At 38.7% G+C, this 144,179-nt stretch overlaps 5 protein-coding genes across 8 annotated transcripts; 3 read left to right on the forward strand and 2 right to left on the reverse strand.

Annotated features, from left to right (window-relative positions):
• Window positions 1–481: 481 nt before the first annotated feature.
• On the reverse strand, window positions 482–90,944 carry furinb (furin (paired basic amino acid cleaving enzyme) b). 2 transcript variants are annotated; one of them, XM_058074692.1, is made up of 16 exons: window positions 90,286–90,943; window positions 80,891–81,163; window positions 56,759–56,857; window positions 48,035–48,130; window positions 46,640–46,768; window positions 46,448–46,524; window positions 33,945–34,033; window positions 29,294–29,466; window positions 24,249–24,461; window positions 21,061–21,161; window positions 15,196–15,299; window positions 11,707–11,824; window positions 11,444–11,623; window positions 9,527–9,654; window positions 4,749–4,877; window positions 482–2,590 (listed from the first exon to the last, which is right to left on the reverse strand). In XM_058074692.1, exons 2-16 carry the CDS (start codon window positions 81,062–81,064, stop codon window positions 1,890–1,892), a joined length of 2,511 nt encoding a protein of 836 aa, XP_057930675.1. In that variant the 5' UTR covers window positions 81,065–81,163; window positions 90,286–90,943; the 3' UTR covers window positions 482–1,889. The 2 variants fall into 2 exon arrangements, with proteins under 2 accessions (XP_057930675.1, XP_057930676.1); XM_058074693.1 differs by lacking the exon at window positions 80,891–81,163 and having other exon boundaries at window positions 90,286–90,944.
• Window positions 88,988–104,796, forward strand: accs (1-aminocyclopropane-1-carboxylate synthase homolog (Arabidopsis)(non-functional)). Of its 2 annotated transcripts, none has more exons than XM_058074690.1 (16): window positions 88,988–89,126; window positions 94,262–94,930; window positions 95,991–96,730; window positions 96,820–96,879; window positions 96,962–97,032; window positions 97,800–97,869; window positions 98,226–98,292; window positions 98,667–98,764; window positions 98,994–99,065; window positions 99,212–99,312; window positions 100,961–101,050; window positions 101,158–101,203; window positions 101,354–101,495; window positions 101,787–101,929; window positions 102,062–102,215; window positions 103,515–104,796. In XM_058074690.1, the coding sequence occupies exons 2-16, from the start codon at window positions 94,288–94,290 to the stop codon at window positions 103,931–103,933; spliced, it is 2,916 nt and encodes a 971-aa protein (XP_057930673.1). In that variant the 5' UTR covers window positions 88,988–89,126; window positions 94,262–94,287; the 3' UTR covers window positions 103,934–104,796. The 2 variants fall into 2 exon arrangements, with proteins under 2 accessions (XP_057930673.1, XP_057930674.1); XM_058074691.1 differs by lacking the exon at window positions 88,988–89,126 and adding an exon at window positions 93,978–94,142.
• Window positions 104,797–105,833: 1,037 nt separating this feature from the next.
• On the forward strand, window positions 105,834–113,433 carry si:ch211-256a21.4 (uncharacterized). 2 transcript variants are annotated; one of them, XM_058075607.1, is made up of 4 exons: window positions 105,834–105,929; window positions 106,009–106,207; window positions 107,546–107,777; window positions 109,291–113,433. In XM_058075607.1, the coding sequence occupies exons 2-4, from the start codon at window positions 106,136–106,138 to the stop codon at window positions 109,599–109,601; spliced, it is 615 nt and encodes a 204-aa protein (XP_057931590.1). In that variant the 5' UTR covers window positions 105,834–105,929; window positions 106,009–106,135; the 3' UTR covers window positions 109,602–113,433. The 2 variants fall into 2 exon arrangements, with proteins under 2 accessions (XP_057931590.1, XP_057931589.1); XM_058075606.1 differs by having other exon boundaries at window positions 107,586–107,777.
• Window positions 113,434–124,322: 10,889 nt separating this feature from the next.
• On the forward strand, window positions 124,323–134,368 carry rag1 (recombination activating 1). Its single transcript, XM_058075674.1, has 4 exons — window positions 124,323–124,466; window positions 126,728–127,079; window positions 127,436–128,538; window positions 130,472–134,368. The coding sequence occupies exons 2-4, from the start codon at window positions 126,742–126,744 to the stop codon at window positions 132,202–132,204; spliced, it is 3,174 nt and encodes a 1,057-aa protein (XP_057931657.1). The 5' UTR covers window positions 124,323–124,466; window positions 126,728–126,741; the 3' UTR covers window positions 132,205–134,368.
• Window positions 134,369–136,413: 2,045 nt separating this feature from the next.
• Window positions 136,414–138,015, reverse strand: rag2 (recombination activating gene 2). Its single transcript, XM_058075865.1, has one exon. It carries the CDS (start codon window positions 138,013–138,015, stop codon window positions 136,414–136,416), a length of 1,602 nt encoding a protein of 533 aa, XP_057931848.1.
• Between the last annotated feature and the right edge of the window lie 6,164 nt (window positions 138,016–144,179).

Raw genomic sequence — 144,179 nt, forward strand, 5'->3', positions numbered from 1 at the left:
TCATCATCATTTTTATATATCTCATGTTCATATATTTTTTCCCCCACTCAATTTTCCCCCAAAAATGACAAAATCACATATTTTTTCTTTAGTATTGAAACTACATGCTTCTAAAATGATTAAAAAATATATTTATTGTTGAAAAATTACTTTTCTGTTATTATGACTGTATTTTTCCATCCATCCATTTTCTATGCCGCTTATTCTTATGAGAGTCACAAATATGCTGGAGCCTATCCCAGCTGTCTTCGGGCAAATAAAATGTATTTTCCCACCATCCAAATATTTCAACCTTATTAATATTTTAGCTTAATATGTCCCAAAAAATATTTTTTACCCTGAAAATACAACAATTTTTCAATTTGACTTTTTTGTCATGCAACTTTTCTCATAATGTTATGAGGTCAAATTCAATCCCATCAAATTTCTGCAGATTTTTTTCATTTTAATATTGTACTTTTACATTCAATAATGAGTCACTGCCTCTCGCCCCACCAACAGTGCAGATGAGAGCTGCTGATTCCAACCAAACTTTCCCCATCTTGACATTCGAGGAGGAAATGTTGTGTTAGGAAAACATGATATCACAGCACAGGAACTCGTCAGCAGGTGACAGAAGTACTCCCGTTTTGCGATTCAGCTCCACGTCTGCAGTGGAATTAGTGGTGGAACACGGCCACGGACAAGTTAAGAACCATCTGCTTACTTGGAGAGCATGAGTGTTGGAGAGGCTACATTATGAAGGCTCGTGTGTCTACACAAACAACAAAATCTTTTTTATTCTGGCATGGAACTCCACAATTAGAACAAACTGTAAAAAAAGTTCAATAAAGTTAAATAAAATGCAATATATAGGCATATATTTTTTTTAAATATCAGGTCAACCTTTTCCACACCAAAAGGTTAAAAAAATGTGCATTTTGCTGGAGGGAGCTTCTGTTTAACAGAGATACAGGATGTCTGAGGATAAATCGATATCATCTCAGGCTGCAAGATAAAGCAAACATATTGATCATAATTAACTTCATCGGCATGTGTGCCGCACCTTTGGAGTTAAAGCACATTTTTATTTGTAGAATGGATGTCTTTTCGCTGGAAAATAGTTCTATTGTGGCAAAAATGATTCATACTCTCTTAATACAAGGTAATGTATCAAATATGATAACCTGAACACATCCAATTGAATTATGAATTATTTTTTTTACTTGATAAATTGTTTATAAAATATTTTGTACTATTATTAAATGTATTTTTGAAGCAGTTTAGTGCACTGGTAGTGTTGTACTACACAATATTTGTTGCCTTTTGCGCAGATGACGCACATTCAATTGGGTGTCCCAGCACCCAGGCATAGGAGCTGTCCAGTGCTGATCCTAAGCTCCATTCAAAGCCAGCTAAAATATGCTTATTCAACAATTAACTTTAACTAAAATTTTGGTGAGAATTAATTTCGGACTTGTGACTTAGTGGTTATAATGTCGGCCACACACTCAGCAGAGTCTGGGTTCGAATCCCTGTTTGAGTTAGCATGTTTTGTTGGTTAATTAGCGATTCTAAATTGTCCATAAGTGTGAATGTTTGTTGTCTCGATGTGCCCAAAATTAGCTGGGATAGGCTCCAGCATATCAGCAGTGTAAAAAAAACGAATGTGGAACTTAACTGACAGCATGTTTTATTGCGGAATCCTCGTATGTGCTGTCAATATCAATAAGCTGCCATTGTACATCCTGACTTAAATAGATGATCAGTAAGTTAAGAATAAATTACCATATTTTAATAAATATACAGTAAAAAAAATTGATGGAACAATAAGGCCTTTTTCCATGAAATGTGTCATCTCCGTCGAGTCACGTTTATTGGACATCCCGGTACCAGACAGCAGGCGTCAGCTAGATGGCGCTCTGCGTTTTGATAAAAGCCGTCCTTTCGCCGTGACCGTCCACTTCCTCGCCGTCTGATTCAGACTCGTAGGCGGTCACGTCCTCGTCCCCCCACACGGTGGGGATCCCCTTGTAGCAAATACGAGCCTTCGGCTTCTGACCTCGACCCAAGCCGAAACTGAATCCCACTTGCACACCCCTCATGTGGGAGTACACAGACGGCAGTTTGGTCCTCCAGCGAGAAGACGAAGCGCCACCTGAGCGTAGCTGCAAGAAGAGAAAAACTCCCACAAAGGCCGCCAGAATAAAGGCACAGCTGAGCACCGCCACAACGGCAGGAAGATGAGTAGGCGAGGACGCGCTGAGGTCAGGCGGTTCCTTGCCTCCTCTTCTTTTACTGTCATCTGCTTCTGCTGCTGGAACATCTCTTCCGGGCTCACCTCCAGCTAAAGGGGATTTGCGTTGGACCTGGTTCAAATGGAGGCATGAAGTGAGGACCAGATGGCTGTGAGGTGGACAGGAAAGGCAGTCCGTGGGACCCACGCCGGAGCAGGTGAGACAGGTGGAGTGACAGGGCAGGCAAGCTTGGACGGAAGACAGGTCCACCCAGTTCTCCAGGGAGAGGTTGAGGAGCTGGGGCCCTGATGTGAAACCGGGAGGGCAAAACTTCACACAGCCTTGGAGGAAGAGGGAGAATCCACGACTGCATTCTGTAGGTGCAGACAAGACCGTACTTTAGTATGCGGCATCCTCACCTCCACTGCTCCTCCAGTCTAACTCAAAATCCTGCATTGCCAAAACAAACCCGAGCAGAATGAAGATTTCTCTTCCCAGGTTCTTTCTATGTTCCACCAATGTTCTTGTCTTTAATACTAGCACATTGGAATAAAGTATATTATGAGCAATGAGGGCTTGAGTCCAAAGACAATTAACATAAACATTCATTCATTCATTTTCTACCAATCACAGGGCACATATAGACAAACAACCATTCACACTCACATTCATACCTATGAACAATTTGGAGTCGCTAATTAACCTAGCATGTTTTTGGAATGTGGGAGGAAACCGAAGAAAACCCACGGGGAGAACATGCAAACTCCACACAGAGATGGCCGAGAGTGGAATTGAACCCTGGTTTCCTAGCTGTGAGGTCTGCGCGCTAACCACTCGCCCTAACATAAACATACCATAAGGAATTATAAACCGTTTCTGGACGTGTTATAAGTTTAATATACTAGTTTGATGAAGTCAAAGCCAGCTGAATAGGCCCTGAACAGGATATGCCAGGGGTGGGCAAACTACGGCCCCGGGGGCCAAATTCGGTCCACCAAGCGTTTGAATCCGGCCCGTCAACTTTTCAACTTTTAACATACAAACTGGCAACATGACTTGCAAGTGGGATGTCTTATTTAGTAAAAAAAAAATAAATAACAAAAGTGTAAAATTAAATGACATAGTTTGATGTGGTCTGATGTTTAAAGTGCTCTTTAGGTATAGTATAACACTTCTAGTATAACACTTTTACTGATACAATTAGACAAATAAATATAGTGTATGTGTGTGTGTTAAATATACCGTATTTTCCGGACTATAAGTTGCACTTTTTTTCATAGGTTGGCTGTTCCTGTGACTTATACTCCAGAGCGACTTATAAATGAAAAAAAAATGTTTATGTTACATAAACACTGGACACCTTTTCTGTTCATGTTTATTTCATTTTCAGAAAAAAAAATCGACTTTTTTTTTGGTCTTTAGTAATTAGCAGTAGAACATACCTAAGTTTCAGGAAAATATCAGCTCCCAACAAAAAAAGAGAGATTTTTTTTTGTGTGACAGTTCAAATATCTAATCAACACAACTATAAACAACACAAAAAATGGTTGTTTCATATGAAAATAATTACAAAGATAACCCCATGAACTATTTACAATTGTCAGATTTGGAACTAAACTGGGCGTGTGCAAAACAGGTACAAACACATATTTGGTATTGAATGAAGATTGGTATTTCGTATGGGAAAAAAATTGCTTCAGTTTTCATATTTCCATTTCTTTCCGACCTTTTGAAAGAGATTAATGACCAAAACCGAGAAAAAAATTGTTAAGAATATTTTGTGTATATATGAATTGTACGATGGTTAAATCCCACCCTCGGCCATCTCTGTGTGGAGTTTGCATTTTCTCCCTGTGAGTTTTCTCCGGGTACTTTCTCCCGGTTTCCTCCCACATTCCAAAAACATGCTAGGTTAATTGGTGACTCCAAATTGTCCATAGGTATGAATGTGAGTGTGAATGGTTGTTTGTCTATATGTGCCCTGTGATTGGGTGGCCACCAGTCCAGGGTGTACCTCGCGGATAAGCGGTAGAAAATGAATGAATGAAAATGTTTTTCTCCTACTTTTTTGGTCTTTCCATAAAGTAATCAGCAGTAGAACATACCTAAGTTTCAGGAAAATATCAGCTCCCAACAAAAAAAAAAGGGAGAATTTTTTTTTCGTTTGTTTTTGTGACAGTTCAAATATCTAATCAACACAACTATAAACAACACAAAAAATGGTTGTTTCATATGAAAATAATTTACTTACAAATATAAACCGCATTAACTATTTACAATTGTCAGATTTGGAACTAAACCGGGCATGTGCAAAACAGGTACAAATACATATTTGGTATTGAATGAACTAAAATTGGTATTTCGTATGGGAAAAAAAATGTTTCCATTTCTTTCCGATATTTTGAAAGAGATTTATGACCAAAATATTAATATATTAAGAATATTTTGCGTATATATGAATTGTAGGATTTCTACAGGAAGAGCAATTACAACACATCATATCATTAGCTTAGCTTAACGTAAACATCTCACCTATGCAGATTTGCTGGGCATCAAACGTCTTGCAGCTATTGTTGGAAGGCCGAGGAAAGTCAGACGACAGGGGGCTGGTCACACTGGGTCCCGTCCCCCACAGGATGAGATTAAACTGACTCAACACACCTGAAACAGACAAGACACGCGTGATCATGATGAGACTTTTATCACGTCTCGGAGCGGAGACAGGAAGCCGGAGACATGTCATTCATTTGCTGTTGCACCTCGCCGCTCTGAGACCGCGCGTGTGTGTGTGTGTGTGTGTTTGGGCGGTAACGGTGCCAAGCGGATGTGAGTGTAAATCAGCTCATTTTCAACGACTGACACACATCACGCACCACAACCCAGCATAATTTCACACGCTAGGATGGAGTATTGCCACTGTTGATGTTTCCTGTGTAAACAAACAAGACGGGTAGCGATGCTGATGGGCTCGCCTTTAAATCACAGCCATTTTTTGGATCAGATAAACTGAGAAATGTGTGGCTAAGGAGACTCTTCGGGAGCACCTACATGTCATATACTCTTATAAAGAAAATCAATCAATCAGTAATAAATAAATAAATATAATAATAATAATAATAAAACGCCAAATAATAAAAACTTAAGAAACCACATATAGTTGGTGGGTAGACATATTTTTTTTTTCAGATTAAAATGAACAAAGCATTATTAGAGCCCTGTAGACATGACAAAACACGACTATAGTCACATTTATACTCTTTTTATTCACAACATATTGCACAACTGCAGGGTCTTGAGACACATGCTAACTCGCAAACTAGAGAGCTAGCGACCTAAACGGTAGCCTTCAAGTTATTTCCTTTAAACTTAAATAGCCAAAAACTTCAACCACTTCCACACGGATAGGGAGGATAACTATTAACAGTTATTTAACCTTTAACATGAACATTAATCAAACGTAATAATTTTTTCTGGGTACATGATACCATACAGCATCCATATCAAACTTGCGCGGGCCGCACTAACATTAAACTTTCATATCAAGGCGGGGGCCTCAAACTAGTGTCCTATGGACCACATTTGGCCCGCGGGCCGCGTGTTTGAGACCACTGAGATAACATGCATGATTTAGAGTAATACATTCATTAATTCATTCATTCATTTTATACCGCTTATCCTCACTAGGGTCACGGGGGGGGGGGTGCTGGAGCCTATCCCAGCTGTCTTCAGGCAAGAGGCGGGGTACACCCTAGACTGGTCGCCAGCCAATCACAGGGCACATATAGACAAACAACCATTCACACTCACATTCATACCTATGGACAATTTGGAGTCGCTAATTAACCTAGCATGTTTTTGGAATGTGGGAAGAAAACCGGAGTACCCGGAGAAAACCCACGCATGCACGGGGAGAACATGCAAACTCCACACAGAGATACCCGAGGTTGCACACGACCGCCGTGCATAGAGTAATACAAATATTAATAATTTTAATATTAACAGAATGAAAAAAAATGCTCAGATTACTTACTTTTTTCTCTCCTGTCTCGGTGCTGAATAACTCAGTGCAGCAATACATATCCTTTGTTCATAATGGGCACCCCATGGATCGGGGGGGCCCTTTGCACCGTGTGTGGCCTACGTGTTCTGTGTTGGTAATATTTAGCCTTTTTTGTGGCTGAATAAATATTTATTTTTTATGCGGCGTGTTACATTCAAAATTAAAATACAACATACAGCATGTATTATTCATGCAGTTGTCACATAAACATAATCTGCTCCTTCATGTTGCCTTGTATTGTGAATATTATTTTTTTTTTTCATTCATTCCTTCATTTTCTACCGCGTATCCTCATGAGGGTCGCGGGGGGTGCCGGAGTCTATCCCAGCTGTCTTCTACACCTTGGACTGGTCGGCAGCCAATCACAGGGCACATATAGACAAACAACCATTCACACTCAAATTCATACCTATGGACAATTTGGAGTCGCTAATTACGTAGCATGTTTTTGGAATGTGGGAGGAAACCGGAGTACCCGGAAAAAACCCACACATGCACGGGGAGAACATGCAAACTCCACACAGAGATGGTGGAATCGAACTTGGGTCTCCTAGCTTTGTGGCCTGCACGCTAACCACTCGATCAAAGTGAAACCTGAACATTGAAATATTCAAGAAAAAGTGCTGGAGCCTATCCCAGAGAGGCGGGGTACACTCTGGACTGGTGGCCAGCCAATCACAGGGCACATATAGACAAACAACCATTCACACTCACATTCATACCTATGGACAATTTGGAGTCGCTAATTAACCTAGCATGTTTTTGGAATGTGGGAGGAAACCGGAGTACCCGGAAAAAACCCACACATGCACGGGGAGAACATGCAAACTCCACACAGAGATGGCCGAGGGTGGAATTGAACCCGGGTCTCCAAGCCGTGAGGTCTGTGCGCTAACCACTCAAAAAAATTGTATGTGCATTATGTAAAACTGATTTTTTGATGCTGTAAAACTGGATTTTTTTTCCATTTGTGCGGGTAATAAAGTCTGATTGTATTCTACTATAAATATTAGAAATAGCCTGCGGTATGACACCATGCAGTCCTCCACCACTGCAAACTATCATAATAATAATAAATGAAGCAAAATCGATTTTTGGATAAAGCTCATGTATTGCTTCATTGGTTTTCAACCAAGGCTGATTTTTTACTTTTTAACATTTCATGAGTGTGAAACCTGGATTTTTATATTTATTTTCCTCTTTGTCATGAAATCAGATACTAAAAAAGTTTTTGAGGGTAATGGAAAAGGGTTGGAAAGTCGCGGAGTCGCTAATAAGTCATATCCGGCCTTTAATAGACAATTTCCTACCTGGTAAAGATAATATGTTTTTATAATCAAAACAGTTTGTTGTGGTTCAGATTGATTTGTCTTATCACACATAAAAAAAGTACAGGATGGGTCCGGGAAGGGAATGATATACCTTCCATTTTACGAGCTAGCAAAGGTCAGTCAGCGGGTGTGTTTCAATGCAATCAATAGAAACCAAAACAGTCTTAACCCCAACAGAGACGGTCTTACTTTATCTTTCAAGTGTTTTCCACACGTTGCATCTTCTTCTGTGCTCGTGTGACAACCCAATGAATTACAAAGACACTTTTTACTGCCGCCGACAAGCACAAAAGCGCAAGGTTGGGTGCTATTGTTGTTAATTGCCTCTCGTTGAGTCGCTTTTTTTTTTTTAGTTATAGCGACACTCAGAATCAATCAAAGCCATCGTGAATTGGAAGGTTTGTAGTTTGCAGAAACCCAACAGAAAACTATAACTAACAAATGTACCATCATATTTGATCCACTGCTAGTGTTATGATTAGTGCTGTCAAAAATAGATTAATTCTAATCTGTAATTAATCGATCTGTTTAATTTGGTCATAAAAGTTAGCATGGTGGGCTGCACGGTGGTCGTGTGGTTAGTGCACAGACCTCACGTGCATGCGTAGGTTTTCTCCGGGTACTCCGGTTTCCTCCCAACATTCCAAAAACATCTTACCAAAATAAAATTTTAAGGAAAACTGTGAGCCTTGAACACACACGTCTATCTTCTGTGTATTCTAAAGATATACAAACAGATAAAAAGAGCCAGCTAAGAATCCAAGTACTCCGGTTTCCTCCCACATTCCAAAAACATGCTAGGTTAATTAGCGACTCCAAATTGTCCATAGGTATGAATGTGAGTGTGAATGGTTGTTTGTCTATATGTGCCCTGTGATTGGCTGGCGACCAGTCCAGAGTGTACCCTGGATATACCCACTAAGGAAGTTCTGGTAATGCTTAAAATGATCAAAATACTGCACCTGTTGTTAGAGGTGTTTTAATAGCTAGCTTTTTAGGCAGAATAGGCGAGTCCCATTATTTGTATAAATTAGCTGTTTTATATCTCGGCTGCACGGTGATTGAGTGGTTAGCGCGCAGGCCTCACAGCTTCCATTCATTCATTCATTTTCTACCGCTTTTCCTCACGAGGGTCGCGGGGGGGGTGCTGGAGCCTATCCCAGCTGTCTTTGGGCGTAAGGCGGGGTACACCCTAGACTGGTCGCCAGCCAATCACAGGGCACATATAGACAAACAACCATTCACACTCACATTCATACCTATGGACAATTTGGAGTCGCTAATTAACCTAGCATGTTTTTGGAATGTGGGAGGAAACCGGAGTACCCGGAGAAAACCCACGCATGCACGGGGAGAACATACAAATTCCACACAGAGATGCCCGAGGGTGGAATTGAACCCTGGTCTCCTAATCACAGCTTCCATTTTTTTGCAAATTCCACACAGGGTGGAATTGAACCCTGGTCTGCGTGCTAACCACTTGACCGCCGTGCCGCCCCCCCAACGACTGCCAATGAGTGTCCACTTCAGGGTGTGACCTACCCTTGTTTTCCATCTTCAACAACTCAAGCACAAGAATCCCAATGCAAAAAAAAATATTTTTAAACTCAATTTTCAGAAACAGCACCTCTAGTTATGATGTTGTATAAAAATGAGTGCATACTTTAATCTAAACTCATTAAATAAATGCAAATACACACTAACACAACAACAAATTGACAACCTTCTATTAGGAATATTATATGCTTCTATGCTTAATTTCTTATTTTTTTTCGACCTTGCCATTTTGTCCATGTAATACTGTAGTGGGATAATGAGTCAAATTTCAATGCAGCAAGCAAATTATTGTTATGTATTATGTGCATCAGTACTTGTTAAGAATTCCCACATCACTTATGGATGAATGGAAGTTGGGTTACCATAGTCACGGCCATTTGGTGCAACATTTTCTATTTCCAAGGTCCATTCCCCTTGAGGATCCTCATCCCACGAGTGAGTGGTCATAAAGGCCCAGTCATTGAATCCCTCGGTAGAGAAGTCATTTGGTCTGCAAGAATAGGGATTGTGTCATTTTCTTTGTATTTCGGAATGCAAAACACGTTTTGGAGAGTGATAAAAAGGATGGATATATTCGAGCACCCTCACAAGAATATCACACATCATTTTGGAAAAAAGAAAGAGAAAACTTTGCTTTAGCAACCCTAATTAAACATGAATGTTTATTTTTTAACAACACTTGAGCACAACATCATAAAAAAAGTCGAGTAGCAACTCATTAGAAAAAAAACTGCAACCACGCAGCACTGAAGTTTGCACTTTCAACATTCATTTTAAAGAAGCACTTTGCAGTTGTGATGTGTGCTTGCTGGAAATAGTTAATTGAGACACATCACATAGAAACATATCGGATCATGCTATGTATAAATAAACCATATTTTGTTTTGGTATGGCAGCAAAAGAGGAACGCTGACATGTTTATGCAGATATTGATAGAATTGCAAAAACAAACGATTCACTCGGGTGTCTATTTGTTTCAAGCATCAGACAGTCACATAGCATTTCAGTATGTGGAATCAAACTATGGAATGGATTGAGTAAGACCCTCAAACAATGCACAACGATGAGCCAATTCAAGAAACAATACAAGCAGTTGATGTTTGCTAAATACAAGGATGAAGAGTCTTGAACCAGTCATGATGTGCTATATATATCACTATATTGACACTTACTATGGTACCCATTATGTCATTGGATGCTCATATCACCTCCTACTTCGGTACGTGACAAAAATAAAATTAATAAAATTAATAAAATTAATAAAATTAATAAAATTAATCAAATTAATCAAATTAATCAAATTAATTAGGTTTATTAATTTTATTATTTTTTATTAATTTTATTAAAAATAAAAATAAAAATAAAAATAAAAATAAAAATAAAAATAAAAATAAAAATAAAAATAAAAATAAAAATAAAAATAAAAATAAAAATAAAAATAAAAATAAAAATAAAAATAAAAATAAAAATAAAAATAAAAATAAAAATAAAAATAAAAAAAATACACTTACTATGGTACCCATTATGTCATTGGATGCTCATATCACCTCGTACTTCGGTACGTGACAAAAATAAAATTAATAAAATTAATAAAATTTATTAATTTGATTAAGTTTATTAATTTTATAAATGTTTATTAAAAATAAAAATAACATAAAAAATTAAATTTATTAAAATATATTAGGAAAGCAGGAAGTGAACAAATGTAACAGTTACTGATTAAAAAAGTAAAAAATATAAAATAAATAAATAAAATTTAACTATATTAGGAAAGCAGGAAGTGAACAAATGTAACAGTTACTGATTAAAAAATTAAAAAAAATTAACTATATTAGGAAAGCAGGACGTGAACAAATGTAACAAAAAATAAAAATTAAATAAATAAATAAATAAATAAATAAATAAATAAATAAATAAAATAAATAAATAAATAAAAACAAAACAAAAAAAACTGCATTATGGAAAGCAGGAAGTGAACAAACAGTTACTGATTGTAAAAGTACCAGATGGAGGGGTAGGATTTAATAAGCTTTGCTTCTTCCTACTCCTTTTGGACATGTGGAACTGTGAACTGATTATGTGATGCATTCAATTGTAATCTGATGCATGTTCAAATGAAATTAAACCATTACCATTACCATGTCAATGTCTTATAAATGTCTTGATCATGCAACATCGCAATTTGCCAAGCACTAGTGGGCACCTCGCTTCCCCAGTGTGTGGATATTTCAGTGTATGTATGAAAAATGGTGTGTAGTGCTGTGTGTGGGATTGTGTACCTGGCAAACAAGAGGGTGGATCGTGTGCCCAGCGGACTGATGAGATGAATGGCCAGCTTGCCTCTCTGGTTGTGAAGGAGAGTGAGCCGAGCCTGAACATGCTCCAGAGAGCTGACGTAGTCTGGCCGTCCCCAGCAGGCGTCGATGGTCTTCCTAAACACCAGCTTGCTTCCGATGTCTCTGCGGATTCCAGGAGAGAGTTTAATGTTGTGTGTCTCGGCAAATAAACACAGGGCACTCCTTCAGGGGGGGGGGGCACTCACCTTGGTTCTGTGAGCATGGTGTGAATACACTGGTGCTGCAACCCCACTCTGGTCCAGTTCTGTGCTAAAGCCACCATTGCGCCAGCGTCCAGGAGGCCATAACCAAAGGAATGGCTCACTGTGGGAGGAGAACAATGTGCTGTCAATCTCACATCCCTTTTTCTTCATCAGAAATGGATTGATTGATTTACACAGACTACAACCACAGTGAAGTACTGGAGGAAAATATAAGCAATACTTTTGCTTATGCAACAGTGATGTAAAAGCATCTTCTATTTTTTATTATCACCTACGAAGTTTCACCTATATACAAGACATGTACAACCTTGGTCCAAGGTTCAATTCTCCTAGACGACAATGGAAACGGCAGCCAGAATGCCCACATTTGGTTTCACAGGCGCATTTTCAAGCATACAAAGGACGGAAGTATCTAAAATACAAATATAAGCCATTCAAAAGACGCATTCAAAGTAACAGTATATAAAGATACTGTAACATTTGGTGAGACACACAAGCGGCAGACTATATTATGTATATCTTATGTGTCTTATACATACAACTATATTGGATAATACAAGTGTAAATGTGACTATAGGGGTGTTATTTCATGTCTAGAGGGCTCTCATAATGTTAAAAACTGTATTTAGAAGGTTGTAAACATGTTTTCTATTTAAATACTAAAATATTTGAGTCGCGGCACGTGGTTAGCATTAGAGTGGTTAGCGCGCAGACCTCACAGCTAGGAGACCAGGGTTCAATTCCACCCTCAGCCATCTCTATGTGGAGTTTGCATGTTTTCCCCGTGCATGCGTGGGTTTTCTCCGGGTACTCCGGTTTCCTCCCACATTCCAAAAACATGCTAGGTTAATTGACGACTCCAAATTGTCCATAGGTATGAATGTGAGTGTGAATGGTTGTTTGATTGGCTGGCGACCAGTCCAGTGTGTACCCTGCCTCTCGCCCCAAAGACAGCTGGGATAGGCTCCAGCACCCCCCGCAACCCTCGTGAGGAAAAACAGTAGAAAATGAATGAATGAATATTTGAGTCCAAATAGTCTAGAACTAAATGAGGGGATTACTGTTGTTCATTCAAGAATCATCCAAAAATATCAACAAAAAATACATTTTATTAAGAATAATTTTACATACAGAAAACAATATGAAATTATTATAAACTATGAACGTATAGAACCTTTAGCGGACCCTGTTGCTATCACATTCAATCGTGTTTCTCATCATCGTTATCAAATTGCTTTCTTTGGCCCCATGACAGGTTATTTAGCAGTTCAATCAGAAATGTGATGACAGTGAATCAGCAACTCATAATGTTGAAAATGGACTAGCTGGTTATTGGAATTATTGTAAAAAAAAAACCCTCCATCTGGTACTTTTACAATGAGTAACTGCTACATTACTGTTACATACATTTGTTCACTTCCTGCTTTCCATAATACAGTTTAAGTTTCTTTTTGTCTTTTTTTAAAATAATGTACCTTGTACTGAAGTAGGAGGTGATATGACCATCCAATGACATAATGGGTACCATAGTAAGTGTCAATATAGTGATATATATAGCACATCATGACTGGTTCATAAGGACTCCACAGGGATATTACTCATAATCGTAATTGTAGTGTAAAATAAATAGGATATTTTTATTTTTACAAGGCAGCTGAATGTGTGTAATCCATCGTGCAAAACATTGTGGGATAATTTCTTACTGCATTTTGTGTCACTTTGGTGTTTTCAGTGGTTCGCCAATATTGCCCAAATATTGTGTACTGACCCCATGTCCCTGAACGCACCTCGCGTCTGTGCTATGTGCCATGCAATTTAACATGCCGTCCATTCCACATATTACTAGATCTCCTTTATATATGCTGGAAAAGAGCATGTTATAAAGAGAGCGTCTCACTGCTCACTTTGTGTTGCGTGGGGAAATCCGCCTACATTGAAGACTCACAGGCACAGTTTCATGCCCAGTTCCATCTATTCATATCCAGTTAGATCTATTGACCCAGGCAGAGGTGTGGTCCACAGAGGAAATGGACCTCCTGTTATTATTCAACTTAACTGCTGAGTTCATCAGAAAAAATGTTCAATTTGTGTATTTTTAATTGTACGTTTTTGCAACTGGACGACCTTGATTTTCGTAAAGATGTCTCATATCTCTTCCAGGTCCAATTCCAGGTGCTGCAAATCAACTCCTCAGATATACCATGGATTGTAAACCTACGCCCACAATAATTATTGAATTTGTGGATAAAAAATGTATTGTTGCTGGGCACATCATGCAACAAATGATGTGCTATATATATCACTATCTTGACAGTTACTATGGTACCCATTATGTCATTGGATGCTCATATCACCTCCTACTTCGGAATGTGACAAAAAATTAAAAAATTAAAAATAAAAACAAAATATCAAAACCTTTAAATGTTTGGGTGGTTTTAGTTAACCTTCCTCTTGTGTTGTCTTTCTGGTATCATCTCTTGGTTTTGACCCATGTATTAAATCAGATATAAAATACACTACAAACAATAAGTTACCATCAAATTTGCTTCTCGTGTTTTGGTTACCTTCTTAGGCTTCCTCATCCATGAAAATGTTGCTTTTAATACTTTTGGTATGGGCATGTAGGCCTTTTTTTGTCACCAAACCCCTCGATTTAAATTTCCAAAAATGGTAAAATGAACCTCAAAAGAATCATATTAATAAATTGGTCATATCACCTCGTACTTCGGTACGGGACAAAAAAAATAAAAATTAAAAAAAAAAAAAAAACCCTTAAACTGTATTATGGAAAGCAGGAAGTGAACAAATGTAACAGTTACTGATTGTAAAAGTACCAGATGGAGGGGTAGGATTGAATAAGCTTTGCTTCTTCCTACTCCTTTTGGACATGTGGAACTGTGAACTGATTACGTGATGCATTCAATTGTAATCTGATGCATGTTCAATTTAAATTTCCAAAAATGGTAAAATGAACCTCAAAAGAATCATATTAATAAATTGGTCACCTCGTACTTCAGTACGGGACAAAAAATTAAAAATAAAAACAATACAAAACAAAAAAAAATGAATTATGGAAAGCAGGAAGTGAACAAATGTAACAGTTACTGATTGTAAAAGTACCAGATGGAGGGGTAGGATTTAATAAGCTTTGCTTCTTCCTACTCCTTTTGGACATGTGGAACTGTGAACTGATTATGTGATGCATTCAATTGTAATCTGATGCATGTTCAAATGAAATAAAATCATTACCATTACATTCGAAAGCAAGTAACCTCTGCAAACTTGTTGCAAACAGGCCCTTTAAATATAAGATATAAAAAGTTTTAGCTGACAATTTTGTACGATTTGCATCACTGCTTGTCAATGAAGCCACAGTCCCATTCACATCAAGTTTTTGGACTGTGGGAGGGACCTGGAGTACCTGCAGCGAACCCATACAACACAGATAGAACATCCTAACAGTGCTTTTACCTCTGCGTCCCACACCGTTGGTCCTCCAGTCCCCAGCGCTGAGATTTCTTGGGCGGGCCGTTCTCACCACCAAGTGCTGCATGTCCCTCCAGGTGAGGTTCATACTGGAAAAGAAGAAGAAAAAAAGATCTAATCTGTCTTTGTGCCACCAAGCCGTACCCACTGTAACTCAGTCCACATTGCACACATTATGAGAGCTGTCATGTTGCGTTGACCTCTTGACTACACAGTAAAAGAAATGTAAGAATGTGAGATATGAAAAAGGTTAGAAGTCTGTCGCCGTCATTGAAATATGATCCACATGAGCAGTACATTTCAAGAAAGGTACAGCAGAGACCCTGAGGACTATGTCAGTTAACTATGACAAAGCTCCAGGTTCACATTAAGGTTTTAACACCAGCATTAAAGTTCAGTGACCACAGTAAAATATTTGATACCAAGGAGGAATGTGTCTAGACCTCTTTGTAATGACCGTGGTAGGATAAAGTTGTATTCCACATTGTCAAAAACTCTATTTAATATTTGCTTTTTTAAAACATAAAGTAGATTCAAAAAATAGAATTGTGCCGACATCAGCGTTCACATCTTTACATTCCCAAGATTTCCCATCATTTCCATATCACCTCAGCGGGTGGTAAAAAAAGGAAAATGATAAAAGTAATGGAACAGCAGGAAGCCAAAACGCTATTGCTCTTAACCGAATCCATCTGTCATGTAGTGCAAATTTATAGATAAGATTACACAGTGATGAACTAGTGAACCGTCACAGATGACAAGTGTGAAGTCCTAGCCAAAGAGATCAGAGTTTGAAAAATGTCTTTCTGGAAAAGTACTGACAAAAACAAAATCACAAACCTTTAATCAAAGCTTCTAGACATGATGTGTATCTTGGGCATTAATGGCCCTCGCTTGGACGGAAAGAAACGTGTATTCCCATCTGACTTTTCATGTTGTCATGGGAATAAAAAGTCATTTAGTGGTATAACTTATGTATGCTCATGTTCTTATACAGTGGTATGAAAAATTATCTGATATTTGTCAAAATCACACAGATGAAAAAACAGTGTCTGCTTTAACCAAAACCACCCAAACATTTATAGGTTTTCATATTTTTATATTTTTTCATCTGTCACTTTTCATGTTGTCATGGAAATAAAAAGTCATTGACTGGTATAACTTATGTATTCTCATGCTCTCATACAGTGGTATGAAAAATTATCTGATCTTTGTCAAAATCACACAGATGAAAAAACAGTGTCTGCTTTAACCAAAACCACCCAAACATTTATAGGTTTTCATATTTTTATATTTTTTCATCTGTCATCTGTCACTTTTCATGTTGTCAAGGAAATAAAAAGTCATTTACTGGTATAACTTATGTATTCTCATGCTCTTATACAGTGGTATGAAAAATTATCTGATCTTTGTCAGAATCACACAGATGAAAAAACAGTGTCTGCTTTAACTAAAACCGCCCGAACATTTATAGGTTTTCATATTTTAATATTTTTTCATCTGTCACTTTTCATGTTGTCATGGAAATAAATAAATAAATGTCTGCTTTAACTAAAACCACCCAAACATTTATAGGGTTTCATATTTAATTTTTTTTTCATTTGTCATCTGTCACTTTTCATGTTGTCATGGAAATAAAAAGTCATTGACTGGTATAACTTATGTATTCTCATGCTCTTATACAGTGGTATGAAAAAGTATCTGAACCTTTTGGAATTTCTCACATTTCTGCATAAAATCACGATCAAATGTGATCTGATTTTTGTCAAAATCACACAGATGAAAAAATATTAAAATATGAAAACCTATAAATGTTTGGGTGGTTTTAGTTAAAGCAGACACTGTTTTTTCAGTTTTTTACATTTCTGCTTAAAATCACCATCAAATGTGATTTGATCTTTGTAAAAATCACACAGATGAAAAAATATTAAAATATGAAACCCTATAAATGTTTGGGTGGTTTCAGTTAAAGCAAACACTTTTTCAGTTTTTTACATTTCTGCATAAAATCACCATCAAATGTGATTTGATCTTTGTCAAAATCACACAGATGAAAAAATATTAAAATATGAAAACCTATAAATGTTTGGGTGGTTTTACTTAAAGCAGACACTGTTTTTTCATCTGTGTGATTTTGACAAAGATCACATCACATTTGATGGTGATTTTATGCAGAAATGTGAGAAATTCCAAAAGGTTCAGATACTTTTTCCTACCACTGTAAGCTATATGTGTTATTTTTAGAACTGTTGTAGGTTTTCAACACATTGTGTTTTACATGTAACGTAATTAACTTTCAAGCAGCAAGTTGTACCATAAATGTGAAAAGCACTTGGAAAGTGCCAGCAAATTATGGTGGTTTGAGCAGGCTTCCTCTTTCGATGCTACCCCCTGCCAAGAACCAGTAGGGGTCCTGAAAATAGTGTTGGAACCCAAGCATATAAGGAGGTATATTCTTTTGGCGTAACAAAGAAGCTGGCTTCTTAGATGATGTAATTCATTTGCACATATTGAGGCATAAGAGTTTCAGTCATAAATCCATTCTTGGTGAACTCTGTGTTATCTGATCTGTTTGCAAAGGTAATAAACTGCTCAGGTTCTATGTCTTTATTTCAGACAATATCTTAGGATAGAACGACATCAAAATTACAAGCCAGCCATCATTTAAAATTAGGGCTCTCAAATGATTACAATTTGTCATAGTTAATTAATCATGATTAATCACTAATTCAACTATGTGTGAAATATGTCAATTTTAACTGTATTTTGTTCCTTTGTTCATTTTCAATCGCTTATCCTCACAAGGGTCGCGGGAGTGCTGGAGCCTATCCCAGCTGTCTTCAGGCGAGAGGCGGGGTACACCCTGAACTGGTCGCCAGCCAATCACAGGGCACATATAGACAAACAACCATTCACACTCACATTCATACCTATGGACAATTTGGAGTCGCTAATTAACCTAGCATGTTTTTGGAATGTGGGAGGAAACCGGAGTACCCGGAGAAAACCCACGCATGCACGGGGAGAACATGCAAACTCCACACAAAGATGGCCGAGGGTGGAATTGAACTCGGGTGTCTTAGCTGTGAGGCCTGCGTGCTAACCACTCTTCCACCGTGCAGCTCACTGTATTTTGTAAACAGAAATAAAAATTGAACATTTCAATCACACATTAACAGCGTTATTGTGAGCAATGTGAAGTTGCGTTCAAAGACACTGTGTCATTTAAGTTGAATTCACATGTTTGGATGGTACGTGTATTTTCTGGGATTTTTGAGCATGCTTAAATGCAGCAAACTGTATTTCGACTTAAAGTGATAAGAATAACCACTGGACTGGAATGGTGTTGGAATTGGACTGCTGTTGATGTGTTCAGGTCAGAATAAAGTCATAAAAGAGCGTCAGATTCCTCCTCCGCCTCCTCCATCCACCAACATGACACAGAGGTGTGCCTTCCCATTATGAGCTGTGTTAATTGCACTAAAAATGTGTATCTAATTAATTAAATTAATTAGTTACTGCCTACCGTGCTATTTTTGACACTCCTATTTAAAATCTATGTTTGTTTTGTCTAACACAAAACAAAATAACATCTTTTGAGTGTAAATAACATCAAAAACTGGTATTGATGATCTTTGAACTAAGCCATCCATGTCTTCTTATGTTTACATTTTCATATTAGTAATTTACTTACCACTAAAGGCATGATAATGGTAATGGTTTTATTTCATTTGAACATGCATCAGATTACAATTGAATGCATCACATAATCAGTTCACAGTTCCACATGTCCAAAAGGAGTAGGAAGAAGCAAAGCTTATTAAATCCTACCCCTCCATCTGGTACTTTTACAATCAGTAACGCTTACATTTGTTCACTTCCTGCTGTCCTAATATGGTTTAAGGTTTAAAAAAAAAAAAATCAGTAACTGTTACATTTGTTCACTTCCTGCTTTCCTAATATATTTTAAGTTTTTTTTATGTTGTTTTATTTTTTTATTATATTTATTTATATTTTTTATTTATATTTTTTACCGAAGTACGATGTGATATGAGCATCCAATGACATAATGTGTACCATAGTAAGTGTCAATATAGTGATATATATAGCACATCATGACTGGTTCAAGACTCTTCATCCTTGTATTTAGCAAACATCAACTGCTTGTATTGTTTCTTGAATTGGCTCATCGTTGTGTATTGTGAATATTGCAAAAAAGTGAATATGTGGCTTTCAGGTACGAATTAATCTAACTATCATCAGATCAATTCACACAATCCCATTTAGTCTCACTCAAGAAGATAGTAACCCTTTAAGTGATAATATCAGTTTGTTTTTTGGCTTGTTGAGTGCTGATAAGGTACCTGTGCAGCAACAAGCACCAGACACTTAACACTTTGTCCAAAGCTCTGCTTGCTGAGATAAAGTGTGCCAGTATGCGTGCACTAAAACTGTGAGATTATAAGAGATTTAAAACAAAATCCTGTAAATGAATTACTGCTCTGGGAAGTAGTAGCATTATGTAGATTACGGGAACTTAATATGCATAAGATATGACAAAAGATAATCCCATAATGGAACTGCTGAGTAATGTGAATTGGTGAGATTTAATGCGAAACATTCTCTGGTTTGAGATATCACCTTAGAGATATTCTGTGAGTGGAGGCTGAAGTTTGGTCTGCTTTGTCTGGGAAATTAACTGATTATAAGATCACTTTGCTAAGGGAAGAACGTCTTGGGCTGGGATTTAGGCCAGTACCGTCTCTCAAGAGTTCACAGACTTTTTCACATTTACCTCAGACCCTACAGTGCTGCATACGAAATGAGACTATAGATAAAATACTAGAAAATTCCCGCAGAAATTTTGATGGGCTTGCCACCTGTGCTGTGAATCTCGGGCCCGGTGTTCCAATGGCTACCATGCTAGCACCTAGCAAGAAAGCCTCAAGTACCGAAAAGGTTGATGCAGTCCCATAGTGTCCCCACATCTTGCCATGTGTCTATTTGCATTTAGACATGAGTAAATTAGCTTAAATGCTAACATGCTAACGGCTACCATGCTAGCACCTTGCAAGACAGCCTCAGGTCCCGAAAAGTTTGGGGCAGTCTCACAGTGTCCCCACATCATGCCATGTGTGTATTTGCCTTTAGACATGAGTAAATTAGCTAAAATGCTAACATGCTAAAAATCACCATGCTAAGACCTAGCAAGACAGCTTCAAGTCCAAAAAGTGTCCGATAGTGTCCCCACATCATACCATGTGTGTATTTGCCTTTATATATGAGTAAATTAGCTAAAATGCTAACATGCTAACAGTCATCATGCTAGCACCTAGCAAGAGGGCCTCAAGTTTAGAAAGTGCCAAGGTTGTCCTATAACCTCCCTACATCATGCCATGTGTGTATTTGCCTTTAGGCATGAGTAAATTAGCTTAAATGCTAACATGCTAGCAATTAGCATTTAGCCACAGAGAGTGTTGAGAAGTCTGTAAATTCTCATTTTTCCTGGATTGTGGCTGTTCTAAAAAATAGAACAGGTGTACCTAATCTAGTGACCCATTTTTGAACGTTTTGGTGAATAGCGTCGCCATGGTTACACAAAACGTTCCAAAAAATAAATACCGCTGTAGTCCTGAGCGGCAGGATTCCGGCGGTGTAACATGTGTGGGGGTCCTTTTTGCGTTTTTTTGCATTACGCGCACAAAAATGGGAAGATTAAGATATAATAATAGCTAAACATCACAAGGAATAACAATATGGGCTTGCATTACTGAGCAAGCCCATAATAAGACAATTAGAATGACCACAAGGCCTCCTACATGGCGGTAAAAAGAGAATGATTCAACTCACTTGGCCTCCAGTGCCAGGGCAATAATCCCAGCAGCCAGTGGTGCTGAAGCTGACGTTCCCGTGTGAGTGTCTGTGCACTTTTGCCTGAGGTCTGTTGTCACCTTGGGAGATGGGATTGGAGATGGAGAGACACATTTAATTTGACACATTCAGTATTCCACTTCCCTGTGATGGGAGTTTCACAGTGAATGATGAGTGTTAGAGAGACGAGGTGCCGGGAACTTAAAGGGCATCTTTTCTTTTGTAAGCAGCAATAGTAAATAAGAGGGCAGACTGAGCAGGTACTGGAGGTGCAGGTTTGTGTTTCTATTGTGCAATACGGGACAAAGAAACCATAAAAAGGCCAGAAGTAAATTGATTTTCAAGATTTTCAACCTTCAAGGTCGTCAAAGCATGTTGACAGTTTTACCTAATTCACCTCCTGACAACAGCATCAAGAGTGCTAGGCACCATGTTTGCAATGTTCAATGTCCAATGTTCAGTTTTAGCCCAAATGTTTCTAGGTTCCTTGGTTCTATTGCCTTAATTGCTTCCTGATTCTGAGATTTTGCGGCTTCAATTATTAAAGCTTTCTATGCTCTTCGGCTCTACTCCTTTATGGGCTTGGAACCATTCTAACCAACCGTTATTTGATCCTCCCCGCCTTGATGACCACATTGCTATGCAGTCCAGAGGGAAATGAGAGCCTAGGAACCGTAGGAACGATGAAGCAAAAGCACTCAGCAATCATGGAGAAATGGAGACATACAACCTAACAATTACGGCACAATGAAGCCATACTACCTTGGAAGCATCGAGATTATAGAGATTAGAGACCATTAAGCGTTGTAGTCATAAGACCTTGTCATTATTAACCTTCCTCTTGTGTTAGATTTCTGGTATCATCTCTTATGTTAATAAGTCGGTTTTGACCCATGTATTAAATCAGCTATAAAATACACTAAAAACAATAAGTTACCATCAAATTTGCTTCTCATGTCTTGGTTACCTTCTTAGGCTTCCTCATTTAATGAAAAAGTTGGTTTTAATACTTTTGGTGTGGGCATGTAGGCCTTTTTTTGTCACTATACCCCTTGATTTCAATTTCCAAAAATGGTAAAATGAACCTCAAAAGAATCATATTAATAAATTGGTCATATCACCTCGTACTTCAGTACGGGACAAAAAATTTAAAAATAAAAACAAAACAAAAAAATACTTTAAACTGTATTATGGAAAGCAGGCAGTGAACAAATGTAACAGTTACTGATTGTAAAAGTACCAGATGGAGGGGTAGGATTTAATAAGCTTTGCTTCTTCCTACTCCTTTTGGACATGTGGAACTGTGAACTGATTATGGGATGCATTCAATTGTAATCTGATGCATGTTCAATTTAAATTTCCAAAAATGGTAAAATGAACCTCAAAAGAATCATATTAATAAATTGGTCATATCACCTCGTACTTCGGTACGGGACAAAAATTAAAAAATTAAAAAAAAAAAAAAAAAAAAAAAACCAACCTAAAACTGTATTATGGAAAGCAGGAAGTGAACAAATGTAACAGTTACTGATTGTAAAAGTACCAGATGGAGGGGTAGGATTTAATAAGCTTTGCTTCTTCCTACTCCTTTTGGACATATGGAACTGTGAACTGATTATGTGATGCATTCAATTGTAATCTGATGCATGTTCAATTTCAATTTCCAAAAATGGTAAAATGAACCTCAAAAGAATCATATTAATAAATTGGTCATATCACCTCGTACTTCGGTACGGGACAAAAAATTAATAAATTAAAAAAAAAAACAAAACAAAAAAAAAAAAAACCTAAAACTGTATTATGGAAAGCAGGAAGTGAACAAATGTAACAGTTACTGATTGTAAAAGTACCAGATGGAGGGGTAGGATTTAATAAGCATTGCTTCTTCCTACTCCTTTTGGACATGTGGAACTGTGAACTGATTATGTGATGCATTCAATTGTAATCTGATGCATGTTCAATTTAAATTTCCAAAAATGGTAAAATTAACCTCAAAAGAATCATATTAATAAATTGAATTCTTTTGTTACCTGGCTATTACTGAGAGCTATTGAACATATCTCTTAAATCAATTAGTTTTATTTATTTTCTCAATTTAGTATTAATCACTAAAGAAACATCTATGGTGTTTCGGGTCAATTTTGACCCATATATATATATTAATATCAAGAAAAGGTAGAAAAAGTTATTGTTTTCATCAACAGAACTTTAGTATAAAGTGAAATCAAAAAGCAGAACAGGTCCAGATCTTGGTTCATTGTACTTCTTGCCATTCTTTCCATGATCCAAATTGTAAATGTGAAATCAGCCAATCAAATGAGTGAATTCCCCTCACATGTATACTGGAAAATCGGTCAAAATGAGAATCCCCTGAAGCTTACATGATGAGAAAATGAGCTGGTTGTCATTGCGTTGGCTAATTGTACACTTATGATTTCAGTTGTGGCTCAAAATATTGCTTTATAGTCATATTATTATAACCGGGTTGAAACCGATCCTAACAATACAGTAGTCGTAATTTCAACCAGACCATTTTAAAATGTAGTAAAAATTATTTTTTTGGTTTTATTTTGTTGAAATTGAGTTTTCTGACAAAGTCAAAAAAGCCTTGATGCAATAAACAAATCTTATGTGATTCTTTATATGCATTAAAATGTTAAGCAATGAAACCAAGAACCACTGACAAATTAATCCATTGAACAGTAGAGTCTACTAAGTCATTCATTAAGTTCTGTAAATCAAAATATTTGACATCGGAAATAAAACATTGGTTTAAGAAAGAATAAACCCCGATCCTGATGATGACTGTTAAAGCACCATAACAAACAACCACAGAGGTATCTGTGTTTTGGTGGCCCACAGCCTGCCTTCTCTTTGAAGGGCATGTTACATTTAATGGTTATCTGTTCCTTGTCCCCGAGGCGAGCGTTTCTTGACAAGCAGATCGAAAAAAAAAAAAAAAAAAAGCACGCGGCGTTTCTCAGTACTTGTCAGCTCGGCTTCCTGAGTGTTACACATCAGTTGCTCTTATTTTGACAGCAGAGCTATACCATTAATGTATGTTTACACTAAATTTGAATGGTGTGTACTTATGGAGAACTATCTTGTGTCTTTTCATTCCAATACAAAACCGTAGCTTTTCAAACTGTGTGTGTTTGTGCACTTACTATTTGTTTCTCCCCCGGGTTTCCCGAGCTGAAGGTGGACGCAAGAGTGGATGCGCAGGGCTCGCTGTACCACGGCACATTACCGGACTGCGTGGTGCTGCTGATGGATAAAGTGTAAATGCTGTTGGTGTAGCCATCACAGTTGCAGTTGTCCTGCTCTCTGCCACCGTTTCCCGAGGCCCAAATGAAAATGGAACCGAGTCCGCCACGGCCCTGAGGTTAAAAAAAAAAACAAACCAAAGCAACATTATTGCAAATGACTGCACAACTGTATTGCAGAGATAGTCCTCCTCTTAAATGCTTTATGAGGTACGTAGTGTCTTTCGAGCAGCTGTACATCTATTACCGTCTAATGTCAGGCGGCATATTGCAACAAAGATAACAAAGTAATTACAAAATCTTCTCGTGCAAACTGCAAACTCTACATCACCCGTTTAATCCCATTACATTTGCGCTGCTACAAACAGGCTGACAATTTTGATGTGATTTATATCTTATGATTAAAAATGTAACACATTCATTTGGAAGCCTAACAACAAAAACATAGCTTCTTATTATCTTATTACAGTGAACATAATCAAGATTAGTGTGAGCCTTCTTGATTGCTGCATTGGTTATCTTTACCCTTTCAAAAATTCCAATTTTGTAAACGTCTTTTCCTCACATAAGATGACCTTTCCCTCCATGTTTGCTCATAAAACTGCAGTTCTGCGGATTCCAGTTCTGTCCTTTTTTGGCCACGATGGACTAAGACTAAGACAGAGGGCACAGGGTCATCTGCTGTCAGGACTGCACCTTTCTAAAAATACATTTCTACTCATCTCTGGTTTATAAAGGACATTTACTCTCAATTAAAATGAACAGTAACAACTTAGTTCATCACGATATTTGTGAAAAAAAAAATGCTATATGACCACTTATAAATAAATACCTGTACGCAATCATCATATATGTGTATTAAATAACCTCCTCAGTGGCTGACAAAAGAGCTAACAACATAAAAAAGCTTCAATCTCCGAGCTAGACATAATTAGTGTATATTTTTTCACATTACTTATGAATGGTCTCCATGCCAGAAGAGTATATAAGAGTATTCCGTATCAAAATGTGCCCAGTGTGCTCTGTAACATTCAATTAGTGCGCCTAATTGAGTCACGACAACCTCAAGCCAATGAATTACTGGTGTCCATTAATAACGAACCACTGTAATTTCAAAGGAGTACATTAGGTTTTAAAAAAAAAAATATTATTATAGCCATTAATCCATTCCAGAAGGTCCGACTTTAACCAAAATGTTAACAGAATAATTTGTTAGCATTAGAAATAATGTACAGTGGTGTGAAAAAGTGTTTGCACCCCTGCCTGATTTATTATTTTTTTGCATGTTTTTTGCAAAATTACCCCAACAGCGCAGCCGCGACTCATCCAAGGGGTCACAAAAGACCCCACAAAAATATCCAAAAAACCTCAGCATATTTCAAGACGAAAAGCACTGGAAAATACTCTTTGTGGTGTAACAAAGACAAAGTTCAACTTTTTGGAAAGTGTGTGTGTCCAATTACATCTGACGTAAAAGTAACATCACAACAGTAAAATACAGTGGTGGTAGTGGTGATGTTAATGGAATCATTTGTTTGCATTAGAAATAATGTACAGTGATGTGAAAATGTGTTTGCTCCCCCTATGATTTATTATATTTTGTATGTTTTTTGCAAAATTACCCCAACAGCGCAGCCGCGACTCATCCAAGGGGTCACAAAAGACCCCACAACAATATCCAAAAAACCTCAGCATATTTCAAGACGAAAAGCACTGGAAAATACTTTTTGTGGTGTGACAAAGTTCAACTTTTTGGAAAGTGTGTGTGTCCCATTACATTTGACGTAAAAGTAACATCACAACAGTAAAATACAGTGGTGGTAGTGTGATGGTCTGTGGCTGTTTTACTGCTTCAGGACCTGGAAGATTTACTGTGACAAATGGAACCGTAAATTTTGCTGTCTAATTTAGTTTAGTTTTAATTTAGTTATTTATTTAGCTGCTTATTTAGTTGTCAATATTTAGGCGGCAACTTTTTCACACAGGGCCATGTAGATTCAGATTTTTTTCTCCCTTCATAAAAACGTGTTCAATTGTGTTGTCATTGACTAATATCTAAATAATCTGAATTTTTTAATATAAATATAAATAATTATAAGTTTAATAATGTGAAACATCTAAGTGTGGAAAAACATGCAAAAAAAAAAAATCAGGTCAGGTGCAGACATTTTTTCACAACACTGCATATGTCAAGCAAGGAATAAAGACAAAAAAAAATGTGTATTTCTTTCTCTTCACATGTTAAGACTCAGATACACAAAACCACACAAAAGGTACAAACCTTCCTCCTGTTTGCAGTCAAGATGGCGAATATAAACTGATTTTTTTTCTTCTTATATTTGTTTTTTTTGCTGGTCTGCCTGAAGTTGGAAAGCCCAGAATGTTTATTTTTTGCTTTTTGGTATATCATCTGGATGAGCTGTCGAACCGTTGACAGACCAAAAGATTTCTTTTCAGTGCCGCTAGGAACAGCGAGTGGCAAATCGACCCTGAAGATGTGATTTTCAACAACAAATGACCACATCTTGGCCCGTAAACTAAAACAACCTTGTTTATACCGGAACGCGCTTTAAAAGGAATTATTTGCCTAATTAATGGAACCCTGAAGCTTTGATCTTTTCTAACACTGTCAGAAATACGCTTTTTATCCGATCATTTTAAGCCGCAGGTTATGCTGCTAAAGCCCGCAGCCCAATTTATGAGTCGACAATGCCCTTTGCCGCAGGTAACGGTTGCTAGATGAGGAAAGATGAGTGCCAGAGGTTATCTCGCTGACAGCAGCACACACGCAGAACCAGACAGGTCCTGTTGTTCGGCTGTCTGGAGATTTTTCCTCCATGACACAACAAGATTCGTTGAGCGGTGCACATTCGAAGACGTGACCCCCCCCGCCATTCCCAGTATAGTCTCATTTATTTATACACCAATTACTGCAGTGCTCGGTTCCATCTATTGTTCTGCATCGATGGCTGCTGCTGTGTTTTGCTTCATTTCACAAGAATGAATTTTCCCTGCATCCTTCAACTCAGCTTCATGAGAAATAATTAGCAGTGGACAACATTACCTTTGTAATATTTGAGGGCTAAAGGGGACAAAGGCACAAAGGACGACTACGTTTGGTTCCTATCCTTGTTAAATCACTGGTGGGTTACACTGTGGGCCACTGGAGAAATGTCGCAATATTTACTAAGGTCAATTCTAAATTGTGGGCTGCACAGCGGTAGAGTGGTTAGCGCGGAGAACTCACAGCTAGGTGACACTAAGTTCAATCCCACACTCGGCTATCTCTGTGTGGAGTTTGCATGTTCCCCCCGTGCATGCGTGGATTTTCTCCGGTTTCCTCCCACATTCCAAAAAATCTGACGCTCTTTTATGACTTTATTCTAACCTGAACACATCAACAGCAGTCCAATTCCAACACCATTCCACCAGCATGCTCAAAAATCCCAGAAAATACACGTACCATCCAAACATGTGAATTCAACTTAAATGACGCAGTGTCTTTGAACGCAACTTCACATTGCTAATGTGTGATTGAAATGTTCTGCTACTATTAAAGTTCATTTGGAGCTGTTAATACATACAAATATATATAATAATTTCTGTTTACAAAATATAGTGAGCTGCACGGTGGAGGAGTGGTTAGCGGTCAGGCCTCACAGCTAAGACACATGAGTACAATTCCACCCATGGCCATCTCTGTGTGGAGTTTGCATGTTCTCCCCGTGCATGCGTGGGTTTTCTCCGGGTACTCCGGTTTCCTCCCACATTCCATAAAATCTGACACTCTGTTATGTTTTTATTCTGACCTGAACACATCAACAGTAGACCAATTCCAACACCATTCCAGTCCAGTGGTTATTCTTATCAAGTCGAAATATAATTTGCTGCATTTAAGCATGCTCAAAAATCCCAGAAATATACACATACCATCCAAACATGTGAATTCAACTTAAATCACGCAGTGTCTTTGAACGCAACTTCACATTGCTAATGTGTGATTGAAATGTTCTGCTACTATTAAGGTTAATTTGTTATCTGTTAATACATATAAATATATAGAATCATTTTTATTTCTGTTTACAAAATACAGTGAGCTGCATGGCGGATGAGAGGTTAGCGCACAAGCCTCACAGCTAAGACACCTGAGTTCAATTCCACCCTCGCCCATATCTGCGTGGGTTTTCTCCGGATACTCCGGTTTCCTCCCACATTCCAAAAACATGCTAGGTTAATTAGCGACTCCAAATTGTCCATAGGTATGAATGTGAGTGTGAATGGTTGTTTGTCTATATGTGCACTGTGATTGGCTGGTGACCTGTCCAGGGTGTACCCCACCTCTCGCCCGAAGACAGCTAGGATAGGCTCCAGCACCGCCTGCAACCGGTAGAAAATGAATGAATGAATCAAAAAAATAAAAAACTATCAAAAAAAAAATAGAATAAGATATGAGAAAAAATAAATACGTGTAAAGAAAAATAGTTTTTTGTCATTAGAACCATGGGTTTCTTTTTCCTTGCCTGTATCGGGGTTCAGATCAGGGGATCTCGTCGATTGTTGCCAGCTTGTAAAGAAAGCCCTTCGAGGCTCTTTAGTGATTAAGGGCTGTATAAATAAATTAGACTTGACTTAACCATCTGGCAGGACTGCCATTCAAATGACTATATTTTATAGTCATGTCCGTCCTACCGTGGGAGTGTGTTTCGATATCACACAGAGCTTCCAGTTGCAGCGCTTCCTGTTTGTTTAAACTACAGGACACAAGTGGAAATTAGTGGCCTTAAACAGAATTTGCTAATTTGCAGCTCTATTTACATACCTAGCCAAAATGCAGGTCACATTTTGACTCAAAAGACAGACGGCATCATGTCACTGACTTACTTCGAGTTATTATTTTTAGCACCGATTAAAAATGCCAAAAGTCCAAGCTCGAAGGCAAGACTGACCTTGGTGATTCCCTGCTGAAAAGCCTCCTTGGCCAGCTTAGCAGGGCCGTCCAGAGATTTTCCATCATCTTCTGGGCCCCAGCTGGCACTGTAAATGTGGATGTGCTGTGGGTTGAGGCTAAGAGAGTGGGCCTCTACTACATCGGTCACCTCCCCATCCAACATACGGACTCCTGTTAAACACAACGTAAAAGCAGCTCAAATTTGGTGAGTGGTCTAATGATAATGAGAGCAGTATAAATAGTCAGGGATGTCCCAAAATATTGTCTGACTCATAATGGCATAAAAGTACAGAGAACCATGATTGCTACATCAGTATGTCCGAGGTCTGGAATTTTTTCCAAGTATTGCCTTTGATTATAACTGCTATTTTGGAATGACTGTAACTTGAAACACTTGAATAGCAGCACTGATTACCATGAAACAAGTAGCGCTGCACACACAAAATACAGGAAACGGCGTGAAAATGACAGAAAACAAAAACAAGAGTCCAATGAAACAGAACACTAAAGGCTGGTTTTATAAGGGCAGAAATTGTGTCTTTCTTTAATTACTTCTAATATCACAGAATCACTTTCTATAACTTGCTTTTCATTTTATATTGTATTATATTTGCCTTATTGGTAATGGTAATGGTTTTATTTCATTTGAACATGCATCAGATTACAATTGAATGCATCACATAATCAGTTCACAGTTCCACATGTCCAAAAGGAGTAGGAAGAAGCAAAGCTTATTAAATCCTACCCCTCCATCTGGTACTTTTACAATCAGTAACTGTTACATTTGTTCACTTCCTGCTTTCCATAGTACAATTTAAGTTTTTTTTTTTTTTTTTTTTAATTTTTAAATTTTTTAATTTTTTTGTCCCGTACTGAAGTAAGAGGTGATATGACCATACAATTATATTCTATTATATTACATTACTATATATTATATAGTTATTATAGTAACTGTTGGAGTAGGAAGAAGCAAAGCTTATTAAATCCCACCCCTCCATCTGGTACTTTTACAATCAGTAACTGTTACATTTGTTCACTTCCTGCTTTCCATAATACAGTTCAAGTTTTTTTTAATTTTTTTAAAATTTTTTTTAATAATGCACCTCGTACCGAAGTAGGAGGTGATATGAGCATCCAATGCCATAATGGGTACCATAGTAAGTGTCAATATAGTGATATATATAGCACATCATGACTGGTTCAAGACTCTTCATCCTTGTATTTAGCAAACATCAACTGCTTGTATTGTTTCTTGAATTGGCTCATCGTTGTGCATTGTTTGAGGGTCTTACTCAATCCATTCCATAGTTTGATTCCACATACTGAAATGCTATGGCTTTTTAACGTAGTCCTAGCATATAAGTGTTTCAAATTTAGTTCTTTAGTTCTTATTGGATGGTTATTTTTAGCCTTATGCATTATTTTTGCTGTTTGAAGATGAACTATATGTGTAAGTTTAAGTATTTGTGATTTTAGAAATAAGGAGTTAGTATGTTCTCTGTAGGCGGCATTATGAATTATCCTTACTGACCTTTTTTGGAGTACATTTAGCGAGTGAAGATTGCTTTTATAGTTATTAGCCCATATTTCCACACAATAAGTAAGATATGGTAGAACCAGAGAGCAATATTGTGCACAAAAAGTGTTATTTTTTAAAAAATAAACCCAAAAGAAACACCATAATCCATTACACAAGTGCTGCATGGTACTGGTAAGAAAGCCAATCAAGAGCATCTCTAAGAACTGTATATGTAAGACGAGGAAGTGGGGGGAAAAAGTCTCTGTGAGGTGACAAGCAGGGGAAACTTCTCATCAGTTGAATTCCAAACACCAATTTTACTGCCTGGAGCAAAAAGAAAAAAATTTTTTAGCTGCAAACATAAAAAAATGTCTAGCTTTAACGAGGACAAAACTTTGCTCTTACATTCTACTTCGATGGACATCCAATGAGTTAATAAAAAAATAAAAATACACATGCAGGAAGGACTAGCAAAAAAAAAGGGGGCTGAGAGGTTACCGAGCCTGCAACAGACGGATATGTCCACAGGGTAGAAGCAAAATGACACCTTTAATCATTCCTAAACACGCCGCTGCCTGGGCGTTTGATGTGAGCAGCCTTAGATCAGCCCTGAGAACATTAATGGCGGTCGAAAGGTGTGAAATGAACCACCATCAAATGAGGTCTATTACCGGGACCAGATCCCCGGACCTTTTTCCGGCAACACCCGACGTCCGCATTAAGACTTCAATAATCTATTCCAGACAAGCTGCCAGACCCTGCGGGCATTCAGACACCTGCCAACAGGGTGGATGCACACAAAGCTGTAGTATCGCTGCGGGCGGCGTTTTGCCTTGATTATCCAGTACCCTAAAATGTGACACACAGCAAAAAAGTTTACTTGGTGCTTATTTTGCGCAGGCTCTGCTGCAGTTGTAATTATCATTACTGTTGTTACAGTTGTCTTTATTGTCTTGCAGCTCGGTGACACAAAGCTGTGATTGCCCAGGAGCATCAGAGGATGCTGCGGATGAGTGTGTCTGTGTGTGTGTGTGTCAACATAGTGAAAACACAAGGAGCATGAAACATTAATTGAGCCGCGTAAGGTCAACTGCTGTGTTTAAACAATAATTACTTATCATTACGCAATAAGGGTACGCCCAATTTTAAAAGTCCCCCTCTTGTACTCGTGAACATGCTTTTAGCATACAGAAGCATTCGACAGATGCTCATTAGCAATCTCCTATGACGTGAAAAGATTCATTCTTGACAAGCAGGGCCAATATGCTGCTCCATTGGGAGACGAATGGTAATGAAGACAAAGAAGGAGAGCTGTGAGGAACATCTGGATGAGGCTGACTAAAGTTCCTCAGGGGTTGCAAGCTGTCTCGTGACAGCTTCCATCATCACGCTATTAACAGATCATTTGATGTCAAAACGTGGTACAAATTTAGTAATGAAGTAAAGGACTTTTGAGGAGACTATGATAATAATTAGTCACTTGATTTGTTCAAGTACTACATGTCGATGGGTTTATGAGTTATTTGAATAGCAGCGAATCGTTACACTCGTAGTACTTACATTTATGAAACAAGGGTTGCATAGCGTTCTTTTTTGTCCCAGTGTGACAAAATATTGCTCAAACTCATTGTTTCCCGAAGACTGGGAAACAAACTTGCATGTACTATAGAGTTATGACTTGCAACTTTGGAGCCAGTTGTGCTGGCACCTAGCATTGAAGCTAACAAGCTCCCAGCATGTCCGCCTATGCGGTAATGCTACATTTGATCAGAAAATGTCAGAAATGTCAGAAAAAGTTATTTGTTTCATTTAATTCAAAAGTAATTCAATTATACATGGTGATCTTGTTATGGTGACCTTTTTATGACCTTCTAAATATATATGGTTTTATTTCATTTGAACATGCGTCAGATTGCAATTGAATGCATCACATAATCAGTTCACAGTTCCACATGTCCAAAAGGAGTAGGAAGAAGCAAAGCTTATTAAATCCTACCCCTCCATCTGGTACTTTTACAATCAGTAACTGTTACATTTGTTCACTTCCTGCTTTCCTAATATAGTTTAATTTAATTTAATTTAATTTAATTTAATTTAATTTAATTTAATTTAATTTAATTTAATTTAATTTAATTTAATTTAATTTAATTTAATTTAATTTAATTTAATTTAATTTAATTTAATTTAATTTAATTTAATTTAATTTAATTTAATTTAATTTAGGGGCTGCACGGCGTCCTAGTGGTTAGTGCGCAGACCTCACAGCTAGGAGACCAGGGTTCAATTCCACCCTCGGCCATCTCTGTGTGGAGTTTGCATGTTCTCCCCGTGCATGCGCAGGTTTTCCCCGGGTACTCCGGTTTCCTCCCACATTCCAAAAACATGCTAGGTTAATTAGCGACTCCAAATTGTCCATAGGTATGAATGTGAGTGTGAATGGTTGTTTGTCTATATGTGCCCTGTGATTGGCTGGCGTACCAGGGTACGCCCGAAGATAGCTGGGATAGGCTCCAGCACCCCCGACCCTTGTCTCGCCCAAAGATAGCTGGGATAGGCTCCAGCACCCCAGACCCTTGTAAGGAAAAGCGGTAGAAAATGAATGAATGAATGATTAATTTAATTTAATTTAATTTAATTTAATTTAATTTAATTTAATTTAATTTAATTTAATTTAATTTAAATTAATTTAATTTAATTTAATTTAATTTAATTTAATTTAATTTAATTTAATTTAATTTAATTTAATTTAATTTAATTTTACAATTAAAATTTACAATTAAAAATTTTATCATTATTAGAGCCCTATCCAATAACACCCTGATAATCACCTTTATGCCAGTATATATAGTTTATTTACCCAATAAAGTACACATAATAACAGAAAATAAGCCATCGTAGACATAAATAATATAATATTCACACCCAGGGTGAGTGACACCTAGAAACCAGAATAAAATACTACTGTATTACCGCTGTGGAGAGACTCATAACACACTTAAATCACTTTATTAACAAGCAGAGAACACATGCAGTGAGCATTCATACTGGTACTTTTTACACTGCAAACCTGCTGCTAACACTCCCAGACACTATATATATATAAAAATGATATGTATGGATATGCACTCACCTCCAATTTTAGCATTATAGGCCACACCCACTCCACAAACACCATTGTTAACTGCAGCTGCAACCTCCCCAGCACATCGAGTCCCGTGTCTGAGAAGAGAGCAAAAATGAAGCTTTATGAATGCAATTCCAGAGAAACCATTTGCCATTCAATACGGAGCAATCCCAATGAATCCTTTTTGTTACCCATATGTTTTCTTGAAGGTTAACTAACTTCCCAGAAGGCCTGAAATAAATCTCATTTATAGGTTTTTTTTTTTATGTCAGTACTTACAAGGGAAGACGTCTCATCCTGAGTATACAGCATCCTTTGCATTAAAGCATTTCCAATTAGAGGACACGTTCAAGAGGTTCTTAATGAGCAAATTCAGTGCAGAAAACCTTCAGCACTATGTTGTATGCTCCATCACACTGTAATCGCTTTTAGAGGGCAAGCCACATTCAAGTGAAAATGGAACACAGTCATTCAGTACTTACTCAGGTATTTTTCAATGTGCTGCAAACTACATCAATGAGGAATTTCTGTATGAATCTGAAAGTCAAATGAGAAATGAAATAATAATTTTCCTTTCCTTGTGGAGCCTTGGCTGGTAGCATTACTCCGTTCCAGATGGTTTGATTCCAACCTAAATGGACTCTAACCACTTAATTGTGTCACATAGGAATGTAAATCCGGCTGCACGGCGCCCGAGTGATTAGCGTGCAGGCCTCACAGCTAGGAGACCCGAGTTCAATTCCATCATCGTTCATTCCAGGAATTTGCATGTTTTCTCCGGGTACTCCGGTTTCCTCCCACATTCCAAAAACATGCTAGGTTAATTAGCGACTCCAAATTGTCCATAGGTATGAATGTGAGTGTGAATGGTCTATACTATGTGCCCTGTGATTAACTGGCCACCAGTCCAGGGTGTAGTAAACACAATCATAGACAGATCACAGACACCTATAGATTGCTCTAATACACCACAAGGAGGAAGAACACAATGATACGTCCATACACTGTTAAAAAACAAAACAAATGGTGAATCCGCGAAAGGTGAACCGTGATATAGCGAGGAAACACAGTACAGCATAAACAATGACTAGCTAAACAGTACACAGCTAAACTTGACATGCTAGTTACAACTACAATCTAATAGTAGCGCTAGTTGCAATGGAAAAAACTGACCTGAAAACCAAGATGTCACGCGGAACGTGACACATAGCCTCACATTTTCATTTTTTTACGTGGTTAGCATGCAGGCCTCACAGCTAGGATACCCGAGTTCAATTCCACCCTCGGCCATCTCTGTGTAGAGTTTGCATGTTGCATGCGTTGATTTTTCTTTGGGTACTCCGGTTTTCCTCCCACATTCCAAAAACATGCTAGGTTAATTGGCAACTCCAAATTGTCCATAGGTATGAATGTGAGTGTGAATGGTTGTTTGTCTATATGTGCCCTGTGATTGGCTGGCGACCAGTCCAGGGTGTAGAAGACAGCTGGGATAGGCTCCAGCACCCTCATAACCCTAATAATATTGATGGATGGATTTGTAAAGAAGTTTGAAAGCTAGGAAGGGGTGTACAGACCCAAGGGTACGTCTGTATGATTATTTGACATGCGTCTTGAATTGCCGGTTCTCAAGGTGTCCCCATTGTGTCTTACAAATCGGGTCTGCAACATGTTTGTATGTATTTGACATTACATATAATATTCGGAAGGGAGCTCGTCCTCAAAGGTTCAACGCCATGTATTCATGAGAGATTTAGTGAATAATTCATCTCCATCGATCTGATGTCAGTGAATTCACTGTCAAGTGGCTGCCAAGGTTAAGTTTGATTTAGACAAGTGTGTGTACAGTGCCTTAGTCTTTTTTACCTCAGACATGTTTGATTGGGAAACCTCTTATTCTGTGACCTTGTTTCATCAATCCGTTTTCTGTACCGCTTGTCCTCATCAGGGAGTCTATCCCACTTGACTGTGGGCGAGAGGTCTAGACTGGTCGCCAGGCAACCACATGACACACACAGTATACGTAGACAACCATTCATATCCACATTCACACCGATGGGGCTCCAATATGCCAAACATGTGTGTTTTCAGAATGTGGGAAAAACACGCAAGCACAGAGAAAACATGCAAAGTCCACACTAGGGCTGTCTTTGACGAAGGATTTTTATAGTCTAATCTGATTTGGTAGATTTTATCCATGGTTGATTCATATTTAATTCATATTAAATATGTGGTAGCAATTTTCACTTGCTAAATGTACTGCAAAAAAGGTCAGTAAGGATAATTCATAATGCCGCCTACAGAGAACATACTAACTCCTTATTTCTAAAATCACAAATACTTCAACTTGCTGATATAGTTCATCTTCAAACAGCTAAAATAATGCATAAGGCTAAAAATAACCAATTAGCTAAAAATGTCATCCAATACTTCTCTACAAGAGAGGAGAAATATGATCTCAGGGAAGAACTACATTTGAAACACTTATATGCTAGGACTACGTTAAAAAGCCATAGCATTTCAATATGTGGAATCAAACTATGGAATGGATTGAGTAAGACCCTCAAACAATGCACAACGATGAGCCAATTCAAGAAACAATACAAGCAGTTGATGTTTGCTAAATACAAGGATGAAGAGTCTTGAACCAGTCATGATGTGCTATATATATCACTATATTGACACTTACTATGGTACCCATTATGTCATTGGATGCTCATATCACCTTGGACTTCGGTAAGAGGTACATTATTAAAAAAACAACAACCTTAAACTGTATTATGGAAAGCAGGAAGTGAACAAATGTAACAGTTACTGATTGTAAAAGTACCAGATGGAGGGTTGGGATTTAATAATGAGCTTTGCTCAGATGATGTTTATTGTATCAGTCCAAAGTCGAAAAAACTATTTACAAAAAACAGAAAGTGAAAGAGAAATATCCAAAATACTTTCACATTGAAATAAACCAAATAAAGGAGTCAGCCTCTAAGTTCTACCTTAAAAGAGCCACAGACCATTATATCGTCATTGAAACTGGTTGACTGCCTATCTGCCTGAAAATGCTCTCCTTATAAATACTAAGCCCTTCCCAGTGGCCTTCAGTATTCCTCTTAATAGTCATTCAACCGAGAAAATAGGTATTCCTTCACATCAGACATAATGATGTAATTATATCTGACATAAATTTAAGCCAAATCCACATTTTCATTTAGTGCATAAGTTACATTACATAACGCATAGGTCACATGACCAACATGAGCATGCAAACAGGAGGATATGTGCACCTTTGGGTGTATTTATAACAGTGGAAAAGAGGGATAAAGGTGTTGCTAGTGTTTCTACTGAAACGAATGAGAGAGCGAGCAGTGAAAAAAAAAATAAGCGGGGGAGTGAGCATTGTGTGTACATACATATGTATGTAAGTAACAGCACTGCCGGTAAACCATGACAGACGTCATGGAACATCATGGCTTGAAAAACAACTTACTTGCCAAAAACGCTCAGTTTGCATTTTAATGTTTGTCATTAAAATTCACTGACGGGATATAAAATGAAGTTGACGTAACCATATCTGTTTGAAATTATGTGATAATAATAATAAATAAATAATAATAAATAATAAAGTTATAATCTTTAAAATTTCATCCCTGCTTGGTTTGATCAGCGGTGATAACTGCGGGTACGGTTTGAGGACACAGGAGTCACAATTCATGGAGCGGTTAAATGTCAGCCAATAATTGGACTATTTTATTCCGGAATGTCTTTGAACGACTGATGTGATTTAATGCCGCACATGACATGAGTGCACATCAGCAGAGCGCAGTGAAAGGGCTTTGTGGTGCAGCCTGTCACCCACGGTTGTTGGTCTGACAGCTTTTTCTGTTCCATTACTCCATGCAAGAGTTCGAACTGATCGGCACTTAAAAGGCACCCCAAAAAAAAAAAACTCGTACCAACCCTAAATAGCAAAACATTTTTTTTCCCGCAGATCTCACTGAGATTTGTCAAAAGTTTGAACATGCAGTAATCTCTCATTTGTTGACTTTCATTCATTCATTTTCTACCGCTTATCCTCACAAGGGTTGCGGGGGTGCTGGAGCCTATCCCAGCTGTCTTCGGGCGAGAGGCGGAGTACACCCTGGACTGGTCGCCAGCCAATCACAGGGCACATATAGACAAACAACCATTCACACTCACATTCATACCTATGGACAATTTGGAGTCGTTAATTAACCTAGCATGGCAACACCTCCCCTATAGATAGTTCCGGGGTGAATTATGTCCCGGGAACCTACCACTACACTAGCATGTTTTTGGAATGTGGGAGGAAACCGGAGTACCCGAAGAAAACCCACACATGCACGGGGAGAACATGCAAACTCCACACAGAGATGGCCAAAGGTGAGAATTGAACTCGGGTCTCTTAGCTGTAAGGCTAACCCGTGCTAACCACTCTAACCACACCGTGCAGCCCATTTACTGTCACAAAAAAAAATAAAAAATAAAATCTCCCTTTTTTGTTGGGAGCTGATATTTTCCTGAAACTTAGGTATGTTCTACTGCTGATTACTTTTTGGAAAGACCAAAAAAACATTTTAATTCATTCATTTTCTACCACTTATCCTCACGAAGGTCGCGGGAGTGCTGGAGCCTATCCCAGCTGTCTTCGGGGAAGAAACGGGGTACACCCTGGACTGGTCGCCAGCCAATCACAGGGCACATATATGTAGACAAACAACCATTCACACTCAATTGGAGAATTGGACAATTTGGAGTCGCTAATTAACCTAGCATGTTTTTGGAATGTGGGAGGAAACCGGAGTACCTGGAGAAAACCCACACATGCACGGGGAGAACATGCAAAAGCCACACAGAGATGACTGAACGTGGAATTGAACTCGTGTCTTGAGCTGTGAGGCCTCCGTGCTAACCACTCAGCACCGTGCAGCCCATTTATAACATTCATTCATTTTCTACCACTTATCCTCACAAAGGTCGCAGGGGTGCTGGAGCCTATCCCAGCTGTCTTCGGGCGAGAGGCGGGGTACACCCTGGACTGGTCGCCAGCCAATCACAGGGCACATATAGACAAACAACCATTCACACTCACATTCATACCTATGGACAATTTGGAGTCGCTAATTAACCTAGCATGTTTTTGGAATGTGGAATGTGGGAGGAAATACATGGGAGTGAAATACATAAATGTTCAATTCCGAATAAATCTAAAAATTTAACGGAAAAGGATGAATATAAATTACAATACATCGAGACGTAACTGAGTAAAGGCAGACATTCTAGACAGACGTTCTGTCTGTACATCATCAGGATCACGTAAAAAAAAAAAAAAAAAAACTCCTTTTTGCCAGATGACGGGTAAGAGGACAAAGTCACTTCACAGGGTCAAAGCACAGCCACGCCTCCAGCTGGGCTCCTGATTAAGCTCAGTGGCGTTATGATGCATCACCCACTTGCCAATTCTCCCGTTTTCAACATTTCCAACACGTAAAGGATTTACAATGTCAAATAACAAAACAAAAAGATTAGACGGAAAAACAATGTTGCTTCCTGATAAATCATTCATCACATTTATTACACATCAGCCTGCCACCAGATAGGAACTCAGAAGTGATCATTAAACTCGCAATCCGATGGTGACGGAGCTTATTTGTCACGGTGAGACTGATATGCCTTGCTTCCACACCAGCGTCATGGCGCAACATATGGCAGGATGTAATACATCACTTGTGCAATTAAATGCTGCTACTGCTGTCCAGAGGTTTTACTGCTAACTGGTTTGTAGCAGTTAACGGTGACTTGACGGCCCCCTCATGAATGATATACATAATTGAGGATTAAATTGGGACTCATTATACAAGAAGGCATTTTTTTCCATCAGCAATGTAAGACAATTATGCTATTTTAGCGTCAAACACCGTATCAGCCCATTAAGCATTAGAGAATTAGCTTAACTCATGTACACGAATCAATTCAGTCGGAATTATTACAGCACTCGAGCTGTTGTCTTGTTTTGTTGTATCTTTCTTTCTCTTCCCAGGTGATCAACAGCTCATCCAACATGTTGAATGATGTCGATTTGATATTATACGGCGTCCTTGAATGTAATTTCGGGTCCACAATCAGAAACTGTGCTATCCTGGGAGTTGAATGATGACGATTTGACATGATATGGCGCCTCGAAGAATGGAAAAAAAAAAAATGGCTTCGCATTTAAATGCAGAGATACAGGAAGTTGGGGTGTTATTGTGTGCTCTGAAGGAGGACATAAAAGAGCGACAGCAGGAAACTACAGCACAAAAACGACAAGAGGCCTGAAAACACAAAACAAAAGCTTCAAAAAGATCTTCTCGAAGATCTATGAAGAGGTCATAAACCTTAAGGAAGAAAATAGAGCATGTACAAGGATATGAAGGCACTACAGGAAGATATCAGGGTTATTTTGCAAATTGACAACAAAGTAAAAACAATGCCATTCAATGTATTTTGTTAAATTGCCGATGTGAGCGACAGCTTAAAAAAGAGCTTCTCGAAGATCTATGAAGAGGTCATAAACCTTAAGGAAGAAAATAGATCATGCACAAGGATATGAAGGCAGTATAGGAAGATATCAGTGTTATTTTGCGAATTGACAACAAAGTAAAAACAATGCCATTCAATGTATTTTCTTAAATTGCCGATGTGAGTGTGCCATATAAGATCTCGCCTAAGGAAGCATATTGTATAGGGCTGACTATTATCAGGTATTCCACGGGGGGACCCATTTTTTTGTTTATATGTGTTATTTTTGGGGCAAATCCTATGTGGAGAATCAATTCTCCGCTGGGGGTAGGCTTGTTTAGCTTGTGTGTTTGATGCCTTTCAAGTCGCCCCCAAGCCCAGCAAGCTCCGGAAGATAGACGGGCTCAGTCAATGTTAGTCCCACTTTTCTCCGAGACCAGCCAGTGGCAGATAATAGGAGTGATGAATTGATCACAGAAATATAATACTTTGAGTGACAGTCCAATACGGAAACACTGAACTCGAACTTGAACAGGACATTTTTAATATTAATTGACTTTCATTTTAAATGACTCCTTAGTATGCTTATGCTAACTTTATTCTGATACCACAGGACTCACCCGTTTTCCATATCATCCACCCATCATATGCCGTCTGCTAGCAATAGATGCAGGATTGTTATTTGCTGATTTTCACTGATACTTGTACTCAAGTCTATAGCTTATTGTCTTATCGCTGTCCATGGTACTGACCATTGGCAAGACTAGGTTTGGTTTGGAATACGAAACAAATGCTTTGCAGCTGATGTAAAATTAAATAAGCTTTCTTCCTGTTCCTTTTTGGACATGTGGAAATGTGAATTGTGTTATATGATCCAGTGTAATTTAATTTGTGTGCATGTTCAAGGTGAATTAAACCATTACTTGTATGAGATCTTCCTGTTTGTTCTGTTGGTGGTTTTCACTCTTAGTGGTTTTATCCATTTATTTATTTTGTCACCTTGACTAATGGAACCTTTTTATGAATCCGCACCACTGTGTTGTCGGCTGTTATTGAACTATTTTCTGCGTCCACATTTGTGTATGCCGCTGCATCTAGCTGGATGGATACAGCTTATTAAAACGTGGCAGTTAGCATTCTTTCATCACCGTGGTGGAGAGCAGGGGAGGTATGCAGCAGATGCTTTGAGGTGAATCTTGCTTAATGTGTATCTGAAAAACACTTACTGAAGCTATTGTCACGCTATATTTGTTGACTTCAAGCAACCTTAATCACACAGTAAAGAAAAAAAACCCAATGGGGCCTAAAAAGATCAAATGTGGTGCTTATAGTCGCCGTAAAGGATACCATATAGGAATAATCTAGAGACACAAAAAGTTCGACAGGACCCTACAGTATTTGAGTATTGCTTTTCAGACATAAAGCTATGAAGGATTTAAACAGGAACAATTAAATAATGGAATATAACTCAATTATTTTCAGCCCCCCCAACATTTATTTCACAGTTTTAACAACTACAAATTTCAATGTTTTGCACATGAAACCCAACATAGAAAATAATTACATTTTTTGTTCAAAGGAGTTGTAATGTACATTTTCCCTACTATTATTACTATATAGAAAGTCTTTCAGTGAGTGATACTCCAAATGCAGCATTTACATCAGGGGTCTCAAACTCAATTTACTTGGGGGCCACTGGAGCTCGGGTCCGGGTGAGACTGGGTTTTCAAAAAAAAAAAAAAAAACGCATTTATTAAAAACACAAAAATTTAAAAAACTTTCCAATTTTCTACAAGAAAAGCTCTGATAAAACATTCCACTGTTCTCAAATATCTTACTTTTTATTTTTCTACACAAAATAAGATGAAAAATAAATTAAAAAAATCAAGAATAAAGAAAATCAATCAGTAATAAATAAATATAATAATAATAAAACGGCAAATAATAAAAACTTAAGAAACCACATATAGTTGGTGGGTAGACAAATTATTTTTTTCAGATTAAAATGAACAAAGCATTATTAGAGCCCTGTAGACATGACAAAACACGACTATAGTCACATTTATACTCTTTTTATTAACAACATATTGCGCAACTGCAGGGTCTTGAGACACATGCTAACTCGCAAACTAGAGATCTAGCGACCTAAACGGTAGCCTTCAAGTTATTTCCTTTAAACTTAAATAGCCAAAAACTTACCACTCCCACACGGATAGGGAGGATAACTCTTAACAGTTATTTAACCTTTAACATGAACATTAATCAAATGTAATAATTTTTTCTGGGTACATGATACCATACAGCATCCATATCAAACTTGCGTGGGCCGCACTAACATGAAACTTTCATATCAAGGCGGGGGCCTCAAACTAGTGTCCTGCGGGCCACATTTGGCCGGCGGGCCGCATGTTTGAGACCCCTGATTTACATGTAAGAAAATACACATTCAAAGATGGTGGATGAGCACAACCACACGCATCCCCTTGTTTGTTTTGGTTTTCATAGCGTGCAAGTAGGAAGCATGAAAGCATGAACCGAGTGTGGCTGGTAGCTTAGCCATGCTTGGCTTCATTGTAGGGATCTGTCTCTTGGCATTGCTCCTGATTTCTATCTTTTTCTACGAGGCCTGAATAGTGTCTATTCAACTGTGCAGCCCAATGGTTTAGGCTGTTTTCGGCTTAGCTGCGGGTCTGTTCAAAAGATTATATTGGAGCTCCGATATGTGTGGCCAACCACAAAGTTGCTGTCTCCCCTACGGTTAAGAAACAATCTAATTTGTTTCGAATTCAAAGCTTTATTTTTTTTTAAGTTTGAGGAAAATACATATTACTCAATTAAAGCATTAATTGTAATTAATTAATTATAGAGTGAAAAAAAGTTCTCCTCCTATTCTGTGTGGAAGTGGAACATTTTTTGGCTTGTTACTTTGTCCTTCTTTCCAGCTTGATTTCAAACCCTTTTTTGAGTTTAGAATAAATGCTATGTAGGCTAACTAGTTAGCTTGCTAGCATGTTAAAAAGCTGTGGCTGTCTCTTGTGTCTCTGCAGCAATCCTGCAGCCTACGAATTTGCAATGTGGTGTAAACTAAGAATGATAGGAGTGTAAAGATGACTATAGGGGTGTTATTTCATGTCTACAAGGCTCTAATAATGGCAAAATTCCTAAAAGTTGTGATGATTATAAAAGTTCTATAAGTTCTATGATGATATTCCATTGATCGATATTGAATCATACTTCTCAGAAATGTTATTGCCGTCGAGTCTGCAACCAATTAATCGCAATAAACGAGGGCCGATGGTACTGTTCTTTACTTACTAACCTTCTCATCATTTTATTGTATATTCAAGGACCGCTGCAAGCAGGAAAACTAGCAAGTCACCTGCTTACCATCAGCCACAACACAGACTAATAGTCAAAAGTATTCAGTTGAGGACCAAAGAACCTCAGGTTTGCTTTCAGAATATGGACATAAGTGAAACAGATGTCTGTGATAAAGCAATGACAAATGATATATTCTTGGAACAAAATGGTTTATCACTAAGTCATAAGCAGCACTGGGATAGGAGACAAAACAAACCATTTAGATGGCGCCTGTACTTAAAATGACTGATGTCTGACAGTTGCGCTTAGAGCATAAATATGAAAAGAATGGAGATGCTTGCATATTAAATTTTGTATCGTGTAAGAAAACAAACAAATCTTTTAACAATGCATATAATTCCCTCACAAATGATATGCATGCTTATACATTGTATTCAATTGTATCTAATTCAAATAATGTTGTTTGTCTGCTAGTTTTAGCCCACCAAAAACACTTACAAATCAATGGCTTTCATCACCATTGCTCTGGTAAATAAATTAGGAATAAAAAAGGAATCATGGCTTAACCAAGCAGCTTTATCTCTCCAAGTCTGCCTGGTTGTCTGAAAATAAATAAGCCATTACTGGTGCAGCAAACATGATTAGTGTGGTGGGATTCCACGATTCAGGCTTTGTAGTTTTGTAAACAATAATCAATAAACTGTATATTGTCTTCTTGCAGGTTTCCTACTTTTTCCGCATAGAAATCAGGGTAAACATTTGTCAAACTGTCAAGAAGCAGGTTTCAACTTAAGGCATAAATCTCAATTTAGAGTATCTAATTAAGCTAACATGCATGTTTCTCCGGTTTCGGAGTACTCAGAGAAAACCCACACACAAAAATGCAGATTTCAACCAAGATCTTCCAGTAGTAGTAGCAGTAATAAATACAATCATAGACTGATAGAACAGACCAATTATAGATTGCTCTAATACACCACAAGGACGAAGAACACAATGATACGTCTATACACTGTAAAAAAAACAAACAAAAAACAGTGAATCCGCAAAAGGTGAACCGTGATATAGCGAGGGAACACAGTATAGCATAAACAATGACTCAAAAGCTAAACAGTACACAGCTAAACTTGACATGCTAGTTACAACTACAATCAGTGCGCTAGTTACAATGGAAAAAACTGACCCGAAAACCAAGATGTCACCCACCTCACTTCATTTTTTAAGTGGTTAGCATGCAGGCCTCACAGCTAGGATACCTGAGTTCAATTCCACCCTCGGCCATCTCTGTGTGCATGCCTGGGTTTTTTTTTCGCTAGGTTAATTGCCGACTCCAAATTGTCCATAGGTATGAATGTGAGTGTGAATGGTTGTTTGTCTATATGTGTCCTGTGATTGGCTAGCAAGCAGTCCAGGGTGTACCCCGCCTCTCGCTCTAGGACAGCTGGGATAGGTTCCAGCACCCCTCGTGAGGATAAGCGGTAGAAAATGAATGAATGAATGAATGATCTATTTGAATCTGATTACAAGAGTTGTTGCTATTTCTCAAATGCCTTCAGTATCAATTTAAATCACTTGATACTTTGTCCACAGGTCTCTCAAACACCCACACAAAACTACTACATAACTCCTAACATAACAAAAACAGACTGGTCTAATACACTGTATGCAAATTAAAATTTCAGCCCTCTGTGATTTAAAATAGTGTCTTGCGTGGCTTTTCAAGGTGAATATTAGACTCCTTCGGGAAGCTAAATCAGAGACAGTGAGTAATCCCCTCCGGGGGTACTTTGTTCTGTTAGTGGGACAATGTGAGCTCTATGTACTCTATACTGACACAATAGGATGGGTTTTCTCTGCATGACTTCTCTCTGCCTGACTACTCAACCTCAGGGCATCGACAAGAAACAAGACTTCTGATAAAAATTGCAGACGCTTTTATGACCAAAAAAAAAAAAAAAAAAAGCACTTATCATATTTCAAAAGGCCAAACGCAACAATGCAACATGTACCGCACAATTGCCTCACAGACTAAAGCTGCAACAAGAAGTGCTGAGCAGAGACAATTACATTTTTTTATCTCACAGTGTCTGCAATTGTGCAAAGATTGATACTCTTTACTCCCCGCCCGCACCATGTAGATTTGCTCCCTGAAACTGACATTAGGAAAAATACGGACAATAAGAAAAGTGGCAGTCTTTTAAGAGAAGAGACAAGACAACAATTCTTGCTGTGCATTTATGAAGAGCCTTGCTGCCTCTCATTTACTCCAGGCTGTTTGTAGTAAGGTGCGGCAGCAATACATAGAAGATTTAAATTTTGTTCCATGCTGCGGCTTTATGCTTATTTAATTGAAGTGCAGCAAACATGTTGTAGGGCAAGTGAAAACGACCGGTGTTCATAACAAATCAGTGCCAAAATGGCTATAAGGCTGTATGGGCTGGAACTTGAGGATGATGTAGAAGCGACACATTTTTAAATTTTCCATAACTTTCAGTGTTGGTCAACCAGCGCAAACAACACAAAGTTAGGAGTAATGTTAACCAAAACCAATGGACGGAATACTTTATAAGCATGGTGCACTCTGATCAGTGTATCAAGACTCATGAATGTAATCAAACACCTAGCACTTAAAACCAATTAATTTCCAAAATGTTGTGTTAAGTGAGTAATACCTGTTCTCATTACGTTGGGTGTATCTCGGTTGAGGGTCAGCATCTCCGTCATTAACATCATAACTGGCCTCGGGGTCCTAAGAAACAAAAGGTTTAGAACACTCATGATGTCAATATTATTTTTTTTTTACTTAATGAATTCAGGTTCAAGTTTCTTAATGATGCTCCTACTTCACTTTTTTAAAAACTTACATAATTATTGATGAGATCCGGGTGGTCTTTTTCGATGCCATCATCCAGGATAGTCACTACAATACCTTTTCCAGTGTAACCTTGAGCCCAGGCTACTTTGGTATTCAAGTCCTGATGAGTTGGAGTGGACTGGAGGAGACATAAGACTAGTTATAAAGATGGTTCAGTGGTGCCTTGGTTATCATCATTAATCCATTCCAGAAAGTCTGACTCAAACCAAAACGGACTCTAACCAAAGCAGATGTTGCCATAGAAAATAATGTAAAAATGATTTTGTTGTTGATTTATCATACTGGCCTCTAAGTGTCGTTATTTCCCACACCCACATCAGACTTGGGTGTATACTTCCCCTCCACTGATGTGTTTTGTCAAGCAACGTCACAAAGCCATGGTTCTCTAACATCTCAGCAGTGAACACACAATTTCATTGGCTCATTTTGAGTGACGTCACTGCATTTGCTGTCATCATGTAACCGTAATAACTGAAATAATTATGCTCGTAAACGGCCGCTGCGATCGGTCCGCCGGCATAGTTATATGTCATTACATTTCACATTCACTTTAATTGGTCGCGGGGTCCGTAAAGGGGCATCAGTGGGTTCATATCCAGAATGAGCTCGGCCATTTCGTGATGACTCTTATAGAGGGTTTACTTTATAGAATTTAAAAAAAGATCATAGGTGGCTTGTAAACATGAAAATTCCCCATTTTTATGTCATTGTCCTTATTATTACTTGTATGTCAGCTCCTATGTATGAACTAATATGGTTAAGTGTCCTACTATATTACATATAAAATGGTATTATCAACTGGTGAAAGTGTAATATTTATAATTAACACACATTAACAGACAAGTATCAAGGGGGTTCTTCAGGGGAAATAGATGGACAAAGATTAAGATGAGAAATGTGGGCTCCAGCCAAGCATCTATTAAACCACAATAGAAAAATACAGCCAAGAGAAATCATTAGCACACAGATGTAATTGCACTACCCTCTACTTGCTCAATTTAGCGTCAAGTCAAAGCAGAGTTGTAGACGTGTTGTTTCATCTCCTATTCATGGCTGCTCTGAATTAGCCCGTAACCATGTTATTTATCATGTGCAGTAGCAAAAGTGTGCGAGCAGAAAGAAGAGACGGGGGCAAACTGAAGCTTCAAAAAAAAAAAATAATAATAATAATGACAACAAAAATAAACCTTGGAAAAAAAACACACATGGCTGTTTATGTGTAGTGGTCCATCTGAACAATATTCTTTCAGATTAAAATTGTTGATAAACTGATTAAATACATTAGTAGTAGTACAGCCATCATGGACAAATGAAAAAAAAAACATTCACCAAACTATGAATCAGTATAAAATAGAAAGTAAAAGTACTTGATCAATACACATACCAGGTACCATTGCTTGGAGAAATCCGGGTCTGTTGGGTCTTCAAAGACGTCCCTCTTTTTCCTCCTTTTTACCACTTGCTGCTCTGCCCATAGAACCTGAGGCATAACACACACACACACACACAATTGTCATTAAGACGTTATTAGTTTTTAATTTGGGACGTTACTGCAATATCCAACTGATTGTAAATATGCAAATACACAATTCCAGCTGTGTCCCAAAGGTAATATGTAAAGATATACAGACAGGCATGGTGGTGACGTCCTATTAATTACTCTTCTGGGGTGTGTCAGGAAAGTGGGCTCCATGCAGTTTTACAGAACAGGGGCCTTTGAAGTCCTGAAGGCTATGGGAAAAGTGTCACTTGGTAGACTGGGTGGCATTTTAATCAAGTTTTTGTTATATAAGCACACGATTTTGCTATTATTTTAAAAGCCTATATAGCAGGGGTCTCAAACACGCGGCCCGCGGGCCAAACGTGGCCCGCAGGACACTAGTTTGAGGCCCCCGCTTTGAGTTTAATGTTAGTGCGGCCCGCGCAAGTTTGATATGGATGCTGTATGGTATCATGTACCCAGAAAAAATTATTACGTTTGATTAATGTTCATGTTAAAGGTTAAATAACTGTTAATAGTTATCCTCCCTATCTGTGTGGAAGTGGTAAGTTTTTGGCTATTTAAGTTTAAAGGAAATAACTTGAAGGCTACCGTTTAGGTCGCTAGCTCTCGAGTTTGCGAGTTAGCATGTGTCTCAAGACCCTGCAGTTGCGCAATATGTTGTAAATAAAAAGAGTATAAATGTGACTATAGTCATGTTTTGTCATGTCTACAGGGCTCTAATAATGCTTTGTTCATTTTAATCTGAAAAAAATAATTTGTCTACCCACCAACTATATGTGGTTTCTTAAGTTTTTATTATTTGCCGTTTTATTATTATTATTATGTTTATTTATTACTGATTGATTGATTTTCTTTATTCTTGATTTGTTTATTTATTTTTCATCTTATTTTGTGCAGAAAAATAAAAATTAAGATATTTGAGAATAGTGGAATGTTTTATCAGAGCTTTTATTGTAGAAAATCGGAACCAAAGCACTGAAAAAGTTTGTATATTTTTCCGTTTTTAATACATTTTTTTTTTTTTTGGAAAAACTGATGCGGCCCAGTCTCACCCAGACCCTAGCTCCAGTGGCCCCCAAGTAAATTGAGTTTGAGACCCCTGCTATATAGAATGTGATGTCTGTGTAAATGTTCTTTAAATGTTTGTTGATTCTGAAAGTCATAGACAGTTTTCTTCAAAAGCCTTCTCTATCGATTTATTTCATGCCACTGTATAATGACTCCAGAGCTCCGTGTTTCATGGTAATGTTGTCTTGTCGAGTGTGCGGTTTGAATGAAAATTTATTTGATGCAACTTCCAGTGGCGATAAACCTCAAAGGAAACATTGGCTACTTTAACAGAATGAGGCCATCAACCTTGTTCTAGTAACCAATGAATGTTTTAATTTCATTGTATTTACACAGTTCTGGCCTCACTGAATCCACACAGCACGTACTGTTCAAGCAATGCACTGCTGTTCTTAGAGCATGACCTTTACACACACATTGGAATACAAATTCTGGAATGTAATTTCTGGGTGTAAAAACACCATTGTAACCTTCTTCACACACTTTAACATTATAAAGTAAAAGTAAATTTGATAAAAAATAATAATATTCAAAATATAATCAGAACAGACAAATTGGGGCACAGAGATGTCAACATCTGCCAATCTTTTTATTTTATTTTAACAATTTGTTAACTTGTTACTATCTTCAGTTGCAAATAGTACTACTCTCACTTGCGTTGCAATTAAAGACACAGTCCAATTACAATCAAAGATGAAATAAAAGCGTGCATATGCATTAAATAGCGGTTACTGTCATAGTTTTTTCCACAATGACAATGAAATGTGAGCGAAAATCTGCCTGTGAGGTTTGGTGTCGTGTCTACACTGTGCGCCTGTCAGCCAATTTACCACTGTGCAGGCTGCGCTTCACCTGCACCAAGAATAGACCTGGTCTGAGATGGCAAGCTTTTAGCGGACCTTTGTCGCACTGTTTTGTCACGAAATTGTCACTGCGGCAAGCTGAAAACGTGCGTGAAAATCTGCCTGTGAGGTTTGGTGTCGTGTCTATACTGTGCACTTGTCAGCCAATTTACCACTATGCAGGCTGCGCTTCACCTGCGCCAAGAATAGACCAGGTCTGAGATGGCGAGTTTTCAGCGGACCTTTGGGGTGCTGTTTTGTCACAAAATTGTCACTGCGGCAAGCTGAAAATGTGCGTGAAAATCTGCCTGTGAGGTTTGGTGTCGTGTCTACACTGTGCGCATGTCAGCCAATTTACCACTGTGCAGGCTGCGCTTCACCTGCGCCAAGAATAGACCAGGTTTGAGATGGCGAGCTTTCAACGGACCTTTTGCGCGCTGTTTTGTCACGAAATTGTCACTGCGGCAAGCTGAAAATGTGCGTGAAAATCTGCCTGTGAGGTTTGGTGTCGTGTCTACACTGTGCGCATGTCAGCCAATTTACCACTGTGCAGGCTGCGCTTCACCTGCGCCAAGAATAGACCAGGTCTGAGATGGCGACTTTTCAGCGGACCTTTGTCGCGCTGTTTTGTCACGAAATTGTCACTGCGGCAAGCTGAAAACGTGCGTGAAAATCTGCCTGTGAGGTTTGGTGTCATGTCTACACTGTGCGCCTGTCAGCCAATTTACCACTATGCAGGCTGCGCTTCACCTGCGCCAAGAATAGACCAGGTCATAGATGGCGAGTTTTCAGCGGACCTTTGGGGCGCTGTTTTGTCACAAAATTGTCACTGCGGCAAGCTGAAAATGTGGACACCTCCCCTGGTGCGCCGCCACGGCTATCTCGGCGCAGTCCACCTTGCGCTGCGCCGCAAAATTAGAGGCCATAGTGTTACTCATGGAAAGGCATTGTGTATCTTACGAAGAGGCCAATGCTCCAAGAGACTACAATGAATTGTTAGCACAAACAAAAACCCTGCAGTGGTACAAACTTTTTCCGCCTACCGAAAATAAAGCAAAAACACCCCAGACCCTGTTGAATAGGTCACCATGATATTGATTCTGATATATGAAGCACACAGTGCTTGATATCACAGCTATATTCATAGTCAATGGAGACAGGCCAGGTCTGTATTAGCTCCTACAATAACAATGCCGCTCTTGCTCAGTTTATATTCAGGTCACAGCAACAAAATGAACCTTTCTTGGAGGTTTTTTGATGTTTTTTTTTTTTGAGAGCGTTATAGGCGGAACAAGTGAATCCCAATTACGTGCATTCTTAGTGAAAAACTGCCAGCACGAAGTGGATATCATCAGGCAGTATGCATTTGGCCAAATAACGAGGGAAAAAAAAGCCAACACTTTAATGCACATTGTGTTAAAAAAAAACTTCGATTTGCCCCAAATAGAATTCCCAATACAATTATGTTTTCAAAAATATGTCAAAGCTAAGCAAGACTTATGGTTAAAGCTGAAGCAATTATTAGTGTCTTTTTACCACTGTCTGACGGTAGGCTTGGAGGAAAGCTGCATGTCGGCATCACACAGCGGAAAAACAAACACAATGGAGCTAATCTAAAAGAGAGCAGATTGACAACTATAAGAAGAAATACACCAAACAAACTCAAAGCTTAGCCCTTGTTAATCCAAGTCAATCAATCGTTTACAGTATAACATTTACATTCGGACCAGGTTAACACAAAAAGTACACACCAACAGCAACACATGCACTAAAATAATGCTTTTTTTTCTTTATACGGACTCTGTGAGCAATGGGCATCCATGAACTTCTTAACAAAGAAATCATGTTCAAGTGATGTTCAAGTGTCATGAGAAATCAGTCAAGTTTTACTTCTGAGTCAGACAATGGTTGCAAAATGGTTACACCTTTTGCGTAGGTTTGCAAGGTTTCTTCATGGTAGTAATTAAAACAGAAATAGCATCCCACTTTGCATTGTATCAGTTCAGACTGTACCATGATCCTCCAGTGCAGCGTCCACTTCAAGGAGAAATACAATTTTGAGAGCTGGCATTGGCATTTTATTGCAAATGTTGATCCGAAATAGGAGAAGATGGTGTGTGCAAAGTTGGCCTCTATGCCCTTTAAATGAGTTGTAAACACACCAGACACCATGACATCCAGTATCAAAAAACAATACAATAATGCTAATAAATATGTGCCATATAAGGGTTTCAAACCAGGGTTGTTGGTGCAGTTGGTCCAATACATAATACCACTGTAAGATTGCCACGATACCAACACTTTGGACACTTAGTCACCAAATAAGCCCAACTTACATTAGTGCTAGGAACTTTAAGTCATTAGCCACGTTTACATGGACCTAAATATTCCAATTCCATTCGGGTTATTTGCTCAAACGGAAAGAATGTAACCTTTGTATACACCTCATTCCAAACAAAAAGTGCCAATCCGAATGAATATATAATCGGATTCACAGGGGTGGAATATTCCGTTCCCCAATCCGATTGAGGTATCTTGTACCCGCTCAAATGGAAAGATGTCAGACTGCGTTCTTCTTCGTGGTGTTTTTCTTCTTCTGTTGTTTATTGGCGGTTGGCAAGCAGCTTTTGTGTGCATTAGCGCCATCTGTGGAACAGAATCTAAACCCTTCTATACGCCATTCACAAGTCCAGTTTTATTAAAAAAAGAAAATACATATCTATATAAAACATGTGCCGAGTTTAATTATAAAATATTAGCAAGATTGAACTTTATCTTTTCCTGTTCCTGGATGCGTTCTTTCAGCGAAAGCTGAGATATGACGTAAAATGCAGATCGAGACGTTCTTTGATTTAAAAAAATGGAGGCGAGCAATCGGCACTGGACTGCTGTGGAAAGTTTGTTTTTCCATCCATCCATTTTCCTCCGCTTATCCGGGTCCGGGTCGCGGGGGCAGCAGTCTTAGTAGGGAAGCCCAGACTTCCCGATCCCTGGCCACCTCCTCCAGCTCCACCGGGAGGACACCAAGGCGTTCCCAGGCCAGCTGTGAGACATAGTCCCTCCAGCGTGTCCTAGGTCTGCCCCGGGGCCTTTTCCCGGCTGGGCATGCCCGGAACACCTCACCAGGGAGGCGTCCGGGAGGCATCCGGACTAGATGCCCGAGCCACCTCAACTGACTCCTCTCGATGTGAAGGAGAAGACAAGAAGAGGAACCGTACCTCGCCCGGATGTGGGATACCGGGGCCTCACCCTGGAGCCAGGCCCGGGGGAGGGGCTCGCAGGCGAGCGCCTGGTGGTCGGGCCTTCACCCGTGGAGCCCGGCCGGGCCCAGCCCGAAGAAGCCACACAGGATCTCCCCCCCGTAGACCCACCACCTACGGGGGCAAGCATAAGGGTCCGGTGCATTGTGTGTTGGGTGGCGGTCAAGGGTGGGAGCGTAGGCGACCTGGTCTTCGGCGGCCAAATCTGGTTCTTGGGACATGAAATGTCAAGTTTGTTTTTGATTCAAACTAAATTCCAAGACTGGACGAAGGAAAAACTGTCAATACGGAGTTATTCCAACAAGTGAAAGAAAAACTCAAGGAAGTCGGTATCACGTGATGTTGGTGTTTATGCTTTACTGCTTATGCCCCATTGACTATTCTGGTTGATTATAGCGGCACAATGTAGACACACGATTGGAATATTCCTTTCCATGTATACCATTGCTTTCGGAAAGGTCATTCGGAAAGATTCCATTCGGAAAGAGAAAAACTCCTCATGTAAACGTGGCTAGTGACTAATTTCCACAGGTGATCCATGCTTCTTAAATTCCCAAACCTGAAGGTCCTGCAAAAATTCCATTGATATGGCAACACATAGAAGCGGAAATCTTCACTACTGGAAGCACTGCAGCCAAAAAACATGCAACAAAACGAAGAAACTAGGCTATCGGTAATAAATTAATACAATTTAATGCAACAAATACTTTAAAAAAGTTTGAAGTATAGGTCAGTGCCTGAGGCCGTGGTTCGACCAGCATAGACTGCACATTACAGCACATAGGACAGCAAAGACTCCAAACCAGACTGGTGCATCAGCATCAACATCATAAAAGTAATTACGGCTGAGCAGGGGCTGCTTACTGCATTCTAAGGGTCTGTATATCTACACAGAGCCCATGAAGTATTGTCGAATTAGGAAATTTGTGTTGTGTTGTGTTCCCTTTTGTTATTCTTCCTGTTCATTCTCCTCAAGGCCATCTTTAGAGCCACCGAAAGTGCTTTTGTGTTTGCTCAGCCTCTCAGGGTACCTCGTTATCAGTTTGTTCTTAGAGACTTGTTAACATCCAAGCTCTTTTTTGGAATCTATCATTTAAACTAATTATGTTTGTGGCCTGTTCGATTTGTGCTCAATGTCACGACTAAATGTCATTGTCCTTCGTAATGACAGTAAGCTTCTTCTACGTTAAAACCGACAGGATTGGGAATGTGGTATCTTGTTGACACAGGAGGCATTGAGTGTAGCTACAATTTAGTAATTCAAATTAATGTGGGCTTTGTTGTTAGATAAAATGCATACAAAATTTGAAGGTGTGATGGTCTTGACAGTCAAAAACAAAAACAATGTTGCAAAAGAATTTTTGGAAACAAGTTGTGTTGCATTCCGTCTTTATCTCAAATGATTTGGATTATTGTCCTTGATCTTACAGAAATCTTCCTTACAAGAGAGTTACAAAATATTCATGAAACATGGCTTTTGTGAAATGTTCTCCTCCATCATTAAATTTAAAAAAAAAACACCCCCCACCTCCCAAAAAATGTGATCCTGTTTTGATTTATACAAAAAATATACAGTCCCACTGAGATGTCTCAAATATCTTATTGTGTGTAAATATGGAGTAATAACTATAAAAGCAATCTTCACTCACTAAATGTACTGCAAAAAAGGTCAGTAAGGATAATTCCTAATGCCGCCTACAGAGAACATACTAACTCCTTATTTCTAAAATCACAAATACTTAAACTTGCTGATATAGTTCATCTTCAAACAGCTAAAATAATGCATAAGGCTAAAAATAACCAATTACCTAAAAATGTCATCCAATACTTCTCTACAAGAGAGGAGAAATATGATCTCAGGGAAGAACTACATTTGAAACACTTATATGCTAGGACTACGTTAAAAAGCCATAGCATTTCAGTATGTGGAATCAAACTATGGGATGGATTGAGTAAGGACCTCAAACAATGCACAACGATGAGACAATTCAAGAAACAATACAAGCAGTTGATGTTTGCTAAATACAAGGATGAATAGTCTTGAACCAGTCATGATGTGCTATATATATCACTATATTGACACTTACTATGGTACCCATTATGTCATTGGATGCTCATATCACCTCCTACTTCGGTACAGGACAAAAAATAAAAATAAAATAAGAAAATAAAAAATAAAAAATTTAACTGTATTAGGAAAGCAGGAAGTGAACAAATGTAAATGTAATTATTTGTGTCTGGTGTAATTGTACTTTGGTACGTGACAAAAAAATAATAATAATAATAATAAAATAAAGTAAAAAAATTATATTTGGAAAGCAGGAAGTGAACAAATGTAACAGTTACTGATTGTAAAAGTACCAGATGGAGGGGTAGGATTTAATAAGCTTTGCTTCTTCCTACTCCTTTTGGACATGTGGAACTGTGAACTGATTATGGGATGCATTCAATTGTAATCTGAAATAAAACCATTACCATTACCATTACCAAAATGCTATATATATCACTATATTGACACTTACTATGGTACCCATTATGTCATTGGATGCTCATATCACCTTGTACTTCGGTACAAGGTGCATTATTAAAAAAAACAAAACCCTAAACTGTATTATGGAAAGCAGGAAGTGAACAAATGTAACAGTTACTGATTGTAAAAGTACCAGATGAAGGGGTAGGATTTAATAAGCTTTGCTTCTTCCTACTCCTTTTGGACATGTGGAACTGTGAACTGATTATGTGATGCATTCAATTGTAATCTGATGCATGTTCAAATGAAATAAAACCATTACCATTACCATTACGTTACCATTACCATATCTAACTTTTATGCTACCTTGTTTCCAATTCCGTGACCAAGACATTTTCCTTCAGTGTGCTGCTTCTTTGGGAATATTTAACTGGAAAATTGTTTCCACAAACATATTTTTAAAAAAAATTAAAAAATAAGTGAAAGCATGAACTTTGGCCCATGAAATGTAAATCCAGTACATGAAATAGCTTGAGATTGTCTCTGTGTGGCTGGTTGCTCTTCACACTCTCCTCAGGCTTCCACTGCACCTTTCACTAAACTTTTGAGAAAATAAACTTTATAATTTAGTTCTCTTCTATTCGGTGCAACACAATGGTGGTAGAGAGCACCGTCAGACCTTTTTTGTTGTTGTTTTCAAGCAACTGCCAAGCATGCTATAGTCGTGATGCCTAATGGGAATATGCCAGGAATTAATTGGTGGAGTCAAACTAAATGGCTTGAAGAATCTGAATTAAAATTCTACCTTGTACGTTTGATAATTGAAAAGGATAAATTAACATTTAAGGTTAGCTTTTACCGTCTATCTATGCATGTAAATTTTTTTACCCTTTTGACTGCATTTGTTCTCAAGTATGGCTGTTTTTGCAGTGTAATGAGTTGCGAGAATCCCAACATGTCTTACTTGTGCTTCTTGGTGTAGTCTGAGGTGCATCCCCTCGTGCCCGGAAAATGCTCTCTTCTCCACCGCATGATGTCTGAAGTGATAATAATCTCCAACAACCTACACAAATGCAGAAAGAGAGGTAATAAGTTCCCCTGCCGCACTCGGGTACAAGATAACGTGGATGTGCAGAATGAGGTAATTCTGCCTTGCACACTGGGACCAAACTCAACTCCCACTACATATAGTATATTGTATTTTACTATATCAACTAAATTCAATAAACATTGCTGAGGGGGGAAAAACAGACAGAAACTCAAAAGCAAAACTTGAAATATTCCAATATTTATAGGCATTACTATACTTCTCAGGAGTGGCCGGCTGTTATGGCTCGTAGTGTGTTATTTTTCTTGCCGTAGATACCTTTGGGATGTAACACCGGCCAACCAAAATTACCCCAAGAGCACAGTGACGACTCTAAGAAGAATCCAAAAAGTCATAAAAGACCCAATAAACAACATCCAAAGAAATGCCGGCCACAGTTGCTTTTCAGTTCAGGTCAGTGTTCATGACCCCACCATGAGAACGACACTGGGCAAACATCAGGGAGAAAAGAACATTAGGTCGATTTTGCCAGAAAACATCTTGATCCCTAGTACTCTGTGGCCAAAAGTTTACTTTTTGGAAGCTGTGCGTACCATTACATCTGGCTTAGAAGTAATGCCACATTTCAGAAAAAGAACATCATACCAACAGTAAAATACCGTGGTGGTAGTGTGATGGTCTTGCTGTAATAAATGGAACTATGAATATTGCTGTCTACAAAAAATCCTGAAGGAGAACGACTCTAAGAAGAATCCAAAAAAGTCATAAAAGACCCAATAAACAACATCCAAAGAAATGCCGGCCTCACTTGCTTTTCAGTTCAGGTCAGTGTTCATGACCCCACCATGAGAACGACACGGGGCAAACATCAAGGAGAAAAGAACATTAGGTCGATTTTGCCAGAAAACATCTTGATCCCTTGTACTCTGTGGCCAAAAGTTTACTTTTTGGAAGCTGTGCGTACCATTACATCTGACATGAAAGTAGCAAAAGAACATCATACCAACAGTAAAATACCGTGGTGGTAGTGTGATGGTCTTGCTGTAATAAATGGAACTATAAATATTGCTGTCTACAAAAAATCCTGAAGGAGAACCTCTGGTCATCTGTGCATGACCTCAGGCAGAAACAAACTTCAACCTCGACAGTAAAATAATTTTGCTGACCAAATAAGACAAACAATGGAAATAAAGTAAACAAATACTCACAATTAATAATGCATATATTTACAGATGAAATGGCATAACATATTTTTCAATCGAGCTATCTTTTCCTTTCATGTACTGCTCCTAATAGAGCTTCAAACATGGCGTTGGATAACAGCTGTCACCAAGGTGCCCAAACACCTCAGAGAGTATTGTATTTGTTCAATATGTCTCCTGGCGCGTTCATGCTCCTGGTCATGTTCACGGACAGATCATTTTAAAGCAAAAAAAAAAAGAGGATAAAGACCTACATTACATGACAAATGTTTGTTGCAATCATAACATTGAGGAAAAACTAAAGCGTACAGGAAGCAGCCGTTACAAGGAGATTCATAAGAGACCAGACTCCATTATATGAGGAAACATTGCAATCTGTACAGTGGTGCCACGGGGGACTGACTCACCTTCACCTGCCCACTGGAGCGGAAGAAGAGAGGCAGAGGGGAATGACGAAGGGAGGGAAGAGGGGAGTGAAATGCAAGGTTTGACAAGCACACCAGGCAGGATGGATGTGTTTGAGGGGGAAGAAGAGTAGACACAGCAGGATGGGAGGTTCTCTGAGGGCTGCGGGGTGATTCTGCAGGCTGGATGACCAGACTGCGGGCAAGGAAGCGCTGAGAGAAAGTTGCCAGCTGTCCACTTTGACTTGAATTATAATTATGACTAGACTTGATCACATACTATTAGATTAGGGTTCATTCATTCATTCATTCATTCATTTTCTACCGCTTTGCCCAATCACAGGGCACATATAGACAAACAACCATTCACACTCACATTCATACCTATGGACAATTTGGAGTCGCCAATTAACCTAGCATGTTTTTGGAATGTGGGAGGAAACCGGAGTACCCGGAGAAAACCCACGCATGCACGGGGAGAACATGCAAAGTCCACACAGAGATGGCCGAGGGTGGAATTGAACCCTGGTCTCCTAGCTCTGAGGTCTGCGTGCTAACCACTCGACCGCCGTGCAGCCCCTAAACGGAACGGAACGGAACGGAACTGAACTGAACTGAACTGAACTGAACTGAACTGAACTGAACTGAACTGAACTGAACTGAACTGAACTGAACTGAACTGAACTGAACTGAACTGAACTGAACTGAACTGAACTGAACTGAACTGAACTGAACTGAACTGAACTGAACTAAACTAAACTAAACTAAAAACTAAACTATATTAGGAAAGCAGGAAGTGAACAAATGTAACAGTTACTGATTGTAAAAGTACCAGATGGAGGGGTAGGATTTAATAAGCTTTGCTTCTTCCTACTCCTTTTGGACATGGGAACTGATTATGTGATGCATTTAATTGTAATCTGATGCATGTTCACATGTCCACCGTGCAGCGCTTGGTCCACCATTTTGGTGGTTGAGTCAATCAACTCAATAACAATAACAGTAATACCGTAATAATACCGTGTAAAGACGAAGCACCCAACCATGACAGATAATGCAATCACATAAATGTGAAAAACTGCAAAAACTGCAAAAATCCAACTTTGTGTTCATGCACGCACATGAATATCCAAGCTGGTGAAAAGCACCTTCCTCCAAGCGATGTCCCATTTCCTACATTGTACATATTTCAAGTGAGGAACAGGCTAGCTAAAAGTGGATATATAGAGTATAGGCAACAAAAGCGGTGTTGCCCTGCCCATTTGTTTCAGCAAGACGTGCACACGGTCCCGGCGGATCTCCTCAACTACACACTTGAGGTGTGATGCACTATTTTTAAACACATCACCTCCGTAAACGGATAAAGACAAGTGCCTAAGATGAATGCAGTGTGCTGACAACATTGTTCGGTAGAGATTAGATGTACTTTGGATAAGGAAATGTATTAAAAATAATTACCACGCTGTTCTAACTCTTGTACTTGCAACTTCCTGAAAGGAAGCACTATAAACCAGGGGTGTCCAAAATGTGGATCAGGAAACTTGTTCTTTTACATATAACACAAAGCTTATATAACTTATTGTACAATATAATATTGTATGCGGGGGTTGCACGGCGGTCGAGTGGTTAGCGCGCAGACCTCACAGCTAGGGAACCTGAGTTTGATCCCACCCTCAGCCATCTCTGTGTGGAATTTGCATGTTCCCCCCGTGCATGTGTGGGTTTTCTCCGGGTACTCCGGTTTCCTCCCACATTCCAAAAACATGCTAGGTTAATTAGCGACTCCAAATTGTCCATAGGTATGAATGTGAGTGTGAATGGTTGTTTGTCTATATGTGCCCTGTGATTGGCTGGCCACCAGTCCAGGGTGTAGTAAATACAATCATAGACAGATAGAACAGAACACCTATAGATTGCTCTAATACACCACAAGGAGGAAGAACACACTGATACGTCGATATACTGTAAAAAACAAAAAGCAAAACAGTGAATCCGCGAAAGGTGAACCATGATATAGCGAAGGAACACAGTACAGCATAAACAATGTCCCAACAGCTAAACAGTACACAGCTAAACTTGACATGCTAGTTACAACTACAATCAGTGCGCTAGTTGCAATGGAAAAAACTGACCCGAAAACCAAGATGCCACACGCAACGTGACACATAGCCTCACATCTTCATTTTTTAAGTGGTTAGCACGCAAGCCTCACATCTAGGGGACCCGAGTTCAATTCCACCCTCGGCCATTTCTGTGGGGAGTTTCTCCCCGTGCATGCGTGGGTTTTCTCCGGGTACTCCGGTTTCCTCCCACATTCCAAAAACATGCTAGGTTAATTGGCGAGTCCAAATTGTCCATAGGTATGAATGAGTGTGAATGGTTGTTTGTCTATATGTGCCCTGTGATTGACTGGCCACCAGTCCAGGGTGTAGTAAATACAATCATAGACAGATGATTGTACAGATGATTGTACAGAACAGAACACCTATAGATTGCTCTAATACACCACAAGGAGGAAGAACACACTGATACGTCGATACACTGTAAAAAAAAAAAAGCAAAACAGTGAATCCGCGAAACGTGAACCGTGATATAGCGAAGGAACACAGTACAGCATAAACAATGACCCAACAGCTAAACAGTACAGTGGAGGAGGTCACTTAGATAAGGCGTAGCCAGATTATGGAATGCTTTGAAAGTGAGTAGCAGGATTTTACCAAAACCGTAGCCAAAATACCAAGGTATGAACCTGTACCGATATTGCAGTCCTGATAAATACCATATATGAGACACCATAAACCTTACTAATTGCTTCAAAACCAACTACAATCTTCTCAATGTGCTTTAATATGATGCCATTATTTTGTCCAGGATGTTCAAGCAAAGCATACATACATTGAATTCTACTTCATTTAGTCAGAAATGGATTATTCCTTTCATGCTTCCAGTTTATATAAACAAACATGTAACATGCTGCAATCCACTGGGCAACCAGGCTGCCATCACGAGACAAAGTATAGCTGAAACTCCCGCGTTGCACTTTTGTATAAGGACTTCATTATAATTCAAGGAAATCAAGGCTAACTGGGTGTTTTCAAATAAAGGATAATTATTTGTTTACATCAGCTCTAACTGCAGACTTCCCACCTCAGCTTCATTTATCAGGGGACTTGTCTTGGGAAAGCTGAGCCATGAAAAAACTTATATCGCACAAATTATGTGGGCGGATTGCCAAGATTTGAGAAAAAAAACGTATCACACGGATAGCAAAGATATAGAGCTTCTAGATTAGCTGGGCCATTGTGTCCCTGGTCCATTTTTATTCCATCACCAAGTAAGATTTAAAGGCTGTAGAGTATTTTACTGGCTGTCAAAACAGGCACAATCTCTTGGCATAGGCCTACTTTTAACAAATTAATGAATGTATGTATGGTTCTTCATCATTAGTGTAAATGTGCAGTATCTCATGATAGTAATTAAACTCCTCACATTTCAGAAACTATTTTTAGTACAGTATCCACTAGTACAATGGTTTTTGTTATGATTTTGGTTCAAAAGGTCAGACAAAAAAATAATCTACACAAACCAAAGACTTTTTTTTCTCTGGAAATCAAATGAATCCATTCCAGACACCCAAAATAGTAACAAAAATAAATATTATTGAGCATAATTATAGTTTTACATGTAGAATAATGCAAAAAAAAATTAATAAAATAATTTGAACTTAAATAATTTGACAAAAATAATTGTCAAAATTAAATAAGGGTGGAGTAAAAATAAATGGTAGATAGAAGCGGGGATCCCTCCTGCCCCAAACTGTTCACCTCAGGCAAACACTGCACTCCCAGACTAAAACTGCTTTGACCAAAAAGCTGAAGGTGACCCAACTGAGCAACTGTGTTGCACGCTTAAGCGGAAGGTGGAGTAGTGCTCAATGTTCAAGGTGTTCAATATTCACCAGAAGATTCCAGTAACTTGTGCAGTTCAGGTGAATTTCATGTCCAAGCAGATTAAGCCACATCTAGATAATGATTGTGCTGAGATATAGTCAGGGTTAAAGTTAACAAAAATGAATAAAAGTGACAATTTTCATCAGTCTAGCGATGCTCGAATATGTGTTATTCCACCTATATCTTCTTCCACAGCATGCACATAAGTTATCTTTTTCTTTTTGTGCAGCATTAATAATTTATTGGAGTGTGGCGTAACCAGGCAATGTTGTAACAAGCAACATTGCAAAACGAGAAGCACCTTTATTTAGATAGAAATAACAACACACAACCAGCCAAAAAAGTGGAAATTTATACTAACTTCAAAACTGTACACTGACACAAGTTATAAGCTGGGCCTATCCCAGCTGTCTTCGGACGAGAGGCGGGGTACACACTGGACTGGTGGCCAGCCAATCACAGGGCACATATAGACAAACAACCATTCACACTCACATTCATACCTATGGACAATTTGGAGTCGCCAATTAACCTGGCATGTTTTTGGAATGTGGGAGGCAACCGGAGTACCCGGAGAAAACCCACGCATGTACAGGGAGAACATGCAAACTCCACACAGAGATGGCCGAGAGTGGAATCGAACTCGGGTTTCCTAGCTGTATACAGATATATATAGTGATATTGTATTAGAACAGTGAGGTCAATACTGAAAGTATTTGTGTTTGCCATCAAAAGACAAATACGAGACCACAAAGGTGCAATGTAAATTTTATTTCCAAGTATTTACATCTGGATCGGGTGCACAACTTTTGTTTGAACCCACCCATTTTGCAGGTGAGCAGGTTCCTGATCTCCTAGCTGTATCGCCTACATGCCCAGAACCACTCGCCCAGAAAAATATGGCATTCCACCCAATGTAGAAGCAAAAAGGCAGACAAGAGGGAGCAATGGCCAACCATCAAAAACTAAAATCACATAGAGAAAGTAACATCAATCCAAATCTTGGTACACCCGAAAAAGCACAGATTTTGAGCTGAGGAGACAGAGCCAGAATAAAAGACATAGTGTGTAAGGATAAGTGGAAGACAAAAATAGTAAATATTTCACATCACTTCATGTTTTTTTAATTTGTGATCTATCCCACTGCACCCGGTCCTTTTCTTGTTTGGAGAAATATGCTTCTCTAATTAGTTAACACACACGATGCTTCAACACTCTTCATTATTAATTTAGCCAAAAAGTTGATTTAGCAGTTTGCAGCATATTTGACAAAACAGAATCAGTACAGTTAACCTACAGTGGATTTAATGGAATAACAATGGAACAACATGAAATTGAGTAACCTTAAGATCATCTGAAGGCAACAAAGTAATGGTAATGGTTTTATTTCATTTGAACATGCATCAGATTACAATTGAATGCATCACATAATCAGTTCACAGTTCCACATGTCCGAAAGGAGTAGGAAGAAGCAAAGCTTATTAAATCCTACCCCTCCATCTGGTACTTTTACAATCAGTAACTGTTACATTTGTTCACTTCCTGCTTTCCATAATACAGTTTAAGTTTTTTTTATTTTTATTTTTTGTTCCGTACTGAGGTACAAAGTGATATGACCATACAATTACAGTCTATTAAATTACATTACTATATATCATATAGTTATTATAGTAACTGTTGGAGTAGGAAGAAGCAAAGCTAAATCCTACCCCCCCCCCCCAATCTGGTACTTTTACCATCAGTAACTGTTACATTTGTTCACTTCCTGCTTTCCATAATACAGTTTAAGGTTTTTAATTTTTTTTTTTTTAATAATGTACCTCATACCGAAGTACAAGGTGATATCACCATACAATGACATAATGGGTACCATCATAAACATCAGTTAATTTTTCAACGGATGTCTTCATCTTTCAGTGGATGCAACATGTAGACAGAAAGACTTAAAAAAAAGTAGCTGTGCTCGTGATTCAACACAAAGGAAATATGTGAAACATTCTCACCTCCGTTTTCTGACCTTCACTTCAAGGGCTCAGCTAAGAATCACCAGAGCTGTCAGCACTTTTAAACACACAACAACAAAAAAAGAAAAGAAAACCCACTAGGAAAGAAAAGAAAAGCAGCAGTAAATGCAATATAATGACCATGCCATACACTTCTGCACTTTTCTCAGATGATGTTTTTTTTTTTTTTTTTTAACTATGTCTGGATCTTTTGACACCAGTATATTATTAGTGCAATGAATTATACTGCTCTTTCCAAATCACCTGTGCTAAATTAAGTATGCGACGAAGGTCTCCGTGAAGGTTGGGCAAGCTGACCATTTTCAAAACTGAAAAAGTGAATTGCATTCCTATGTACAATGAGCTCCTTTACTGGGGATTCTTCTTTCCTGTCTGTAATCCATACACCTGAGTGCTGTTTGTAAGCCCACTTCATGGCTAAAGACTTTATTAAGTCATTCCATATGCAGTAGGTTCTGTGTCATTGGCTGGCTATTAGGGCAAATATATAATGTCATGTATTGCTGTCTGCCAGTACACATCATCAGTTTTGTAGTTGCTTTGTCATTAGCCACGTATATATATATGACCCAAATATTCCAATTCCATTCGGGTTATTTGCTCAAACGGAAAGAATCTAACCTTTGTATACATCTCATTCCGAAAGAAAAGTGCCATTCCGAATGAATATATAATCGCATTCCCAGGGGTGGAATATTCCTTTCCCCAATCCGATTGAGGTATCTTGTACCCGCTCAATCGGAAAGTTGTCAAACTGCGTTCTTCTTCGTAGTGTTTTTCTTCTTCTGTTGTTTATTGGCGGTTGGCAAGCAGCTTTCGTGTGCATTAGCGCCATCTGTGGAACAGAATCTAAACCCTTCTATACGCCATTCACAAGTCCAGTTTTATTAAAAAAGAAAATACATATCTACAGTAAACCTCGGATATATCGGACTAGGATATATCGGAAATTCGCTCACAACGGACAGATAAAAAAGAACCGATTTTTCTGTATTGCACTTCCAATAAAAATTAATTGCATATATCGGATTTTTTATAACGGATTTCGCCTATTTCGGACAAAATCTCCAGTCCTGTTCCAATGCATTTCCATTAAATTTCCCTCGCATATATCGGATCGCCGCATCGTGGCGCTCCGATTCGCCGAATCGTGACACGCCGCTATACGACGTCATTTGCAGCGTTTGCAGCGTTGCCTGCGCGTCCAGGTACATTGGAAACATAGTCAAGGAAGTGCCTTTTTATAACGGATAAAATCCGATTTACGCATATACCGGATATAAAACGGACATTTTCCGGTATACGCATATAACGGATTCCGCTTATATCGGACAAAACCAGTGGGAACAATTGAATCCGATATATCCGAGGTTTACTGTATAATCAGATTCCCAGGGGTGGAATATTCCTTTCCCCAATCCGATTGAGGTATCTTGTACCCGCTCAATCGGAAAGTTGTCAGACTGCGTTCTTCTTCGTGGTGATTTTCTTCTTCTGTTGTTTATTGGCGGTTGGCAAGCAGCTTTGGTGTGCATTAGCGCCATCTGTGGAACAGAATCTAAACCCTTCTATACGCCATTCACAAGTCCAGTTTTATTAAAAAAAGAAAATACATATCTATATAAAACATGTGTCGAGCTTAATTATAAAATATTAGCAAGATTGAACTTTTATCTTTTCCTGTTCCCGGGTGCGTTCTTTCAGCCAATGCTGAGATATGACGTAACACGCACTTCGAGACGTTCTTCGATTTAAAAAAATGGAGGTGAGCAATCGGCACTGGACTGCTGTGGAAAGTTTGTTTTTGATTCAAACTAAATTTCAAGACTGGATGAACGAAAAACTGGCAATATGGAGTTATTCCAACAAGGAAACAAAAACTCAAAGTCGGTATCACGTGATGTTGGTGTTTATGCTTTACTGTGCATGCCTCATTGACTATTCTGGTTGATTCAAGCGGTGAATGTAGACACGCGATTGGAATATTCCTTTCCATGTATACCATTGCTTTCGGAAAGGTCATTCGGAAAGAGAAAAACTCCTCATGTAAACGTAGTGTGTACTGTTTCACTAATTGTATGAAGTATTATACAGTATATCAATGTGTGTCAGGAAATAAATCGTTGGGGCCTGCTGGTTTACATGAATACATCTCTAGACCTCGAATAGAAGATTGCTTTTTCACCATTTTCACCACCATTCATTTTGTTCAACACAGTATCTAAATAAGGGATTGGGATATAATTGACCCCTTTTCCAGTGTCGCTGTTACACGCTGGTTCGGAGTAGATTTTCAGAGCTTTTGTTTTCGATTGTCAAAAGCACCACAGGGGTGCTGAAATGGGAGTTGGGTTTTGTGGGTTCAACGCTGGCTCCAAAAGCAGTATGGGCTGTGTGGTGAACCTGAACGGCATAATGATGTGGGGGAAGAGCTACCTCGAAAAAGTACCTGCTTGTTACATCCATTTCAACATGATTTGTTTATTGTTGTCAATGAGAGAGTCACAGCAGACTTCACGTTAGCCTGCAAATGCTGAATTTTTACCTTCCAATTATGCAAATGTTTATATTTGCATAATTTTTTGGACCGTCAAGGAGGATTATGAAAAATGAAATTTGGATATTTCTTTATATAAAATCGCCATCTGTTACAAAGGAGAGTGTTTCCACCACATACACACTTACCAAATACTATTCTCCAAAATAAAAGCTTGAGTATAAACTAATTACTTTGCATATTTCAGAAAATAAACATGAATTCATTCTCTGGCTCACACTGATGTCGATTTAGTTATTTCCAGATCAGAGCCGTAACCTCGTGATGTAATGACATGGCTACCGACGACAATGGAAAGCCAAACCTGTATCAAGTATAATTATGATGCAAATCCCTATTTTGAACCATGCACACTGCAAATATAACTGACAATCATTTGTCATATGTCATATGACACGAATGTCTCTCCACAACCCAAACTTTATGTCAATTATAAGTATTTTATCAAATGAGTAAAAGGTTCATACTAGAACAGGGGGTGCCACATTGGTAAAAACATCAACTCGTATTGCTTATGCCTCACCCTGCAAAATAACTGAAGAATCCAGCAATGAAAAAAAAAATGCTTATCAAATACTAACAATAGACTCACATAGAAACCACCAGAGCCTTGGCTTCCTTGCACAGAGGGCTTAGTGTAAGCCTGCACCAAATAGGAACTGGGAATAACAGTATTGAGTTCTGATAACAAGAAGGACTGTTTTAGAAAGTCAGGTGCCTCAAGAAAATGAAACTAGAAAAACATCTTTACCAGCACTAAACTGTCATCTTTAAATCAGAGCTTCTAAACTTATAAAGTAAATAGATTTACATAATGCTGTATATGAGGGGCAGGGAATAGTGTTGGGTGATATGGACCTTAGCATATATCACAATATTTTTGGCGTTTATCACGATACGACAATATAAAACGATATCAAATTAAAATTCAGCTGAGTCTTGTAGTCTTGTCGAGTTTCTCACACATTTTTACTATTCTTCCATGTCAAGTCACGGACCGCAAATATGACCCGGCGGGCAGCAAATGGCCCGTGGATCTTGGGTTTGAGACCGCTGTTGTAGACATGTGCCATTTGCTATTCTTCGTACATACTTCTCTGTGACAAAACTGAAAACAAAAGAGACCACGGCACTTATGAAGGACCTATTTGCAAGGTCCCATGATAGCCTTCATAACAATGATAAATTGCCGAGCACTCAGCCATGCTGTACGATATGAGAAGGGCTCCGAGGACCTTTGTCATAATCCAAATGGGAGTATACTGTTAAATATTTTCTGCAAAACATAACAATATTAATATTATAAATCCATTACATATATTTCTTCACCTCATAGATAAAAAATATTACATAAATCATCCTACATCTTATGTCCGGGTTGCCATCTAGCTAGATGTATACTTGATTAATCCCCAGCAGGGGAAATTCATGTGTTCAGCAGCACATGAAAATCATAAACAATACAATAATAAACAACAGACACAATATACGGCAAAATACACAGTACCACAATATCAGGAATGCAGCTTTTTGTTTGTCGGAATATTTTCACATGTTCCAGTAACATACACAACAAAAAGTAAAAGTACCATATTTCATTTGTAATCTGGCATTTGTCCAACAACATATGCAAAGTGGGAACCCCAGTTTACCTCTATAACTAACCCCCACCCACACAATGATAAGTCTTGCCAAAACACAGTATGTACTCATGCAGAACATGTCATGTCAAATGCTATCTGAATCTTCAAGAAGTTTGATAGCTGCTGATTCAAATGTTGGCCAATACCAACTTTTTAAAAATAACTGACAGCATACACTATCAATGTTCTAATCGTATTTTGTTGAAAAAAGCGAAACAATACAAACTTGTTGTATTAAATGCACAAAGTAGTTCTCTCAAATAGAAATGAACAAGCTTCTTACGAAAAATAACGTGCATTGCAGAATTATTTTATTTATTTTATTTATTTTATTTATTTTATTTATTTTATTTATTTTATTTATTTTATTTATTTTATTTATTTTTAAAAATATTTATTTTTTTTAAATATTTATTTATTTTATTCATTTTATTTTTTTACTTTTATTTTATTTAGCTTTACTGTTTACTTTACTGCTGTTTACTTTAGTTTTCACTGCTCAAAACTCATTGTTTTGCTTCCGTTGCCTTTGTTTTGAAGACCGTGTACTGGACTGCTCATGGGTTTATACATACATTAAATAGTAGGTACAATTGGTGGATAACATTTGTTCGATACGTAAGGATCAGATGATCTTCACAAAAATCTACATAGATAGGAAACTAATTTGGATACCATGTGTGCTTTCCAATTTAATCATTTCATTCAACCAGTCAGTGTTCATCAAGAATCAACTCAGTTTTGTCAAAAGGGAAGACTTCAGAGCAGTAGACCTTGCTACCGTTCTCTTTAGTCTTTTTGTTCTGTCATGCAATTTCAAAGAACGCAATTCAAAGAAACCCTTATTCATTTCAATTTTCGAAAAAAGCTGTTCATACAGCACCTGTGCACAAAAGTATCCAGCATTCATCCCTGACCCTGAGCAATATTCTTTCCACAAGGCAGTCATATATACTGTATGTAACTGCTTTTAAAATAAGGAGTATGATGACACAGGTGCTTTTCTCCAGTGGCTACATACACTAACATAATAGGTGAATGAGCCAAACCCAGTGAAGGTACTGTGGGTAGACATACGGTAATATAGTAGATGCAGCACATTTACTCTTAAGGATTTGTTCTAACTTGTGAGATGTATTTGTAGAATGTGCAATCTTGCAAATGGGGGCAGCCATATGTCACATAGTGGGGCAGCAATGTGTATTTTTCTTGAAAGCTGCATATGTATTTTAATGATGATGGAAAACGTTTAGTGTATTGGCTAAGGCTGGTGATCAATACAAATTCATGACATTCATTTTCTACCGCTTTTCCTCACAAGGGTCGCAGGGGGTGCTGGAGCCTATCCCAGCTGTCTTCGGGCAAGAGGCGGGGTACACCCTGGACTGGTCGCCAGCCAGTCACAGGGCACATATAGACAAACAACCATTCACACTCACATTCATACCTATGGACAATTTGGAGTCGCTAATTAACCTAGCATGTTTTTGGAATGTGGGAGGAAAATGGAGTACCCGGAGAAAACCCACGCATGCACGGGGAGAACATGCAAACTCCACACAGACATGGCCGAGGGTGGAATTGAACCCTGGTATCCTTGCTGTGAGGTCTGTGCGCTAACCACTCGACCGCCGTGCCGCCACATTCATGGCATGATAAATTCAACTGACATAAATTTGGACAAAGTTGGAGTTTAAGTTTGTGAGTTTGGATCTGGGAGGCAACAAGAATTGCCAACCCTGCCCGTTGCCCCCGTCCCTGCTGATAATGCCAGAAAGGAATAGAGTCCAGCCTCTCAAGAGGACTGGTTCCAGAGCCCTTGCTGTACGTCAGGGTAAGTCCTGAACTGAACCGCCTCAGGCTCCTTCTCCATCGGAGAGGTGACATTCCATGTAGACAACGATCAAATTTCCAAGGTCCTCGTTTCCGGCAGCCACCCAGCCGCTCATGGGAGGGGGGACCCATGTTGCCTCTGTCCGGTCATGACCCATGAGTACAGGCCCGGCCACCAGACGCTAGCCATCGAGCCCCACATCACCAGGGCAAGCGAAAACCAAGTAAGTAGATGGACATAAAATATACATATTAGATTATAAAGAGGACAGATTTTTAGATTTTTTTATTTTATATTATTAAATATACTATGATGACAATAAAAAAATGAATAGGCCTGCAACAAGTCACATTCCTTACAAATTACACTGAGGATAGCTTTAACCAGAATACTGCATATCTTTACTATTCACATTTTTATTATACTCACTGTTCTACTTTCTCTCTCTCCTTGGAGATAACTGCACAACACAGTTCCAGTGACATTTCCATGAAACCAGCAGCTAGCACCATCTGCCACTTGACAGCAAAAAGGGCTGTTGAAACGACTGGATGTCAGGTGTTCCTGGAGCGCCATAGTCAACAACAATCCAACAGATTCAAGTTTGGTTAAAGGGGACCTATTATCCTCATTTTGTATTGAGTTGGGGACTCCTCTCGAGCAGCTACACAGCACCTATTTAAATGTATTTGTTAGGATTTCCATGAAACGGCCTGTATAATGTATTGCACCCACGGCCCGCCTCCAGGCACGACCACTCCGCTGTGGTTGGAGTTGATAATAAATGGTGATTTATCTTTTTAACATACAGCCATATGTGTTGGATCCCGAATCGGATCCAGAAGTAGAAACTAGACAGTCTGAAGTTTCTCAAGAAAACAGGTTACTTTGAGATGTCTCTCAAAGGTAAGTAGCTTTAGCATTATAGCGGTTTTCTACAGCATCTGTAACGTGTTTTGCGGGACTTCCAGTGTGTAAAAAAAGTCAGGTAGGTTGTGGGAAACGCTATTACCAAGCCCGCTTCCTGAACTACACGATAACAAAAAATACTTTTGTAAATTAAAATCACAGGCACTGGGACTAGATCTATTGCAGCTAAGTCATTTTATTACAATTTATATAGAATTTAATATTCATTCATTCATTCATTTTCTGTGTGGAATTGAACTTGGGTCTCCTAGCTGTGAGGCCTGCGTGCTAACCACTTAAAAAATGAAGATGTGAGGCTATGTGTCACGTTCCGTGTGGCATCTTGGTCTTCGGGTCAGTTTTTTCCATTGCAACTAGCGCACTGATTGTAGTTGTAACTAGCATGTCAAGTTTAGCTGTGTACTGTTTAGCTGTTGGGTCATTGTTTATGCTGTACTGTGTTCCCTCGCTATATCACAGTTCACCTTTTGCGGATTCACTGTTTTGCTTTTTTTTTTTTTTTTACAGTGTACACACTTATCAATGTGTTCTTCCTCCTTGTGGTGTATTAGAGCAATCTATAGGTGTTCTGTTCTATCTGTCTATGATTGTATTTACTACACCCTGGACTGGTGGCCAGCCAATCACAGGGCACATATAGACAAACAACCATTCACACTCACATTCATACCTATGGACAATTTGGAGTCGCTAATTAACCTAGCATGTTTTTGGAATGTGGGAGGAAACCGGAGTACCCGGAGAAAACCCATGCATGCACATGCAAACTCCACACAGAGATGATTGAGGATGGAATTGAAGTCGGGTCTCCTAGGTGTGAGACCTTGGTGAAAACCACTTGTGCAGCCAATTTAAATATATAATTGTTATGTAATTTATATAATTTAATATACAATTTTTATTATAAAGATCCATGACCATAGTGAGTGGCAGCAACACTGCCCCTGGTCAGAGGTCCCCAATGTCTATCTGCCAAATGTATTTTTGATTTATTGTTTGGTTGTTTTGTACAACCGAATTGGTCAATTTTAATTCAAAGCTTTTGGAACTACAGAATCGGCATAGAAAAGAATATCTTCAATGCCAACCCATTTGGTTGGTCTCACAACTCACGGTAAAAGGTCATCATTTTAATTAAGATTTGTGCTTGTTACGTTGTCTTTGAATGTGACACAATATAAAAAAGTAATTAGAACTAAGCACCAATTTCAAGGCGATAAACGACAATTTGACATTGGATTCTTCATAGAGTATAGCGTGAGTGAAATAACAGAGGCAGAGGTACCTCGTGACTAGACTTTAAAAATGCCCTTGAAGAGGAGACACATGAACAAAAGCAGACGATGTGAAGGCAAGAGTGACGACATACAGTCTCAGAGGACCACAGATCAGTTTGATTAACTTCTATTGTTTCTACACACACTCTATCCCGTCTGCTCCTTGACTCATTCAGTCAGCCTTTCACCTTTAGCAAACACTCAATTTCTTTCTGTACAAACACTTTTTGGTTGTAATGTGCTTGGAAAATTGGATCTCAAATGTTTATTCATATAAAACAGAGCAATGTCTAAATAATGTTTTTAGGGGGTCTAAAGAGGTCTGTGCTACAGTCTGAAGGCTACATATAAAACAATAATACATTTCAACAAGATGCACCTGTGGGATGAGCAAGGGTACGTTCCTAAAAAATGATAACGCACAATACTAGAGACAAGACAGATAAAACAATTTTTAACCCTCCTCTTGTGTTAGGGTCGGCACCGACCCTTTTTACATTTTAATGCATAAAAAGAATCACATAACATTTGTTTATTGCATCAAGGCTTTTTGACTTTGTCAGGAAACTCGATTTCAACAAAATAAAACCAAAAAAATAATTTTTACTACATTTTTAAATGTTCTGGTTGAAATTATGACAACTGTATTGTTAGGGTCGGTTTCGACCCGGTTATAATAATATGACTATAAAGCAATATTTTGAGCCAAAACTGAAATCACAAGTGTACAATTAGGAGAATTCACTCATTTGACTGGCCGATTTCACATTTACAATTTGGATCATGGAAAGAATGGCAAGAAGTACAGTGAACCAAGATCTGGACCCGTTCTGCTTTTCGATTTCAGTTTATACTAAAGTTCTGTTGCTGAAAACAATAACATTTTCTACCTTTTTTGACATTAACATTATTAAAATATTCATTCATTCATTCATTTTCTACCGCTTTTCCTCACAAGGGTTGTGGGAGGTGCTGGAGCCTATCCCAGCTGTCTTTGGGCAAGAGGCGAGGTACACACTGGACTGGTGGCCAGCCAATCACAGGGCACATATAGACAAACAACCATTCACACTCACATTCATACCTATGGACAATTTGGAGTCGCTAATTAACCTAGCATGTTTTTGAAAACCCACGCATGCAAACTCCACACAGAGATGGCCGAGGGTGGAATTGAACCCTGGTCTCCTAGCTGTGAGGTCTGCGCGCTAACCACTCGACCGCTGTGCCGCCCACATTAATATATGTGGGTCAAAATTCATTTTAGTTTAGTATTAATTTAGTGATTAATACTAAAATGAGAAAATAATTAAATTGATTTTAAGAGATATGTCAGTAATAGCCAGGTAACAAAATAATTCAATTTATTAATATGATTCTTTTGAGGTTCATTTTACCATTTTTGGAAATTGAAATGGAGGGGTATAGTGACAAAAAAAAGGTCTACACAACCAACATTTCAATGGATGAGGAAGCCTAAGAAGGTAACCAAGACATAAGAAGCAAATTTGATGGTAACTTATTGTTTTTAGTGTATTTTATAGCTGATTTAATACATGAGTCAAAACCGACCCGTTAACATAAGAGATGATACCAGAAATCTAACACAAGAGGAAGGTTAAACATTTCTTGCAGCTTGATGAAATTGCTGATAAAATGATGCTGGTAGCAAAAGAGCAAAAAAACCTGCAAAATAAATCTATTTACTGTACCTTATTTGTCGCCGACTGATAGCAAATGAGAAAATCTTTTGTGACAATTTCTTTTACTCGTGGATGAACCTGTGAAACACTTTCCACACAATTGATCACAGGAACGGCGGCTATTACACGAACCTCCAGTCGTATGAGTAGGCCATTGGACACTGTGGCGTTGATTTAGACATGAACTACTTTGTGACAACCTCTACTGAGATTTGTGTGCCATGTACAAGACTTCAGAGCTTAAAGTATTGTGGAACTAGAAGACAGCAACACTCACACTTATACAGCTGCACAATACCGCAGAGTATTATTTATGCGTAAAACTAGGAACATTTCTGAACAGGAACACACAGGAGAGAAAACAAGATTCAGGGACACATATGAGGTACCAGAGGAGGAAGAGATACTTTGATGTTCTTTTTAATAAATCATTAGGTAGCTGGGCAAATAGATGACAATATACAAGCACACAAAAAGCTTCCCGGTTGCTTAAAGGGGGCTCTACATCAGGGACTGAAAAAGTGCTCATGACACCAAACATTTTTTTAAAAATTACATTGAAAGGCTTATTCCTAGGTGAGATGTGTGCTGATAAGGTTTCGCAAAAACAGTCTCTTTTTGGAGTCTCGAGCGGAATGTGGCAGTGATGCGTGGCAGGCTTTTACTCAGAAAGTCGAGCAGAAAGAGTATGCTTGTTCACCTTTCCAAAAGTCCCAATTCGCCATGATAAATACAAGTGCAACCAATGCAAGCAAAACGGACACCGTCAAGATTCGTCGGTATCGAGGACTATTGTTTTGATACTATTCCCAAGTTAAAAAGTTTTGGAGTGACTGTATTGCGGGAAGGTGCGTCTAACTGTGAAAAGACAAGCATAGACAAAGACGGCAATGCAAAACCCCAGAAGACGTTTAACTGTGGAAAACCATGACAAGGTGACAGTAAGGAAATCTATTCAAAATAAAACAGTCATGAGTTTCCCTCAATCACGGCTCACTTTTCTTGTAACATAGTCTGTAAATATCTCTGTGTCAATCACTGCCTGCAGCAAAACATCATTCCTCTTTGTTATTATTATTTATGGGTTTTTTTTGTGTGTTATATCAGATGACAGTCTTCCACTGTCAGCTGGTGTTCATATCGCCTTGACGATCGTCATTGGCTGCCTGGTCATAAGATTCATCAAATGTTGTTGTTCTGTTGCGCATCAAGATATGGCTGAAATGTGTATGGTCTCATGCCCAACGCTCCCTCAAACACTCCTTAATTTTCTTCTACTTACAAAAAATCTTCAGTTTTCCGGAGAACAGTCAGAAATGTCTTTTGCCACTGCTCTGTGCCTCCATGGTTGGAGTGACTGCCCAAAGGGTTCTGCGTGTGACGTCATAGCACAGATGGCGGCGGGGTCAGGAACTCGGCTGGGGGGGCATGTCAAAATAATTTTACTCCTATTCTCGTATTTCGTTTATTTATCTCTGACAATAGCATGACAAAAACATTTTATTAAGTAAGTACTTTCATTTTGTTATTGTTTTTTTGGTGTCATGAGCACTATAGTGGGTGGCACGGTGGTCGAGTGGTTAGCGCGCAGACCTCACAGCTAGGAGACCAGGGTTCAATTCCACCCTCAGCCATCTCTGTGTTGAGTTTGCATGTTCTCCCCGTGCATGCTAGGTGAATTGGTGACTCCAAATTGTCCATCGGTATGAATGTGAGTGTGAATGGTTGTTTGTCTATATGTGCCCTGTGATTGGCTGTCGACCAGTCCAGGGTGTACCCCGCCTCTCGCCCAAAGACAGCTGGGATAGGCTCCAGCACCCCCCGCGACCCTTGTGAAAACTATAAAACTATACTACATGCTATAAAACTATAGCATGTTGCTTTAATAGAATACTCCATACACCTCAAGTTGTGTACAGGGCAAAACTGCATTCTTCTTGTCTTGGCCAAAACACTCAGATTCCGCAGCATGGTCACCCAAACACATCTACTATGTTGCAATGGGTCAAGGGTCGAGGGGTGGCTCCAGCTAGCTACCTGACCCCCATCTTAAGATAATTTAAAACACGATATCTTCATATTACGGCACTTCCACATCATGTAGAACAAGTGTAGTGCAATATTTTAAACATATAAATTAAGCTTGAAATGTTGGAAAAGTAGGAAAAGAGCCCATTTAAAGAAGCTACAGGAAATTACACTTTACACTGATTTTTTTTTCCAGGCTGAAAGTTTGAAATATACTGAAATCAAACTGTCAAAATCAGTCCAAGCAAACTGCCCTGAAGACCCTTGGAAGCATCAGTTATTTCTGCACAAGAACATACCAACTCAAACCGCACAGGCAAAAAACGATTATCTGACACATCTGAAGACCACACAGTGATTTGTGGTTTTTGTTTTTTTTTTTTTAGTTCATGTAGTTCATTTGAAGTGAATTGGAAAGGAGATGGGAGATTGACCAGCAGGGCAGTGGATCAAACTGTTGGCAGAGGACCACATCGAGAAAAGTAGGCAATTGTCTTGAAACCTTGCCAAAATGACTAAACCGCATAGAACAGCAACGAGTTTGCTCGATTTTACAGCGGTGATGAAATTAGAACTGCAGAGTTTTGATTCTGAGATAGCAAATTTTAGAGCTCCATAACTGGGTTTCTATCAGTGTAATGCAATCATGGTAGGTGGTGCAGTTGCAGTTTTATTGCAATGGCTGTATGAAAGCACAGATGTAATGTATTTACTACTGTATAGCTAGCCCGTTTAAGATTGGTTTTCTGTCGAGTCATTGTCATTGTAAACTATATGTACAGTCACCACCTATAACATTCTAAAAACCGCAAATTTCTCCTACTATACAACTCTGATCTGCTGTAATTCCGTATAAATTGAAAGGCACTAGTTTCTTGTATGGACACTATTTCAAGCACACCACACCCACTAATATACACTCATATGGACCAATCTCCTTTTTTTTGCTCCCTCGGGTTATCTTTCACTTCAAAATGAAATTCACCAGCAACTTCCTCCTTCCTCCAACCACAGTGCATCCTTGCAGCCCCTTTGCCCATTTGCCCATGAATTCCTTTTCTCAAAAGGGACCTTCTGCCTGCACAAGACGGTCACAATGTAAATAAACAAACAGCAATTAGTTACTGTTTGGGCTGAGCGATATGGACCAAAACTCATATCCCGATATAATGAGGTTGAATATTAATAATATACGATATATATCCCAATATTTTTTCCTCAAACTGAATTAAAATAAAAGTCAATGCCAAATAGCAGCTGAAATACAATATTGTAATATTGTACAAATACAATATTCTCTTTTTCGAGATAAATATATAGAAAAAGTTTAATATAATTCAATATACAGTGCAATAATGCTGCACTCTCTCAGTTTCTCTGCAGCCGGGTTAACGCTTCCATCTCATGTTCCCGATGACAACTAACTATAAACATGGTTAATCCGTCTTTATACAGCAACCTTTATACCGTCTTTTTTGCTGTTCACTCCTGCTATGCAGCCTCTCCTCCTCCGTGCTTAAAAGAAATATACTGTATATGGATATTTTAATAATCTCAATATATCGCCCAGCCCTAGTTACTGTTTATTAACAGTTTTCCATGCCTAAAGCTCAGCAATAACAGTGTCACCTTCATTACTCCTGTGTCAGTACGACCTCACAAAAAATTATTACATTCATGGAAACATTAATTTCACACATACACAGCCGTTTAATTATTGGCTTTTTTTGGCAGTTGGCAAAAACAAGGGGCATAAAACAAAGAGCAGCATACAATTTTTTTTCAAGTTGTGTTTGCCCATTCATTTTCATGTTCTTGCCTGCCTTCTTGCATGGACATTACTGAACTTATCTGCCAATCCAATTTAGACCTGCCGCTAACTCTCACTGGTGCACCTCATCACGACTGTAATTCACTCAACTCTCCCCACTGGATTTTTTTTAGAGCTGTTCTCAACTATAAACACTGTTTTCAAGCGCACATAAGCAACATTAACCGGTCTGCCTACTTCCATCTATATCACTTTCGTGCAATCCATCGTCCAATTCCACTAGTTAGCATCCCAATGAAAGCGGACATTCTAAGTATTGTAAGTGTTTTTGTTTGTGTGTAGTGGAAACTGTCAGTAACAGTTTTTGTGTGTGTTTGTTTTCCTATAGCCTGATCTGCCAAGCACACAGCAACATTATTCTCTACCTGGAGAAAGGGGGCATCTTACCTTGTTGACTGAGGTAGCGTTAGATCCCATCAATGGGCTCTGTGAAATCAATGCGCCAAGTAAACAAGTTCCGATCATGTTTGAAATCATCAAAGTATGGCAAGATACTGTAAGTATTACGTGGCATCATCAATATGCATGTTAATGCATGATCACAGCATGTACTATATAGAACGGTAAAATGTTATTAAAGGGGTTTTTAGCAGGCTTTATAGTCCAAATATAGTCGAAAGTCCCAATAACGTGCATTGTTTGCAAGCTCATTCTAACTATTTTTCTCTCGTTACACATAAGGATTGCAATTAACCTTTTCTTTAAGGTAACTTTGAAGTACCTGTATTATAAACAACTGGAGGATGCCAGTTAGGATTTATTGTGTGCAATTGGACAATATCAAAAAGTAACTAAATCTCCTGGTTCTAAAAATATGCACAATTAAACACAAGACAAAGTCACAGTTTGACCAGTCGAACAAAATTTAACTGAACTATAATAAGCAAATCTACAAATACACAAAGACCCCATTTGGGCATTTTTGGGCAAAGCAGTGAACAAATAATCAGCTCTGTGATGATCCCGTAATCACATTAGTGATAAAAATCCCATTACCTTCTATTATACATCAGCTCCCTCCAGCTTCCCTCTGGAAGTACCACCAAGGATGACAGTGAAATGACTAAGACCTTTGCAGTCTAATCCTCTGGCTTCACAAAGCCTTGCATTCCCTCACATAACCCCTCACTGTACCATGACTGCACTGTCAGATATCCTGTACATCATCCTCACGAGCACCTACTCAGAAGCCACAGACTAAAATAATAATGCTTATTTGTGTGCCTCGCTGAGACAATGACTGAAGAGGCCCTCTCCAAAAATATCATGCGAGACATTTTACCCAGTAATATAATGCAGCGTCATTATCTTTATTCCTTTTTTATCCAAGGACTCTACACAACATATCGACTATTTAACTATTACTGCATCTCATTACAACTCTATTCACATTTTTGGGAAAATGTTAATTCGCTTTTTGTCTCTGCACTCACATCTGTTCTTTTGCATGATCATCTCAATAGGAATTTCTGCGTCGAATAGCCTTCCAAATCACAATTAAATGCAAATTCTTCATCAAGATGGCCCTCCTTCTCATACTTCAGCTTCCACATCAAAGTTCCTGATAGTGATGAAGGTCAAATAATGCAGGACTGGCCAGCCACCAGACATGAACACTATTGAGCATATTTGGGGTTAGATGAAGGACAAGGATTAGAAGATGAGAAGAATGGGAAGATATGTCAATATGACCATGACTATAGCATTCAACACATCAGCGAAACATATGCACAGTATAGCAATCTAATTTAAGTTAGATGTGATTAATTGTGATTAAATATGCGATTAAATAGAAGTTAACTATGGGCAAAATTAGATAAAATATTTTAACCCATTGACTGCCCTATCTAGTTATGGCAATGTATGATTTGTATTCTCTGTATCTATATTTGTTTATGCCATTTGTACTCTTGAATTTCTGTATTCTTATTTGTTTATTATTTAATTAAGTTATTGTTCAGCATGACCTTTAACTTTACTATTACATTTTGATCATTCATTTTCTTTCACCATTATAATAATTGGTAACCCGGTACATGTTAAACATTGGAAGTAAACAAACTATCAGTAATTGCTGAGACACAGAAGAGGTGAGATTAAATAAGCTCTGATTTTTCCTACTCCTTTTCGGGCATGTTGAACTGTGCAAGTGATTACAGACCAATAAACACAGTGTAAATATGATACCTTAGTGGGGAACACATAATAAACTCAGGAAAACGATTCTTACTGACCAACTAAACAATATGCAGCATTTAACATTTGATTTATTCATGATGTGTTGTCACTGACATGACACAAAGTGTATATGTTTATTTTGGGAGAGCGCATATGGGAAGTATTTCAATAAATGCTTGGATACATTCTTAGTAACAAAAACAAAAACAGTTGAAAATTATACATATGTAATGACAAAGTGGCCATTGGAAGAAACTTGAAAAATTGATGTCACTCATCCAAGTCAGTACTTCCTGAAGCACTCTAAACATCGTAGGAAATGCAGTTCTTGGCCATAAATTAGTCACTCAAATGTAGCATGCAGGAGGTTAGAAAATTGTGAAAATCGTATTGTAAAAAAATGGCCAGTACTGAAAAGGATGACTTTTGCAAAATGTACACTGAATGAAACTGAAGCACATGCAGATACATTGTAAGATCAACTTACATTGCCATGGTTGATGAAACCGTGTTCCTTTGCAATGCGGTCAGCTTCCTCAGGGCCCCCGTTAATATGGACAGCCCAATCGTTTGTGTAGATCTCTGCAGTACCAATCCAATTTAGTTCTGCTGTCAGGACAAGGACTGTCCATAAGTGCAGCAGAGCCACCTGGGCATCCATGAAAAGTAGAACACAGGGGCAGTGCGTCCGTCCGTCTATCACAGTGTCCCGGGCAAATTGGAGCTTCACTCCCTTGTGGCAGAAAAGTGGAACAGTGGCCTAGAGTTGACAGAACACAGAGCAAGCTATGAAGACAAACAGTCTTGTGTGCCTTTTCGGTCTAAAATACCCACAAATGCACAAAACCCACCTAGACAGCATAGCCTCAATATTTATGAGGCCATGGTTCCTAATTCCTAGAAAAATGTCTCCAAAACAGCAGGGTAGAAATAGGGAGATTTTAATGGTCACCTAAAGGGACCTTCTGCCTGCACATGACAGTCACAATGTAAATAAACAAACAGCAATTAGTTACTGTTAGGGCTGAGCGACATGGACCAAAACTCCGATATATTGAGGTTGAATATCAATAATATACAATATATATCCCAATATTTTTTCCACAAACCGAATTTAAATAAAAGTCAAAGCCAAATAGCAGCTGAAATAAAATACAATATTCTCTTTTTTAAGATAAATATATAGAAAAAGTTTAATATAATTCAATATTCAGTGCAATAATGCTGCACTCTCTCAGTCTCTCTGCAGCGGGTTAACGCTTCCATCTCATGTTCCCGATGATGACCAACCATAAACATGGTTCATCCGTCTTTATACAGCAACCTTTATACCGTCTTTTTTGCTGTTCACTCACGCTATGCAGACTCTCCTCCTCCGTGCTTAAAAGAAATATACTGTATATGGATATTTTAAAAATCTCAATATATCGCCCAGCCCTAGTTACTGTTTATTAACAGTTTTCCATGCCTAAAGCTTAGCAATAACAGTGTCACCTTCATTACTCCTGTGTCATGGAAACATTAGTTTCACACATACAGCGCAGTTTAATTATTGGCTTTTTTTGGCAGTTGGCAAAAACATGGTGCATAAAACAAAGAGCAGCATACAATTTTTTAAATGTTGTGTTTGTTGTCGTTTATTGTTGCTTTAAAAAAAGACAGAACACAAAAAACATTTGTGCAATTATTAAAAAGGGGAATGTTTTTAGAATGAACATGTTAGGCAGCCAAATAAAGGAACACACAAATTAACAATTCTGAGGTCACTGTATCAGCCATTACGAGCCTTAAAACAAACAAAAACAGAAGTGGGTCACTGGGAGTAATGCATGACAGAGAGCCTTAACAAAAAAGCGGAGGTATCAATGCAGTGTTTTGGAAAATGAATACATACAAGCGTGTATACTGCAACACATTCTCACCCAAAATGGGAAAAAAAAATACTTCATGTGGACAAATGCAGGGACTCTCCGCTCTTGCAATATACAAAGCCCTCAAACTAAAGTAACACTTCAAAATTCAAGCAATGGTCGGCCATGAAAATTCAGCATTCAAGATTAATGCAGTGTGTAAGTTTGAGAGCCTGTGAAAATGCAGGGCGTAATAAACAATCTAGCTATGATAATGCAGGCCTGACTGCGTCCGGCTATTGAAGGGCTGAATGTCTAAGCGATTCCGTTGCCGAAGAAATCATGAGGGCCCTAGTGTTATTTCCATAAAGAATCCATGGGTTGTTGAAAAAAGCTTGTAAAATATTTAACAAAAACAACAGTAAATGACTTTATCTGATCATACAATAAGTATGCATCATTTACAATTGATACAAATGAACTTGCATGGCACACACTGAGAATTTAAATCATTTGTTATACCTGACCTTACAGTAACAGGTCAGCTGAAGTTCACCAAAATGATGAAAACTACATATACTATATATGTTATTATTATATTACTATTATATTATTGATATAACAGATCGAAGATGATCAGAATTGAACACATTATGTTGATTCATGTTATCAATAAAACCTATCACTAGTCTAACGCTTAAAAAAGAAAACAATTTTAAGCATGAGTGAATATCCAATTTTCATCTCCAGAAGGGAACACAACTAGGATTTGCCTCTGGTCTCACATACTTTCCCGTCAGTGCACCTAAAAGCAACTCCAAGTATGTATCATGCCCTGTATATACAGCACACTACATGAACCTAACGCCAACGGTGATAAAGATGAAGAATTTAAGAGCTGATAGTTGACTCCCACACGCCCCATCTGTAAAATGTAAATGCCCTGAAAACCACTTGATCCACAGCTGCTCCTGTGCAGCTGATTTTATCGACATACCTTGTGCAGTGATAAAAATGTTAATTTGAAATGTATGTCAATACTATTACCATGTACAGTATGGTTGCCATCAATGATGGAGAAATGGAAAACATGAAGCTGATATTTGTTATCAGTGTTGCAAAGTTGGAGACTTTGTCTCTACATCTGGTGACATTCCAAACCGTCTTAGTGACTGACATTTGAACATTTTCTCAAAATCAACTATCGACAAATCTTGCGACTTTTTTCGGTCTGCTAGTATTTGTAGAAAGCATGTATTGTTCTGCAGTAGGGGGGGTCATTACGTCCGTGAGCTACTGGTCGATCGCCAAGGTAGTTTGGGTAGATGGCGTAACTGGACCCGCCACACGACTGGACCCGCCACGCGACTATAATGGGTGAACCCACCTGCTTTTTTTTTTACATTTACATTTTTTAACAAGAGTTCTCTCTTTTGCTAATGCAGCTCGTGTCCCCATCTCTCCTTTGTCTCTCTCATCGTTCTCCACCTGCCATCTGCCGCCCATACACACTTTCATTTTACACCATCGCTTCTCTCATTTCACGAGCCTGTGAGTTATACATTGCTTGGAAATAAATATGCACTGTGGTGGCTCTGGCGCTGAGATCAGAACGCGCATGGAGGTGTCCATGCAAAAAGAAAATGATTGTTGACCACTGGTATAAGACATTATTAACCTAATAAAATAATAATTATACATCAAAACATTAATCAACTTAATTGTCAGTCTATCAGTCACTGCGCATGTGTAAAAACTAATAAATACAGTAAACCTCGGATATATTGGACTCGGATATATCGGAAATTCGCTCACAACGGACAGATAAAAAAGAAACGATTTTTCTGTAATGCATTTCCAATAAAAATTCATTGCATATATCAGATTTTTTATAACGGATTTTGCCTATTTCGGACAAAATCTCCAGTCCCATTCCAATGCATTTCCATTAAATTTCCCTCGCATATATTGGATGGCCGCATCGTGTCGCTCCGATTCGCCGAATCGTGACAGGCCGCTATACGACGTCATTTGCAGCGTTTGCAGCGTTGCCTGCGCGTCCAGGTACATTGGAAACATAGTCAAGGAAGTGCCTTTTTATCACGGATAAAATCCGATTTACGCATATACCGGATATAAATCCAATATATGCGTAAAACGGACATTTTCCGGTATACGCATATAACGGATTTCGCTTATATCGGACAAAACCAGTGGGAACAATTGAATCCAATATATCCGAGGTTTACTGTAATAATTATACATCAAAACATTAATCAACTTAATTGTCAGTTTGTCAGTCACTGCTCATGTGTAAACACTAATAAATAATAAAAATAAACTTTTGATACAGAATGGGAGGAGTACATTTTGAAGTGCTGTTGCCTTGGGAGGAGATGACATTTTTCAGTCTTTCAAAAACTTTATTGAGAAAACCCAACTCCCAGTGTACAGATCAGTGTCATTGCCTGCGAATGTAGGCCGTGTGAATGGCTTTATTGCCAAGTGCAAATGAGACCATGCTTTCCCAGATTTCTTGAATTACCACAACATAATCCATCAACAAGCGTTATGCACAAAAATGTTCAACATGAATGAGATTATGGCTATGACAAATAAAACCAGATCTCTTCAAAACTGACTGTTCACATCTGGAGAAGGCTGACTGCGACCACTCTTGGTGTAGTTGTTGCTACACACTGAGATGGTTCTGGAGATCTCTGTCCAGAGATTAAGGAGTTTTTCCATGTGGATGGACATGCAGTGACTGCTAGAATTTGATTTATAACTGATCTGACCAACATGCTGAACGACCTTAACCTTGAAATACAATCAAAATACAAAACAGTGATCAATATGATCAGCACAGTAAATGCTTTCAACAGAAATATGCTCGATCCTCAAACCTGCAGCACCAAGACTTGACAAACTTCCAGAACCTGGCATCAGAATCTGGAGACAGTGACACTTGACAGTGCACGCTACACAGGCAGATTGACAACTGTCTCAGATTGACAATCGCTTTCAAGACTTTTCTCTGCTCGGGCATGTTGCTACATTCATGAGCTATCCCTTTCATGAAGATGCTGCTAAATCTGATCCATAAGTATCAAAAATTGTAACAATGTTTCACCTGAACTCTTCTGAATTATAAAATGAGATTTTGATATAACAAACTGATATTCAACTGAAGTCCAGAGTTTATGCCCAGTTCTGGAATTTATTCACAGAGTATCCCAACATTAGGAAATATTCTACCTTCTTGATTGCATTATTCGGCATTATTCCACATATTTATGTGAGTCAGCCATTTCCCACATGAAGCTCATAAAGTCCAAGCACCGTTCCTGCATGACTGATCATTATTTGGAAGTGTGCTTGAGGCTGGCTGTCAGCAGCTACTGTCTGAACGATGCATTCCTGGCCGACTCAATGCAAGTCATCAGAGTAAACCCAGGAAATGACAAAAATTTAACATAGTTAATTGTGTTGTGCAATGGCTCAAAACGTGTGAGCAACCCTGTTCTGCAGTTTCTGTTCTCACTGTGCAGCAGCTGCCCCACCCCGCAGCAGTCACATGCTCTCAGTGCACAGTCAGCTACCGCTGCACACAGGAAAACAACCAATGCTTGGCTAGGGGGCTGAGCTCCTCAGCCAGGAGCCAGAAAGAATGACTCATAATAAAACTATGTATGTGTGTGAGTGAGATTAATTAAAAAAAGAAAGGTATGACGTCATACCGATATATCTGATAACACTAAAACATAGCTCCGATACCTGATACAAACAAACCACCAATGAGTTGGAATTACACGTCTAATGTTGTAGATGGGTGATTGTAGGCAAATGGCGTAACTGAATTACCAGCCCTTTACCATCATTGAAGATACCGGCTTGTAAACCCCTCGTAGACATGGTTTGTACTTCTGATCTGCCGCTATGAATATTATGCTTTATTAATAGCAAAGATGTCATGATATTTAGTAATAACAAATCTACATGTGAAGTTTGTCAAATCTAACTTTGTTTGAGTCCAGGTGTCTGCAAACTACAGTTGAATTTCAATTTTAAAAATAATAGATTAATTAATCTGTATTGATCTTTAGAAGCAGCAAATTATTGGGATCAGCTTGAAAAAATATATAAAATATAAAAATATAAAAGTATATTCGTCCATTATGCTCAGTGATATTACTGCATATGCCTTAAGATTCTTTTTTTAATAATCCTACCAGCAGACTTGCAAAGAATACCGATGAAAATATTACTTCCTGGCTGAGGCAGAGTCAAACGCAACATTACCAGCACTCTAGTGCTATTTCAGTCTGCCCCAAAGTCAAATCAACACCCACCATGTGCTTTGGGCTGCCCTCTAAAAGAAGGCACAGCGGTGTATTGCAGCTATTGTGCAGTCCCCCTGACAGGTGAGCATCCTCTCATGAGGGAGAATGGAGCTAAGTGTGAAAAAAACAGGTCTTGCATTTGTGCTCAGTCAGGACACTGGCACACAGTAAAAGACCTTTTATCTGAGATACACTGGAAATTGTACAAGAAAACTGCAAATGAATAACTCTACAGTAAGTTCAATCTTTGCTCTTCCTGTCTATGAGCTTTGAAGAAACTCTGATAAAAAAGACTGTCTAGGGAAGAAGCAATGGTTCCATGAGCACATAATAGCCCACAGCAAGATTCAGCCAAATGTTAAACACCGTTTTAAACGTTTGCATTGTATTCTGTGTCAAACAAACTCCACACTTTTGCCCTGAGTGATTTATGACTTACCCTGACATCATTTTTATCTTCCTACATTGCTCTCGACAACATTTCTGGTTTGTGTTTGCTATAATATACATTGCCAAACACATTATTGATGCAAATTGACCTGCTGTGGTAAACATTTTCCATGAATGAATCAACACATAAGTTATCAGAGGCTTGCTTAAGAGTGAATGAACCTTATAGACAAAAAAATGTCCACATTAGTCACATGCATATAAATCTACATACTTATACATCACCTTACAAGGACACAAACAGTCCAGAATTTGTTTGGTAGGTTTATTTTAACAAAGAGAAATTAACATATCAAACAAGAAATCGAGAATAAGAACATTAATAAATAAAGGTTCTAAAAAAATTTCTGACTGGTTCACGTGACAAAAGAGCAGCATCCAATGGCGCACCATCATTCTGGCAACAATCTGTTGGCGTGAGCCACCTCACAAGAGATCAACAAGAAATTGTGACCAAGATGTTGTATGAGTCGTCATCTGCTTTTGCAAGAAGTGAGAACGATATTGGCTGTATTGCAAGTTTGCAAATGTCAAGCAAAGCAGCGTTGGCCAGAACTCAGCGGCAAGATCAAGCAGTAGGCGAGACTGTAAAACTAAAAAGAGACAAATGCAAAAGTGATATACTTTCGAAAAGAAAACTCCTCCATAAATGGAACAAACCAAACATCAGTGGTGGACTTGTGTACAGACAATCCAGCACCTAGTCCTACTAACTAAGTACTGGCCCATAGAGCTGAAACACCTCCATGAGCAAACGAACGGCACATCTGGCAAGGGAGCCATTTTATTGGCATGAGAAAGTGCCCATGTGTAAAGCAGAATAAACCTGTTGCACATGTCCTTCCATCACTTCAGGCTCACCGTTATACCTTGTGAGCATCAACGTTCTGCACCTTGAAACAAATCAAGTGCATATGACTACATCCTGGTCCCGGTGGATCATTTCACAATGTTTGCTGAAGTGTGCCCGCCTAAGAATAAATCTGGAAGACCAGCAGCTGAGCGCATTTTTGAAGTTTTCATCCCGGGCTTTGGCTACCCAGGTATCGAACAATGACTGCAGTCTTGAGTTTCAGAATTCTGCAGTACCCTCAGTGAAAAAGCAATAGTTGGACTGCTGCTCCGGCGACCCGACCTCAGATAAGGAAGATGGATGGACATTCATACCGCCAAAGATGAAGTAGCAGAGAGTTTTGCACTTTGCTCTTACTAGTTAACAACCTTCCCATAGAAGTCAAATTCACCGGTACCAAAAAGACCAGTCGAACCAAGTCCGCACTGAACAAGTGACAAATATGTGAGACAACTCAAAGTGACACACGTAGATCAGATTCGAAGAACATAGCTGGAAGATATTGTCTGGAAGTTCCTGTGAAACAAAAAGAAGCAGACAAAAAAAGCCACTTACCTGCACCTACCTTCTGCTCCCCAAACACTAACAGTACAGAGGCATGTCAGAGTACCCGAACCTACCATTGCAGACAGGTACTTTACCCGAGAGACTCTTTAATCCAGAGAGAGGAGAGAATGCTGTCCACGTAAACGGGGCACAGCGCTGACAGGGTCAGGAGGTCAGGCAGGGAAAGAAAGCCTTAGCAATTGTTCACATACGCTAAGGGAACCCTCATTGCAGCCTTATTCTATTCACGGTAATACAGTTGACAAAAGCACTTTACATACCTACACAGGATCCTTCTCATCTTCCATCATACACACCTTACACATATAATGTGTTTATTATTGTATTAAGGGTTTAATAATATTTATTATTTTTGTATTGTTAAGTCTACAAAAACATTTTGATGTTGTAAATGTCAGTGACCATTCCTTTTTTGCAGGGGATTGTGAAGCGATGTACTGTATTTATTATTTTACATGTATAATTGAGGATTCAAGAGCCTTTATATGTGAGCATTCATGTTGGGAGTGGTATCTCCGTTCATTTAATCACTAGGAGGCATTTCCGCCTCAGTGAGCCCTTGGTAAGGCAGGCATTCTCCTTCCGGCTTCTGTCAGAAGGAAGCCAGAGAAGACAACACATCTTGCTGCTCGCCTTATCATTTCTGTGTCCTTTTTGCAGGTCAGTATTGTGTCCAATATACACATCATTGATATAATGTGTTTGCATAATATTTAAGTGAGAATTAGTGTAATGTTTATTGAGGTGGACGTTTTGTCTTGTGTACTTTAGAGGTCCTTAAATGTGCTGTGATTCACATGACAGGAGGTAGCCTAAATGCCATAATGTGGATTGTGAGCTTGGTAAAAAACAAAAAACAAAAAAAAAGTAATGCATTTAATTTGTGAGGCTCAAACTTAAATGCAGTGTTGGCTCTTATTATGTCTCTTTAATATGTTTGCAAATTATGTGTTTAGGATATTTGAATATGTGTGAAACACAACAGCCAACAGTCGATTTTGTTTGGAATTCCCTTGCACTACATTTCATTAATATATTGATAAAACTAATTACATTTTCAAGTACAACTGCAAGCTTTGAAGTTTGAAGCATGGACATTTTAATACAGTGATAACAAAGTGCTAACTCCTTTACTGTTTGTGTGGTACATTTAACGTAAATTACTAAAGTAAATTAAAATAATTGTGATAATAAAATCAGACAGAAGCAAAACACTGACTAAGAGGCATAGGGGCACATTTTTTTTTATTCTGTCCCTCTCTGTTAAAACCCGAAGAAGCTCACGTGACTTTCATCCACTATGTTTGAAATGTAATAATACTGTAATATACTGTATTACTGTAATACTGTAATATAGTCCAGTGCAATGAATCTAAAATATGACACAAACGGTACTTGCTTGTATATTTTCTATTTTCCTGTGTTTGGTGACCTTGAACCCATGATAACACCCCCCACCCACAGAGAAATCATAGTGGTTGTTACAGAAGAGCTGTAAAATTGCAGTGACAGATCTTAAGTTTAATCAGTAACATTTATTTATTTATTTGTTCATCCAACCCCCCCTTTTATATGAGACTTTTACTAACGTGATTGTGTATAAACACAAGTCTGCTTTTCCATAAATCAGACCCACCCTCAATTTACTACTTTCCACTGACACATGTGATGAGCGAGATGGTTTGATTACGGCTTGAATAACGATGACAAATACATGCGTGCATTACGTGAACGATCTGATGGAAAGGAATTGCAAAGCAAATCATAAATATAAGCAGATTAAAATTACCATCGTAAAAAAACAGCAAACGAGTCTTACCTTGCACAAAGTTCAGCGAGGAGGCGAGGCGGATCGGAGCCGGTTCATTATGGGGATCACTCAAGTCCCCTGGAAGAAAGAGGTCCACCTGCAGTGAGTGGATCACATCGCCTGGGAGGCACACTGGGAACCGTTTCACCTGACCGGATAGACTAGTGAGAGCCTTGTCGGCACCGTAGACTGGGACTTGGGGCTAAAATAGAATTGAGCTTTCTGCTAACGCTTCAGCTGCTACCGCCACCCACTTCTCCATAGCTGCCATCCCCGCTGGGCACACTGTTTACTAGTAGTTTGTAGAAAGGAGGAAAAAAAAACAAGACCTCATGCCTCTTTATCCCCTTCTCTCTTTTTTTCCATTCACTTGCCTTTTAACTTTACATCCATTTTAGCGATTTAAAAACACGACATATAAATGCTAGCTTGTCATCCACCGCCAACTTCACTACCCCCGGTATGATTCTATTTGCTGGTTAACTTCACCCTTCCAAAGCAATTATTTCTTAGCGTTAAACGACGTTCTTCTAATATAAAGAGTCACGACTGCTTGAAAATGAGAAAAAAGCTCTTGAAGCGTGCACGGCGTGTATAAAGAGCGACAATAAGGGGAAGAAGAAGCAGTGTGAGAGGATGCCTGTGCGTGCAGTGACGACTGGATGAATGACAACAAAACAGCTCCTTTGTCCAGGAAATACGTCACACTCCGAGCGTACTAGACTGTAGTGCATGCTTGATTGATGTCGCCTTAATTGCTTTTTTTTGCTACTAGAACGGCTTTTATCCTTTGAAATTCAACATGTATATATTTTCATTGTTGGAATTTTAACTTTTGAATTAAAGCTAATGTATAACTGCATTTATCTTCCAGGGATTTAAATTAGTATACTAAAAAAATACACCAAATAAATGATAAGCAACATCATCCATTCATTTTCTATGGCTTATCCTCACTAGGGTCACCAGGCTATGCTGGAGCCTATCACAGCTGACTTTGGGTGGTAGGCGGGGTACACCCTGGACTGATCGCCAGCCAATCACAGGGCACATATAGACAATAGAAAATTGAGGAATATTAATAATATATAATATATAATATATAATATATAATATATAATATATAATATATAATATATAATATATAATATATAATATATAATATATAATATATAATATATAATATATAATATATAAATTCATTTTCTACCGCTTTTCCTCGCGAGGGTCGCGGGGGTTGCTGGAGCCTATCCCAGCTGTCTTCGGGCGAGAGGCGGGGTACACCCTGGACTGGTTGCCAGCCAATCACAGGGCACATATAGACAAACAACCATTCACACTCACATTCATACCTATGGACAATTTGGAGTCGCCAATTAACCTAGCATGTTTTTGGAATGTGGGAGGAAACCAGAGTACCCAAAGAAAATCCACGCATGCACGGGGAAAAAAATGCAAACTCCACACAGAGATGGCCGAGGGTGGAATTGAACCCTGGTCTCCTAGCTGTGAGGTCTGCACGCTAACCACTATAGACCGCCGTGCAGTTCGGATTTAAATTTGTATCCTAAAAAAATACACCAAATAAATGCTAAGCAATATCATCCATCCATCTTCTATGCTATGCTGGAGCCTATCCCAGCTTGACTTTGGGCCGTAGGCTGGGTACACTCTGGACTAATTGCCAGCCAATCACAGGTCACATATACGCAACAGAAAATGGATGGATGGAGGAATATTATTATTACATCTTACAACACTTATCCTGTTCATGGCTATCCCAGCTGACTAGCATGGAAGACAGGTGAACTACACTATGAACAATTACAAGGCCTATTTGCGATTCATCATTCACGGCCCGCGTATTCTCGGCTTTCTAATTAATTTCTGTGAAAACACGCTACCATGCTTTTCAAAACTTGCAGCGAAATTAACACATTACAGCCGGCAAGCAATATGGATTTTGCTGCCATGGCTCTAGAGCAGGGGTCAGCAACCCCTGGCTCCAGAGCCGCATGTGGCTCTTCAGCCACTTTGTTGTGGCTCCCTTCACAACGCTCAAGTATTTTTTTAAAATACCCTAATGGGAAAAAATATGCATTTTTTAATGAGTTTTTTTTTTTAATCTGACTTTCTGTGAGACCCTGAATGAATTGAAGTGAATGAGTTCTGACTCGTGATTGGATGAGCTCAAAGAGCTCACATGTGACGAGAAGCAACAATTTGGTGTAAAAATTTGGCGTTAAAACTGATTCAAACTTTCAAAAGTTTATAAGATATTGTTTTTAAATGATGTTTTGCGGCTCCTATCTGTTTTCCTTTAGTAAGCGTGTGGGTAAAATGGCTCTTTTGATAATAAAGGTTGCCGACCCCTGCTCTAGAGGAACGCTTGCATCATCTCGGACTGCTCGCCAGGAAGGTGACGCCACTCTGAGCCTGTTTGTTCTCTATCAATCATCTTTCATTATCATTCATTAGTGGCGAGTGTCTATATATTTAATCATTTAAAATGTGCTTAAGTGTGTGAGGCGTATGAAAGGGTGTCAAAAACAGGCATAAATGCTGGCATGTTTTGGGAACACTTGCTGTTTCATCCTGTTGTCTGCAGTTCGATGAATAACATCAAGTTTCTAAACCATCCGTAGCATCGACTACTCATGTTTTTTTGCTATTCACCCAGCAGTCTTGGAACGTAACCCCTGCAGATAGGGTGTGCCCATGGTAAAGACGATCCTTCACATATTCTGTTTATATTTGTTGTTGTTATTGTTGTATGTGCTACTATAGTCACTCATTCAAATAGATAGATAGACTTCCTTTATTGTCGTTGCACAATAACACAGCAGTGAAATTGCCAACAAAATGTTGTTGCCTGGCTCCTGTATAATAATAAATAATAATATAATAATGTGGAGAATAAATAGATGACATCACATATGAACAACAATATACAGCGGGAACAGTAAATTGCACATATAATTTAAATTTAAATAATTTTGAATAAATAATGTATTTATTTGAATAAATAAAATAATAAACAAGCCATTTACAAACATAACAACGGAAGACATAATAGAACATTCAATGTGACAAGGTGTGTGCAAACAAAATAATAATAATTCAAATAGCAATTGTCCTCCTGCTGCACGGTGGAATTTGTGGTTGAAATCGCTGTTAGTGCATCTCTGAGTGGAATTTTCCGATTTCATATTCTCCCAGTGCTTGCATTTGTTTTCTCCAGGTACTTCCTCCCACACACCCCTCCATACATGCCCTGTGAGTGATTGGTGACGAGACCAGGCTTATAGTCAGCTGGGATAGGCCCCAGCTCACTAGTGACCCAAATGAGGTCAAAATGAATGACGAGATGTATTGTTTGTGTGTTCATGTGCATGTATTTCTATTTAAAATATGTATAATAAGAGAGTAATTGCATCAAATAGGGCGCTCCTATTAAAATAAATAAATGAGAAATACATTAACATAAAGCATGCATATACGCGTGGGTCTACTGCAGTGTGACAGTGCCATCATCTGGATTAATGGTGTAAGTGCATGTGAATTAAATCACTGGCATACCACAGGGGGGCGCTATAACGCTGCCTCACTTTGACTCGCATGCATGCGCGTCGACCCTGTTCCCTCTTAACACGGGCCAAAGTTATCCCGGAATAAGGCAGCACGCATGTGCAGCCAACCCGGATGTAGTTTTTTTTTTTCTGATCGTATCTACAAAATACAGACAGTAAACACGGAAAACGAGATTTAAGCCGTTTCAAGGGCTATTTTAGATGCCGCGTCATGTTGGTCACCTCAAGGAGAAGAGGAAGTGCATCTATTTCGTAGAGCTGCACTTTTGGTTTACGGTGGGAAGAAGCACAAAACGAACATAAATCACCACCCCGTCACTTGCCTATTAATGCAACACAACCAAGTGTCCAAGTTGTTGTTACAACGTTTAGATTGTGTCCTCACGTCGTTACAGATATCAACTCGTAACGGAGCCAGAGGATGGACCCTCGTGGCCGGAGACACGAGCGAGGCAGCAACTGGACCGACCCGGAGATCGTGGAGCTTCTCCAGCTGTGGTCCGACGAATCCGTCCAAATTGAACTGGAGAGCTCGTTGCGCAACCAGCGTGTATTTGACCGCATAGCGCTCGTCCTGCGCGAAAAGGGCATCTACCGCACAGGTGACCAGTGCAGAGAGAAGATTAAAAAGATGAAACTGGAGTACCGTCGCATTAAAGATAACCATAAACTGAGATCGTGGAAATTTTACGATGTGATGGACCGGGTTTTGTCTAATCGACCCGCTATCACGTACTCCACTCTGGGTGGAACAGTGGTTGCTCAGCAGGTGTTTCAGAGCCCGTGTGGAAGTGACTCTTACTTGCAAGGGAACTCTTCAGCAGGCTCCTTCGGTCCAGCATCTTCAGGAGGGTTTCTGTTTGGTCAGCCCCCCAAAGTTGGAGACCCCCTGGATGTAAAATGTGAAGATGTTGAGGAAAGTCTGTTGAACGCAGATGTTGCACCCCCGGAAATGTACTACCGGTCAGGAGATGAACAGGAAACAGATGAACAATCTTTACTGGAAACGGAGGACACGTTGGGTCAAGGAGAACATTCTACTCATGCCAGGATTTCACCTTCAGGTGAGGACCACACAATTGCAAACTCATTCATTCATTCATTTTGTACCGCTTTTTCCTCACGAGGGTCGCGGGGGTTGCTGGAGCCTATTCCAGCTGTCTTTGGAAACCGTAATAGACCGTTTTGGCAGCACAAATCAAAGGAAATACAGCTGGAATAGGCGCAGATTCTGAAAAATCTAAATGGTTTTCGGGTTATTGTGTGTAGCTGCTCTATAGGAGTCCGCAACTCAATACAAAAAGGGTAAAAAAAATCAAGTGTTTCATTTAAAAACTGCATTTTGTGTAGATGATCTGAAACATTCATTCATTTATCGCTTATCATCACAAGAGTCGCGGGGGGTGCTGGAGCCTATCCCAGATGTCTTCGGGCAACCAATCACAGGGCACATATAGACAAACAACCATTCACACTCACATTCATACCTATGGACAATTTGGAGTCGCTAATTAACCTAGCATGTTTTTGGAATGTGGGAGTAAACCGGAGTACCCGGAGAAAACCCACGCGTGCACGGGGAGAACATGCAAACTCGACACAGAGATGGCCGAGGGTGGAATTGAACTCTGGCCTCCTAGCTGTGAGGTCTGCGTGCTAACCACTAGACCGCCGTGCAGCCCTGCAAACTCATTGTAAATTATATTTATTTGATAAACATAATTCTCCCCGTGCATGCGTGGGTTTTCTCCGGGTACTCCGGTTTCCTCCCACATTCCAAAAACATGCTAGGTTAATTGACGACTCCAAATTGTCCATAGGTATGAATGTGAGTGTGAATGGTTGTTTGTCTATATGTGCCCTGTGATTGGCTGGCGACCAGTCCAGGGTGTACCTCGCCTCTTGCCCGAAGACAGCTGGGATAGGTTCCAACACCCCTGCGACCCTCGTGAGGAAAAGCGGTAGAAAGAACAAGATGGCTCACTTAGATCCTCACTCAGAAGATGTATTTTAGAAGATGTAACGATAAATAGGACCATATCACGTTTTGACCATGCAATAGCAAAATGCTTGTCATTTTTTAAACAGTAACTATGTGCAAATTATGTCCCATGTCCACAACAGGTTTAACTGACCTTAACCTTGCTGGGTCTGCCTCCCAGTCTGGCAGTGTACCTGTGCCACATGACACATTTAAAGAAGGGGTCCGCCCCTTGGCTACTGGGAGACAGCGGAGACGTCGGCGTGCAGGCAAAACCACGTGTCGCCACGGTAGCGGTAAATGTAGCAGCCAGGGGCCCCTCGACAAAGCTCTGGCCAGCTTCCTTATCTGGCAAAGGTGCGCTGAAGATCGCCTCCTCTCCCTGGAGGAGGCGCGACTGGAGAAGGAGCAGCAAGCTGATGAGAGGAGACAACAACAGGAAGAGAAGCGAGCAGAGCGAGAGCGCCAGCATGAGCTCCGCCTGTTCAGCATGCTTACTGGGGCTTTGGTTGCGGTCAGACAGGGTGCCACGACGACAACAACCGCATCCACCAACACCTCTGTCTCCCTGCTTGAGCATCAGTCAGCTTTACTGATGACACCAACGGCCTCCACTGCGCCATCTACATCTCCGACACATTCTCAGGCTCCTACTTCACATGCTGTTTGCACTAAGGGGACACTAAAGTCAGGTCAGCCCACCTCTGTCAAGTTCTGCACCAAGTCTGTGGGTGGATTGGCAACTGAGAGAGGTGTGAAGTCTCCTGAGCTCAGTGTGTACCTGTCCAATCGCGGTAACAGTATCCAACAGCATCAAGCCATTCTCCAGGAGGGTTTCGCTCAGTATGGAGCGAACCGCTATCACTACATCGACAACCCTAACGTGAGTCTGTTTTTCAAGTAGTAAATACACGTGATGACATACTTGGTTCATAAAGTCCTACTTTCTTGTGTCACATCCTTACCCTTTAGGGTGTCATCAACATGGGCACAAGTGAGAACAAGCTCTGCTATGATCTCCTTCATAAAAGGGTGAGATATGTTCCATCCAAAGAATCATGAATAATGGTGTATATGTATATCTTAAATATTTTCAATTTCTTTCCATCTCCAGTTGACCCAACCTGACATGCTACATGTTGACCCAGCGCTGTTGCAGTATGGTGACTGGAGAGGACATGCATTGTAAGAGATTTACACTCTTTATTGCTCTCTGGTTCTACCATATATTACTTATTGTGTTAATATGGGGTAATAACTATAAAAGCAATCTTTACTCGCTAAATGTACTGCAAAAAAAAGGTCAGTGAGGATAATTCATAATGCCGCCTACAGAGAACATACAAAGTCCTTATTTCTAAAATCATAAATAGTTAAACTTGCTGATATAGTTAATCTTCAAACAGCTAAAATAATGCATCAGGCTAAAAATAACCAATTACCTAAAATGTCATCCAATACTTCTCTACAAGAGAGGAGAAATATGATCTCAGGGAAGAAGTACATTTGAAACACTTCTATGCTAGGACTACGTTAAAAAGCCATAGCATTTCAGTATGTGGAATCAAACTATATTGACAGTTACTATGGTACCCATTACGTTATTGTATGGTCATATCACCTCATACTTTGGTATGTGACAAAAAATGAAAAAAAAAATTAAAAAATAAAAATTAAATTGTATTAGGAAAGCAGGAAGTGAACAAATGTAACAGTTAGTGATTGTAAAAGTACCAGATGGAGGGGTTGGATTTAATAAGCTTTGCTTCTTCCTACTCCTTTTGGACATGTGGAACTGTGAACTGATTATGTGATGCATTCAATTGTAATCTGATGCATGTTCACATGAAATAAAACCATTACCATTACCATCACTTTCATTTTGAATGAATAAAATAAAATGCACTCTTGCCACTTTTCATGCCACATATTTTTCCATCTTGTTCTTTCAGCCTGAGAGAAGAGGTTGCAAAGTTCCTGACTTACTATTGCCGTTCTCCAAAACCACTGAAAGCTGACAATGTGAGTAAAGGGGCGTTTTATCTGTATTATTTGAATTAAAAAGTGGTGTATGGCTGTTGGCTTGCAACTTGATCACATATATTTTGCTTTGGTGGACATGTTTTATTCATTCTTTATCAGTATTCAGTGTTTAAATAATTGTATTGTCATTTTAGTTAATTATACACCTCATCTGCAGCCAGTATCAATTCAGTTGTTTTATTTTGGGGTCAGCAGCTGGTCTTCAATCTGGATGTAGTACTATGTTGTTTGAGCAACTAATTCTAGTTGATGGATTTGTCCCTTTGCGTCCCTTTATTGCCTCTACCAATGAGTCTTCCTTAAGCTCTGAAATATCTATGTGTGTATTTATTCAGGTTGTGGTGATAAATGGATGTAGTTCCATTTACTCCTGCATCGCAGCAGTTATTTGTGACCCAAAGGGTGAGTACACAAATATACATCATTGTTTGTTTTATAAGAGAGTGCAGCGAAAGCGTGACTTACAAGTTAATTTGGATAATTTAGGACATGATTAGTCATACTATATGGTTTTGTAATTCATTGTTTGTCCCTTTTTAAAATAACAATTGTAGTCATTTACCATATAAATAACAAATATATTTACTACAGTGGCTTATGTTTAGTATAAATAAAAAGTCTATTATTTCTAATGTAGACATGAATGCAAAATTAGATATTAACATTGTGTTGGATCATTTATTTTTAAATTATCAGTGAAAGTTGGTTGTCTGGTTATTATTGAGTCTATGTTGCGTTATCTACTTAATCACTGTGTGTTTTTATCATTTTTGTAGATGTGATTCTCATTCCTAGTCCCTTTTATGGTGTTATTACTGAGGACCTCCAGTTGTATAGTGATGTCAAGTTGTTTCATGTTCCTCTGGGCTGTGAGGTAGGAACTGACATATTGTATGCATTGTTGTAGATTATATTGATTAATATAGCGCTTACTTGATTGCACTTGCAGTTAGAAGTTCTATGTTCAATTTGGACTTTAAAGAGTTTATTTTAAGCATTGCTTTTCTGTGTTTGTGATGATAAAAAACAGAGATTTGGATACTGCTGGTTTCTGTTCATGATGTTGATGCCAACCCTTTTTCCTCTCCCCAAAACACTGATAGAATGAAGGCAGTCAAATTTTCCACCTCACAGTAAGCAAACTGGAAGAAGGTCTACAAAGAGCTAAGCACGAGGTAACCCATCAATGTCTTCTTAGTTAATATTTAAAGAGAAACCCTTCTAAATGATGGAAACATGTTTAGAAAAGTACACAAATTGATGTTTTATTGTCAAACTGTGTCCCAAAGTTACTAAAGAATGACTTTTGCTATCCATTTAGGGGGTAAACATCCGGGCTCTAATACTGATGAACCCCCATAACCCTCTTGCTGAGATCTACACCCCAAAGGAAATGCGGGCATTCTTAGAGTTTGCCAAAAGGTGAGTTTTATTCATCTGTTAACTCAGGTTGGGTAATAAGTCTCTATCATCGATGGGAACTGGGACTAACATTGCGATTCCATTTTGAATGTGTGCTCCAGAAGAAGAAACTTGAATGTTGAATAGTATGATATTTATATACTGATAGCAAATAGTACTGTGAGAAATTCATAGTAAAGTTGATGAAAAGCGCATGTAATTTAAAATAAATCACTGGGAATTTCAGACATTAATTCATTCATTTTCTACCGCACATATAGACAAACAACCATTCACACTCACATTCATACCTATGGACAATTTGGAGTCGCTAATTAACCTAGCATGTTTTTGGAATGTGGGAGGAAACCGGAGTACCCGGAGAAAACCCACGCATGCACGGGGAGAACATGCAAACTCCACACAGAGATGGCCGAGGGTGGAATTGAACCCTGGTCTCCTAGCTGAGAGGTCTGCGCGCTAACGACTCGACCGCCGTGCAGCCCGAATTTCAAACATTTGATCCAAAAAGAGCTGTGGTTAGCACCGTCATGTAAACCATGCAAATATTTATGGTCCTGCGTCTTAAAAGCATTGAAATCGAGAATCGTTAGAAACCAGGATTTAAACAAAGGATTGGAGCGGAATGTAAAGTGTGACCATCCCTCCTGACCACTTGACCGCCGTGCAGCCCGAATTTCAGACATTTGATCCAAAAAGAGCTGTGGTTAGCACTTTTATGTAAACCATGCAAATATTTATGGTCCTGTGTCTTAAAAGCATTGGAATCGAGAATCGTTAGAAACCAGGATTTAAACAAAGTATCGGAACGGAATTTAAAGGATGACCATCCCTACTGACCACTCGACCGCCGTGCAGCCCGAATTTCAGACATTTGATTCAAAAAGAGCTCTGGTTAGCACTTTTATGTAAACCATGCAAATATTTATGGTCCTGCGTCTTGAAAGCATTGGAATCGAGAATTGTTAGAAACCAGGATTTAAACAAAGTATCGGAGCGGAATTTAAAGGATGACCATCCCTACTGACCATTCGACCGCCGTGCAGCACAAATTTCAGACATTTGATTAAAAAAGAGCTCTGGTTAGCACCTTCATGTAAACCTTGCAAATATTTATGGTCCTGCGTCTTAAAAGCATTGGAATCGAGAATCATCAGAAACCAGGATTTAAACAAAGGATCGGAGCGGAATGACCATCCCTACTGACCACTCGACCACCGTGCGCCGTGTAATCCTGCAGTTCTGAGGTTGGCTTAAACATCAACATCTTGCTGGGACAGCGCTTACAACTTTGTCATGTTATGTCAAGGCCTCTGTCCCTTACGGGGAATATCAAATGTTCTTGATGGAGTTTTATCACTGTCCCTAAGCATCAACATATTCCCAAGTGCAGCCACGTATTCAGGCGCTCCATGCATTGTCAGTTGTTTTCTAAATGATCTTGCCATCTTTATAGCCATTGTAGACCTTCACAGGCACTGAGCTGCCATAAACATAAACCAAATTTCTTTTTCATAGACGCACGGTACCTCACTGAAGTAGCTATTACACATTTATCTCATATTTTCTTTGACTTGAACAATTCTCATACATGATTTACTATATACTGTACATACATTGTAATAAATGTAATCGTCTCCTGCTTCAGAAACGAGCTCCACGCCATCGTAGATGAGGTGTACATGCTGACGGTGTTTGATGAATCAGTTACATTTCACAGTGTCCTCGGTCTGGAAAGGTAGAGCGTTAACCTATCCTCTGCATGATTACTCTTGTAGGCCCTTCATCATGACAATTATGGCTGAAGATCGCCTCTTAACTGCTAATGATGTGCCCTTATTTCAGTTTGCCCGACCCACAGAGGACACACATAATGTGGGGGCTGAGCAAGGTACGTGTCGTGCTGCACTGCACTATGTAGACGACTTTTTTTTTTATTTTTTTTTTTATTACTGCTGACAGTACTGTTAATGCTCTGCTTTTCCTCACTGAAGGTTTGCTGTCACTGCTTACTTGTTGACTTCACCTTGTCCTTTTCCAGGACTTTGCAATGGCTGGAACCAGAGTAGGCACTCTGTATACTGAGAACCAAGACCTTGTTCAGGCTTTGGCCAAACTGGGCTCATTCCATGGTGTCTCTGGGACCACACAGCACCAGGTCACACAACTTCTTCAAGACAGAGGTACCAGGAACTTTATGTAGTTTAGACAAACATTACACTTGCAAAATGAAACAAAATAATGACTATTTCATCAGACCGAATTTAGATTTTAAAAAAGTGTACTGTATTCTAAATCCTGCTTTTTTATTTTTATTTGAAATGCTTTAATTTTGCAAATAATATGTATTTTTTTCTAAAGAAAGACAGCTAAGGTACCTGACTTGAGTCTTAAGTTTATACACGCCACCTTGTAACTTTAGCTTATCGCCATCCCTGTCCATCTAATTGACAATTGACACTGTCATGCTGTAGAATGGATCAACAAGGAGTTTCTACCCGAGAACAGATGCAGATTGAAAGCTGCTCACCGCTACGTGACAGATGAGCTGCAGACAATGGACATCCACTACCTGGACAGGCCCACCTCTTTGTATATCTGGGCTGACTTCAGAAAGGTAACCTTGCCAAGGTCACATTGTGATGCCGGATGCTGGAGTTGATAATCAAATGCTAATTTGTGCAGCGGTAATTGAATTGAGGGTGGAAAAGTCACTGTCATTAAAACCCTTCCTTGTCTGTTTTGTCAGTTCCTCAGGGCCCCAACATTTGAGGAAGAGTTGTTTATGTGGCGCTTCTTCCTCAAACACAAAGTGGTATTGAGCTGCGGACAGGCCTTCCATTGCTCCACACCCGGGTGGTTTCGCATCGTCTTTGCAGACAAGCAGCACCACCTTCAACTTGGTCAGTCATTACCAATGCGGTAACATTTTGTGCTTTGAATTTCATTGCTTCATTTAATGATGGTTTAGAAGACACAGTGATAATACTGTATGTACAGTAGTAAAGTAGTACTCTACACCGGCCATTATTATTATGCATCATTAGTGTTACTGTAATATTGGTTGACACACAAGCACCAGATTTTTATTCATTCATTCATTTTCTAACGCTTATCCTCACGAGGGTGTCTTCGGGCGAGAGTCAGGGTACACCCTGGACTGGTCGCCAGCCAATCACAGGGCACATATAGACAAACAACCATTCACACTCACATTCATACCTATGGACAATTTGGAGTCGCCACTTAACCTAGCATGTTTTTGGAATGTGGGAGGAAACTGGAGTACCCGGAGAAAACACACGGGGAGAACATGCGAACTCTACACACAGATGCCCGAGCGGGTAATCGAACCTGAGTCTCTGAGCTGTGTGGCCTGCGCGCAAACCACTCGTACACCGTGCAGCCATGCTGTTATTTTTAATGTTATTATTATTTTGTGTATTAATGTCATTTGGAGACATTCATTCATTCATTTTGTACCGCTTATCCTCACGGGGGTCGCGGTCGCGGTCACCCTGGACTGGTCGCCAGCCAATCACAGGGCACATATATAGACAAACAACCATTCACACTCACATTCATACCTATGGACAATTTGGAGTCGCCAATTAACCTAGCATGTTTTTGGAATGTGGGAGGAAACCGGAGTACCCGGAGAAAACCCACGCATGCACGGGGAGAACATGCAAACTCCACACGGAGATGGCCGAGGGTGGAATTGAACCCTGGTCTCCTAGCTGTGAGGTGTGTGCACTAACCACACGACCGCCGTGCAGCCCCAGCACCAGACTTGATCGCCAAAATAACAGGCTTTTATTACAGATTTAAATGACCTCATAAGAGACACCTAAATGGGTCGCTGTTGCTTCACTTCCTGTCCGCCATTCATTCTGCTCCTCTTGCCCTGGAACACATCAGTAACATGTCTATAACGTTATTTCATGCCTCAAGGGCTCTAATCATGTCAATTATATAAAATGTCGTAAACAGGTTTTCTATGCTCTAACTATAAAGAAATATTAAATTCATGAATAAGGAATTATACTCAGTGGAATTACTGTCAAAGCTTTTTTCTGTAAGGACGTTGCTCCAAAACTCACACTCAAGCATTCCTCAACTGCAAGATGAATGACTGAATAGCGATGCTCTTACAGGATAAATTACACTTACAGCCTTGTTTTGTGTTTATTTTGTGTTAGGCCTGAAGAGAATCAGAGAAGCCTTAAAAGAAATGGAAGAAAGAAGCGCCAACAGGCAGTCATTCGTCACCAAAGAAGCCAGAGAGGAGAGCAAGAGATCAGTGAAAGAGGACAGTGCACATTCAGACAATGCCGTGATTGAAAATTCCACATCATCCCCCCAGAGCAAGTCATCAGACCAGCTGAAGGAGAACGCGTGCCCTGTTCCTGTCACAGGCTTCTTTGGCCCTGATGATTTTGTGTTGCAGGACTGCCAAGCCTCCAAGCCTGCAGAGAGCCTGGACTCTCTGATTGGTACTCTCAAGCAACAAATCCGTTCCTCTGATTGGCTGGAAAAAAATTGTCCTCAGGGGTCTGCAGGAGAAGACCCACAGATTTTTGATGTGTTTAAGGTGCTGTTGGAACGTGCCCGAAAATAAGTGGAGTTGTGTATGCGGTTACTTTCTATCTTCAATGATGCCTTACATTTTTGGTATTGGAGATAATCAAGAGATCTCCTTACATGCGTAATTAAATGCCAAATGTATCTGCATAAATATATATTCATGATTTTAATCTTTATATCCAGCTCCGGTGGTGTAACGCTGCAGACTGCCGCCATTTGTGCAGATCTTGCAGGTTTGATTCCCAGCCAGTGCACTAACACCCAGCCATGAGGGATTTCCATTACCTGTCCCAAGCCTGAATTAATGGGAGTGTTGCGACAGGAGAGGAATTTGGCATAAAAACAAAAAAGCCAAATCAAATCATTCGATCGACTTGCTGTGGTGACGGGAAAAAGCTGAAAAAAATTTACTTAAATGCACTTTATCATATGTGTTTTACATTTAAAATGTATTCATTTTAACTTGTACTGTATTGAGACATAGCATTTCAGCAGTTTTTGTTTAATGTGTGTTTTTTTTTTTTTACATGTTGGAAGGGTTTTGCACACACTCTGTTCTAGCGAGACCTTAGTGGGCTTGTAATCAAGGCTCTTAAGTTCTTGCAGCAAACTCATCCGTCCATTCATTCCTTCCAAGACCTTGCTTTTCACACTGAGGCAGAGTAATGCTGCAGTTGAAAAGCACCTTTGCTAAACCGTTCCCACAAATTTGGAAGCATAGAATTGTCCAAAATGATTTGTTAGAATGTAAGGTGCTCTAATCTAGTGGTTCTCAATTATTGTATGTCGGCAACCCTGCAGTAACATTGAACATTCTCATTTATGTCATTTCAAAATTCAGTTTAAACATGATTGTGGACAAGAATTTGAATAAATAAATGTTTTTTTTTTCCTGAAGTGATGCTTCTGTGTCTTTTCAAACTTTCAAACTTATGTGTGGGCTGTAGCTACAATTGCACTGCAGAAAGGGAAAGCAAAGGGGGCGGAAGTTGGGTGACAACATGAGTGTGATGTCAAAAGGCATTGTCATTGTTGTTGGGTGGGCTATCACATGTAATAGTCTATTTCCACCACCCAATACCTACAGTTTCCATCAATTCCCACAAATATGTGCAGAGCTGCAACAGTTTTAAAGTTGTTTTTTTAAAACAACAACTTCTGCCTGTTGCTTTTTTTTATTATTTATTTGGGCAAATATATGAAACATTACAGTGCATTTCTTACATCAATGAAAATTTCCATTATCCACTTTCCATTATTTACATTTGTATTCAACTATATAAATATATATATATAAATATATAAATGCCTACCCCTTTTTGCGAGATATAATCATCTTCATGCCACTGTCTTGTTTTCCCCTGTTATTATTATCATTGTAATATTATTATTCTTATTATCATTATCATTATTAGCATTATTGTTATAATCTTTATCTATATAAAGATATTGTTAATTATAATTATTGTTAATTATAGTTACAATTTTTGGATTTTTTTTATTATTTATTTTTACAGACTTCATTGCTTCTTGTAGAGTGCTGTATCATTCCATCTGTTGTTTTCTGAAATCCGCAGTATTTGTGATTTTATTGTCAATTTATTAGCTCACTTTTTTGTAACATTTCCATATCATTTTCTGGATTGCATGTGTCTAATCTTGTGCATTAAAAACCAATAACTTGAGACTGTGTCTGAACAGGTGACCAACCCTAATTTAAGCCCTACCTGAGGTTTTTAGACGTGTTTTTTTTTAGTTTGTTTGTGTCTAGTCTAGGTTTTAGGTCTGTGCTCAGGCCGATGACCAGCTTACACAACTTTCACTTTCATACAACGTAACATGGTGGGACACAGAGATGTCACTGTAATTTCAACAGCTGTGGGAGTTTCCATTACAGTGAAGGAGGAGTAACGCAGGAGGGGGTGGTCTGGGGGAATAGCGCTACACAGTGTGTGAGTGAACCAAGAAATGTTTGATGCTTTCATTTTTGGCTTGGACTCTGACTTTAATGTGTAATATTTTGAACCATGGTAAGGCATAATATTGTCTAATGAATGTACACTTGTGTGACTTGACCTGTCGTTTTCACCTCTGTGTCTCCTATTACAGGGTTTGGAAAACATGTACTTGCCAGAGTTAAAAGACAAAATAAGTCGATTCAGATTTACACAGTCTTGTGTGGGTCTTTGTGGTTGCCTGTGCATCTCCTACGCAGTTTGGACACCATTCTGGTTAAATGATAGGGGACTCTGGGCTGAGTGGAACAACACAAAGGATGACCAGAACAGTGACAGTGTGGCCTTCAGTGGTGAGTACACAGTCACAAATATCATTTCATGGCTTCCACTCTTGTCTATAAAATACCCATTTTGCCACAAGTAAGACTGGGTGAGTTTTACTGGTTGATTCCAGTATTCCTGTGTTTTGGTAAACATGTTTGAGCTTGCTGCTGTGCCGTGAGGTGCATTCTTTTACCTGCTGAAAAGAGACATGCACTTAGCCAGCTGTTGTTACTTTATGGAGCACACATACAAAACTTTTAAAACAGGCTGCACGGTGGAGGAGTGGTTTGCATGTAGGCCACACAGTCAGGAGATTGGAAAGACCAAGGTTCTATTCTCCGCTTGGCATATTTTAAGAACATACTTTTTAGATGAAAAAAACAACAGAAAAATTGAAAAATCAGCAGTAAATTTACAATAAAGTCAAAATTTCAAAACAAGAAAAAGTTGTAATTTTATGAGAATAATGTTTTAATATTATGAGGAAAAATGTAATTTCAATAGCAAAGTTGAAATGTTGAACAACATTTTTTTAAGTTGTAATACTATGAAAAAAACAAATTAAATTAATGCTTTTTCCACTTTTCTGATCTATAAATGTAGTTAGAATGTTGTATTCTCATGTTAAACGATGCCATAATTTCAGATAATGCGGTTTGTGCATTTAGAAGTGAGCCCCAAAAGGCTCGATTTCAAAAGGCGTGGTAAAACGATTACTTTGTGATGTCACAGAGGGGCGGATTTCCTTATATGGTCTCACAGTTTGGCTGTGGGTGGAATAAAACAAATTAAAATTGTAAATTTTGAAAAATTTGGTGAGGGAAAAAGTTATAATTTGATGGAAATAATGTCTAAATATTATGGTAATAAAATGATGTTATGACGAGAACATTTACAAAGATCATTTAAAAAAAAAATGAAATTTTGGGGTGGAAAACAACAGCAAAAGTGGGGGACAAAATGCGCAGACCAAAGCTCATACTAATAACGCCAATATCATTATAATTTCCACCTATATCATAAAGCTGAGGTGCAGTTGTTGCTAGAAATATACGTGACTTCTTAGCAAATAAGTGTTAGCATACAAAATATTAAATTTGCCCTTGCATTTTTTCGTTTTTCAGTTGAAAAAGTTTGAACGCCCCTGGTCTAAATGCATGTTGTAAGACAACTGAACACAATGAAAATGCTTTTTATGGAGTATTAAACATTCAAAAAATGAACTTGAACGAGAAACACTGTTTTATAATATCACTAGTTTATACAGACAATGTCCTCGAGTTCATTAAAAAAAACCCTGAAAAAAATGCAACTACAAAACCAAACAGCGTATTCCCTATTTGAGCATCTTGATATTTTACCAGTCTTGTTTATGTCTGTGGGGACGCCATCATTGTGATGCAGCCCTGGAAGCAGAGAGAGTATTTGGGGTTCTGTCCTTCCTGTTGGCCTTGAGCACCGGGGCTCTCTCGCTGGTCTTCGCCCTCTGTTGGACATCTAAGACGGTGCACTCCTACTCCAACACTCGCTCTCTCCTCATGGCAGGCCAGGCACTCTACCCCACCACCTTGCTCCTCCTCACCATGTTCCCTACAGGTAACAGCACCTTATAGTAATGACTGAACTGTAGGATGTAATTACCCTGTATAGAATATACACTGTAAACCCGAATGTTCAAAGTACTTAAATAATGAAGGTATGCATAATCAAAGTTCTTAAAAAAGTTCTAATAACTTAATTATGTCAAGTTTATTTACCATATTGTGCCATTTTGAGTACTTACATATGTAAAATCATCAGGGCCAAAGAACATAGGGCTATTTTAAGTAAGATTAACTTAAAAACATAGTTTACATACAACTTAAGACATCCGAATGCTCAAAATAATTAATTGGTTAGTTAATTGGTATAGTTAACTGAAAATTTTCTTAAAAGTTCCACTTATAAATGTTGATTGCCAGTTGCATTATCTGTCTTTTCAGTTTATTTAACTAGTAATTTTTGATTGATATGAACTTTTTGCAGATTTGTGTAACCTACTTAAAAGAATTCGTAGTTGAATAAATCAAACCAAGAATCAATTAAGAATAAATCCATTGAATCATATAGATTTGTACTGTGTAGGTTACACATGCACACCTTCTTCCTTCTTGAAATGAGAACGAAAATTAAAGAAATGAGAATGCATGGCAGAGAGAATGCGAAAAAGAAAGCTATTTGTAAAAAAAAGTATATCTAATATCAACTCCAAATATTAATATATACTCAAATGTTTGAGTTTATAAACTCGAAAAAAAAGTGGCAAATGATTACCTCACTTTTTTATTCGGGTTTACAGTGTATATAATTTACTTAATCTAATTTAGGATCACAACTGTACAGAGTTGGAACAACATGTTACATTCAATGACAGCCCCACTGTAATGTGTTTATGAGCAAGTGTGAACAAGTAGTACCAAATTCACATATAAATGAATGTATAGGAAACATTGGTATCGTACGCACTTACAAAATGTGCAGCACACAACATCAATATATTCCCATGCTGGAAAATATCAAATGAATTGACTTGTGAGACAGCGTCTTTTGCTGAATTTATAACTGCTGCACTTTTTTTTCCCCCTCCCCTGCAGATACAGCCATCAAAGAACTTTCTAAGTTGCCATACCAAAAATATTTACTGTTTAGCACAGAAAATAAATCAGTAAATATGTGAGAATGTATTGTGATGTAAGGACAGACTGAAGGAAAGGCTTATCCATCTGCTGCTGGATCTGTCACACGGCGTTGTGCTATTGTTTTGTTACTTTCAAATATAGCACCCGAGTCCTAAAAATAGCAGTGTTTTCTGTTAACCTCCAAACGGCCTTTGTTGTGTTGGCTTTGGTTAAATTCAAACAACTTTTACAAATACAAGTAGTCTTTAATGTGCTGCTCATTTACATACCCTCAAGGGCGGCATGTTTTTAAATAGACTTTTTTTACTTTCCTTGTTCATTATCATAAAAACCCTTTTGTAACGCTCTAAGCATCCAATAATAGGTCTTCATGACCTTTTTTCTTTTTTTTGACTCTTTGTCTTTAACACCTTTTTTCCTTCCTTCTACAGGTTTCTTTTTCCTTCTCAGCTGGTCACTTTTCAACTATGAGCATTCCGAAGAAATCAACTCGGACTTTTCCAGCTTAGGTTCCTCCTATTGGCTTGGGGCTTTAGGTTGGACTTTGCTTTTAGTCGTGGAAATGATCATATTTCTAGCCGAGCAAGCTATTGTACCTGACGTTCTCGAAGACCTGGAAAAAGCAGTGGACTCATGGCGGGTCACCTCTACGCCAAGCCGCAGTTTCAGTGATGGCTGTTGTCACCCTGCTGACAGTAACAGTCAGGTTGCTTCAAAGCGTTACATGTCAGCACCGGAATAAGACAATGAGAGGATGAAAACATGACATGAACAAACACAGACTCAAAGGAAAAGAAGTGTTTATTGTTGGATTTGGTCTCCGTCCTGCAACATTCTGCACCAACCTCATAGTTTTTGAGTATGCAAAGGTATATAAACGACCACATCTGTGTAGAAATCCTCCCCTTGAGGACTCTAAGTGGGTTTTGAAAAGAGGATAAGGGAATCTTAAAGAACCAAATCATAGAATGAGAACCAGATTGTTTATTTCTGACAACAATACCTAATTCAGACATCCGGGCTTATCTGCAGTTCCTGTATGCCTACAAGTAAGCGGGTCTTATTACAGCACAGCTGCAAAAAAGCACCCTTTCCCTGCCCAGCCATTAATACACTCAAGATTGTGTACGAGGCTGGAGTCCTGGACCAATCAGCTTTCGCCACTGCCCTTGCTTGAACTGCTTTCATGGTGTAACATTCTGCAGCAACCTCAGTTTTTGAGTATGCAAAGGTATATAAATGACCTCATCTGTGTAGAAATCCTCCCCCTGAGAACTCTAAGTGGGTTTCGAATAGAGGATAAGGGAATCTTAAAGAACCAAATTATAGAATGAGAACCAGATTGTTTATTTCTGACAACAATACCTAATTCAGACATCCGGGCTTATCTGCAGTTCCTGTATGCCTACAAGTAAGCGGGTCTTATTACAGTGCAGCTGCAAAAAAGGACCTTTCCTTTGCCTGCCCGGCCTTTTAGACACTCAAGATTGTGTAAGAGGGTGGAGTCCTGGACCAATCAGCTTTCGCCGCTGCCCTTGATTGAACCGCTTTCATGGTGTAACATTCTGCAGCAACCTCGTAGTTTTTGAGTATGCAAAGGTATATAAACGACCACATCTGTGTAGAAATCCTCCCCCTGAGGACTCTAAGTGGGTTTCCAATAGAGGATAAGGGAATCTTAAAGAACCAAATCATAGAATGAGAACCAGATTGTTTATTTTTGACACCAATACCTAATTCAGACATCCGGGATTATCTGCAGTTCCTGTATGCCTACAAGTAAGCGGGTCTTATTACAGCGCAGCTGCAAAAAAGCACCTTTCCTTTCCCTGCCCGGCCTTTTATACACTCAAGATTGTGTAAGAGGCTTGAGTCTTGGACCAATCAGCTTTCGTCACTGCCCTTGCTTGAACCGCTTTCATGGTGTTTCTGCTTTCGTTTGTTCGCTGGGGCATCAAGGCATCTTTTCCTTTGTTGCAAAGCAAGCTGTCATATGCGTACTCGATCTTTCCAATATTTAGCTAGCAAAATTCATTTGTCAGCTCGCAGCATGTACCGTACTGTATTTTAACCCAAAGTACTACAAATGTTAAAAAGGCATCCTTCTCCGCTAAATAAGCAGCATATTTTGTTTCAGGTTTTCATCCATCTGCTTGTTGTAGCTGGCATAACAATATCTCATTACATCATCCCATCATGAGTTGTAATTGTGTTGCCAGCATAAAGTTGCAGCTGCCAAGCATTAGGACCACCAGACAACAGACTGACTCCAAAGATATTATTTAACGTCGTCTCACACATTCCCACAAGGAGACCAAGCAGGGGTTCTCAGCTACTTATGCTGGCATTCTCATTGTGCCAAAGTGAGGGAAATTAAGTGGCTCTAGCTTTGTTAATTGTGTGTTAATCAGGTGATGCGCTGATTAAAAGGCAGTTTCACCCTGTTGGACCCTGCTAATGAGTTTGTTATTAAATCCACAGAGGATTTTTGGCTCTTTTTTCAATTTAGCACCAGGGTAGTGCTTAATTGTTGTGTAAATCGACCTCCATGAGCACACAAACCACAAATGGACTCACACCTGAACTGAGGGCGTACTCAAACCACTCTAAGCATACCATACCTGGGGCTGCTTAACACCTAAAAAACGGATGCCGAATGCTTGTCTTTTGGCATCGTCGGGCTCAGCACTGTCAACTCTCATGTTTTCACATTTGTGAGACTGTTTTCTAGTTTAATATATTTGTATCTGTCAGAAAACAATAGTGATGAAATGGCTGATCACTTCCACCTTGTACGGAAAAAGGTGGACTCCCATCTCCTGGCCAGGGATGATGTCCTGCCCCAAGTGAACTACGTCTGTGTCTTCTTCACAAGTGAGGGAAGGATGGAACATGAGATTGATAGGCAGTACGGAATGCAAAATGCGAAATGCAAACTCCGCATATAGGTCTGTTTTGGTGAAAAAGGAAGGCAAAGCTCTCAATTTACCGACTGATTTTATATTCTTACCCCTTCCGATGGTCCTGATCTTTGGGTAGTCTGGGATTCCCTGCTTGATGGATGGATGGATGGATGGAGGTTACTTTAAAAGCTTGCATACATTTATGTATGTACATTTATGTGTTATTGTAATGGTAATGGTGTAATTTCATTTGAACATGCACCAGATTACAATTGAATGCATCACATAATCAGTTCACAGCTCCACATGTCCAAAAGGAGTAGGAAGAAGCAAAGCTTATTAAATCCTACCCCTCCATCTGGTACTTTTACAATCAGTAACTGTTACATTTGTTCACTTCCTGCTTTCCTAATATAGTTTTTTGAAATAGATTTTTTTTAAATAAATAATATTTTCATAATTATTTTTGATATCGTCAATAAATTGACGGGCATCTGTGATTTATCATTTCATCCAGGTACATTTCCAAACAAAAATGAAAATACTTATGGTACGTTTACTCCTTTTGGACATGTGGAACTGTCCAATGAATGTAACTCAATGCATGTTCAAATAAAATTAAACCTGTAACCTAACTGTTACATTTGTTCACTTCCTGCTTTCCTAATATAGTTTAAGGTTTTTTTTATTTTATTTTTGTCACATTTTATATCAGTGATATATATAGCACATCATGATTGGTTCAAGACTCTTCATCCTTGTATTTAGCAAACATCAACTGCTTGTATTGTTTCTTGAATTGGCTCATCGTTGTGCATTGTTTGAGGGTCTTACTCAATCCATTCCATAGTTTGATTCCACATACTGAAATGCTATGGCTTTTTAACGTAGTCCTAGCATAGAAGTGTTTCAAATGTAGTTCTTCCCTGAGATCATATTTCTCCTCTCTTGTAGAGAAGTATTGGATGACATTTTTTAGGTAATTAGTTTATTTTTAGCCTTATGCATTATTTTAGCTGTTTGAAGATGAACTATATCAGCAAGTTGAAGTATTTGTGATTTTAGAAATAAGGAGTTAGTATGTTCTCTGTAGGCGGCATTATGAATTATCCTTACTGACCTTTTTTTGCAGTACATTTAGTGAGTGACAATTTTTACAGTTATTAGCCCATATTTCCACACAATAAGTAAGATATGGTAGAAACAGAGAGCAATAAAGAGTGATGGAGAACAAATTTTGCTTTGTTCAATATGGAAATATTTCTGGCCACTTTCTGTTGTATATTTACAACATGAGGTTTCATGTGCGTAATGAAGTTTATGTTAATTACAATTGCGACCTACTAAGACTGTATTTTCCCTCGAAGACTTAGAAGCTACAATAATGCAGCAGCAACCTTGAAATAAATAATTAGAAAGACTCTAAATAATTGTCCACAAATCAGAGAACATGGAGTAAAACCGCAGAATAGAAGTGATGGTACGAACAAATGGGGCCATGGCACGATGGCACTGTGAGGGCAGGCCGGCCGGCCACCAGTAGAGGAATGACATCCAATTCCGGCACAGTACAAACGGCCTTCTTAAAACCATCCAATTCATACGGGTGTGAAGTTCCGTATCCAGCTGTGCCTACTCAGCAGTTGCTGTTGTTTCACAACTGACCACTTACCTTGAAAATAAACCTCTTCAAATCTAATTTGATGACTTTCCTTCATATACTAGCACTTTTCAAATTGATTCCTTTTTATTTGAAGCTCCTATTCTTTTTGATATGTGCCGTGTGACCCCTTGAAGGTACGCTGTTTTGAAAAAAAATCCAATGATAAACCTTTTAACTTCCGAGGTATTGTTGTGGCATTGTTTAAAAAGCCTTTTAAAAAGTCTGAATCAACCTAGAATAATAAAAAAAAAAAGACAGTCAGACTTTTAAACACAAAGGAAGCAATGACGGTTGAATGCTGGGGAGATGTTACACAAAGATATGAGATTGTGGATGTTGATTGTTGAAGGGCATTTGCTACAGAGACATCAATCAGAGGACGTCTCTGAGCTTAAAGGCCACCGGCACATGTTATAAGCAGCTGGTAGCACGCGTACAACACAACCTGGGCTCAACCACTGCTCTTCATATCAATTAGAGACCCATTATCCAGCCATGTTCCGCTAATTATGGGTACACCACTCCTTCGCCATCGCCGGTAGTATCAAGGCTAAGTGTGTGCTCGCCAGTCTGCAGCTGCACTCAGTGAGTTAAAAAAAAAAAAAAAACAACAACCTATAAACAGAATTATGATTTTAAACATGCAGTATGTTTGTGTTTTGCAGGAAAGGAAAATGAAGCAACATAGAGAAAGAACACTTTTCCTTGTCACCTGTTGGTGGTGCTAGTGTAGCATGGACTGGTATCTTACACAGCCATCTGGTTAGGCAGATGAGCTCTTAGCTGATGAGAAATATAGTCTAAAAAAAAAACATGCATTTATTTTTGGTTTGTGGAGTGGACAAAATGTGATACATATTTAGAAGTATATTTTAAATTGACAAGCGACTCCACTTTTTTTTTCTTTTTTTTAAAGAAGAGGTGAGATGCCCATTTGGGAAGCATAATAAATTATAAAATAAAGCAAGAATTCCATGTTTTTTGCAGTTTGTAGTTGATATAATTCAGTTTGAACATTTGCAACTTTTTTTTTACCCTGACAGATTAATACTGGTGGGTTCAAAGTGAAAAACACTGTGGAAAAACTGCAGAATGATAAGACAGCAGGGGAGTAGCAGACAAAAGACGAGGGGAGGAGAGAGCAGAGAACAAAGGGATGGAGAGAGCATTTTAGACATCATAGAAGACTTTCGTACTGTCCCTGATATCTGCACCATCATTAAAAGGTGTCACATTTTCATGAACCTTCTACCTCACTCTCTCTTTCTCTCCATCTCCCTTGTCGCTGTCGCTCTTTAGCCCCGAAACATCAGATGTAGTCAAAATAAGAACATGGCCGTAGCAATCGTGTGTCCTTCACTGCATGAAGTGGACACTCTTGGGGAAGTATGGAATTTTGATGTGAGCGCATCTACAATCTTTTGAAAAAGCAGACAGATAGAGAGAGGCAAGCGGGAAGAGAATACCGTGTCCTTCAGTCATGCTTCTTGTAGGGACTTCACTTCATTTCGCCTGTATAGAATTCTCAATGAGCTATTGCTCTTTGTGATGGACACGCCACCCAGACCACCCGGCTGATTACATTTGTTCACTTCAACTGACTTTCAAAAAAGACAGAAATAAGGAAAAGGCTTTTTTTATTATTTTGCACCATGTCTGTGCATTACTCAACTCTTTGAGCGTTAACGTTGCTTTTGTGTCCTTGACTTAATACAGACTCATCACATACAGCATCGTATCCCATGCCGCGGATCTGTTGCTTGCATAAGTGGTGTCGTCTCTGACATCTCAGCACAGACAATGAAGCTGTAAGTCCCATTCTAGCCTGGCTCTATTCATCCTCGGCTAAATGTAGCCATTCCATTTTCTTATCTCTGTGTGACCAAGGAAATTAAATTACAAATATAATCACTTGCCTCCAGTTTCTTTTAACAACGTGCCTCTGCTTTGCATATAGAGTGTGCTTGCTTTGGAGACACGTGCGGTGAGGTTACTTATTGGCTTATTTACAATAATAGTCTTAGGCTCCATAAGAATATAGTCACACGTAACATTTCATAATGACAGCAAATGGCATGAGGAGGTGGAATGAATAGAAGAAAGCCCGGGAAACATGCTGCAGCCATCATGGGGAATTAAGAAGACTTTACAGCGTATTTTAACAGGTGATTTTCAAGCACAGTGAGTTCCCGGCCAAAATTTGATGCCAAAAACCATCAAGTCACAGAACTTCAATGGTAATGGTTTTATTTCATTTGAACATGCATCAGATTACAATTGAATGCATCACATAATCAGTTCACAGTTCCACATGTCCAAAAGGAGTAGGAAGAAGCAAAGCTTATTAAATCCTACCCCTCCATCTGGTACTTTTACAATCAGTAACTGTTACATTTGTTCACTTCCTGCTTTCCTAATATAGTTTCCTAATATATAAGTTTTTTTGTATTTTTTATTTTTTTTAAATTTATTTTTATAAATAATATTTTTATATTTATTTTTTGATATTGTCAATAAATTGACGTTCATCTGTGACTTATCATTTCATCCGGGTACATTTCCAAACAAAAATGAAAATACTTATGTTACGTAACTTTTACATTTGTTCACTTCCTGCTTTCCTAATATAGTTTAAGTTTTTTTTGTTATTTATTTATTTAATTTTTTGTAATTTATTTTGTCACGTACCGAAGTACGAGGTGATATGACAATATAATGACATAATGGGTACTATAGTAACTGTCAATATAGTGATACATTTTTTTTTAAAGGTAGGCATGTTAATTATCTGTTTTAAAGGGAATACACAAGTGTTTTTAAAAGTGTTTTTAGTGTTTTAAAATCCAGGTACTTTCATAATTCCCATTCATTTTACATAAGACGGCTAGGGAGTGAATTTGGACAAAGCATCCTTTATTTCCTGTCCATGCCAAGTGCTCTTTGTATATAAGGTTTTCTCTTCAGCTCAAATCAATTCTGCACACGATAGACCATCTGACTGAATAAACAATCCCCATCTCTCATCCCTTTCCTTGCTCTATTGCTCCTGCAGGTCTTTTGCTAAAAGGGAAAGGAAGAAAATCGGTGCATATCGGAATCATGCGGGAGCAAGCTGGTAAAGCTAGAGCGAGTGTGAATGGAAGAATAGGAGTTATTGTGACACACCCTACCTGGCTCCTTCCCTTATTTCCTATTCAGCTAAGACTGTATTTACTTATGCAGACCCTGTTATAGTTGCCTGCATAAACAGATCTACCTCTGAAGGCGAGGCCCCAAAGTAGACAAGCGTATACGGTGGTTTATTTGTGGTCGTTATAAATTCAGAGAAACTTTGTCCCCCGTCAAACTTCGGGTTCCTCGTGTTTGCTTATGTCGGTTTCCACCAAACAGTACGGCAGCTGACTGGTACGGGGTGGAGCTAAACACACTGCTGTCTGTTGATTGGTCAGTAGATAATTGTCACTTCAAGAATGGAAATTTAAAAAATATATATTCCTGATAAAATGTCTGTATAAAATGCATGTGTGCAAACACAACATGGCCCCTTTCAGTTTAACCGCAACCTCTGTCAAATTACCCTTCTCACACATCCATACCTCTATTTTCTTCTCCTTCATCCTGCTCAGGCTGATAGGGTAGGCGGCAATAAACCTATAGCACCGGTCAATTGCAGGGTTTGAGGAAACAAACGGGCCAAACAATCACCCGAGCACACCCGCAAATAGGAAATAACGGTGAGTGCTTGAGACACTCATATCTATGTAATACATATGTATACGTTATAATAAAACCTGAACTATGATGCTGCATTGATGCGCCACCTTATGCTAATTCAGCTCAGTTTTTATTTCAGATCAACAATAGCATTAAAAGTATCTCTCCTCGATTGTTATCGCTCTAAAGCGCATAACCTAAATGCATAGTAGCACAATCTAAATACTCAAATATGCATAACACCATTATTAAACACATAAAATGTCATGGTACTCACTTCTAATGAATGATAATGACAGGTGATCGATACAACAAAATGGAATTGAACCCACGGTCTCGCCTTGAGCATCTTTGGTGTCGCTTAATTCCAGTAAGAACCCCCGATCATATATTAACTTGTGTTCACAAGATTGAAAGCACAGCCATCTTTGTTATGTTGTCTGTTTTATTATCACGTATTAAATCTGAATGAGATGTGTTCTATTTAAATTTCATTAATTTATTGCAGTTGTACAACTTTTAACCACTACAAAAAAAAAAAACATCACTCCAGTTTTAGCGTCACTCCAGTGGCTGCTTGTACATTTTTAGAGTCCATTTTAAAATTATTTGCTGCTCCTCGAGGTTCCAAAATCAAAGCACAAGCTCAGAGTGGACAGAGCCTTTTTTCCACTGCTGCCTCTAAAATCTCCCATTTCACCTGAGATCACTATCAATTTTTAAGGCCCATCTCAAAAAAACTACTTTTATTATATGGCTTTGAACCCAGCATGAGACCTGAACACTTATTTAGTCTTGTTCACTGGACTTTATTATATTTTATATATGTTACCAGTGTGCAATGCCATGTGCCTTTACATCTTAGTTTATTTATTTAATAAATACATTTATTTTAATTTAATTTGTAATTTATTTAAATTTTTAAATTTAATTTATTTATTTTATTATTTTTTATTATTTTATTTTTATTTTTATTATTTATTTCCTTATTATACAGTATGATAGTTTTTGTGTCTCTCTATGGTTTTGGTGTATTTTACTTCCTTTGTTTTAAACTGAGAGGCTGCACGGTGGACCAGTGGTTAGCGTGCAGGCCTCACAGCTAGAAGACCTGAGTTCAATTTCACCCTCAGCCATCCCTATGTGGAATTTGCATGTTTTCCCCGTGCATGTGTGGGTTTTCTCCGGGTATTCCGGTTCCCTCCCACATTCCAAAAACATGCTAGGTTAATTGGCGACTCCAAATTGTCCATAGGTATGAATGTGAGTGTGAATGGTTGTTTGTCTATATGTGCCCTGTGATTGGCTGGCGACCAGTCCAGGGTGTACCCCGCCTCTCGCCCGAAGACAGCTGGGATAGGCTCCAGCACAATGAATGAATGTTTCAGATCATCAAACACAAAATGCAGTTTTTAAATGAAACACTTGATTTTTTCGACCCTTTGTATTGAGTTGTGGACTCCAATAGAGCAGCTACACACAATAACCTGGAAACCATTAAGATTTTCCAGAATCTGCGCCTATTCCAGCTGTATTTCCTTAGATTTTTGCTTTCTGCCAAAACGGTCTATTCCAGTTTCTGAAGACAGCTGGGATAGACTCCAGCAACTGTGACCCTCTTGAGGATAAGCAGTAAAAAATGAATGAATGTTTTAAACTGTGGTTGTGGACGGAACATTGTCCCTGCCGTGAGGAGCGTACACCAGCACAAGGTTGCTACCCATGCCATAAATGTCCAAGAGTCTGCCCGTCTCGTTTTGGACTAGTGAGTCATCGCAGAAGTCAGGACCGCCAGGGAGATTGAACAACATCTGTTTTATGCTTCAAAACTCGGATCTGTCGCTGACGCCAAACCAATCCACTGTAGATTACCGCCTCGAGTGTCATCTTGGCCATCGGCAGGTCGCTCTTGGAGGCTGGTCTATTGTACAAATATATATTACATTATAATATTATATTACATTGTCATTGGAATGGCATTGATAAATACTGTAACACCTAAGCTCTGGCTCCGGTTCTCATATCTCTCTCAAAAGCTGGACTGCCTGCCAAATAAAAACAACCCTTCATCCTCTAACGAACCAAAAGGGTTCCATCACTTCCTCTGACTTCACCCGCAATAATTACCTTAGTCTGTAAGTTGGGTTTTAGAGCAGTCACTCTCAATCAGCAAGGCATTGGAGTGACTTACTGTGTCCATTGTTCCTTTGTCTGAGCTCTGGCAGCAACCAGCGCAGAAAAGGGCACCGCTGTCCTGGCATTTCTTATAATGAGTTTTTAGTTCAAAGACAAGGAAATAATAATCAGATCTACATGAAAAGATTAACTCATTGTCTGAGGTGGAACTTTAAATCCAGGGGAAATTTCACTCTCCTTGACACATAATAGGACCCTTTTTTTTTTTTTTAACATTGTGTGCACGATTTACTCAGTACACACAGGATGCAACACTGACCACTCGAGACACACAAAACTGTTTAGCATTCTATTTAATGTCAGAATTGTACAGATAAAAGCCACATATTTAAGTGTAAGCTCATCCTCCCATCAAGGATATTGAACATTTGAAATAGTAAGTGGTTGTTTGCAAGCTACTATTCCTCAGCTGACAGACCTGGCTATGTAAACCTGCACCAGACTGTTTGCAGTAGAGGAGGAATTCTTAGTTAAACACAAGCCAAATCCGCTTTAGTGGTTTCTTTCTCTTCTGGAAGTCCCCTGGCAACATGAGGACTGTTCTCCAATCAGTGGTATCTCCATTTAATTAACATAGAATTAAAGTGCATTGCTATTTTGATTAAAGACACTGGTTTGATTCCCCACTTTTCTCTAGTGATCTTGAATCTGGCTTAGGGTTTAATTTCATTTGGTCGACTAAAAGTAGATCACGGTCCATCTGTATTGCCTCCCCTGATGCAGACCTTGCTTATGGGAGGTCTAAACACAATCATACAGTATATTATCTTATATTTATATAAAGCTGTTTATATACACGGGCTATATTGCTATGGCAAGATTATTTTAACTTTTCAGTAAATGAATGTGCATCGTTTAAGTTACTTTCTGGCTAAATCAGGGTCCCTCAAACTAGGGTCTGCTAGTTTGGGGATTTGCCAATTTTATTTGCAATAAATGAATTTAATTATGGCATATCATTTAAAAGTGCAGCACTACCGAAACCATCAAAAGGTTGGCTCAAGCCATGATGCCAAGTTTCAATGAAATACTTTGCAAAGAACGGTTGGGCCGTATTTAAACATTTGGCGGGCCAGATGTGGCCCCCGGGCCGTAGTTTGCCCACCCCTGCATTATACTAATAAAAACAAATATTTGGAGCCAATGAGGCACTTTGGTAAGTGAATTTAAAATAGCCACACACAGACACGCACACATACACTTCCCCAACAAGAAGTTACCCAGCATGCCTTGCGGGTTCTAAATGAATGTATTATAGTATTGTTTTGTATGTATATGAGAGTTTTGACTTTTTATGGGGACCAACGTTACTTGAGATGATCTGGGAATGTAGCAGGGCTCGACTACATGCATCTAGGTTGAAATCCAAGAAAGCAGATTACCCTCAACATTTCATCGATAGAAAAATGCTAAAAATGATAATATAAACATGGTACCTCAGAGGTTAATTAACAACCTTGTAAATGTTGGACCGAGTCTGGAAGAAAAGATCCCATTTTCCTTGTCAGTGGAGGAATGCAACGGAAGTATAGACAGAAATCCCAACTCAATAATTTATATAGTAATGGTTTTATTTCATTTGAAAATGCATCAGATTACAATTGAATGCATCACATAATCAGTTCCCAGTTCCACATGTCCAAAAGGAGTAGGAAGAAGCAAAGCTTATTAAATCCTACCCCTCCATCTGGTACGTTTACAATCAGTAACTGTTACATTTGTTCACTTCCTGCTTTCCTAATATAGTTTAAGTTTTTTTTCATTATTTATTATTATTATTTTTTTTATTTTTTGTCACGTACCGAAGTATGAGGTGATATGACCATACAATGACATAACAGGTACCATTATTTAAGTTTATTATTATTATTATTATTATTTTTTTTTTTCATTAAGTTTTTTTAAATTATATTTTTTAAATTTTTATTTCATTTGTACGAGTTTTTTTATTTTTTTAAATTTGTTTTCATAAATAATATTTTCATAATTATTTTTTATATTGTCAATACATTGACGTGCATCTGTGATTTATTATTTCATACAGATACATTTCCAAACAAAAATGAAAATTATTATGTTACAATTACTCCTTTTGGACATGTGGAACTGTCCAATGAATGTAACTCGATGTTTTTCCAAATAAAATTAAACCTTTGTCATTACCATACAACTAGCATTATAATGCAAGAATTGGAACAAATAAATGCAGCCCAAAGACTCGTCAATAATATTAATATTTGGAAAGCTAGGCATGGATGATATTGTAATGTCATGGCGTTTTTTTTTTCCTGAGGCTGTGACGTTGTTTTGCATCTCAGCACTCCGTTAAACCTCCATCAGTCACGATGAGCCAACAACAAAGTCACACAAGGCCGCAAGACGACATCACTCAACTCAGACGCCCCCTGGTGTGATTATAGACCCACTAACATGCGGAAAAGGATGGAAGGGGTGGACAGTAATTAATCACCTTATTGGAATAATCACACAATTGACTACAAACAAAACCTGAGGTGAGGCCGAGAAGAAGAGACAAGATGAAGGAAAACATCTTTGAGCAGGAACGGCAATACAAGACATACGAGGTGGATTTGAATCGTGATTTGAAGGGTTTGTTCTGACAGGTAGCTTTGAATAATTTCTTTGCATTCAAGTCCACCTCCTCAAAGTACTAATCTACCTAATCATGCATCGAGAATAGAATAGATGAGGTGTGTCCTGAAGGCAGGCCACTGAGAATTGGCAGAGAGAGGCTGAAGCTGTTGAACCCGGCATGAAAGTGCAATTAAAAATTTGCATCAATATATTGCATAACACTCAGTGGGAATACAGGAGTGAAAATGCCCTTCTTCTATAATCATAAATTCCTACATATTTCATGACATTTACAAAGATCATGCATCAATTTTGAATCGTCTATTCAAACGGAGATACACAAAGTTTGACATTTGATTCACGATGAGAAATATTCGGGCGCATCACTCATATTCATTCATTGTCAATATCCATTTATTGACATTTTTCTGTATGCTGCAATGTGACTTGAGCTTCTCAGGGGGCCTTTTTAGACCTCAACGGTTGTGCTTGGAAGACTTGATCTCCTCACCCCGTTCCTTGTCACAGCGTGCAATCAACCTAAAGCCCTTACGTGTTCTTCACAGTGAGCTAAGCCTGTTATCCTTTGCAAGTCTTTTATGCAAGATCACTGCTACTATATCCTCCTTCTATGTTTTCTCTTATACTATTCTCTTCTCAGCCTCTTCTATACACACAAACCACAAATGAAAGATAGTAATGCTGCTCAGGTTGGGCTACTTTATATTCATTCAGGCTTGTTTATCACATCACATCACATCAAATTCGCAAACAAAAACAGAAAATGCACATAAACAACCTTAAAGTCAAACAAATAACACAAACTAGAGTCAATTAGTCCATCATAAAAGTGGCTTTTCTTCTGCAGGAAGGTATTGAAAGCATAATAAAAAGCCGAACACCTTAATTCTTTCATTCATTTTCGACTGCTTATCCTAACAAGGGTCGCGGGTATGCTGGAGCCTATCCCAGCTGTCAAGTACAAAGATGAAGAGTCTTGAACCAGTCATGATGTGCTATATATATCACTATATTGACACTTACTATGGTACCCATTATGGCATTGGATGGTCATATCACCTCCTACTTCGGTACGTAACAAAAAATAAAAACAAATTAAATACATAATTAAATAAATAACAAAAAAAATGGTCAAGTTTTAAAAAAAAAAAAACGTTGTCACTTTATTTATTTATTTAATTATTTATTTAATTTAATCATTAAATAAATAATAAAAAAAACTTGACCAAGTTTTTTTTAAAAATAAATAACAAAAAAAAAAACGTGGTCAAGTTTTTTTATTTAATTATTTATTTAATTTTTTACAATTTTTTGTCACGCACCAAAGTACGAGTTGATCGGTAAAGAACGAGCAACTGTTCCTTCAGGTGGAAGTAGAAGAGGTGGCCAGAGACCAGGAAGTCTGGACTGCTGCCCCTGCGACCCGGATAAGAGTAAAACATGTACATATGTATATGTATTTATATGTATATAATTATGTGAGAAAGTGTTTGCCTTCCTGATGTCTTATTTTTTTGTTCATTTGTCACACTTTACTAATTTTTCAGATCATCAAACAAATTGAAATACTAGTCAATGACAACACTACTGAACTATTTTTTATTATTATTATTTATTATTGTTATTATTATTATTATTATTTAATTTTATTATTTAGGCAGAAAAAAATGCTAACTTACTACACTGTATGTGTACAGTATTATATATACCATATTTTCTGGACTATAAGTCGCTCCGGAGTATAAGTCGCACAAGGCCAAAAATGCATAATTAAGTAGAAAAAAAACATACATAAGTCGCACTTTTTGCGAGTAATTTATTTTATAAACTACTTGACTAAAAAACAAAAACAAAAACAAAAAACCGACTTGACCAAAACAAACATTACGTTCTCTTGGAAGGGAAGTTCTAACAATAAAAGAATAGGTGTAAAATATGCTAAAACAATGGTTATTCAGTTAAACGAAAAATAAAAATGAACAGAAAAGGTGTCCAATTTTTATGTAACATAAACACTTGCTCTGGAGTATAAGTCGCAGGAACAGCCAACCTATGAAAAAAGTGGGACTTATAGTCAGTATTCCATATGTATACACATGTATATATTATAGTGTATTATTGAAAACAAACAAAAACAGCCACAAAATTCGAAGCCCAAAGTATTGCGAGACAACAACTATACATAAGAGGCTGAAAGTTGTTGGTGTAGAACCCAGACCGTGAACATGTGTGACCTCATTTTTTGGGGTCAGAATCAGCTGCCTGCATCAGGTGTCGAGAGTTGACTGTTGGGATCCCGGCAAAGAAAGGGTATAAATACAAGCCACGAAAGTCAAGACAACATCAATTCCAGAATATGGAGGTTAGACTCCTGGTAACAGATGCCTGAAGCTGTGAAAGACAAACACATACAGTAACAGCAGCGTGTTTGGGCCTATAGCTCCAGGGTTTCCCTTGCGCCCCCATGCAGAGAGGGCCCCCAGGGGACCGACGCCAGCTGAGACTGAAAAACAAGGTAGGAGCCCAGCTGACACTCATGCACACAGGCTCAGCTGTGGGGCTAACAAGAAAGTTCAGTATGAGAAGTAAATAGAGGCCTCGGAGATGAAGGGTTAGGTGCATAGACAGGAGCTGCTACAGCGAGTGTGCAATGGTAAGACTTAATAAGAAATACTTAATACTTAATTATTATTTTAATATTATTATTATTTTAGTATTTTGCTGAATACGAGGATGAAGAGTCTTGAACCAGTCATGATGTGCTATATATATCACTATATCGACACTTACTATGGTACTCATTATGTCATTGGATGGTCATATCACCCCCTACTTCGATACATGACAAAATTTTAAATTAAAAAAATTAAAAAATATATATTTTTTAAATTTTAAAACATTTACAATTTTTGTTAAAAAAAATTAATTAAAAAAATTAAAAAACAATAAAAAAAACGTATTGAAAGCAGGAAGTGAACAAATGTAACAGTTACTGATTGTAAAAGTACCAGATGCAGGGGTAGGATTTAATAAGCTTTGCTTCTTCCTACTCCTTTCGGACATATGGAACTGTGAACTGATTATGGGATGCATTCAATTGTAAACTGATGCATGTTCAAATGAAATCAAACCATTACCATTGCCATTACCATAATATTTGACAGGTAATAGTTGCTTGCTGGAATTAGACTCTCTTAAGTTGGTAGTCTTCTTGCACTTATCTGTACCCATAGAATTATGAACTGCCAAACTGAACAATGTCATATTTGAAATAATTGGTTATCATCTCTATTCAGTGATGCCTTCACATGTTCCATTTCTTTTTCCAATATAAATCTATTGTGAAATAACTGTCTTGGATTTTCCTCTGCTTTCACAGATATAGTTTATGACTATGGCCCCCGCTCTGCAGCTTAGAGAATGACAAATATAAATGATTGACAGTCTTGCAAAGATCATGCTGCCATTTAGCAAGTTCTTTATGTCAGAGAGATAAAATCTCAATGGTTGCCTGGAAAAAAAAGTGATTGGAGATGAGAGAAAATAAGATTTGGGGGCTGTATCGATTAAATGTATTCCATATAACATAGCACTGCAATTTAGGGATCATGTGATCATAAGATAAGATAAGATATGCTTTTATTCGTCCCTCAGTGGGGAAATTTGCATTGAACAGCAGCAAGAGTACAGAATCAGTTGAGCAGTACAAAATACACAATATAAAAAAAATAAAAATAAAATAAACTATACAAACAACCCAAGTATTAATAAATCAACAGTTTTACCCAGAGTTATATACAAATACAGTATGCAGATAATATGAAACGAGATGAAATATATGGTAATGGTTTTATTTCATTTGAACATGCATCAGATTACAATTGAATGCATCATATAATCAGTTCACAGTTCCACATGTCCAAAAGGAGTAGGAAGAAGCAAAGCTTATTAAATCCTACCCCTCCATCTGGTACTTTTACAATCAGTAACTGTTACATTTGTTCACTTCCTGCTTTCCCAATATAGTTCCTAATATATATATATATTTATTAATATAGTTTCCTAATATATATATATATTATATATATATATATATATATATATATATATATATATATATATATATATATATATATATATATATATATATATATATATATATATATATTTATATATAATATATATATATATATATTATATTAATATAATATATATTATATATATATAAGTTTTTTGTTATTTTTTATTTTTTTTTATTTATTTTTCTAAATAATATTTTTATATTTATTTTTGATATTGTCAATAAATTGTGACATCTGTGACTTATCATTTCATCCAGGTACATTTCCAAACAAAAACATTTGTTCACTTCCTGCTTTCCATAATACAGTTTAAGTTTTTTCTTTTTTTTCTTTAAATAATGATATGATCAGGCTATACACTATGAGATCTTGCTAGTGAGTTAATATGAGGCATTATAGAAATACTTCACATAGAACTTAATATATTGCACTTAGAGCCTTAATATTGCATGTGAAGTTGATCAGATATTGCACAGAGAATGGAGTCTGGAGTAACTATATTGAATATAAAAAACAAAGTATTACACAGATGTACATAGTGGTGTAGATACTAGATACTAGACCTGGGGATGAAATATTGTATTTTATGCATTTTTTTTCTGGTTTTTTTTCAATGCTATTTTTTGTCTGTATTGTCCATATTAATCAGCCAATCACATACCACTCTCCTTCTTCTTCCCTTCCCCTCTCCTAGGCCTAAGTCCAACCATGGCAGAGGAAAGCTTGGAGACAGATGGCCCCAGATCATCCATGCCGCCTGAGCTCCACCATCCTCATTCTAAGTACTCTCAGTGGAAGTTTAAACTGTTTAGAGTGAAGTCTATTGAAAAGGCTCCTGTGTCCAGGGAGACGCAGCCAGAGAAGGAAGACATGTCAGGCGTCTCTAACCCTAACCCATGTGGAATTCCAAATATACAGTTAGGTAATGGTGTGAGCCCAGGTACTGTTATGCCAGTGAGCATAAAAAGCAAGGAACATGTTAAAGGACCATGCCAAAGTATGGATTTGAAGGCAGAAGAAATAGAAAACCACATAAACCATCTCAGGTGATGAATCGACACAATGCTTTTTTTATTTTAATAAATTAAAATTAAATTAAATTAAAATTTATTATTATAATAATTATAATTATGATTATAATAATTATGATATTATAATAATAATAAACAAAAATACAAAAATATTATAATTATTATAAATTTTAATTTAATTTTAATTAATAAAAATAAAAATAAAAATAAAAATAAAAATAAAAATAAAAATAAAAATAAAAATAAAAATAAAAATAAAAATAAAAATAAAAATAAAAATAAAAATAAAAATAAAAATAAAAATAAAAATAAAAATAAAAATAAAAATAAAAATGGAATAAAAAAAAGACTAATTTTTTTTTTCTTTTTAGGTCTCTGTGCCGTCTTTGTGGAACCACTTTTACAAAAGTCAAAGGTCCAATCCACGATGTTCACGCAGCTCTAGATGATGAAAGCAAGAGCGCCCTTCGCAAAATGGGCTGCAAGTCAACAAAATGGCCACAGATCATCCTGAAAGTATTCAAAGTGAACGTGACAGAAGATACAGAATCAGTCCATCCTCTTTCTTTCTGTCATCGCTGCTGGATGACTGCCGTGCGAGGAGGGGGTGTTTGCAATTTCTCCAGAACAAAAGTCCCAGAGTGGAAACCTCATTGTGCCATCTGCCGCCTTTGCTCAACCAAGAAACGTGTATATGAGAGAACCGGAAGAAAAAGAAGCATAGCCACTTCCAGAGCCCATAGCTTAATGAAAAGAATACGGCTGGACCACAGTCCACCATTTGGAGGCCATTTTCATGGTCCTGTGTTAAAAACATGGAGAAGTCCCAGTGTCCAAAGGGAGCACTGGGTGAGGACCATCACACACTGTCAAAAAGAACACCTGAGTAACAAGCTTATGTCTGAGAATCTCCCTGTTGACTTCCTCTGTTCCTTCACTTGCATGGTGTGTGACCATCTGCTGTCTGACCCAGTTCAAGCCCCCTGCGGGCACCTCTTCTGCAGCAACTGTATTATAAAATACAACCACATTATAGGACCTCACTGCCCTGCCTGCAACTTGCCCTGTTCCAGCGATGACCTTGTTCTCCCCGCTCAAACTTTCTTGTTAGTACTGCATTCTCTTCTTTTGCTCTGCCCAAGAGACGGCTGTGGCCAACAAGTAAGGCTAGACTCATTTAAAGCTCATTCTATGGACCATGATTTGCAAGAGCAGGATGCGGCCAGACGGCAATCACCACAGCTTGACAACTACCTGATAACCAATAAAGGAGGGAGACCCCGGCAGCACTTGCTATCGCTCACACGTCGTGCTCAGAAGCATCGGCTGAGGAAACTGAAGAACCAGGTGAGGGCGTTTGCAGATAAAGAGGAAGGTGGCGACCTCAAGTCTGTGTGTCTGACACTGTATCTGCTGGCGCTGAGATCTGACAATGAACACCGGAAGGCGGATGAGCTGGAGGTCATGATGCAAGGTAAGAGGCTGTTGATCAGGCCTTTGTTCAATCAGTAACATACAGTACACAAATAAATGAATTAGTTCGCATTAATATCTGGCATAATCTGAAGGCTGCGCTCTTCTCTTAATTAATGATAATGGTTTTATTTCATTTGAACATGCATCAGATTACAATTGAATGCATCCCATAATCAGTTCACAGTTCCACATGTCCAAAAGGAGTAGGAAGAAGCAAAGCTTATTAAATCCTACCCCTCCATCTGGTACTTTTACACCCAGTAACTGTTACATTTGTTCACTTCCTGCTTTCCTAATACAGTTAAAGTTTTTTTTAAATTTATTTTTATAAAAAATATTTTTATAATATTTTTAATATTATTTTTTAATATATTTCTTATTATTTATTATTTTTAATAATATTCACAGAACCTCAATGGTAATGGTTTCATTTCATTTGAACATGTATCAGATTACAATTGAATGCATCACATAATCAGTTCACACTTCCTGTTACATTTGTTCACTTCCTGCTTTCCTAATATAGTTTAAGGTTTTTTTTTTTACATTTTTTTTAAATTTGTTTGTATAAATGATATTTTTTATATTTTTTTAATATTATTTTATTATATATATTTGTATTATTTATTATTTTTAATAATAGTCACAGAACCTCAATGGTAATGGTTTTATTTCATTTGAACATGCATCAGATTACAATTGAATGCATCACATAATCAGTTCACAGTTCCACATGTCCAAAAGGAGTAGGAAGAAGCAAATCTTATTAAATCCTACCCCTCCATCTGGTACTTTTACAATCAGTAACTGTTACATTTGTTCACTTCCTGCTTTCCTAATATAATTTAAGTTTTTTAATTATTATTATTTAATTAAAAATATTATTAAATAAAACTATTAGATAAAAAATATTTGTTATTTTTTATTATTATTTTATATTTATATATATTTTTTTACAAGACTTCAATCTCTACAAGATTTAGCAAACATCAACTGCTTGTATTGTTTCTTGAATTGGCTCATTGTTGTGCATTGTTTGAGGGTCTTACTCAATACATTCCATAGTTTGATTCCACATACTGAAATGCTATGGCTTTTTAACGTAGTCCTAGCATAGAAGTGTTTCAAATGTAGTTCTTCCCTGAGATCATATTTCTCCTCTCTTGTAGAGAAGTATTGGATGACATTTTTAGGTAATTGGTTATTTTTAGCCTTATGCATTATTTTAGCTGTTTGAAGATGAACTATATCAGCAAGTTGAAGTATTTGCCATTTTAGAAATAAGGAGTTAGTATGTTCTCTGTAGGCGGCATTATGAATTATCCTTACTGACCTTTTTTGCAGTACATTTAGCAAGTGAAGATTGCTTTTATAGTTATTAACCAATATTTCCACACAATAAGTAAGATATGGTCGAACCAGAGAGTTTAAAAGTTAACTGTTCAGAAGAGATGATTTTTTTCTGTGCTTTTGATTGAAAAGCTTTTCATGCTTTTTCCATCCTTGTGTACTACACAACCATTGTTGGCTCCATCTTGATTTACTTCAGCATTTTACAGTTTCTCTGCCTGACTGCCAGTCTTTCATTTTCACACTTCCTTTGATATAGAATAACAACTTTTGTGAAAGGGGCTGTTAGAATCAGAACAACATCGGCGGCTCTTGTATCTGCAAATGACACAGACAGCAGCAACTTCGCCGTTTGGGCATTGAAGCCAGCTGGTGTCTGTTTTCATCTGCAGCCAATACATCACTTTTGCCAGCTTCGATGATTTACCCTCGATCCCATTATAACATTTGATAATTAGGAAATGCTATATTGTGTACTTATGGGGTCGTGTGCTCTGGACAGGGGTCAAATTTGTGTTGAATAATTCTCTAGCCTTTGTCAGTGTTTGACTGAAATTGTCTAATTTGTATTTTTCCTGCAGGCAGAGGCTTTGCTTTGCATCCCGCCGTGTGTTTGGCCATCCGGGTCAACACTTTCCTGAGCTGCAGCCAATATCACAAAATGTACCGGACCGTTAAAGCCACAAGTGGCCGTCAGATCTTTCAACCCTTGCACACTCTCCGAGCTGCAGAGAAAGAGCTCCTTCCTGGCTTTCACCAGTTTGAATGGCAGCCACCTCTCAAGAACGTGTCTCCATCTTGCAATGTTGGCATCATTAATGGGCTCTCTGGATGGACTTCCTCTTTGGATGACTCACCGGCTGACACCATCACTCGAAGATTTCGTTATGATGTGGCTTTGGTGTCGGCGCTGAAGGATCTGGAGGAGGACATTGTGGAAGGGATGAGAATGACAGGTATGGAAGACAACGCCTGCACCCTTGGCTTCAGTGTTATGATCAAAGAATCTTGCGACGGCATGGGAGACGTCAGTGAAAAACATGGAGGGGGACCACTTGTTCCTGAGAAAGCTGTGCGTTTCTCTTTCACCATTATGTCTATTTCGGTTATTCTCGGTGAAGACAACAAAGAGGTCACCGTATTTACTGAACCAAAGCCAAACTCCGAACTGTCCTGTAAGCCACTCTGTCTGATGTTTGTCGATGAATCAGACCACGAGACACTCACAGCTCTCTTGGGGCCGATTGTTGCAGAGCGTAACGCAATGAAGGACAGCAGGCTTATCCTATCCATAGCTGGCCTGCCTCGATCGTTTTGCTTCAAATTCAGAGGCACGGGATACGATGAGAAGATCGTACGTGAATTCGAGGGACTGGAAGCCTCGGGATCCACGTATATTTGCACCCTGTGTGACTCCAGTCGAGCGGAGGCATCTAAAAATATTGTACTACACGCCATCACGCGGAACCATGATGAGAACCTGGCACGTTACGAAGTCTGGCGAACAAATCCTTTTTCCGAGTCTGTATCGGAATTGCGCGACAGAGTCAAAGGAGTTTCTGCAAAGCCTTTCTTGGAGACGCAGTCCACATTGGATGCGTTACACTGTGACATCGGCAACGCCACAGAGTTCTACAAAATATTCCAGGATGAAGTCGGAGAAGTGTACCGAAAGGAAAACCCCACTAAGGAGGAACGGCGCAGCTGGCGGGCAGCTGTAGATAAAGAACTGAGGCAGAAGCTGAAGCTCAAACCAGTCATGAGGATGAATGGCAACTACGCCCGCAAGCTAATGACCCTGGAGGCTGTGGAAGTGGTGTGTCAGCTGGTGCCCTCGGAGGACAGGAGGGAAGCCCTGAGGGAGCTGATGAGGCTGTACATCGAGATGAAACCCGTGTGGCGCTCCACCTGTCCGGCCAAAGAATGTCCTGACCAGCTTTGCCGCTACACCTTCAACTCTCAGAGCTTCGCTGACCTCATCTCCTCTACCTTCAAATACAGGTATAACGGCAAGATAACCAATTACATGCACAAGACCTTGGCTCATGTTCCTGAGATAATAGAGCGAGATGGATCCATCGGTGCCTGGGCAAGCGAGGGGAACGAGTCAGCAAATAAACTATTCAGGCGTTTCCGTAAGATGAATGCACGTCAGTCAAAGGCCTTTGAACTTGAGGACGTCTTGAAACATCACTGGCTCTACACCTCAAAGTACTTGCAGAAGTTTATGGAGGCTCATAAGAACTCCGGAAAGTCCCTGCGAGCAGAGATCCAGGACAGTGAAATATCGCACCAGGAGTCCATTGAGTGTTGATTTTTTTTTTTCAAATGTGAAATTAAGCTTGAAGATTTGATTGATTTTACACTAGCAAGACTGATGTCCACGCATTGTGCACTGGTGGTTTCATCATTTATTTTATGCAGTGCTGTTCTTCTAAAGCTTTTATGGTAATGGTTTGGTAATGGTAATGGTTTTATTTCATTTGAACATGCATCAGATTACAATTGAATGCATCACATAATCAGTTCACAGTTCCACATGTCCAAAAGGAGTAGGAAGAAGCAAAGCTTATTAAATCCTACCCCTCCATCTGGTACTTTTACAATCAGTAACTGTTACATTTGTTCACTTCCTGCTTTCCATAATACAGTTTAAGGTTTTTTTTTTTTTAATGCACCTCGTACCGAAGTACAAGGTAATATGAGCATCCAATGACATAATGGGTACCATAGTAAGTGTCAATATAGTGATATATATAGCACATCATGACTGGTTCAAGACTCTTCATCCTTGTATTTAGCAAACATCAACTGCTTGTATTGTTTCTTGAATTGGCTCATCGTTGTGCATTGTTTGAGGGTCTCACTCAATCCATTCCATAGTTTGATTCCACATACTGAAATGCTATGGCTTTTTAACGTAGTCCGAGCATATAAGTGTTTCAAATGTAGTTCTTCCCTGAGATCATATTTCTCCTCTCTTGTAGAGAAATATTGGATGACATTTTTAGGTAATTGGTTGTTTTTAGCCTGAAAATTAACTATATCAGCAAGTTCAAGTATTTGTAATTTTAAAAATAAGGAGTTAGTATGTTCTCTGTAGGCGGCATTATGAATTATCCATACTGACCTTTTTTGCAGTACATTTAGCGAGTGATTGCTTTTATAGTTATTACCCCATATTTCCACACAATAAGTAAGATATGGTAGAAGTAGATATTATACCGTAATTCAAAATATTCAAAAACTGCACCATCATTAACTTTTAACGTAATACAGTAAACCTCGGATATATCGGATTAAATTGTTCCCACTGGTTTTGTCCGATATAAGCGAAATCCGTTATATGTGTATACCGGAAAATGTCCGTTTTACGCATATATCGGATTCATATCCGGTATATGCGTAAATCGGATTTTATCCGTTATAAAAAGGCACTTCCTTGACTATGTTTCCAATGTACCTGGACGCGCAGGCAAACGCTGCAAATGACGTCGTATAGCGGCCTGTCACGATTCGGCGAATCGGAGCGCCACGATGCGGCCATCCGATATATGTGAGGGAAATTTAATGGAAATGCATTGGAACGGGACTGGAGATTTTGTCCGAAATAGGCGCAATCCATTATAAAAAATCCAATATATGCAATGAATTTTTATTGGAAATGCATTACAGAAAAATTGGTTCTTTTTTATCTGTCCGTTGTGAGCGAATTTCCGATATATCCGAGTCCGATATATCCGAGGTTTACTGTATGTTCACCCTGACCGGAATTTCAAGACCGCTATGCTTTATTAATTGTGTGTGTGTGACCCGCACCCCTAAGAACAGCGTCACACACAGACTTTCACACACTTCCTATTTTTTGATGTATGGCTTATTTTATTGTATTGTGAGGATGTGACATACTTGTGGATTTATCGAGTGGTTATTTATGGAAGCAGATGAAAATGCTGTAAATCATAGTTGGGGAAAATGCGTTAAGATGACCGTATTTGTGGCTACTATATTTTGATATCATTTCTACTGGAGAAAAATGCAATCACAGAGACGTTAATGCTCTTTGCTTCACAGGTGACCTTTGAGAAAGATTAATTTATTGCTTTATTCTGGCACCCGTAGAAACAGAATATATGCCAGGTCACTTTGAAGTGTTTTTTTAAATTTTATTTTGCGGACATTAGATGATAGATCATACTTAATGGACATTTTCACATAAAATAAAGCATATACTGGCCTTTTTCATATGTCATAAAAATGCAGGTTGTCCCGCATGAAGCCAAACATCAGATTCCCCAGAGAGGATATTTCTTTAGCTTGGTATGAACCGAGCAGTTTTCCTCTGTTCTTTGCAGTGGTTGAAGATGGAGGCTGGAGGAAGGATGGAAGGGTGTCATGGAAACCAAGTTTCTTAGCAACTTTATTTGTTTGACTGATTGCATTGTCTTTCCCTGCCCCCCCACATGTGAAGATGTGACAAGCAATTTGGTTTTCTTATTTGATGGAATGTCTGATTCTATTTTACTGTCATAAGTGCAACCATACACCAGCAGTGAAATATTACCAATTCATCGTATGGTTGTCACAGGCCTCCACAGACATCATGTTTTAGAATGCATCATGTCGCAGCTTGTCTCATATTTGTGTTTTGCCAAAATAAATTGCATTCCCAAAGTAATGGGTGATGGATGATTCACAAACATTTCCATCTCAGCCTTCTTCATTTTGTATTTTCCATCAACACTAAATTACAGATATTATTTTGCACACCGGGTTTCACAGGAAGTCTTCTTTTTTTTTAACACTTTAAACATTCACAGTTATACTCTTTTGTATTCTTCTCGACTATTTTTCAACAAAACTGAAAACCATCACAGTGTAATATTGTGTAGCTTTGATTTACTAATGGCTGCACGGTGGTTGTGTGGTTCATGTGGGTTATGTTCTCCCCGTGCATGCGTGGGTCTTCTCCGGGTACTCCGGTTTCCTCCCACATTCCAAAAACATGCTAGGTTAATTAGCGACTCCAAATTGTCCATAGGTATGAATGTGAGTGTGAATGGTTGTTTGTCTATATGTGCCCTGTGATTGGCTGGCCACCACCAGTCCGAGGTGTACCCCGCCTCTCACCCAAAGACAGCTGGGATAGGCTCCAGCTATGATTTACATTTTTGAGTAGCTTCATGCATAATTTTTGTGACTTTACAGATGTAATTTATATAAAGGTTAAACAGTTTTGGTTCCAGTATTGACCCCTGAGGTATGCCGCACAATCTATTTAACTCCATATTTCTTCCTGTTTGTTGTGGAGGAGGACTGTACGGCGGTCGAGTGACCTCACAGCTAAGAGACCTGAGTTCAATCCCACTCTCGGCCATCTCTGTGTGGAGTTTGCATGTTCTCCCCGTGCATGCGTGGGTTTTCTCCGGGTACTCCGGTTTCCTCCCACATTCCAAAAACATGCTAGGTTAATTGGTGACTCCAAATTTTCCATAGGTATGAATGTGAGTGTGAATGGTTGTTTGTCTATATGTGCCCTGTGATTGGCTGGCCACCAGTCCAGGGTGTACCCGGCCTCTCACCCAAAGACAGCTGGGATAGGCTCCAGCAATTATTTACATTTTTGAATACCTTCATGCATAATTTTTGTGACTTTACAGATGTAATTTATATAAAGGTTAAACAGTTTTGGTTCCAGTATTGACCCCTGGGGTATGCCGCACAATCTATTTAACTCCATATTTCTTCCTGTTTGCTGTGGAGGAGGGCTGAACGGCGGTCGAGTGACCTCACAGCTAGGAGACCTGAGTTCAATCCCACCTTCGGGCATCTCTGTGTGGAGTTTGCATGTTCTCCCCGTGCATGTGTGGGTTTTCGCCGGGTACTCCAGTTTCCTCCGACATTCCAAAAACATGCTAGGTTAATTGGCGACTCCAAATTGTGCATAGGTATGAATGTGAGTGTGAATGGTTGTTTGTCTATATGTGCCCTGTGATTGGCTGGCCACCAGTCCAGGGTGTACCCCGCCTCTCACCCGAAGACAGCTGGGATAGGCTCCAGCAACCCCTGTGACCCTCATGAGGATAAGCGGTAGAAAATGAATGAATGAATGAGTAAACAGGACATTTGACATCATATTCTAGAATGTTCCTTTTTATTAAATAGAGAATGCTGGGCCTTGCATTTTTTTTAAAATTATGGCCCTCTTCATTATGTTGTTCACTAGTTGTAATGTAGGGTCATTTAATGTATTAGGATTGTTTTTTTTTTAATATCGAGGACGTTAAGAGTCAGTCATTTTCTTTCATCTTTGTATTTTATTTGATCACAAACACAAGAAAAAAAATCCATGCTCAGAAAATAGCAAATTTTCATACAAATAAAATTTGTAAAAAGAGAGTGTAAATCTTTTACTGATGTTGATGAGAAAACAAGCAATTGAAAGAAAGCAAAGTAAAAAAGAGAACATCACATGAAAAAACCGAGTGTGAGTCTTTGACCGTCACTTCACAAAATAAACTGATTAGTCAAAAAGTCTTCTAAAAACACTTTTTTTGAGATGTGAAGTTTTGGTTCCTGTATGAGATTTCCTGTGTTTAACTTTAACTTTAAGTGGGGTGCGCTGCAAGGGCATGACCTTCGGAGGTGGGGTCATCTCCTGCTGAGGAAGACCACCATGTTCAAGGCAGAAGTATTTTTTACTACTCTGAGAGAGCTTAAGCAGCAGTGTCTCAGACAGCTCCATGCACTGGGCGTGGACCCAATGCCCCGCCTCTCCCTTCGAGCAGAAGATCATGGCCGGCCGGTGGAGCTCGGTGGAATAATACGGCTCCCACGTATTAGCGTCCACTTGACAACCACGACAGCATTTAATCCAGTAGCCCGACTGCGACTCATCCTCTTCATCTTTCTCGTTGTATTTATCATCTTCTCCATCACTACTATACTCCAACTCATGAGGCTCACGGCCAAAGTAGAGTTCTTCTGAATCTTCAAGAGGAGTGGAGTTGTCGGTCAGATCCTGACTGCAGTTCTGCTGGGTCTGATCATCTTCACCTTCGACTTTTTTCTGAAAGTTCACCAGGTAGAAGTAATGCATGTCGGTTTGGCATGATCTCCCCTCAACTGGTACAGCGAGCAGCATGCCGAGTTCCCCTGCGGCGCCACCATACCAAGTTCGACTGTGAACAATATCTGGGGTCCATTTTGGTGCTTCCATAGGTTCAATGTTGATCCCTTTGTCATTAAGAGTAACACTACTGCATTGCATTCTTTTCTCAGAGTTTGACTGATACCCCCCCAATATAATATATTCATGAGAAGGACCTGTGCGGGAAATTATAGCACTTGAGATAGATAAACCCAAGTCGAGGGTGTCACAGGACAATAATGGACTACCTTGAAGGAGTTCGACATGCAAACAAAAGAGCCGAGGAGGGCGGCTGTCAGATTTCAAAGAATGACCGCCAAGAAAATAGACACGGTCCTCCCTAGCGAGGGCCGCATGGAACGACTGTCCATCACTGAGCTCTGGAAAAGTGTAAGCAGAACAACAACCAAACTCCAAGTCGAACAAGAACACCTGAGGAGGACAATCAATGACGCTATTCCAGTTCTCCGAGGTCCGCTCCTCTGTAGGAATGTTAGATCTTCCCCCGAATACAACAAAGGCCGTCTTCCCTCGGCTTTGAACTACACTGATTGTGTGGCCATATCTAGCATCAGGTACTTCTCCTACTAGGTCTTTTTCCTTACAACGTAGGGTGAGTTTGCGATTGCAACCACGACTATCCATGCTAAGAACATAAAGACTCGATGAGATTTCATTATTAGGTGTTCGGCCACCGTGGATGAGATAACTCTCTGGAAGCCCGTCATGAGGATCAAGGCGGCAAACAGCCGGGCAACGCAAAGGAGGAAGATAATTTGAGTCATTGGAGAAAGAGATGGCTCTCAACCTGAGTTCTCCTTGTTTAAAGCGGACGCCAAAGACTCCCGTTGGACAAGAACGCTTGGGCCAGCCTTTCTGGCCAAACAGGAGAACTTCACCATCCAGCTGCAGCAGGGAACAACCAGGTTGCAGAAGGCCTTCACAGTTGACTTGATTTAATGGTTGCAGACTCATTTTGGCTGCAGGTGCTGCTACAAAACAACACAGGAACACATAAACAGTCAGATGTGGTTTTGGTTTTGAATTTGTAAAATTGCTTCCTGTTTATCACCATCATTGTCAACAACTGTTGATGCCCTGCTGTACTTAAATAACATAATAAAGACATGAATGCATATAATACTCGAATTACTTGAAATTAATTAAAATAATTAGAATTATACTCAAGTGAAAGAGTTCAAAATAAAATGTAAGAAAAAATATAACAGACGTAGGAATAAGTGGAACAAATTGTGTTGACTGATGCTGCTAACAAACCAATAATAATCCATAACTGGATATCAGAGGAGTGAATTTGTTATTACATAATTCTTTATTATCTTCACTAGCATCGCGGGTATGCTGGAGCCTATCCCAGCTGTCTTCTGCCGTAAGGCGGGGTACACTCTGGACTGGTCGCCAGCCAATCACAGGGCACATATAGACAAACAACCATTCACACTCACATTCATACCTATGGACAATTTGGAGTCGACAATTAACCTAGCATGTTTTTGGAATGTGGGAGGAAACCGGAGTACTCGGAAAAAACTCACACTTTTAAACACTGGAGAATCGAACCCAGGTCTTCCCGATCTGTCCTAGCCACTTGTCCACCACTCGGCATATCCTCCTATTCTTTTTTTGTCTTTAAAATATACAGTCATGGAAAAATTATTAGATCACCCTTGTATCTTATTAAATTAAATTAAATTAAATTAAATTAAATTAAATTAAATTAAATTAAATTAAATTAAATTAAATTAAATTAAATTAAATTAAATTAAATTAAATTAAATTAAATTCTATTTAATTCTATTTAATTCTATTTAATTCTATTTAATTTTATTTAATGTGCCCTGTGATTGGCTGGCGACCAGTCCAGGGTGTACCCCGCCTCTCGACAGCTGGGATAGGCTCCAGCACCCCCGTGACCCTCGTGAGGATAAGTGATAAAGGAATGACTGTTTCAGATCATCAAACACAAAATGCAGTTTTTAAATGAAACGCTTTTTTTTTTCGACCCTTTGTATTGAGTTGACTCCTATAGAGCGGCTACACACAATAACCCAAAAACCTTTTAGACAGCTAGGATAGGCTCCAACACCCCTGTGACCCTCGTGAGGATAAACGGTAGAAAATGAATGAATGAACCATGGAAGTTGCTAGATATCAGCTCTTAAATGAAAGTCTTATGAGCTATTTTTGTTATCATCATTATATTTGTCCAAACAAATCTACCTTTGGTAAAAAAAGGGTGGTCGAATAAATCTTTCCATGACTGCAATATAAAAAAATAACTCACCAAAATGTGAAATTAATTTATAATAGCAAGGTTCAAGACAAGACAAAATAACATCATATAATATAAGCAACATCAAGCACAATGTCAACATGCCACTTATGCTGAGAGATTACAGTTCATTTAGCCAGTTTTTTTTTTGACACTATGGTGCCTTTGCATTTATCAGCAACAGAAGGCTTAAAGTCATTTACAAAAGTTAAGCAAAAATAACAATACATAAATCTAGCTTCTCCCATTTACTTCACATCAATTTTAATGTGCTTACCTTGCAGCCAGAAGCCGGGATTTAGTGCTTGAGCTCACTTGACTGTGAATTTTAAGATCACTAAGCTAAACCTAATCACTCTTTATACAGCCTAACTTTGACAAAAGCAGACACTGGCAGGGAGTTTGTGAAGCTTCGTTGAGTCACAAACACTTCCAGATCTTGAGGTTAACTGTCTGTGACTGCTGCTCATTGGCAGCGCTGCTTGACTGCATTTAGCCAGTCACTTCTGTGGTGTAGTCGCACATCAAACACACCTAAGAAGGCAGGAAAAGCAGTGCAAGAGCAGATTATTTTCTTCAGATGTTTCTATCTGTTGAAATATGTTTGTGATGAAGTCTTCATGAAATATCTACAAGAAAAAGGGGTCATTATTATTATTATTATTCTTTTACTTGGTTTCCAAAATGCCACACACAAAAAAATAATTTCAAATTAGGAAACAGTTTAATTATTAATATATGCTCATTATCACAACAAAGGTGAAAACACAATACAGCAGGAAAAAAAATGACCCACATTATCCAGCCAATGGATGTTGACAGTTATTTGAATTAGTCCACTCCTCTTTCAAGAGAGCAGACATTTTTAGGACTGCTTGTCCGCAACACCATAACAAAACAGTTTTTATATAAGTTCTGTTTTCATTTTTTAACAAGAAATTATGTGGAAATGATTATTTTTGGGACGAGTGGTTAGCGCACAGGCCACACAGCTAGAAGACCCGAGTTCGATTCCACCATTGGCCATCTCTGTGTGGAGTTTGCATGTTCTCCCCGTGCATGTGTAGGTTTTCTCCGGGTACAAAACATGCTAGGTTAATTGGCGACTCCAAATTGTCCACGTTTTGTCACAAAACATCCTTGTTAGACGGCTGCACGGTGGTCGAGTGGTTAGTGCGCAGAAGTCACAGCTAGAAGTGAGGAGTTCAATCCCACCCTCGGCCATCTCTGTGTGGAATTTGCATGGTTTTCCTCCCACATTCCAAAAACATGCTAAGTTAATTGGCGACTCCAAATTGTCCATAGGTATGAATGTGAGTGTGAATGGTTGTTTGTCTATATGTGCCCTCTCATTGGCTGGCTGGCGACCAGTCCAGGGTGTACCCCGCCTCTCGCCCGAAGACAGCTGGGATAGGCTCCAGCAATCCCCGCGACCCTTGTGAGGAAAAGCGGTTGAAAATGAATGAATGAAAATATTAATATTGGCTGTGGTTGGAGCTAGGCGACCCGAGTTAGATTCCACCCTCGGCCATCTCTGTGTGGAGTTTGCATGCGTGGGTTTTCTCCGGGTACTCCGGTTTCTTTCCACATTCCAAAAACATGCTAGGTTAATTGGTGACTCCAAATTGTCCATAGGTATGAATGTGAGTGTGAATGGTTGTTTGTCTATATGTGCCCTGTGATTGGCTGGCAACCAGTCCATGGTGTACTCCGTCTCTTGCCCGATGACAGTTAGGATAGGCTCCAGCACCCCTTGTGACCTTTGTGAGAATAAGTGGTAGAAAATGAATGAATGAATGAATGCAAGGAAGACACCAAAAATGACTTAACCCATTCATGTGAATGAGACTTGCTCGGCCAAGCATTGTTTGCACAGAGGTTGAGATACATTTGCCCCAAAATTGGAACATTGAACATTTAAACATCTTCTTTGTGTACTGGCACACAGCTCAGCATGGCACAGTTGACACACACTTCACACCTGTTTACAACCAATTTACTCATTGGCACACAAAATTGTGTAACACTGCAGGGACAAAATGTGTGAAAGTGTAAACTAGGTTTTACACTTGGAGAAACAGTCATATGTTATTATTAGGGAAAGTCATTCATGGATCCAGATTGATTCATTTCCATGATTCATTTGCATTTCAAGGCAATTAACAAATGTGCAGTGTATCTAAAACCCACAATTCCACTGGTGACACATGGTACCCTGGGACTCGTGGGAACGGTGACCCCTGTATCGAACGGTTCGATACAAATACACATATTGTTGCACCTCTAATAAATACATATGAATGATGACTGAGGGGGTTAAAGGAATATTTACATAAGGTGGCAGTGAGATCAATACAGACACCACCTTCATGTTTTGCCATGAGTTATTTCTTTAAGTCACTCACATCATAGATGGGCAATGGAACTGACTTCTGCTTCCTGTTTTATGCAGTGGCAAGCTAACAGAGTGCTAGCAAGGATGTTTATTCATTCATTCATTTTCTACCGCTTATCCCCACGAGGGTTGCAGGGGTGCTGGAGCCTATCCCAGCTGTCTCTGGGCGAGAGGCGGGGTACACCCTGGACTGTTCGCCAGCCAGCCAATCACAGGGCACATATAGACAAACAACCATTCACACTCACATTCATACCTATGGACAATTTGGAGTCGCCAATTAACCTAGCATGTTTTGTACCCGGAGAAAACCCACGCATGCACGGGGAGAACATGCAAACTCCACACAGACATGGACAATGGTGGAATCGAACTCGGGTCTCCTTGCTGTGTGGCCTGTGCCCTAACCACTTGGCCCAAAAATAATCATTTCCACATCATTTCTTGTTAAAAATGAAAACAGAAGAACTTATAACTTGGAATGTGGGAAGAAAACCATGCAAATTCCACACAGAGATGGCCGAGGGTGGGATTGAACTCCTCGCTTCTATTTGTGACTTCTGCGTGCTAACCACTCGACCACCGCGCAGCCGTCTAACAAGGATGTTTTGTGACGTACGCCAACCAAGGTTCTACTGTATCGTGTCATGAGTTTAAAAAAATGCTAAATAATGAATGTCAATGAAAGAGCATTGCACCTCCACATTATCCTAATATGATACTCATGAGATGAAAGAGACGTCTCTCCTCCCACCTATTCAACCAGCACAGGACTGACAACAAGTAACCCATGTTTAAACATGCAGAGAGAGAAAAAGTGAACTGGAAACAGATGTCTACCCATTCATTAACATAATGTTTTTGTGCACTGAGCGGCTACGCGCGCACTCAAAGAGTGTGAAAAACAAAAGGCACAAACCACAAGTGCCTGGAAAAACGTTAGAGCTTGAAAAGTACGCAGCACCTGTGTGCCTAAGCTCATGTTTACAGACGCAAATGTTGGAGAGAAGGCTTCCCACTTGTTACTACAGGAGTTACGTGATGTCAGCGAGTTTTTTTTTTTTTTTTTTCCAAGAATTGTTCCATCTGTAGCGTTGGAAAGAAAAATCAACCTTTCAGGCCACCTAAAGGCATCCACTCAAAGCACTGTTAAAGCCTGCTGTGGAGTCACAGATGGGTTTTTGTGGAGTGTGCAGCGTGAGCAATGTGGGGCACACCTTAGGCAGTGCATGGATTTGTACATAATTAATGGAAGAAAGTCATTAGAAGCTACACTGGCACCTGTTCCTGTCCCTTGTAAAGCATCACTACTTTGCTGTTGTTACCCCTGACAGATAACACATCCGTACTATATGTTGCACATCGGAAACAAATTCATCCATTTTCTATACTGCTTATTCTCATTAGCTGACTTTGGGTGAGATTTTGGGTACACCAGGGACTCTGTGTATATGGACAAAGAACCTATGGATGATTTAGAGTCTGCAATAACAGCATGTGATGTGGTAACCACTAAACCACCGTGTGGCCAAGTACGAATAAAAAAAACAAACTCAAACTGAAGACATACAATTTCATTCATCTGTTTTAATCAATATTTTAATCTGTATTAGTCAATATTAGTATTTTGTCCAAAATATACAAGAAGACGTCTCATTGTGTTGATATCACAAATACTTAAACTAGCTGATATAGTAGTTAATCTTCAAACAGCTAAAATAATGCACAAGGCTAAAAATAACCAATTACCTAAAAATGTCATCCAATACTTCTCTACAAGAGAGGAGAAATATGATCTTACTATGGTACCCATTATGTCATATTATTGTCTGGTCATATCGCCTCCTACTTCGGTATGTGACAAAAAAATCAATAAATAAATAAATAATAAATAGTAAAAAATAATTACACTATATTAGGAAAGCAGGAAGTGAACAAATGTAACAGTTGCTGATTGTAAAAGTACCAGATGGAGGGGTAGGATTTAATAAGCTTTGCTTCTTCCTACTCCTTTTGGACATGTGGAACTGTGAACTGATTATGTGATGCATTCAATTGTAATCTGATGCATGTTCAAATGAAATAAAACCATTACCATACTGCGGGAGAATATGTATGCAAACTAATACGTATGCAGATTAATAAATACCGGTGCTTTGCTACACATCACTTTTGTTACTTTTACTTAACTGCAAGAGCTAGTTGGTCATGGCTGGCGCTATTAAATGTAATTTTTGCACATCTTTTTGCAAAAATTGCTGGCTTCCACTGAATTTTAGGGCTCATATCAACAAAATATTTAACTTGAAGAATGTAAAAAAATATGTAAAGTGTATTTATTAATTTAACATATTCTACTGGCTTTTTACTTTTATGGGACAATCTTCAGTTACTAAAATGTATCGTATTACCTCTTTTTGAATTCAAGAAACAATGCAAGCAGTTGATGTT

Source organism: Doryrhamphus excisus, chromosome 6 (assembly GCF_030265055.1).
Source record: "Doryrhamphus excisus isolate RoL2022-K1 chromosome 6, RoL_Dexc_1.0, whole genome shotgun sequence".
In the NCBI taxonomy this organism is placed as follows: domain Eukaryota; kingdom Metazoa; phylum Chordata; class Actinopteri; order Syngnathiformes; family Syngnathidae; genus Doryrhamphus; species Doryrhamphus excisus.

Coding starts and splice junctions, on each gene's coding strand:
- accs (XM_058074690.1), top strand. CDS start 94,288: ATGGACCCTCGTGGCCGGAGACACGAGCGAGGCAGCAACTGGACCGAC. Junction 98,293..98,666: donor AGTTATTTGTGACCCAAAGG/GTGAGTACACAA, acceptor TCATTTTTGTAG/ATGTGATTCTCATTCCTAGT. Junction 102,216..103,514: donor GCAGCACCACCTTCAACTTG/GTCAGTCATTAC, acceptor ATTTTGTGTTAG/GCCTGAAGAGAATCAGAGAA.
- furinb (XM_058074692.1), bottom strand. CDS start 81,064: ATGGATGCCCAGGTGGCTCTGCTGCACTTATGGACAGTCCTTGTCCTG. Junction 48,131..56,758: donor GACTACACCAAGAAGCACAA/GTAAGACATGTT, acceptor GTTATGCCTCAG/GTTCTATGGGCAGAGCAGCA. Junction 9,655..11,443: donor TCCACCCTCTTGTTTGCCAG/GTACACAATCCC, acceptor CTATTCTTGCAG/ACCAAATGACTTCTCTACCG.
- rag1 (XM_058075674.1), top strand. CDS start 126,742: ATGGCAGAGGAAAGCTTGGAGACAGATGGCCCCAGATCATCCATGCCG. Junction 127,080..127,435: donor AACCACATAAACCATCTCAG/GTGATGAATCGA, acceptor TTTTCTTTTTAG/GTCTCTGTGCCGTCTTTGTG. Junction 128,539..130,471: donor GCTGGAGGTCATGATGCAAG/GTAAGAGGCTGT, acceptor TTTTTCCTGCAG/GCAGAGGCTTTGCTTTGCAT.
- si:ch211-256a21.4 (XM_058075606.1), top strand. Junction 106,208..107,585: donor TGACAGTGTGGCCTTCAGTG/GTGAGTACACAG, acceptor ATTGTGATGCAG/CCCTGGAAGCAGAGAGAGTA. Junction 107,778..109,290: donor CCTCACCATGTTCCCTACAG/GTAACAGCACCT, acceptor TTCCTTCTACAG/GTTTCTTTTTCCTTCTCAGC.
- rag2 (XM_058075865.1), bottom strand. CDS start 138,015: ATGAGTCTGCAACCATTAAATCAAGTCAACTGTGAAGGCCTTCTGCAA.